A 141673-nucleotide genomic window follows, 5' to 3' on the forward strand; every position below is an offset into this window, starting at 1 on the left:
ATACTTGAATTCAACTTAGGCCTATCAAGTTCCGAGTTTTTTTAATTTTAATCCCTTAGTAGGTATTTTTAATTTTCTTTTCATCATCTATTCATTAATTTCATTGCTTTTTACCTGTTTTTTTTTTTAATTTTAATCTGTAAAAAGATTATTTGATCCCTCCCCTTTTTGTTTTTATGTTGATATTATAGTAAAGGTCCCTCCTCTTCTGTGGGTAATTATGGTCATTTTGTCAATATTATTGAAGTGTAGGACAAAATTGTTTGTACCTACAGCAAATCATACATAGATATTAGACTACCTGTGACCCGTTGAGTCAGTACATGTTAAAGCTGTTTTTTTTATCTTCAGTTTAATATCAATTTCTTTATATTAGAATTCTTATAAAATGTCATATGCAGAAATGTAAGCGAAAAAAATTAAATACAGAAAAAAACGTTCGTAAAATGTTGATGTAAAAAAAAACCCAAAAAAAACATTCACCACCAAATTATGAAAAAAAAATGTATATTTTATGATTTTAAATGGAAAAGAAAAGAAAAAACACTAAAACGAAACAATTTTATTTATTTGTAATGTAAACCAATTTTTAAAAAAGCTTATTTTCGGTTTTATTTATATTCGATTGGTTTATGTTAGGTGTGTAGAAAAATAAAATGTATAAATCTGTTTAAAAAAAATAAGAAAAAAAACAATCCCCATAAATTGTCGATTTAAAAAAAAAAAAAAAAGTGGACGATTTCAACACCCAAGAAAGACGATTTGAGTTTTATATTATAATAGATTTTTAACTGTTAACAATTTTCTTTTCCTCTCTATCCACGTCTAAAACTAATGGAAAATTTCATGAACAAACTTTATTTCCTAGAATTATCCGTCTTTGGATCACATTTTCAAGTCGAATGTAAACAAGGTTCTTGTTGAGCCATCCTTATAAATAATTAAATCCCACCCAAGCTCCATTATCGATCATCGTGGTGTTGTCTCATTGCCAATTGACCTTCATTAACACTTATTAATCCTTGAGTGGCCTTTGAGCCTTTATAAGCAGTAACCGTCTCCAGTAAATAAGAAAATATATATATTTATTATAAACAGAAATACCGTAGGTATTAAATGTAACGTTAAATTCCTATTTAAAAAAAAACAAAGTTAAAAAAAAAAAAATTGAAACAAACTGAGACACGTGTATGTGAGTATTATGTTTTTTCTAAACAGTTCACTTCTTGTAAGTGAAAAAAAAAATTTTTCTAAACCGTTCATTTCTTGTAAGTAGAAAAAAAAAAAAAATTCTCAAGCTGAGATCGAAACCAAAACCTAAAGACAGTGAGCCAAGTACGATAACCATTAGGCCAGCCTGATGTGATCTTTAAAGTGTCTTCAAACCTACTTATTTTTAACATAATGAATCTGTCATGTGAACCATTCACCCATGTCAGTCGTTAGCAAACAGGTAAAAATCCGACAACCTCACATACCAATTTTTCAATTTTGACCCTTTAGCAGCCCATTTTACTAGATGAAAACCATTTAAATTTTTTCACATGTTTGAATATCCTATATACCAAATTTCAAGTCTATAGATCAAAAATCTGTTGAGTATATAGGTTGAGAAGTGTCCTCACACACACACATGCATTCTCACTCTTATAGATATGATTATTATTTGAACTAAAGTATTTTTAATGCACAGTTACTTCTGACTCGCTAATAATGCACACATACATTCGCATATATGCTCATGTCTTGCATATCTCTGTCATGGGGCTTGATGTTCAGCTACTACATGTATTAACAACCAAATTTTTTTATTGTTAACTAACGATGCATCCAGTATTATTTCTAACTCTTAATTGTTGTCGATCTATAATCATAAGTAAACTATGATTGTCTTGTCATTTCCATGTTGGGTGTAACATAAACTAAAGAGATAAAAAAAATTATCTAAGCTTTTAAGAAACAGATTCACTATCCGTGTGTGCATGCTGAGATCTGCATAAATGTATATATTGATGTGTCTATGTGCACTTCTTTTATGTTACACATACACCCCTCCACCTCTTTCATACAGCTTGATATGCTTTTTAAGTATTAGTTAATTTTAATGTGTGTGTGTGTGTGTTAATGAAGATGTGCATACATGTATACGTTTGTTTTTTATGCAACATCATTTTACAAATGGTATTGGAGGGGGTAAATTAAAATAAAAACAAGGAACATTTATTCATTTATTTTATTTTAATTTTCGATTTCAACATTTCTTGCTCTTCACAAAATAAAATGGAGATTATTTCATTGTGTTCTGCCACAGTTGTTGTAGAATGAGCAATTCTACACTTTTCCAATTGTAGCTAATTTTTTATTTCGTATAAAACAAATGGTTTAAAAATAAAATTAAGAACTTAATAACTCCTTCAAATAGTAACTAACAATTCTGCATATAAAAAAAACAAAACTCTTCATTTTAGTGTAGATGATATGATTTCATGTTAATTTTCAATACTTGTAATCGGTTTGAAGGATTAGGTTGTGAAAGTTTCGATCCTGAAAGAATTTCATCAAAAGTTTTTTTATAAATTTGTCTTTCTCGTGAACCTCTAATGAATACTTGTTGCAGCATAGCTTAGTGGGAAATTTCTTCAATCTCTGGATTGTCTATCATCTTTGTCAAAGAAACAGTTGGCTCATTGGCTAGTGACATCCTCATCGGTAGTGATGTAGCAGTTGTAGAAATGTTGTCCATTTTTTTATTTATTCCCTTTTATCAATAGAACAATAGAAGCCATTAAAAAGAACAGCAAATAACTCCATTATGTACTCTGGTATCTTACTGACTTTGTACAGTAATTTGCAGCCACTACATCCAAATTGACTGCATTCTTCCCTTTTCATTTCTCTACAAGAAAACTTAAAACATATCCTATCACTTTGACCCCTAATTTCTCAGAAGCAGGAACTCTAGCTTTTTTGTCACATATTTTCTCCCATAACATCTTGTCACAATTCTAAACATTTAACTTCTAAATGGAATTTTCCACCCTTTGCTTGATTTTAACTTAACGTTAAAAGTACTGTTCTTCACATTAGTTTCACACATTTAAATATTGCTGAAAATGTTGGGCATGAAGAAATGGACATATTTCAATACTTTTTAGAGGACAGCCAAACATGCTGCCTGGCTGGTCGAAGCAGAAGCCAAGGAGATTTTTGCTAATATATCACTTATTGGATATTATCAAGAAAATGTGTATCCAAAATCTTGCTCGGTGATGCGAACATGGATTATGGTTGGGTGAAACATGATGATGATGATGATGACAAAATGTTGAGCTTCAGCCTCCAAGTGATTCACTTCATGAGGAATCTGTGGTCACTAACCCTCCTCCTTGTCAATCTATGGAGTTGGTCCAAAGGGTCATATATAAAAAATGGCAAAATTGCTGGCTTTTCAAGCATTGTCATCAAGATTCTCAAAGTGTGGACAAAGAGTGAATTGAGTTAATGAGGTTGTTGGTTGAGACAGCTTTCTGTGACGGGGAAATCTTAAATGACTAGAAGTTAAGTTTCATTCTAAAACTTCACAAGGGCAATTACGGAGGCTCTCGATTGGCAATTATGATGGCCTTAACCTTACTGATAAGATAAACTGTTTGTCTCTTGAAGTCTCATATTTTCATGGTGAACATGGACAAAATGCAGTTTTGTGCTCGGCAAAGGCATCTCAACTGCCATTTTTTTATATTGTACTTCAACTGCAAGAAAAATGTGTTGCTTCTAGGAAGCCTCTCTACTTAACGCTTGTCTCAACGAGATATTTCACCATGTGCCTAGGGAAGTGCTCTCATGAGCAATGAAATATCTTTGTGTGGAGGAGTGAACTGTCCATGTTGTCTAGGGTCTGGATGCAAATGCTCAAATTCATGTTCATGTCAACAACCAATACAGTTAGGGGTTTGGAGTGGGTATTGGAATTTATCAAGGCTTAGTATTCAGTCCACTTCTTTTAATGGTTCTGGAAGTGCTTTCTCATGAGTTTTATACCAGTTTTCCCTTATTTATGTGGACAATCTTCTTATTACACCCTCATGTTGCGAACATCAAGACAAGCAAAGAGAGCAAAGATCTCAATCAACCTAAGGAAAGTTTCCGATCTCTGATGTTGGTCTTGACCTCTTACAAGACTGTAGCAAATTTCTTTGCACTGTCTGTTGCAGATGTGATATAAACTCTATTGAGTGTAGCCAGTTCAAACTATGGGTTCATAAAAATATTGTGCTCCTACTGCGAAGTTGGAAGTTGACCCGGATTATATTTGCCATAGATGTCACAGTGTTGCCTGTCCAATTGTTGGTCATGCTGAGGTTCATGTATAGTGTGTATTACTTGATATTGAAGCTGACTTCTATTCAGTTGAATACTGATACTGATTATGAACATGCAATCACTGCTAAATTTAATGCTGCATGCGGAAGGTTCAAGAAACTGCTCCATTCTTTATATCTTGGTACATTTCCTCCAAGATTCGGGGCAAAATCTTTTCAGTCTGTGTTTGTTCTTGCATGTCATCTTGTACAACATTGAAATATGGGCTTCAAACGCCTCTGACCTGCAACGGCTTTAGCGTAACAGTCATGCTATAACCAAGTGGATGTTCGACTGTAAACTAGAAGATAGGATTATATTGAATATGCTTCATTGGAAACGAGAGATTATGGATGTGTCGCACATCCATCATCTTTACTGGTTTAGCTACATACAGTGTGTTATGTCTTGTATCGACTCCACGATACATCTAGATATCCTGAGCACTAGAGAACATGGTAGAACTAGAAAGACCTGGTGCAAGTACATAACATGCGTCCTGACTGCATGCAATTTGACATGTTGACCTTTTCATCGGACTACACAGAGTTAGTTATTGGCTACTATTGCACACTCACGCCATCCTGTGTACCAAAACTCGGTGAAGTAATAGTAATCAACATTTTGAATCATAACGGTTTAACCATTTTGATGAAAATAATAATGCTAGAAATAGCAATTTAGCTTCTTTTAAACTGTATAAAAAATGTTTCTTGGTCTGAAAATTGCCTTATTTAATACTTTTCAAAGCTTTTAATTGAACTGTCATAAAGTTTTATTACTTTGCAATGAAGTTCATCTACAATTTAGATGATTTTTTTTTTTTTTTTTTTTTTTTTCAAACATTTCCATGTTTAAAATTTTTTTTTTTTTTTTAATGACTTTCACGTTTGAACTTGATTTACATATTTTTAAAACCTTGAATCATCATTAACTCATTGGAGGTTTTCATTTTCATTTGCACACATTTTGAATTTAAATCAGATTATAAAATAATTGCACTCTGTTGACCCATCATAAATCAGAAATAATTTTTGTCAGATAATCTGTCATTTTTAATCTATATTTATAAAGACATTTTATCTGGGCAGTTTCCAAAAAAGTTTATATGTGTATGTATATATATATATATATATATTAGTAGAAAAAGTTTTGTTATTTAGGTTTATATAGTCTGGTGAAAAATGTATTTATAAACTGTCATTTATGATGATCCTAAAAACCCAGAAATATGAATTTATCCAAATTATACAAGCGGTTTTCAGAAAAATATTTTCACTGTATTTTAATCCAAAACAATACACATGAAATGTCTCCAGTCTTTTTTTTTTTTATCCGTGAATGGCATTCATTAAATTTTGACTAAATGTTGGCTATTTGCCATTAACTTATATTGCAAAACTTTGGCAGATTTGAATCATACAAGAATTTAAAAAATTTGCTCTGGAATGTGGGCATTTTTTTTTTTTTTTTGTCTCCAAAGAATTCTATTGAATTGTGCTAAAATCTTGTCAAGATTTGAAACTGAAATCTCTCTACTCTCCAACCTGGGTAAATGCTTTGTTTATGCCAGTGAGTGCCATCTTCTCTTAACATATGATCATATAGTTGATTTAATTCCAGGATTTTAAAAACAATTATTTCTTGGACTATCAAAGAGTCCAAAAAATAATTTTGTTTTGGATTTTCTTGAGTTTTTTTTTTTTTTTCTTTTTCAGCTCCAATGAAAGTCATTATATTCATAGTATACTTGATCCAAAAATACTCTTTCAAATGGGACCGATTCTTTCTATCCTGTACACAATATTATCAACATGTTTCATAATTTTGGAGATAAGCATTGATAATTTGGATTATTCAGACTGTTGGTCTGTTATATTCACATTTCAGCCGATATAACCTCCAAACTTTTTTCAAACTTTGAAATTTTGCACTGGGCCTTTTCTATATTTATATAGGAATAAATTGTTATTGTCCCATCAACTATGGCCTAATGGTTAATGTTCTGAGTGAAATATAATAACTAATTATAAACCTAAAATGAATACTTTCACTTGGTCATAGCTGACAGGATGAGAACAATGTACCTCGGTGGATTGAATAAAGAGTTCAGATATGAAATTTTTTTCTAGGTTTTTGCGTTCAGTAAGATATACCTGAAGAAAGTTAGAGGTTATGTCATTTGAAACGTGAATTTAACAACCAAGATAAGCATAATAATTCAAATATAAAAAAAAATGTGTTATTATTTTGTATTCTTTGTTTTTTGCACATCCGAGTGTTAATTTTGGACGCATCAACCATGGCCATTTTCCAATCTGTACAGCAAGAGTAGTAGCAGCAGGCCATTGCGGTTCTTGCTCTACTTTCTTGCTTAAAAACCGTGGCTGTATGATATACGTATCAACTGCTGTCCTATGTTGTAGGCGAGGCCCCCTGGGAGAATGTTAGTTGAAGAAGTGGGAAAATAAGTCTCCTTCGACTCTGGAGAATCATCACGATGATGTGTATGAAGAATGCAAGTTCAGTGTTGTTACCGACAGGCAAGACCTCTTTTCTAACACAAACTATATTGCCGCTTTCTCTTTCGTCAAGTTCTTTTATTTTTTTCGACACTTCATTGGGCACAATGCAATACAGTTTTGCCTATATCTACCCCCCCACCCAACTCTTGGCCTGACTGCTGCACATCTTTTCCAACGTCCTCCTCCTTCCTTTTCTTTTAAATTCTTATCACTACTTAGAAAAATTCTCCCTCTTAACTTCTAATTCTATCATTTCTATTTCTATAAAACAAATTTGTTCGATAGATAAAACTTTTTTTTTACTCTTCAATATACAGGGTCTCAAAAAATGTACTCTCATTTTGTTGTCTGGGCAATAATTGTTATCAAACATTTGCAAACCTGATTCTCCAATTAACTTTTATATTAATAAAGGTTTTCTCGTCATTCAAAGTGTGAGCACATTTTTTCAGACATCCTTTATACATATTTTTTTTATTCTTAAAGGCTTCTACTTCTTTCTCTCTCCTCCCCACCTCATATTTGTATACTTGGGATACTATAAAATAGTCCCATCCCTAGAAAGCTCATCCGAGAATTAATACTGGCTAGATTTAACTTCAGGAAATATTATCTCTTTGTACCAGTAGCTTTATCATGTAAGCATGAAAAATTCTTAAAAGGCTTTTCAATTGAATGTGTAAAAAGGGTTTTAGTACTAAAATGGTTGCATTTAAAAAAAGGGGTCAAAGAAGTTGAAAAGCGAACAGTCAGTTGCAAGCTACGTCTGTCCTTTCCTCCCTATGTTTAGAACCAAAATTTTGTCAGTGTTGCCATAACGCATGTGCAATTTAAGTAAAATAAGATTATGATCAAAGGGAGACTACCATCAGCATTGTAAATAAACTAATGGCACACTATACATAGAACCATGTATTGAATGCCCAGAGAACTAATCTGTCAGAAGCAGGATTTTTGAGCTCCCTCTTATAATTTTGTTCACATTAAACATCCCTGGTGTGACCTTAAATGGCAATCAGTGGTGAAGCCCAATGTAAGGAATATGGAGTTACTCTTTAGTTACCATTGCTCCCATGTCAACTTTGGCCCAGAGTAGTAATACATGTTAGAGCATCTTATGTTACCAGATCAGGCTGTCTGAAGATATTGTCTTCCTAACCAAAAATACACCATACAATCTCCTGTGCATCATGAAAAAGTTGCTAGAATCTGTGATAGAGAAATGGTCAACCACCTAAACAAAAATAATCTACTTAGAGACATGCAATATGATTTCCATTCTACTAGATCTACAGCTGATGTGCTAACTTCAATATCACACAGGATTAGTGAATCTCTTGACAGGTGCTTCATTTCTAGAGCAACAACAAATATCAGCAATTTCCCTTACTCTTTATCTATTTGCTTAAATCTAAGCGAAAATTCTATAACAGACACAAGAGGAAAACAAATGGACACGTATCTAAGGAAATGGCGGAAACACTAGAGGAAGACCTCCAATCTGTAGTGGAATTGGGACAAAAATGGATGGTTACATTCAATGCTGCCAAGACTAAGCTTGTTTCCTTCAATAATTATAAGAAACCTTCTCAACCACCAGTAGCTATGGCTAAAGATACATTACCTGAAATTACTTCTTTCAAACTCCTCGGCCTAATGTTCACAGGGAACATGAGTTGGAACAGATGCATTGCCAGGGCAGCTGCGAGGAAGGTGGGCTCTCTTTACCTTGCTAGAAAGTTACTTACTCCTGAAAGTATCCTATACCTCTACAAAACCACCATTTGCCCATGTATGGAGTATTGTCACATTTGGGTTGGAGCATCTGCTACTAGTCTTTCACTCCTGGGTAGGGTTCAAAAGAGTCGCCAACTTGATAGGTCCTGACCTGTCATCTAGGCTTCAGCCTCGGTCCCATTGACGAAATGTTGCATCCCTCTGCCCATTCAACAAGTATTTTAATGGTTGCTGCTCCAACGAACTACAAGCCCTTGTACCCCCCTCGACGTAAATACCTCCGACAAACCTGACAAGCAGCAAAATCCCACCCCTACACAGATCCCTAAGTGTAAGAAAGCCTTCTACTCTGATAGTTTCTTCCCCAGAACTGCTAGACTTTGGAACACCCTTCTAGGTTCCTGCTTTTCTAACTCTACTGACATGCAAAAGTTTAAGTGTAATGTGAACAGACATCAACTTCCTACATAGCATCCCTGCAACTTATGACCCTGATAGTAGCCCCCAATGAAAGTGGCACTGTGCCTTGTTTGGGATGAAAATGGAATTTAAAAAAAAATGACCGGAGATTTTTTCCTATAGCTGCTCATCTGTGGAACACAATACCACAGAGCTACTTCCAGGCTGACTGACATGGTCATTTTTAAGTCCAATATGAACAGGTTCTTGAAGAGCCATCCTTTAAAATAAATTATCAAATTTTTATTGCAGTACCCAGTAACCCTTATCCTTGAATGGCCAATGGGTCTTGATGAGTGGTAACTATATGAACTTAGAAGAAACGTATTTCTATCTTTAGAGTCGATTAGGAGGTAGGAACTTTAAATACTCCATAGTGTTGACGTCTCTTTGCTATTTCTCACTTTACTTCACAATACAAGTAAGTTTTATCCGAATCACTTGTATATCTTTATTGATGGATCCAAAAATAAAAGTACATGTATAACTGCACTGAACAAGAAAGTTGCTAAGGGAGATTTCACAATTAATCAAGAGCGTTTTTTTACACAGTATTATGGAATAGATTTTGAGTTCAGCAACAAAAATTTCATGATTATCTCTTTCAGTTTTACTATTGATAAAAACTAAAACGATTAAGAACCCTTTAATTAATTTAAGCACTAAATGCGCTAAAAATTATGGATAACTAAAAAAAAAGTTTTCTGCTGGATCCCAAGTCAAATAATATTCCTCCAAGCAATTCACAGTTCTCTTAGCATAAAAAAAGAACAACTGCACACATTTAAATCCTGAAATCATCAAAAAATACATAAAAAGGGGGGAAAAATTAACAAAAAAATAAAACAAATTTTATTATCCCCATGAGTTACCTTTTGGCATAAAATAACACCAGGTAGGGTGGTGAGTTTTAATAGCATGGAAACTTTGCCATTATTAATAATAATAATAATAATAATAATAAATTCATATTAAAATCAAAGTAATAATTAAAGTTAAAAACAAAATGAATAGTTAATTAATGAGATGTTTTTCAAAACTCATCAACTCTAATCATGTCTTTCCTTCCTAAAATTCCTTCTCTTTGCAGCAGTCAAACCAAGAATTTCTAAGTTTCGCTTTGCAAATTTTTATCATTGCTTCTCAATAGAAAACTTTTTTCTTTTTATATCCATTTTCATTTTGCACCGTCTTTTAGTGAATTCTTTTGGCGTCTGTTGGTTCTTGAATGTTTTCTTTTTTTATTTTCTTTTTTTTTTTTTATTTATATTCTGTGGCAGTCCTTTTTCTCGACTGAATACTCAAAATATTTATTTTATATCCGTGACAAAAAATGGTCTGTATTTATCAGTTGAATCATCCCCTTTATTTATTTTTTTTTAACAGCCAAAGTCAGAAGATCAAAACAAAATCAAGGCCAAGAATTGCTTACTACTTTAGCAGAAACTGATTTTTGATCACTCACAATTTCTCTGATTATATGAAAGAATATAATTAAAATAATTACTGCAATTAATTACTTGGATATTTTTTGGTATGTCTACATAAATTTATAATCAAGAAGCATAGAATTAAATGGAGATGCAAAAAAAAAGGCAAGTTTTAAATAGGAATTTGGTCGCATCTTTCAAAACATTATTTCATAAAGTTTTCTAATATTTTCAAATTAAAATAATGAAATAATGTTTTCAAATTAAAATAATGAAATAATGTTTTAAAATTAACATAATGAAATAATGTTTTCAAATTAACATAATGAAATAATGTTTTCAAATTAACATAATGAAATAATGTTTTCAAATTAACATAATGAAATAATGTTTTCAAATTAAAATAATGAAATAATGTTTTCAAATTAAAATAATGAAATAATGTTTTCAAATTAAAATAATGAAATAATGTTTTCAAATTAACATAATGAAATAATGTTTTCAAATTAACATAATGAAATAATGTTTTCAAATTAACATAATGAAATAATGTTTTCAAATTAACATAATGAAATAATGTTTTCAAATTAACATAATGAAATAATGTTTTCAAATTAAAATAATGAAATAATGTTTTCAAATTAAAATAATGAAATAATGTTTTCAAATTAAAATAATGAAATAATGTTTTCAAATTAACATAATGAAATAATGTTTTCAAATTAACATAATGAAATAATGTTTTCAAATTAAAATAATGAAATAATGTTTTCAAATTAACATAATGAAATAATGTTTTCAAATTAAAATAATGAAATAATGTTTTCAAATTAAAATAATGAAATAATGTTTTCAAATTAAAATAATGAAATGTTTTCAAATTAAAATAATGAAATAATGTTTTCAAATTAAAATAATGAAATAATGTTTTCAAATTAAAATAATGAAATAATGTTTTCAAATTAAAATAATGAAATAATGTTTTCAAATTAAAATAATGAAATAATGTTTTCAAATTAAAATAATGAAATGTTTTCAAATTAAAATAATGAAATAATGTTTTCAAATTAACATAATGAAATAATGTTTTCAAATTAACATAATGAAATAATGTTTTCAAATTAACATAATGAAATAATGTTTTCAAATTAACATAATGAAATAATGTTTTCAAATTAACATAATGAAATAATGTTTTCAAATTAAAATAATGAAATAATGTTTTCAAATTAAAATAATGATATAATGTTTTCAAATTAAAATAATGAAATAATGTTTTCAAATTAACATAATGAAATAATGTTTTCAAATTAACATAATGAAATAATGTCTTCCAATTAATATAATAAAATAATGTTTTCAAATTAACATAATGAAATAATGTTTTCAAATTAAAATAATGAAATAATGTTTTCAAATTAACATAATGAAATAATGTTTTCAAATTAAAATAATGAAATGTTTTCAAATTAACATAATGAAATAATGTTTTCAAATTAACATAATGAAATAATGTTTTCAAATTAACATAATGAAATAATGTTTTCAAATTAACATAATGAAATGTTTTCAAATTAATATAATGAAATAATGTTTTCAAATTAATATAATGAAATAATGTTTTCAAATTATCATAATGAAATAATGTTTTCAAATTAACATAATGAAATAATGTTTTCAAATTAAAATAATGAAATGTTTTCAAATTAAAATAATGAAATGTTTTCAAATTAATATAATGAAATAATGTTTTCAAATTAACATAATGAAATAATGTTTTCAAAGATGTGATCAAAGTTTTTCCACATTGATTTTAGATTTTCAACAACCATCAGTAACACCAGACATATATCAATTTCTCTCACCCCAAGGGGTTGACACATGGAGGTTAATACTTACAGCAAAAATAAAGTCTTGTTTCAAAAAATTTCAGGACAAAAAAAAAAAAAACGATTTACACAATCTTAGGATTTTATTCAATAAATAATAAAGTTCCTTACTTAAAGCAAAATATGGACTCAAATCACATATTTGTTTTGGCATTCTCCCTGGAGTGGTTGGGTCGGCTTTCATTCAGTGAATTTGCCATGTCTCGAACGAATGCTAACCAGGCACAATAGTTCATCACCGTAGCAAATATAAGTGCTAATCACGGTTCCAGTAGCAAACTCTTTCTTGAGGCGAAAATCCAAGGTCAGCTTGCTATCACTGTTCCTAATCAGATTTTCAGCTGACCTTTGCATCATTCTTATCGAACCCTTAAAAGAGGTTCAACGACTTTGTGGATGAAATCATCTGCATGATGATGAAAAACATGAACCAGTGAAAACATCTTGAAGAGCTTGCTGCAAAGAGGATATCTTGCAGTGAGAACAAACAATGGCATTTGAGATGAATTGTTGCCAGCGAACACAAAGAATGCAATACAAGCAGTAGTGATCGAATACAAGCTTTCATAGGTCACTTGTTCTCATCAGCCAGATTTCACAGCTAGATAATAGAATGGTGTTGATGAAAACTTGATATATGCACATTTCAGTAGCAATCAAATCATGGTCATGTTTTAATTTTAATTTTTTTTATCTTTTTTTACTATTTTCCGTGTTTGTTATACATTCTAGCAAATTATCCTCAGAAGAATTATCCTTGCACATAAATCTCTATAATAAAATTGTCAGATCATATATACAGTGTGTCTGTGGATTCTTGCTAAAATGTAACCTTTTGAATTGACTTTAAGTATTATAATCTTAAACAATTTTATCTAGTCAGTATAATGACCAATCTTTAGCCTAAGTAATTAAACTTCATAAATATTTGATTTAAAAAAAAGGACCAGCATAGAATGCATTTCAGTATGAAATAGCCAAAAAGTATTGATATGCTGTAAAACAAAACTCCTTGCCTTTGATATAAAATGACATTCTGGATTTTTAAATATATTTTAAAACAAAATTAACAATCGGACGTTTTTTTTACCATTGGAATTATCTTAAATACTTGTTATTTTGTGTAAAAAAAAAAAAAAAAAATCCAAATATACCAAACAAGGTAAGCCAAAAGTAGGTGGACAGTAAAAAACATTTCTTTAGATATCACTTATATGTACAACTATATGTAATAAGACGATTATATAATTGAAAATTGTTATTTATCAATGCAAGTGCTCAAACTGTTTTCCTTCTTGATTTACACAGCTACCTCTTATACTTCGACAAACATTTTGTAATTTTGGCTCACCCTTTATGAACAAATTATTAGTAACTATCGGAATCCATATCCCAACATTGGCCAGGAAAATTAAGGAAACCAATAAGTGTGCTTCCAACCCTGAACCCCATATAACTGTTTTATTAAAAAAAAATTTCTAATGTATAAATAAAAGAACTGTTATTTTAAAATAGTTTAGAAAACAATACATTAATTAATCACAACTTCAATCACATACACATAATTGGTATGTCAGAAACATGGGTTCTTGTTCGGAATTTCCCCTATATTTAAAAAAAAAAAAACCCTATGATGTACGTACTTGTGAGGAAACAGAAATATCATATTCCAAAAGTCGTGTAAATTGATCAAGTAGTTTTATTTTTAAGAAAATCAAGTTTTATGAGTAAGCAAAAGGAGACTGTCTCACATCGCCAACTTGAAGAAACACGGGCATATAACTCCACAATAATAATTCAAACTTGAGATCAATCTTGTAATGCTTACATTAATTACTTAAAATCACTTAAAATCGATTTTCTTTATAAAAAATAAAACGACTTTATGTAAGTTTTGGAATGTTTTCATTCTGTCACGAATACGTACGTTAAAGATTTTTCTATATTTTTGTTTTTTATTGTAGGAGTAATTCTGGACAACCAACGAAAGATATTTTCTTATTGTGTGAACTTGAAATCTGCATTTTAATCTTTCCCTGTTCAAGCAAAAAATAGCTTAAGTACATGAATATAAAATCAACTGATGTCAATTACACATAATCAAAACGATCTTTTTTCTTTGACCAATGAAACTAGTAAAATTTTTGCCTTATTTTGTATTTGATCTGCTCTGAAATGCTGACTTTTTTCAAAATCCTCCTTCGTTAAAATCAGACACTCTTTTCTTGTTAATTTTCTTTTCTTTCTGGTGCTATTCATTTGGTGTGTTTAGTACAGTTCAGTCATTTTTCTGGTCAGTTTCATGTCGCTTTGTTGTAACTAGTCACTTTATTTCTTATTCTTCAACATGGTATTTGTTTTTGTTTTTTCTCTCTTTTCTTCTAAGCAGTAATTTTTATTAAAAAAAATTTTTCCTAAGGGGTCTCAAGGACCCTAAAAAATTTGAACTTTGTTTTGTATTTGATTTTTGCTAATGACTTTTTTTCCTTTTCATTTATAATTATCATTATTTCATTTATAAACTGATACTTCTGACATGAAAAATGTCTGATTCCACATCTCTACTGCTTGAGTTTTCTTGTTTCTAGCAATTGAGTAATCATATGTGAGAGATCAACAATTATCACAGATCAGCACGTTTACTATAACATTTCTATCACTTTTTTTTTTTAAATCTATTTTACACTGTTCAAATTGTAAATCTTAAGTGTGTGTGTGTGTGTGTTATAAAAATAATCAATTTCTTAAAATTGGATCAAAATTGAATCCAAAAAGCAGATTTTTGTACGCAATAAGCTTGAAATCACTTAAAATAGTTTTATAAAAATCATAGGTATAATCTTCACGCTTTTATTTTTTTCAGAATAAGATTTTCTCTTCAATTTCAATTTGTATTTGAAAGTATAAGTACACTCAGCATTTGATCTTTGATCAAAAAACTTTTCATGGATGATCCATAAAACATCTATAAAGTCTTAAGACATTCATTATTGCCATATATATATATATATATATATATATATATATATATATTGTGTGTATTTAGAAAATATTTGTTTTCATTTAAAAAAGCATTATTAAAAATGATATCAAGGTTCTGTTATACTTTTATTTTTGTGTGAAAATCAAAAAAGTTAATACAAGTTCCATAAGTATCACAAACGTTTTTGATCTGGCGTTGAATCATCATTGGGTGAGGTAGCAAATGAGCGAGTAGACTGGAAAAGCTGGAGAAAGAGAGGAATTTCAATAGATGCACAGGGTAAATATTTGCAGACAGTGTCGGGGGAACCATTTGAAAAAAATAAAAATGGTATAATTAAACAAAAATTCTGTTACTTTTAACAATGTTTGTTTAAATGAAAAATATATATTTATTTCAATATCAAAGAATAAATGGTTTTTACTTAAAATTACACTTAATTAAAAACAAAATTGCAGAAAATGCGGGTGAATTTTTATGATATACGTTTTCATATTCCAAAAATCATATAGATTGATCAAGTAGCTTTTTTAATCAAGAAAATCAAATTTATGTGGAAGTGAGAAAGGCTGGGGGAAGCCATATTGGTTTAGAATGTGTTAAAATTCAAGGGTAACAATTCAACTCCTAAAGTTTTGTTTGTATTAAAAATAATTACAACTTTTTTAATTGCTAAAAATTCATAAAATTCGATTTTCTTAAGAAAAAACTGCTTGATCAATTTGTGATTTTTGGAGTATGATATCTTCATTTTGTGGTAAGTACGTACATCATAAAGATTTTTCTGTATTTTTAATTAAGTGTAATTCTAAATCAACAGCAATTTTCACTTCTGTTTAATCAAAGGTAAATCAATGAAAAAATAATATATTTATTTTATCCAGTCTTTCAAGATTTAAGCTTTATGAATATTAATTTTTAACTGCAGATCATGAATAAATAGAAAATTGGATTTCAGTAAGTGTCTTCATGCATTTTTAAAAAGATCCATTTCTTTATGGACCGTTTCGTCATCACTTAGATAACCATAACATAAGTTAACATTTTTTTTTATTATTAATGTGACTTATTGGAATTAGCGTGATATCTTATAAGATAATTTGATAAAAAAAATTCTGGTTACTCAAATTTAATATATCATAGAAACATTTTTGAAGTGAAATTTTTGAGTTTCATATCAAAGATTTTTATTATTCTAAGCAAGACAAAGAATACTTTAGAAAATTTTATCTCCTTAACCTATAGGGTTTCAATGTCTACCATCTTTTCAGAGGAGAAAATATTAGCAAATATTTATAAGGTGTGTACTCTATTTGCTAAAGTCAGTGAGACATGGAAAGTCAGTCAAGATAATTGATTAATCAGAAGTCATATAGTAATGGAATTTGAAGAAAAGGATATGAAAGTTTTAGATCCAAAATGCGTGGTTAAATAACATTATTCTGAAGTGTATATATATATATATATATATATATATATATAAAGATGCCTTCATCACTGTGCAATGAAAATACTTTTTTAACTTTTGAGTGTAACAATCTAATGAACTAAGTCTCTTGAACGTAGTTAAAAAATGAGTGCAAGAAAAATGTGTTAAAATAGCTACCAGGAGAAACGAATATGTAAAAAGTTGCTTTGAACAAAATAAATTTGTTTTTCTTTGTGTGTGTTTTTTTTTTTGTTTTTTTTTTTTTGTTTTTTTTTTGTCTTAATTATAAAAAAATTGGAAACAAATTTTATTTAAAACTAGCAAAGCTACTCAGTGTTGCCTCAGAAGCTTGAATGAAAACACGTGTACATAAAAACCTTTTCAATAATTATGAACTTGAGTTATCTCCTTTAATTATATGTGGTATTCTTGCAAGTTGGCTGTCGTATTTATATTTATGGCAAGATAATTAAAGCATGCTTTTTAGGATGAAATGAAAATGCTTTCCGAGATCATGTTCTATGATAAAAATGATTATTTTAATTCATGTAAAATATGTATTTTATAAAACAAAATAATGAGATTTGTTAGATGTGGAACTGTTTGATGCATTCATAATTTACTTGTAAGGAATGTTTGACGCTTATCCAATCTTACCCCAATATCAAAACATTATAATTGCACAAAATCTTATGTACTTACCTGTTAGGTTAAAAAGAAAAGAAAAAAAAGACTATACACCAAAATTTATGCTTATTCATCCAGTATTTTTGTTTTTATAAAATAAAATTGTATTGGTAAACGATTTATGATGCCTGTGTGAATTAAAGTTTGAATTATGTCCCTTGGCCATTGACCGTAATGTAAGAAAATGGCAGACATTTCACCGTCACAATGTTTTTTTTTTTTTGTTAAAAAAAAAAATACTCAATGAATTTGCATAATTTTTAGTGTACTTTTTGTTAAACCTAACACATAAGTACATAATATTTTTGTGTAATTTTGTTTTTCTTTTCACAATCAATTTTTAATGTTGGTAAAACTGGACAAGTGCCAAAATATTTTTGGAAAACTCTTAATAAATTCGATTTTTTTTTTTCTCCATTATAGTAATGCATTTATTAAAAGAAAAATGTTACCAAAAAAAATGCTGTAACGTTTTCCTTGTGTGGCAATAAATACTTCTGCTGATATTTGAAAAAAAAAAAGTATAAAAATAATAGTTAGGAAAATCAAATCAAATTATTTATTACTAGCAGTTCAGCCCACTTTGCTCGGGCCCCATGTACTGTTCATAGTTTTATGTGCATCATATATATATATATATATATATTAAAAAGTTTGACTCCTGTCCAGGTAACCTAGATCTAAAATTTCAAGTGTTTAGACCCAAAATTAGCAGAGAAGTTTGGTAGAGTCTGCAAAGGTCAACTCTTTCAACTTTGACCTCTTGGCAGCCAAATTTTCACCCAAAAACTGATTAAAAAAAGCTTGCTGCATGTCTGAATATCCTTTATGTAAAATTTCAAATGTTTAGACCCAAAATTTACTGAATAGTTTACTAGAGACTGCAAAGGTCAAATCTTTAACTTTGACCCCTTGGTAGACAAATTTTTCGGCCAAAAACTGATTAAAAAGCTTGCTCTATGTCTGAATACATTTTATGTAAAATTGGCTGAGAGGTCAAACTTTTTTAAACTTTGACTTCAATTTTGACCCTTAACATTTATTATTTTGGGCTCAAATCAAGTTCAAAAGTTTTATCCATATCCAAGGAACCTACATCTAAAATTTCAAGCGTTTAGACCCAAGATTGGCAGAGGAGTTTGGTAGAGTTTTCAAAGGTCAAATCGTTGAACTTTGACCCCTTGACAGCCAAATTTCTGGACAAAAACCAATTAAAAAGATTTCCCCAAATCTCAATACCCCTTATGTCAAATCTTGAGTCTCTAGACTGAAAATTGACAGAGTAATTTGGTAGGGAAATATACACACAGACAATTTCACTTTTATATATAGATTTGTCATATTTTATAAATATATAGATTTGTTACCAAACTAAAAAAAAAAGTGTTTTGATATTATTTTATGTTTCTGAATGGTTGAGATGAGAATTGGGTTTTCATATTATTTGAATTCTTCAAACTACTATTTTCATCTTGAGTGTCATTTTCACAGCGTTTCAGTTGATGTAACCTCCAACCTTTTTGAGGTGAATCTTGTTGAACTAGGAAATCTGTCATACTCCGTAATCTGCACGGAATTTTGAATGAAACCCTTTATTTTTATAACAGGGGTAGAATGTTTTTGTTCAGCTATGATTTGATAGAAATATAAATAAAATAAAGTAAATTACTTAAGACTTCTATCCAGTCATGGCTGATGGAACGAGGGTATACTACCCACGTGACTTAAATAAAGGATTTTGTGCAGATTTCTGAGTTGGATAGAAAGATTCCAGAACAGTAGTCTGAAGAATCCAAATAATGTGAATATTTTACTGTGGAATAAACTTTGCAGCAAAAATCATGTCTATTGACATAATCTCAGTTTTGAGTTGCAAGAAAAGGTGTGACTTAGGGGTAAGTTCTCATCTTAATTCACGACCCAAAAAATAAATTAGGACTAAATATTAAGAGATGATAATGATTGAAAATAAAAATTTCTGATTTTAATAATACTGGTCTACAGAATTCGGCAAATAAAAATAATCAGTATTTATTGTTGTCTTGAAATTAATCAATATTATTATTTATTAAATTTTAATTGTTTCCAAAATTGTTGCTTTTTAAAATATTAATTCTATTTAATATCAAAGTTTTATATTTTCAATAACATTTCAGTTTGATTTTCTAAATTTGTTCCTTTATAATTTTATTTTAATTTTTCAAAGCCTAATTTTTTTGTTCTTTTTTAGAAAAAATTTTTTTTTTCTATTTTTGTTCTACAATTTATGCACAGAAAAAAAAACAATTATGAAAGTTTTTATTGGTGTCATTTTTATCAACTTTATTTTGTTTTTTGTTGGGTCTATTTAGACTAAACAAAATGTGACTCTGAAATAGAGGCCACATCGTTTATTAATTTCTTTTCTTTTTTTTAATTCCTTTAACAGAAAACTGCAGAGTATTTTTGATTATCATAGCTAGAACATGATTATTATAAAATATTTATTCGTATAATTAATAAAAATATATTATGCTCTTATGGCAGTAATTGAAGACTGTTTTTCTAGTGACGCCAAGAATTTAATATATATATTGTTTATTATACAAACATTATTGGTTACATATGTGCATACATGTTTCAGTGGAGTCCCAATACAAGGATAGCACTTCGTCAGACCAAAAAAGAATCAATGTTGAATTTTTTTTCTTTTTTTCACACAGGCATCACCACATTATCAAGGCCAAGAGGCCACTCAAGGATAAGGGTTAAAGAGTGTACAGTAGAAATTGGAAAATATAGTAATCATTAGTAATGAAAATTCGGTAAATTTGTTAACTTATATGGAACGGCTCATCAAGAACTTATTTACGTTAGACTTGAAGACAACCATATTGTAGTCAGCAGGAAAACTGAAGACAATTCCACAGGCGTGCAGTTCTAAGAAAGAAGCTTTGTTCATGGAATCTACGTTTAGGTTTAGGCACAGATAAAGAGTGGGGGGAATTATTGATAGTGTTTTCAGCTAGATAAGTGTTTCTTGTGAAAGTTTGGCGAGGGGAGCGACCATAGACTGGAGCTCAGTCAAACACTTTCCATGAAAATAACGATACATCAGAGACAAGCTCGCAACATCTCTTCTGTGAGATAGAGGTTGCAGGGAAGAGAAAAGGACATCTCCTACGAGGCTACGAAGTCTATTTTGAACTCTATCAAGGCAGGACAAGTTCTTTCTAGCAGCTCCTGTCCAGATGTGGCAACAGTATTCCATCCTTGGACATACCTGGCTCTTATATAGATAGAGAATTGCATCAGCAGTGATCGATAGAAAGATCCCACCATTTTTCCAACGGCCCTGGCAACAGATTTGATGTACGTGTTCCATTTAAGATCAGAAGTAATTGTCAAGCCCAGAAGCTTGTCAAAACTTGAGGCCTCCTGAAGACTAGAACCATTCATTTCAGTTGATGTCAGATGTGGATCAGAATGTTGATGTAAAGAGAGAAGCTTGGTTTTAGATGCATTAAAAGTAACCAGCCACTCCTTTCCCCATTGTACCACATGCTCAAGATCAGAGGAGAGAGAATTGGAGAGAACTTGGTCAGTTACTGTCTTAGATGGGAGTTAAAATTACATTAGTTTTTATAAGATATGTAATTTTGAAAAAATAATAAGTTTTTATAAGATATTCAGGTGTAGTTTACGTTCTGGAGGAAAGTGAATGTATACTTTGTAATGAATGTGAGCAGTAGGGGTTTTGGAGGAAGGTGTGCTGAAGGAAGGGAGGGTAGTACGATTTAGTGTGGTTAAGCTGTCGCAATGGAAAGGTGTAAGTATTCTTCTAACTTGGCAGTTGTTAAAGCGAAAACTTATACCAATAAACAACCGCCAAGTTAAAAGAATACTAACACCTCCCCACTGCAACAGCTTAACGACACTAAATCATACTACCCCTTCCTCTCTCACCCCTACTCCCTTCCTTTAGCACACCTCCCTCCAAAACCCCTACTGCTCACATTCACAAAGTATACATCCACTTTCTTCCAGAACGTAAATCACACCCAAATGTCTTATAAAAACTAATGTAATTTTGACTCCCGTTACAATATCGATTCTTTTTTGGTCTGATGAAATGTTATCCTTGAATTGGGATTCCACTGAAACATGTATGCACATATGTAAGCAATAATGTTTGTATAATAAACAAACTATAGACCAGCTCTGTTCTGCATTGAGCACTCTTTAATAATTATGCAAGTTTCATTGGATTTACATCCAGGAAACCAATCGATACAACCATTATATGCACACACACACATATATATATATATATATATATATATATATATATATATATATATATATATATATAAATAATATCTACCAATTTTCAGTATTTACTTCAACAGCGCTCAATACATAAGTAGAGCTACTAGCAGTTTACTCTAACGATCCCCTATTGGGATGATACGTGAAAGATTCTGTAGCTTAACTGTTATATATATTTTCATAAATTTATGTATATGCATAATTACTGTGTGATCGTAGCAAGTTGTAATTTGATTATTGCTATGTTTTCTGTTAAATGAACTGGGTGGGGGAGTAAGTCTTTTTGCACAAGTAATAAAAAAAAAAAAAAAAAAAATGAAATAAAATTTCAAACTGTTTGCTACTATTTGTATATGACGTTGTACAATTAATGGCAAATGTTGTCAACAATTTGCTTAGATCTTTTAAAACATGTTTCTAATTTTCTCAATTATTTTCATCGGTTTTGGTGATAATTTCAATTCACCGCATTTTGCATGTTTTCTTTTTGTTCCTACTTCTCACTTGTATTATTTCTCACATGTTAACCAACGTATACAAACACCTTTCACTCATCGACACTACATGGTACGTGCTACAATCACCACCGTCACTCAAATTGTTTTGTTTTTTATTTTTTTTTTTTGTTTTGTTTTTTTTTCATTAAAAAATAATTTTTCAGATTTTCCTAATTTCAAAATACTTGTGTTAACATCTTTTCACATTTAAAACCTCAATCTCGATTGGCTGATCTTCTGTTTTCCTTTTCTTTTAATGTCTAAATATAGAAGTAAGATGATCATGCAACTATTTTTGACTATACCTAGCTTACTAGAGTAGACTTCACCCCCAAACCTTGGTAGAGCAACTATTAAATATCATCTTTAATCTACTAGCAGCATAAACATTTGGAATCATTTGATTGACAATTGAAAATAATAAGAAAAATGTTTTTATCCCTTTACTCTTCATTTCGATGAAATGTTATTGTCTAAACAAAAACAAAAAACAATGTAATAAGATCATTTTCATTTGCCACAATTTACTTTGCGGTATATTCAATTCCTTACATCGGCACTTACATGCTGAGTCAACTTGTTTTCAATAAACAATTTGTTCTGTGGGGGTGAGGTTAAGATTGTTCTAGTGAATACTGACTGCCGTAGACTATGGTAAGTCGAGTTCCAATCCAGTGGAATCTTTTGAAGTCATTCACACACTAACACTATAGAGAAAAGTAGGAACCCACCATTTTTTACAAGTTGTGGATAAAATAGCAACTTGTGTCCCATGAAATGTTTCAATAGTGTGTTTTAGATGTTAAATAACCCTAAAAAATAAAACAAAAAAAGGTGGTGGAGGGGATGCCTGTCATAAAACAAACCAAACTATTACTTGTATTTCGGTAATTCTGAGTTGGGGAGAAGGGTCTCAGTTTCAATCAGGTTTGAACATTTTATATTATTTTATCAGACAAACATTTTATCAGAGAAACGAGGAATAACTATAATTCTTAGCATTTTTTTGTCATTCAAAAGCAAAATAAAACTTTTTTTCTTGAAAGAAAGCAGCAATTCCTTTGTTGCTGAATTGTTTTTAGCAGCAAAACAGTTTCTTAAAAAACAAAATAGGTGAAATTTAGAATTTAAAAAAATAATTGCCAGAAACAATTTATAAATCAAGTAATTTCTAACAAATCTGAAATCGAACTGTCATCGCCAACATCAGTTCTGGTTTATGTAGCTAATAGCAAGATCATTTCCTACTGATCCCAGTGGTTTGATTGGTTAGCACATGCTAATGCCAGAGATTGAGTTTGAATCTCAACTGAGCTGGAAATATTAATTTGATTTTGTCTTAAAATGAAAGTAAACATTTTAAATGGAAATCTGTAAAAATTGTTTACTTTTTTTTTTCTGTAATCACTTATGGAAATTAGGATTAGCCCTATTGCCACTAATGGTTTTACAATATTAGAATGGAGCCATATTTTTATATTGTATATTGGTAAAAAATGATTGATTAACTGGGACTGTTAAATGTTTGTTAGGTTTCATATTTAAAAAAATTGTAACTTTCTTTTCTGTTTTTATTAACAGCCACTAGGTTGCACTACAGGACTTTTTTTTCTTCATTCTTAAACATGGAAACTCTTTTTTATAATCTGTTCTATTTTAATTATGGAAATGTCTCTGCTTCTTTATATTTATGTAAGCAGGATTCTTTGAACATTCAGCTATTTGTAATATTAACCACATGAATGTTTGCCAAATTTCTCTTTGTCAACCAGAACAAAATAGCCAAACTTAGTTTCTCGTTTGTATCATTTTTTTTCCAATCAGACTGAATGTTGTAAACATTTTCTGTCATAAATATTGCAAAATATGTTGTCTTTAATACAAATAACATTGCTAGATTCAATTTGGAATCTGTTTAAACAATTCATATACCAATCAAATCTTGGTTAACAAAATAAATTTATTCCTAGATGAGTAAATATCATTGTAGTGAATTGTAGTAAAATGTGCAGTGTGGTGTAATTTCAAGACAACTTATGAAATGATTTTATGTGAATTTTTCTTTTTTCTTTTTTTTTCTTTCATGACCATAATGCATTATTCTGTATAGAATGGTCATGTGGAAAATATTTCAATTTTGAATAAATGTGTAAATCAGATAAAAAAGAAACATCTATTTTGAATCACAAAGCATAGTCAGGCAATACTAATAACTTTTTTTATTTAAAATTTTTTTAAGACATTGAATCTAACACTTTAATGTGATATGTTGTTTTGAAATGTTGCCAAGTGACATTTCTAATGTCAGTATAAATCTCTCAAATTTTGTAAACTAAAACTTATTTTTTAATAAAAAGTGATTAATCTGTTACTGACAATCAAATGAATTTGATTTTAAACTGTTTATCTTAAAATAGAAAAACTGCATACAATTTAACGCAAAAATAAACAAAGTTTTCTTTGTAAACTATTTTTTTCACAAACCAAGGTTTGACAGTTTTTTTGTTTGTTTGTTTTTTTTCTATTTATTTGAGAATTTTGAAGTTTCATGTTCAGCTGAGTATCTATGTGATCAACTGGTTTCCAGCCGAACGATACCAATGCATAACAAAACTATTAGCATTTTTTATTCAATTGATTTCAATTATCGTATTCTAAAATCCGACACACTTCCCTCCATTTTTGTTTTTACTTTTCATTATTTTTTCGTTATCAAACATTTCAAGTTTTATTGCTTATTGTTCAGTGAAATTTTACCTGTCACCATTTTTTGTTTTTTTGTAGTTTATTTTTTAATGTCATATTGCAAAAATTTCTTTAGTCTTTTATTTAGACTTAAAATTTAACATTCTCAAAGCCCCTCCCCCCCATTTTTTTGTGATTAATTTGATTATCTTTAAACACTGTAGTCTAGTGTGTGGCATTTCTTCAATCCCCATAGATTGCCCATCATTTTCTTCAGTGACAGAAATGGTTGGTCCTCTCTTTGACATGTTAGTAGTTAACTCATTGGATAGTGATTAGTGATGTCTCTCAGCAATAGATGTTATTGTCATTGTGCTTCCACAGTAGAAACAGTTTTGATGATAGCAGACATCTTTCTCTCATGTTGTAACGAAAAAGAAAATGGATTGACCACAGTCAAGACAAGATGCTCAAAGGCTTTTTTTTTTCATTGGCTACTACACTGGGAGAACACTATTCCTTTTTCTGGATTGATTCACATACCGTTGATTCTTACCTTATAATGCTGAGTGTTTTATAAGGTGAGATCAAGTGCCATTTCTTTTTAGTTTTGGGGGAAAAACGTCTCCTGGCCCATTAACATGCTGTTAAAAGAAAAAAAATATTTGTTCAATCGTGACATACTCTTTAATATCCTCTTTTTACCACACTGTAAAATTAGATATTCGGACAGAGCTTCGAAAAAGTGACTGATTCTTCTCATTTCACTTATGTTGCTATGTTCTTCGTCATGTCAAACTTCAGAGTTTTTGTACATGTCATGCTACCTCTAACTTCTAATGGAAAATTTCATACTTCAACTAAACTTGCGTGGAATTTTCCATTTTTACACATCAACTATTTAATCTTTACTACACATCACTAACACAATATGAAACTATTCTGTAATCAGTTTTACTTTTAGTGTTAGACTTCAGTCTTTCTCTTGACACTGCTTCTCTTATTGCTTATGTTTACACTCCTCCTTTCTTTTTGTCATTGTATCATCTCGGAATTTCAAACTGACCTTGATATTCCGTTTACTGACATATTACACAATCTTAAAATTTTTGTAGTGTAGCAATGTTTTTTTTTTTTTTTTTTTTTTTTTTTAGTGTTGGCTATCAAATGTTTTAAAATCTATTTTTGCAATATGACTAATCAAAATTATATCCTTTTATCCTCAAATTTACAAAAAAAAAAAAAAGGGGTAAATTTAAATTTCCAAATTATACACCTTGCAATTGATTTTCTGTAAACAAATTGCTAGCAATTTTGAATCACACGTAAATTTAAACGTTTAGATTTAAGAATTTTTTTAAAATGGCAAATATCATAGCTGTGGAAATATTTGGAGATGGAAAAGTGTTCACTAAAGGAACTATTTGAAGAAGTTCTACATCTACACCCATGTGTTAGAATCAAATCATTACACAACTAAGAAATTAGAATTTTTTTTTTTTTTTTTTTCATCAAGAATAGCAATGCATGGATAAATAAGTTGGTAAAATTTGCTGTATTACTGATAATATCATGAGTTTTGGGAAAGTAAGACAGTTAAAAAGCCAATAGAGAACAGTCATTTAATTCATTGTTTTTTGACTAACTATAAATTCAGTAATATTATAGAACATGTACATAGATTAAACAATGCAGTGTTTTTATCAACTGAAGAATGCCCAAAGAAGTTTAAAAATGTATGTGCTAAGTAAGATAAAAAAACTTACATTTTCATGTGATTTTTCTGCTAGTGATGTGCCAAGAGCTATCTATCCTGTGTTTTCTGCATCCAGCAAGCAAACGAGAACCAAATCTTAATGTGAGAACGTGAGAATTCCCACAAAATCTTTTGAGGTCCATTTTTTTTTTAACAAAGGGATGCAACTCTTTAAATCTGGTATAGCTATATAATTTTCTTTTCTTTTTTAACCAACGGACACAATTTTGGTCCCAACAACTATTTCTTTAAATCTGGCACAATCATAAGAACAAACAATGCTGTACACTTTTAAATCATTTCTGAGCTTATCACAATGAACACCATTAAGTGCGTAACTTATGTATATATTTGATTATGGAATCAAGTGGGGTGGCAATCGATTTTTATTAATGAAATAAATTGCAATTTCTTCTGAGTGTTCAATGAAAGTAACTTTATGCATATAAGCAGCACGTTTGTTTGCAAGGCAAAGAGGCTCTTAAATAGACAAAAAATTCTCTTAGAATCAATTTGGATAAAATGATGAAAGTCCATAGTGTCTGTGACAGTGGAGTTGGAGAAGATATTTCAAGATGAAGAATCTATTCACACTGCCACTATCATTTGTAGTTGTCCAATGTGTGACTAAATCCAACAGAAGAACGCTGAAACGTTATGAAACATTCAAGTCCGTTATGACTGTAATCTGTTAATGTTACTTTGTTGAGAGCGCAATCAAGTCGTTTTGCAATTATTGCATTAATATGTATCAAAATATGCAATCGTCTATAAACATACTCTAACTGTTATCGCAAGATCTCTAAATAAGGGAAATCTAAGTAAATTAGTCAACATTTTAAATGTCAGTTTGTGATTATGTTGATCTTTGAAAAATTTGAGGATAAAAGGTGCAATCCTCTTTTCAGCCAATTTTATTATCTTTTGTTTTTTTTTTGTTTTTTTTTTTGCGTATGTGTATTTTTCTTTACATCATTTCATCTTTAATTTTTTTATTTTTATTTTATTTATTTTTTTCATTTTGTTGACCCATCTTCATCTTCTCATTTCCAGGTTCACCTTGGGGCTGGCTCTGATATTCACTGTACCATCAAAGTGTAGAAGAACCATGTAGTAGGGCTTGTAGTGGTATCTGTTCTGCGCTATCGGCTCAGTAGGCTTACCCTGGATCTACAACTCTATCTTCAGTGTGTGTCTAACAAACCTGACACACCACCAACACACATCAAACACACACACGTACTTGGTGGCCATCATTTTTCCTTTTTTTTTTTTTTTTCTTGTTCACCCATCCCACCTTCCAGTTTCTCCCTTTCCTTCTCCTCAATCCCCCCCCCTCATATTATTTTGCTGCTGCTGCTGCTTGTTCATTTTTGATATTTATGTCTGAGATTCAGGGTTCCACTACTGTTTGCTTGCTTCTGTTATATTGCCATGCTGCATGAGTGAATAACACATGTGATAAATATAGATATAACCACTGTACATAGAACGTAACACAGACCTGCTGCCGCAGAGGAAAACAGTCTCATGAAACAAACAAAACACAAAGTCTTTTTAATTAAAAAAAAAAAATAAAATAAAATTTTCAAAATTAAAAACTCCTTTTGATAGATTTTTTTTTTGTTTAGTTAAGAAAAAAACAAAACATTTTTAAAAATATATATTTTCATGAATATTAAACGCGCACGCACATACAAACAAATCTATAACAGTGGATTGAAAAAAATAACATTAACAAAACAATTTGACCGTTTTTATTTGGTTTTGTTTTTGTCTCTCTCGATCCCTTTTTTATATCTTTTTTTGTTTGTTTTATTTCCCTCATTTTCTGTTTCATTGCCTCGCCCTTTTTATGATTAACTTTAATAATTACTCGTATGAAAACACGATGTCGACTGCTGGATCTTTTTATATCGGAGATATCACATCTGCTGCCGCTCTTCCTCTCCTTTTATGCATTTGTTTAACGCAAAATATTCTGGCGTTATTGTGGCAACATAACCGCTATTTAAATGAAAAAAAATATATTAATAACGAAACGATTTTTTATAAAGAAAAAAAAAAAAAAACGAAAAACATTGCAATAATGATAACTTTACTAAAAAGCCTGTTTTAGGGCTGTCTTTTCTCTCGATTACAAATTAGGGTTTGGGGAAGGAACTTTTTTTTTTTTTTTTTTTTTTAATCATTTTAAACTTACCTGGTGATAGACAGAAAAATCTTCATTGAATTTTTTTTGTTTTCGATTTTGAACAAGTTTCGTTTATGATTCATAGCAACATTTCTGCCAAAATCAAGAAACTATGATCCGTTTGTAATATATGTCCATTCCGTCTGCGATGAAAATTTTATTTCTAACTTAAGTATGACAGACTGACAAACGGGGGCTGCTTATAGAGAAGCATGGACGCAGCTAAAAAAAAAAAAGAGGACCTTTTAATGCTGGTGCCTATCCTTTTCATACTTTTTAACCTTTTTTTTTAATTTAGGCTTTTGATGTTTTGTTTAATTTTTATGCCTTTCTCTAATGTCTCTTCTTGGAGTCGGCTCTTTAGTTTCATCAGGTTTATTGTATTCTTGATAGACCACGATTTGTGCATTTTCTTTTCTTTTTTTTTTTTTTTTTGTCCCCTCTCTATTTTATATAAGCCAGCTTTTAATTATTCTCCCTCAATTTTTTTTTCTTAAAAGAAAAATATTTGAAGTTTTTACTTTTTAATTTTTGTTTTTAAATCTTCATAATTTTGCAGGAATATTTTGCCGGCAAAAGCTCCTCAACAATCATTTTTTTATTGCAATCAAGCTATTGAGCGATTACAATTTTAAACATTTCTTTTAGAAGTTTTCTATAATATAGGTTTGGGGGGGGGTTACAAGATTAAAACTAATTAGATTGGATGACGAAAAGAAAATTTTTGTTTCTCTTATTTTGTACATCTATTTTTTTCTTAATCACGTGTGCATGTTTCCTCTTCTTTCCCCAATAACTGCCATCTTCCTCGACTGATTACGCCCTGAACCTATATCTAATACCTCTCCTGTTCTCAGCTCTTCAACTGTTACAAGCACTTCTCGCTTTCAGTAGGCTTAATTCTGCAAGTTTCCATTTGAGCCGTCCGATCTACAAACCAGTGCTGATTTCCAGAATGATGCCGACGACTTATCTATTTATTCAGTTGTGCTTTGTTGCCTGCTTATCTCCCCTTTTTGTTCTATTGAACATCCCCCAGGTGGCACTGGTTCAACATGATGGAGATCTCTCCATGCTGCTTCTTCATGGTCCATTCATAATTTTGGGAACACTCAACAATAACATTTATCGACTGATCCGTTAACATTTTTGTTTTTATTTTATTTTTTCGTTTTCATTGCATTGACACTTTCATTTTAAACTGTATATTTTCATCATTTGTTTATGCTTTTTTTTTTTTTTATTTTTGCAAATTATAATCAAAGTAAAATTTGATGAAAAGTTTTAATTTAACAATGTCTCATGTGTAGAATCTCTCTCTTTCTCGCCTTAACATTTTTCCCTCCTCATTCATGTGTATCTCTCCTCCAAATGATGCAGTGCTGAAAACTTTCTGTTCAAACCACTTTAGCATTTTGGGAATTCCTGATAGTTAGAACTTAGACTTTTTTTTTGTTTCTTGATTATTCTTATAGTTTGCTGATCTGTTATTTTTCCGATTTTCTCAGAATTGTATTCACTTTTTACACAATTTTGCATAAAGTTATTTGGCCATGAGCATAGAAAACTGACAGGACCAGATTCTTCAGAATAATTCTTGTTGGCCAATTATTTTTCCTCTAAATATCTAAAATTTATTTTCTTCCTTGTTGCTCAACAGTTACCAAAAGTTAGAATTCATGACTATTTTTATGAATCCAGTATTGATAATCCCGAGAAAGTTTTAGTTTTCATTTTAAACAGGGTTAAAAATTCTTCCCAAGTTTTCAAAAATTGCACTTTTCCACAAATATGTAAACATACACACATTGTTTTTCCCCAAATCCCACAAAACTTGTTTTTTTACAATATTAAAGTTGTAGTGATAGCAGGGACAACAACATATTTATACATTTTACCTTTTAAAACTTTTTTATTAAAAGCTTTCTAAATATATAAATAAGTCTAAATTAGATTAAATCTATTTTTATTTCCTATTAAAAGATTTTTTAAAGCAAATATTTTCCTTTTTCCACTTTTTTTTAACAAAATTTAAAACCTCAACACTAGATTTCTTAGCTAGTAAATGGAAAACTCCAAGGAATTCTTTTATTTTCTGTACTTTTACCCAAATGGAAAGGAACTGCAGACATATCGACTGATTTCTTTAATTCTGTTTTCATTTTCTATTTCTTTCTACCTCATGTCTCAAATGAATATCATGTATAATTTGTTTGTTGGCAGAAATACATTACAAATTTCCTTTTTTCAAAGGAAGGAAAAAAGATTCAAATGATATAAAAAGATTTTGTTTTATAGAAAACAATATCGTGCATTTTTATTCTGTAAATCACTGCATATCTTTACAGAAACATTCTTCTCTTTCCTAAACAATCATCATCAGTAACACATAACACATTGGGTGTTGCGTTATGAAAATCACTGCATTTAATGCGATAAAGAATGGGTGTCCAAAACTTGTACTTCTACAATTCTCTCTTTTCAAAAAGTAAAAATCTTTGAAAGGATTCTGATATTTTTTTTTCTGTCTCTGTATACGTGCGTATTTCACGACGTTTCGGCCAACTATTCCTCTGGGCTTCGTCAGGTAGTAACTAGAGTTCCTATCCCGTTGCGGTTACCACCTGACGAAGGCCAGAGGAATAGTTGGCCGAAACGTTGTGAAACAACAACTAAATAGATGAGAATATTAGTCTGTAATAAAATAAATTATTAGTCTGTAATAAAATAAATTAATAGTCTGTAATAAAATAAATTAATAGTCTGTAATAAAATAAATTAATAGTCTGTAATAAAATAAATTAATAGTCTGTAATAAAATAAATTATTAGTCTGTAATAAAATAAATTAATAGTCTGTAATAAAATAAATTAATAGTCTGTAATAAAATAAATTAATAGTCTGTAATAAAATAAATTAATAGTCTGTAATAAAATAAATTAATAGTCTGTAATAAAATAAATTAATAGTCCGTAATAAAATAAATTAATAGTCTGTAAATTGTTTTAAAAAGTTTTCCACATGTTTGAATCCCCTATATACCAAATTTCAAGTTTGTAGGTCGGAAATTCATTGAATTTATAAGTTGAAAAGTGTCTTCAATCACACACAAATTTCTACTTTTATTTATTTATTTATATATATATATATATATATATATATATATATTACAAGAAAGTTAATCTCTGAAGAATTTAAACAACATATATTAGAAAAACAAAAAGTTTGATTCGATTGAATAGAACTATATGCATACTTAATGGCAATAAAATGCACTTAATATTTAATAGCAGTTTCTTTTAAATTAGTAGCTTGTATTTAATCTTAACATGCTCAGTACTCTAACTAATAGAGCCGTTATAATAAAATTGAGATTGGATTTTTATCATATTTTTGAACAACACTTTATTTTTCTGTCTAAAATCTCATACTAAGCATCCAATACTTGCATTGTGTTTAAGTCTGTTCTCTTGAATCGAACATGGTAACATTATTGAATGAATTTTCCTAAACATTGAATTCTAAAAATCTGACTCAGAGAAAATGGTGTAGTTCGAATGGAGAGATCGGTTTATTTTCTATCAAAATGAGTTCTCGATAGTTGCCAGCCAATTCAACCTTGATAAATTTGAAGATTTGAATCGAACAGGTGCAACCAAGATTAGATAGAACTTTCTGATATATTGGCCATAGATATAACAAGTGTCTTTTGCGACATGAACAAAACCTGGTGACATTTTCAAGTACAATTGTGATTGAAAATATGTTTTTTTGATAAATTATGTTTCAGTTTGTAAACCACACCTGAATCGAACACCTTCATCATCTGATGATGGTGTTGTTTCAAACATTGATGCTGATTTGTAATCATTGAGAAAAATGTCTCATCCAGAGCTAGATTTGTAAGTTACTTGAAATCAACTGATGAAAATTGTCAAATTGGCCCTGATTAAATTTCCTTCTCTAAGACCAGCAAGACATGCTAGCCAATTTTACAATCACACAGCTCAGCAACCTAGCAGAATAGTTATGACGTTTTTACAAAAAGACTGGATTGATTTCATGATTATTCATAAGCTTTTTGTATGTCACGTTTGTAGGAAAGTTTATATGTAGTCTAATTTTTTTTTTATCAGTTTTGCGGGGGGGGGGGGTAACTTGATTAGTTTCTCATCTGTTATCTGATTAGAATTATTTAGTTTTTTTTTTTTTTGTTTTTGTTTTTTAAGGGTGTCTACTGGACAACATTACTTTCATTATATCGTACTAATAAGCATAATCACTATAAATTTGTCAGATGCTTTAGAAATGGGTTAAACAGTTTTCGATTGACATAGGCGCTTAACAAGCTTCAAAATATAACATGATGGTGGTGCGTCTAGCCATAACTATAAAATGTTGATGCTTGTTGTTACAATAATATTTAAGAAAAACATTTTGTGCGATTTTAAAGTCGAATTTGTGGAGTTTTACACATCATTGATTATCGTTTTTATCACAGTTTTGTTTGGAAGGTGAAAGATTATCAGCGATAAACTGACTAGAATTAGATTTTTTTTTATGCTGTCATTTATTTCGAGAAGGGGATTTTGGACAGTGTGAGGGTTATCTTCTCCTCCTCTCTATACGATATCAGTAATCAAATCAAATAACTGTTAATCATATTAAATATGAAATTTTTGCTTTTAGAACACAAATCTAACTGAATGTACATTTTTAAATATGCAGTTTTTGTTAAACCTATTTAAGTAAAATAAATGAGGAAGGGGCGGTCAACTTTATATGTAAAACTAAAATAACAGAGTTGAATTCTTTGTTTTAATATTATTTTAAAATATTGTATTAATATTATTTTAAAATATTTTTAATATTATTTTAAAATATTTTTAATATTATTTTAAAATATTGTTTTAATATTATTTTAAAATATTGTTTTAATATTATTTTAAAATATTGTTTTAATATTATTTTAAAATATTGTATTAATATTATTTTAAAATATTGTATTAATATTATTTTAAAATATTGTTTTAATATTATTTTAAAATATTGTATCTGCCTGAACGCACTTTTAGCCAATTCAGCAATTGATGTTTATTGTTTTTAAATGATGTATTGCATCTTCAGTCAAGGCATAAACGTTAGTGTCGATTTAAGTTGCTAAGCAGGCAAAATCCTTGTTCTATTTGTTAAATAGTCACGTGCTCACTCTCGCGATATGACTCGGCTTGTTGTTGATAATAATAATGCACAAGCAATAAAGAAATGTTTTTCTTTTTTTTTTAAATTTCGATTTTCGCTTTTTTTTTCGAATCCATTTTGATTTATAAACTAAATGACCTTTTAAAAATGAAAATATTTGTTTCGCCGCAGTAACAATTTTTACAAACAAATTAGAATTTGATTAGTTTGTTAGCATTGAATATAAATATCGAAATCTACTGAAGGCAGTGGCAGAGGTTTCGTTGTTATATTCAAATTGTTTCTAAGTTGTATCTTCATAGTTTAAGTGATAAATGTTGCAAATTTGGTTTTTCCAATATGGCAAGATTTTTTTATATCTATAAATTTGATTTTTGAAGTAAAATTTGATTACTTATGCTATTTAGTCATGAAATCTACTTATATGTAAAAGGCACTTTGTAAGTTCTTTCCCTATGGACTCCAAAATGTTTGGGCCAATTTTTTTTTTTTTTAATTTCACACAAATGTACATTATGTGTATGGGAGTGTTCATATGTTTAAATTGTTACTTTTACAAGTTACGTTTAAACATAAACTTTCACATACACACTGGTCACTGTTTTTTTTTTTTTGTTTTTTTTTCAACTCCTCATGGACTGCTTTGATGTTGTTAGCATGTAGTTAGATGCGTGATTACTTGGGAATCCTAGCAAGCATTTTATAAAATGCATTCTTAGTTGATCAATATCATCCTACAACTGAAACAAACATAGTCGACAGTACTGGATCATTCATTGTGATCTGTGCTGACTATGCACTGATTGGCGATGACAATGATTTCCAAATATTTTTGTTCCAATCCACTTTCTTCATGCAACTATGATAGGCATCTTATTCACTGTAGTGGATGCTAGTTTGCTCATCTGATGAAGATGTATTGCTCTTGCCATCTTTATGTGTGATCGGATGTCATTTCAGACTGAGGTTCAAATTTTATTGGATCTATTGAATAGTAATTTTTATACTAGAAAAGGTATGAACCCTGATTTCTCCACACTTTGTAGGTAAAATAGCAACTTACGTTTAATTTAGCATATGCAATAGTGTTCACTATTGTTTTGACATTAAATACTCCTCCCCTGAAATAATTAATCTTAAACCCTTATTTTAAAGTGGCCTGTCTCCAGGCCTTGATAAACTGTGATCCCCCAGTAAAAACCAAAAAAAAAGACATAGCTAAAATAAATTTAAGACTACATCAAACTGATGAGAGGTACACAATTTTCTTCAATAAAGCAATGAACCTTTTTATGACAATCACAACCATGTTTTTTTTCATTTCTTTGTCTTTCTCTTTTCTTTTCCCTCGTTTTTGATTTGTGAATAACTGCAAGTTTCTATATTTATTTTATGTTGAAATAAGTTGCCAGTCAAGTGCCCTTGCCACTTTCATTTTTTGTTTAAGAAATTGCCCTCCTCTGCCCTGCCTCATCACATTGCTTCCCTATGGTATTTATTGGCTGCCTTCACAAATCGTGTCCTTTTATTTTTTCAATGGCTGTACTATTCACCTTAGATCAAAAGACATTGAAATCACGAAAATGTTTGTCATATTTGCTATCTGTTCATAACATTAACTTTAATAACTTAATTATAAATGATCCCTTTACTCCCCTCCTTTCTACCAACCAAAACATCTCCAGCAAAATGAATGCCATAACTGCTGTTGCTTCATTCTTATATGGCTTAAGTTTTCTTTACTCTTAGTTTGGACAGATTCTGACAAATTTAACTTTTTTTTTTTTACATAATTTGTCTTTCTACCTGTTCCCATCATCATACAAAATCGTTAAAAGAAATTCTTTCTACCCTTGCAATCTCAGAGAAACCTTTTTTGTTTCTTATTTTTTTTTCTTTTTCATTTTTATTTCTAAAACTCGTCAAATCTGCTGCCACAAAAAATATCAAATGATCCAAACTCTTCACACTTGAACTCTCATTTTTCCTCAATGCGGGATTTTTATCTTTCGAGCCGTGTATTATTATTAATTCTCCCTTGTAAAATAAATAATCTAACATCCATTTTTTTCGTAAATCAAAACTCGTTCTATTTTCTCTTTTGGTTAGGAATGATAGTGAAACAATTTCTTGACATGAAATCTTTGAAGAAAAAACAAAACGGATATGAAACAGACTGAACCGACAGACATGGCTGTGGACATTTATTCTATAAAAGGCAAAATGTGTTAGTATGTATGTGTGTGTGTTTGTATGTCTCCCAAAAACTTTCGACACATGCAAAACTGACAAAATTGGTATCATTAGCAAGATCAATTTCTTAGATAACAAATATCTAAAAATTGGCCAAAAACATTAATTCTTTGACCATCAATTGGGCTGTTTTTGCAAGGAGGCTCTAGTTTGTGTCAACATTCATTTTTGCAAGTCATTGACACCTAGCGATATCAATGTACGTTTAAAATACCTTATTTCAAAGGCCTGTGACATTACAAATACGCCGTGGGCGAGATGACTAAGGCGTTTGCTTTTTTCACCTCCTTTTCCTCTTTCGCGTTTCAGGTTCAAGCCTGGCTACTGTGGCTAATTTTTTTTTTTTTTTTTTTTTTTTTTTCTCGCTCGCACAGGCTCTTGTTGCTATTTTGATTGAAACATTGTTTTTTTAGGGCTGGGTTGCTCAATAGCCTTATACAACCTCTCTCCACCTGGGCAACGCCAGGTAGCCTTGCTAGTATGTAACAAAAACTAATACTCAAAAATTATCATTTAGCGATCAAAATGTGGTTACAAAATTTAAGCATCACAGACTAAACAAATGAACAAACATATTTAAGTATGAAAAATATTAACCAAGGGACGACAAGAATAATCATTTCTACAGATGCATGGACATGTTTAAAAATGTCATTTTAATTCAAAATAATAAAAAAAAAAATGTAATGTTGCTGCTGTTCATTTTTTTTTTTTTTTTTTTTTTTTTTTTTTTTTAAGAGTGCAGCAAGTTGCATACAATGTATCTTTAATTAACCTCTCCTTTCTTTAACATCCACTTTTGGTCAAATTTTGGGGATAAATTGGCTGTCTTGAGGCTTCAAATTTGTGGACCATAATTCATTACATTCTTAGCATGTCTTTAGCCCCTCCCCCACTCCTTTTCGTGTTGGGAAGTAATGCAGTTATTTTTATTTTTAAAATGTTATGTCTTAATAAACTTCTCCAAATTTTTTTTCTTTTAGTTTGAGTTTTAACTTTCCATGTGTTTTTTCTTTTTTTATAAAAGAAATTTTTTTTTTCTTATCTGCTGCTCCCACCCTTATTCCTTCTTTGTTGAAACTTGATCCAAGTTTGAAAAAAAAATCTCCATGCTCCTTTGTAGCTACTCTTTTTAACTAGATACTCCTGCTGCAACCCTCTTAGCCTTTCTCCCAAGCAGTTTCAAAGAAATTGAATTTTCTCTTTGTTTTTACAATTTTGATTCACTAAAAAAAAATAATAAACTGACTACCAAAGCTTCCCTTCTTTTTTTTTTTTAACTTCATAAAACCTGTCCAGTTTTCTGAGACATTAGCAAAAATTAACCTTTGTGCCGTCTATTTGAACACACTTTTTTCCTAACTCTCATTTTAATTCCTATTTGTATTTTATATATATGAGAGAAATATTAAGAGAAGGTAAAAATGTTTGACTCTTTTTGGTTTTCATTACTGAAGAGTGCTTCAAAGGACTTAAAAAAAATTTTTTTAACTTTATCTTTCTTGTCAACTCAATAAAAATCTATTTTAGGGTTGTTCTATTCTTATAAATTTTAAAGAAGTACATGGATATTTGATGATGCTTTTTAAGCTATGAATTGATCTATCATCATCAGCCAGTATCTGGTCAGTACAGATCAGAATGAACAACTTGGAAATGTTCAGTATATTAGCAGATTAATAGCTGATCCTCAGCTTGCAAGTCCAATCACTATTTTCACATTTTACAGCATTTGATATTCCAAAATAATGGTCATCCATTCAAAAACTGAATAGATTCAATTTTGCTTAACTTTGGTGATCTGATGGAAACCAGTGTGTCAATATAATCATATATATATATATATTTTTTTTTTCAATTCATTTGTTTTGTTTGTGATACTGTTCAATGAATTCAGTGATTTATGCATAAAAGCATTTTACTTTAGTGCTAGTTAAAAATAATTTTCTCTTTACTAATGTGATGCCTCCAGATGGAGAATATTTTCAAAAACTTTAATTATCCACAGACACCTGTTTCGGTGTTAATGACGCATCAGTGAAACCAGTGCATTGATTAGCAGAATGAATGACCACAACTCTTGGTAGCAAGGAGACACCTTTGTTACTAATGTCAGTATCTTTTCATTTTACTTTTTTTCCTTGATTTATTCCAGTGCTCATGGCTCAAGTGAAATCCTCTATTGATTTCAGTGTTTTCTAATTAAAAAATTTTTTTTTTAAACGGCATAAAACAAACAAAAATTCTTTGATCTTCAGTTTTTTTGTTTTTTTTTTAAATTTTTTTTTTATTGCTGCTGCTTTTTTTTTCTTTGTACTGCTGTTCATCACCCTCTCTCACTCTATAACCCAGTTCTCCTCTCCCTTCCATTACTCTACAAAATCTCCCTTCATAATCCCATTTTTCAGGTTCTATCTCTTTCCCACATCATGCCATGTTGTTGCTGAACTCACATAATAAAGAACTAGAAAGGTTGAAACTCCAAAGATAGCCACCTGTTCTCCAGCCTCCCCTACACACCTCTTCCAATCCCTGTTTCCTCCCAGATTTGGGAATGGTCAAAGCAAAGTCAGTTGGTCAGCCCAAGTGTGCTTCAAAATGATCTACTGCTAGCCAGCTGCTATTCATAATTACTGTCCAGTTTGGCTTAAGGGAGGGGGTGCATCACTTGTTGCTCTCTTCCTCCACACAACTGTCTCTCTACCAGCTTGCTATTCTTTTCTCCCTTTCCCCCTGAAAACAATAATACTCCCGCCACCGCCTTCCCCAATCAGGGTGGATGTGCGGAGCTGAAGACCAGATCCTGTCGTCAGTGTGATCATTGTATGTATGTATGTATGCTGCAGTGTTTCAAACACTCCTTCTCACAACATCACAATCAATGGATATGTCCACCCAAATTGTCATAATAAAACAGGCTGAAATTCTATAATGAAAAATGTTTGACTCTTCATTTTATTATTGTTTTTGTTTATTTTATTATTAATTTTTTTATTATTATTAATATTTTTTTTTTTCATCTGCAACATTGTTAAACTTCCTTTACATGATATTGAAATGAGGAGGAGGAGGAGAAATAATCGTATCCAAAACCAGCGTTTCAAATAAACATCCTTCTGTTGATATAAGAAAACCATTGTTCAGGACGGCAAGAAAATACTTTATAATAGTATTGTGATGATTAACTGGAACTTTTTTGAGTATTGGAATAAAGAGGTTTGTGCCAATTTCCTGATGCCAAGAACAATTATTTTCATTTGTTTCTATTTAAAGCTTGATTTTCCATGGCTAGTATTAATAATGAAATGATAAATATTTAATTTAAACTATCAGTAAAACTAAACTCCCTCCCACAAGTGTATTTTTATGTTTGCAAAAATATATATACATATTACATGGAGTTTTGTGATATTCTGTCATCTCCTCCTCAAAGAAAAACAACTCTATATTTAGAAATTTAAAAATTAAAATCTGTAATTATATTTGAATAGTGGAGTATTTGAATTGTTCCATCACTAGTTTATAATGGTTTCAGCAGTTGCTGTTAAGCACATCTTCAGAGTTTCTTTTAAATTTGCTACAATATCAAATGATTTGTAGTGTTATAATGGATCGATTCTTTGATCCCAATTGATTATCTGAACAATGGTTTACCACATAAACAGTTGGCATCTTGTGCTGATAACCATGACTGTGACAACAGAATATTCTTTTCATTCTTTTGACTCTCCAGTATTTATCCGACACAGGCAATCAACCGAGAACCACATCAGTCCATATAAAAAACATAAGATATTAACGGATATATACTCAAGAGTCAAAACAATGAAAAGAATATGCTGTTGTCACAGCCCTTCTGATGACACATAGCAGTTGTTCATTCTTTCTTTTCTTTATTATTGTAGTATTCTACAACAGTTGTAAAAGTTATATAACCGTGGATGGTCATTTGGGGTTTAACAATGTTTTTTGTTTTTTTTATACAGGATTTTTATAAGAAATTTTATTCCAGCATACTTATATGATAATCTATTCCTTGTTACTCCACACTGTTTTGCTGTTCAGAACAAAAAAGATTTACCTGTTACGTTCTCTCGTAATTTTGTGTCTGTGACACAATATCCTAATTCAACTCTAATTTGAACCTTTTAACTTTGAATGGAATTTTCCATTTTTCTCTTTGCAGAAAATACCGTCTTTAACATTATTTTTCTACACTCGCATCCAATCTTGCCATATTGTAATCTTTGTAAGTTTGTTGAAACAATTATTTTAGATTCAGTATTAAACCAAGCAGGGAAAGCTGATGAAGGTTAATTTGCTTCCATGTAAGACACGAGACCAACTCTGGTCAAAGTTTTTATTTTTAAATTTCTTTTTCATTCTTGTTACCGTGACAACTCCAAATTCATTTTCGGTCATTTTCTCACCCTGCTGACGTACATCCATCATTTTTTGACCTCCACACATCGACCTTCCATAGGCTCTAACCTCTCATGGGCATGTATTCTTTGGCTTATTATTAAATGCCTCTAAGAAAACATATTATACAACCAGGTGTTTATTCACTTACCAAATTTCAAAATCTCATGGGGAGTCCTTAATTTAAGAGTTTTCAAGAGTGTGGAGTCATCCCTTATGTGCTATTACTTCCACGTCCATTTTGACTTAGATCGAAGCCTGTCACATACTACCATTTCATGTGTGAAATGGAACCTTTTGCTTACAGACGATTTACAACGCATATTAATCTGCAAAAGAGTTTTCAACCTAATAGATCTCGATCAATCAAGCTCTGACCTTTGTCCCATCACTGAAATTACTTTAATAGCATGTGCTCTGATTAACTCATAACACTTGTGCCCCCTCAACATAAATAACCCTCGAGTAAGCCGACAAGTAAAAAAAATAATTCCACCCCTTTATTGTAGATGCCATAAAACATTCATATTTCTTTCCTTTAAACTGCTAGACATTGGAATTCCCTTGCAGTCTTATGACTGTACTGACATGCATGAATTGAAATGTAATGTGAACAAATATCTTGCTGCTCAACTCTACAGTCTCCCTGTAGATATGGTCCCAAATAGTAGCCCCTCATGTTCAAGTGGTAATGTGCTTTGATTTGGCTAAATAAAGGTTAAAAAAAAATTTAAAAAAAAACCTTTAACTTTCTATGCTGCTATTTTCAAAAACGGCAGCATAGAGAATTGAGGAAAATTTGTTACTTCTTGAAAATGGGGGTTGATATTTATTTGAGTAATATACTATCTACAGTCAGGTAAATAAATATGCACTGTGAACTATTGAACCCTTTGAATCATCAATTATTTATTTATTTATCTATTCCAACAACTGAATAATTCCTGCATTGACAAGCTTTCAAACACATTTTATCCAATAAACAATGCTTCAAGCAAACTACGATGTGTTTTTTAAAAAGTTGATTGTTTTCATACCATGAATGTGGTACTGACATAAAATGATCTGATTATTGAATTGTCTTGAAAAAAATTGTCTTAAAACTCAACAACTAAATTTCAAAGAAAATGGAACATGCTAGTCATTAAGGGGTGGGGTGCTAAATAGTTTGAAAAGTGAGAGGAAAAAAAGTCTTTATTTTTTGAAATTCAACTTAAGTCTGTTCAGTTTTTCAGATATTTTGTTTTAACATTCTGAAGAACAAATGTGATCCATTTCAGTTGGATGCTATGTGTTTTCAACACTACAATTAGACTGGCAGCTGAAAAGAACACATTTAACGTAACTTATATGAAAAACATATGAACTTGTATTTCGAGGAACAAAAAAAGGTTGTCCACGTCACTATCCACTTCACCATAGCAACCTCTCACAAAACATGATTATATTAAGAAAGCATGTTAGATGACGTGTTGCAGCTAACAGAATTTGAACTTGACTCTTGGAGGAGGATCAAGTAGGATTCTAGGACCTCAGAAAATAAGCAAAATAAGAGATGACTTTGAGTTTACATCAGTTTCTTCCAGTTCAGCTATATAACTATATATACTGAAGGAACCATGTAAATAAATAAAAAACTAACAATTTAGGACAGCCAAAAAATAGAATCAGTTAAGAACAATGATTCATTTGTTTATTAAAACATTTTATAAAAAAAACAAATTGCACAAAAAAGGTAAATATTTAGTATACCTTTCCCCTCATTTTCTTAAAATAAATCCGTTTCTATATTAAAAGTTAACATTGTAATAGAAAAGAAAACAACTTGGGGTTTACGATCCGTTTCTTTCTGGTGTATATAAGTCAGTTCCAGGGTCCTTGAAACGTAATTGATCCTTGGAGAGAAAACAATACACACACATTGAAAAACGGAAAAAAGGTTACAAATGGGTTGAGTAATTGACTCTGGTGAGTTTTGAGAACCAGAAACCAAGGAAGCAACGAGGTATAAAATCAGATATGACCAACAGAAAGAGTATCAGACACAACTCAACAGTTCAGCAGAAGTGATGAGGAACCATGTAAATGTTGCCAACAGCAGCATCCACTTCATGATGATAGCCATCTCCCACAGTAAACCAAGTGATTCAGTTTAACATCCATTTTACTGACATGTGTCAGCTTTTAAATTATCTCTGGCCCAATCTATATCTATTCCTTTCCCCCTCAATTGGTAATGTACGAACCATCACCTGACAATATACACCCATGAAATCCATCGATCATGATAAACGGTGAGAAATTAAAAGCTGTACCAGACTTTAAGTACCTGGGAAGTACACTGACTATCAATGGCTGTGCAGACAAGGAGATAAGCTGTCATATCCAGAGTGCGTGTGCTTCGTTCGGAAAACTAGAAAAACAATTTTTGTCAAGGAACGGCATTAGACTAGAAACAAAATGCAAATTTTATAAAGCAGCAATATTATCTGCTTTACTATATTCAGCAGAAACCTATACACTGTACAGGGACCGCATAAAGAGGTTGGAAGCAACATAACAGCGCCACCTAAAAACATTTCTGAAAATTAAATGGAATAATATTATACCAAATGTTGAAGTACTCAATAGTCAACATGGACAGCATAGAAGCCGTACTTGCCACCACACAACTGCAATGGACTGGTCATGTGACCATAATAATCACATCCCAAAAATTCTATTGTATGGAGAATTAGAAAATGAATGCAGAAAGATTGCTGGGCAGAAACTCTGCTACAAGGATGTGATAAAGCACCATCTAATAGCAATGTACAAACTAAGATTGAGGCAGAACAAGGTAGGTTTTCAGATTTTTAGGGATAACCAGAAGAATGTCATATTCAGGATATCTAAATGGACTAAAAAGACAAATATGGATAAATGTTGAAGAGAAGTGGGTTCACAATGAAAATTCGTGCTGACGATGATGTTCATCCATCACTTGCAAAGATGACCATGATGACGCAATTGTTCTGTGGGTTTTAAGATGGCTTGTTAGACTGATTTGAGCTCTGAAGTATCTCTTCTGCATGTTGGACATCTGTAGGATGATTCTGTATCAGACGTGCTGACTGTTCTGTCTTTTCTAATGTTGCGTTTCCTCTTATGTTCTTCATTGCATGCGGATTCAATAATTGTAGTCTCTTTCTGAGTTGCAACATGCCAGGAACATCTGTTTTAAGTTAATTTTTCTTATCAGTTAGAATACAAACCAAAGTGTTTGAGGGAGACATTGTCATTGTCCTTAAACCATTTCAGTTCTTCTGCGGGTTTTCTTCCTTCGGAAGCTGTTTTGAGAGCCTTAAATCAGGCCTGTGACATATATGACCTGTCCAACGAACCTGGCACTGCTGTAACATGGTGTGTAATGACAGAAGGTGTGACTGGGCTAAAGTCTCTGTGTCTGGTATCTTGTCTTGCCACTTGATTTTCAATAATCTATGGAGGCAGGTCATACGGAAATGGTTCAGTTTCTTGGAATGTCTAGCATATACAGTCCAAATTTCACAAGCATACATGAGAACATGGGTGCTAGCAACAACTGAACAGGACAAAAAGGATGTTGAAAATGCTATTATGAAAGTTTGTTGAATATTGAGCTTTCATAATACTGAGAAAATCTAGAAATTGCAAAAGCAGTATTTTTTTTTTTTACAAAGGAGTCACCAATTATCAAGGCCCAAACGCCACTCGAGGATAAGGGTTAATGAGTGTACAGTAGTCAATGGGACAATATTGTAGTAATCCTTAGTAATGGAAATTTGGGAAATTGGATTACTTAAGGGTACAGCTCACCAAGAACTTGTTTATGTTGGACGAAGATGACGATATTGTAGTCAGCTGGAAAGCACACAAATGGAACAGAGTTCCACAGGCAACAGTTCTAAGAAAGAAGCTTTAATGATGGAATCCACGTTTAGGTTTAGGCACAAATAAAGAGTGGGGGAAATTATTGATAATGGTTTCAGCTGGACAAGTATTTTTCGTGAAAGTTTGGCAAGGGGGATCATAGATTGAAGCTCAGATGAGGAATTGCTATGAAAAAAATCATAAAGCAGAGACAGGCTTGCAACATCTCTTCTGTGGGTTACAGGGAAGAGAAAAGGTCATCCCCTATTAAGCTACGAAGTCTATTTTGAATTTCTTGTACACTCCCCCCCCCCCATTTAACCAAACGGTATTTGGTCCAACTATGAGAATTGAGAAAGAAATCGTATGGAAAGCTGTAAGATGAAAACGGGTAAGGTTGGAGGACCTTTAGGTACTGTAGCAGAAATGTTGAAGGCTGCGGGTGAAAAAAATATTGAGATAATCACGTATTTTACAAATCAGATCATAAAAGAAAAGGTTCATATGTTGAGCAGAGTAATTCGAATAACTGAAATAATATGAATTATCGTTCATCTAAAAAATTCTGAAAGATGAGGCTGTTCTGAAAGCTGGAGACATAATGATTAAATAGTGAACTGTTACAAGAATAAAAGGGAGAATTTTGGATAGAGTTTATTAAAGAGGTTGATGGATTATGCATAGGAAATGATTCAGAGAATAATTTAGCAGCCAATAAGAAATCAGATATATGTAGATAAAATGTATCTTATTGATTCTGCAACACTCTTTGTCTTTTTTTCATTATTTATGTCATTTATTTATTTACGTCATCTTTTTACTCTCCTGCTGCTGCTACTACTACTACTATTTTTCCCCTTCATCACTTCCTTTTCCTTTATTTCTCTCTTCCCACCACTCACATTCCACCGACCTTTAATCCCATCATCCAAAACATTCAATGTGCATATAAGCAAGCAAGATTATCAATATTTTAGTCTCACATATGTGTAATCTGCATATTTTAATTTTAGATTAAGTTTTACTTTGTTCACCATGTAACATGATTGTTTGCATAGTATGTCAGGGAGTTATTTCCCTTGAACCATATTCAAGTTATCTTTCTTGAATTATATGAGCAACAAGAGAACAAACTCTTCTATTTGGTAGCATAAAAAAGAAATTCACTCTACACCTATGCAAGATTTGTCTTCTTTCTAGCGTTGGTTTTAATATTAGCTAGACATCTCTAGCCTAGCTTTATATTTTTACATGGTTCTCAAGAATCTGACATGCTTACTGTTAAACGTCTTATTCCTGGCCACAACTATTGTTCAATAGATATTTAATTTTTGACCTTTTCTACTCGTCACAGAATTCTTTCTCAAAATATTTGCCAAATGATATTAAAATAAATTGTATTTATTGTATATTGCCCAATGCATTCTCAAAAAATTGTTTGTCCTGGCAATTCTGGCTTATTTTGATGGTGTTCAGGACATAGAATTACCATTAGTTAATTTGTATATTCACCCTTTTTATGTATTGTCAGTATTTATTCAGATTGGCACTTATGGCAGCATAAAAAAATAAAGAAAATGCAAAAATGCCTGTATGGTGTACGTATCAGTTACGGGACGAAGATGAAAAATTCCAAAAATCATGTAATTTGATCAAGTATTTTTTTATTCCAAAAAATCAAATTTTACTCTGTTCACTAAGGGTGAAAAAAAGCATCTATATTACAATCAACAAATCAGACAAGGGCAGACAATCTACTTGCACGTAAAAACTGTCAAAATAATCATTGATTACTTCCCCGGTACTCTTGCATAATTTGACCCGAATTCTCGTGAATTCCCGTCAATCATGGATCGGGTGAGACTGGCAACCGTCGGTGTCAGCCGAGCATTGTTCAAATGTTGAAACGCTAACTCGACTTTTTATTTTATTTATTTCATTTTTTTTCTGTTATGTTTTTAGCAATTTTTAAGGTGATAGTAAGGGGGGAGTGACTTTTTATTTTCTGATTAATTACTTATTTATTATTTATTTATTTTTAATTGAATGTTTGGGAGTTTGATTAGCCAATGAAAAAGCGCTATTGAAATGGAAGCAGATGACATTCAACTTGGACGAAAGCGACTAAACCAAAAAAAAAAAAGAAAAGAAAGGCTGACAAACAAATATATTTTCAAACTCGCCAAATAGAAAAATGACAGGCAAGAAAATAAATCTATACATGTTAGAAAAAGAAATGAAAACATTGATGCCGACAATCTCATACTATCAGGAGAAGAAATTGCTGTCCTCAAAATTGTAAACACAATTGTTTACTTAAAAAAAAAAATTGTAAACACAAATGTTTACTTAAAAAAAGATTGTGTGTAAAGGATAGTTTCTCCTGGAGATGTACAAATGGGCAGTGCCACCAAAAGAACTCGACTGAACAACGTCTTGAAAATTAAAAAAAAAACAAGAAAAAAAAAATACGGTTACAAAAAAGAAAAGAAAGCAAACAAAAAAAAAACTTTTACTTACACCTAACAATTATACGGTTAAAAAATCTTTTCTTGGAGAAAAAAAACAAAACTTTCTGTTGATAAATATTTTGAAAAAAAAAAAAAATTAAATACTAAAATGAAAAAAACATATTTTCATTTTCCAAGGTTATTTTTTTGTTATTTTTGATTATTTGCATTCGTATTTTTTTTCCGTTTTTTTTTTTTTTTTTTTTTTTTCTATTAGTCTGCATCTGTTACGACGCTCGGCTGACACTGATAATTGCCGGTCATGCTTGACGGGAATTCACGAGAATTCGGGTCAAATTATGCAAGAGTACCACCTCCTTTTATGTTATCGAGAAAAACGGATTTCTCTGTCACTTATCGGTAAAAAACAGTAAATTCGTTTTTTGTAAATAAAAAGAAAAACTACTTGATCAATTTTTGTGATTTTTAGAATCTGCAACCTTCATTCCGTGACAAATAGATACACAATAAAAAATTTTCTTCAGTTTTGTTTATCGCTATAGGTGCCAATCTGAATAAGCACTGTATTGTTTTTCTTAAGTTTATCCTTGACAAACCTTTTCTGTGAGAAATTAATATATGTATATGTGAATTCAACCATTTTTTTTATTGTTTTCTTTTTCCCTTTTTCTCAACTACAACTCCTTTGTTCATGTGATGGCCAAAATCTTTCTAGTGCTAAACACATCCCTAGTGTGACCCATTCTGAAATATAGCATCCAAGCTTTATCCTTTTATTTTGGAAAGCTATCTAGCACTTGGATCAAGTTGAGAGGCTGGTGACACAGTTTATGGGCTCCACACAAAGTTCTATGGACAACGATCTGAGACCCTTTTGTACTTGTTGGCATGTAGGCAGCTCTGTGGTGACCCCGTCCTCGCCTTTAACATCATGCGCTGCAACTATAATGTGCCTCATCACTGCTTCATGTCTTCTCTGCAGAGAGGGCTTTGTGGAAACTCAGAGAATCTGTATCCGAGTTGATTTCAGTTCAATCATTGGAATGCTTCTTTTGCGGTTTGGGTCGCTGCACTATGAAACAAACTGCTAGAAGCCTTAGCTAACCTGCAAACTTGAAATTCAAGGTGGAACTGGATGCATCATATCTGTTGATCTTTGGATGATTACATTTCTCCGGAACAGTGAAAGATGTGTGAGGATGCGATCCTGGCATATATCATCAATGAAATCTAAAATCTACATTTTAGGGAATTTTTCACCCCAGTGCCAAGTCGTGGTCTGCACAGGACCCAACAAAAAATATACTATAGGTTTTTTTGTTTCAATCAGAAATTTTTGTTTGCATTTACTCTATGGAATAGTCTACCAAATGAGTTAATAATGATGTCTGTCATATCCAGGTTTGGGATCAGTTTGGACAAACATTCAGATGGTGTGTAGACATACATATCTTCTAATCATTTTTTACATAGTTTGTTGCACATTTACTATTTTTTTTATCATTTGATTGATTGATATATTCTGACTCCGTTTTTTTTCATGGTAACACATCTATACATCTATAAAAGTGAGAATGGGTGTGTGGGCGTGTGAGGACACTTCACAATCTATATACTCAATAGATTTTTGATCTTCAGAATTGAAATTTGGTATATGGGATATTCAGACATGTGGAAAATTTTTTAATTGGTTTTAATCTGGAAAAACGGGCTGCTAAGAGGTTAAAATTGAAAAATTGGTACGTGGGGTTGTCGGATTTTTATCTGTTTCCTAACTGTTTCATGAATGCACATGTGTGAATGGTTCACATTACAGATTCATTATGTTAAAAATTAGTAGGTTTGAATATGCTATCCTTGTGGATTAAAAAGAAGGTTCTGTTCAAAATTCCATGCAGATTTTAGAGTTCAACAAGTTACAGTGAAGAAAGTTGGAGGTTACGTTGACCAAAACGTTGTGAAAATCACACTCCAAATGAGAACAGTAGTTTGAATAATCCAAATACGAATTTAATTAAGGTAATGTTGTTTTGTTGGCAGCCATCTTAAAACTAAGAACTTTGATATAATATTCACATTTTCAAGCTGATTTTTCTTTCTTTTTTTGGATTTGGAATTGAACGGATTTTTAATTCGACATACAAAAACTGGTTTGTAAAAATGTAAGAAACTTAATAACAGACTTATACTAATATTTAATTTTAAAATGATGGCCATTTTAGAAATACAAAAAAATATGGTTACTCGTTCTGTTTTTAGGTTTATAGAGTAGAGTGAATCCTCGTACTAAAGTCAAATATATAAAGTGGGATAGCTTCATAAGTAACTTAATTTACTTTCATTTAAATGTTAATTGGAAGAATGTTAGTCAACAAAGCTAAGAAATCAGATATACATAGATGAAATGTATCCTCATTATTGATTCTGCTACACTCTTTGTCTATCTTTTTTCATTATTTATGTCATTTATTTATTTACATAATCTTTTTACTCTCCTACTACTACTACTATTACTACTATTTTTTTTATTTTTTTTTACACGGTGGTCACCACTTATCAAGGCCCGGAAGCCACTTAGGGATAAGGGTTATTGTAAGTACAGTACGTTTGTGAGGATATTTAAAGTGTCTACTTAAGGGGGTGGTTCATCAGGAATTTGTTTACGTTGGACTTGAAGACATCCAAGTTGTAGTCAGGAGGGAAGCAGACAGACGGAACAGAGTTCCACAGGCGTGCAGTTCTAAGAAAGAAGCTTTGTTCATGGAATCTACGTTTTGATTTAGGCATAGATAAAGAGTGGGGAAAGTTTTTGACAGTGGATTCGGCTAGACGGGTGTTTTTCGTAAAAGATTGGCGAGGGGGTACCAGAGATTGGAGTTCAGACGAGCACCTGCCATGGAAATAACGATAAAACAAAGATAGGCTTGCAACGTCTCTTCTGTGGGAGAGAGGTTGCAGGGAAGAGAAAAGGGCATCCCCCACTAAGCCACGAAGTCTATTTTGTACTCTGTCAAGGCAGGATAGGCTGTTTTTAGCAGCTCCTGCCCAGATATGGCAGCAGTATTCCATCCTTGGACGTACTTGGCTTTTATATAGATAGAGAATTGCATCAGTAGTGATATATCTTCTGGAGCGGTAGAAGGATCCCACCATCTTTCCAGCGACCTTGGCAACAGACGATGTACGTGTTCCATTTCAGATCAGGGGTGAAGGTCAAGCCCAGAAGCTTGTCAAAACATGGGGCTTCTCCTAGACGAGAGCCATCCATTTCAATTGATTCCAGATGGGGATCAGAGCGTTGATGATGTAAAGATAGGAGCTTGGTTTTAGATGCATTAAAGGTAATCAGCCACATCTCATTTGACTTTGTTGACTAAGTTTGAGTCCTGCAACCAGCAGTAATTATCACTTCCTGATGATTATGTAAACATGAAAAATTAGTGTCTATAGGTATAAAAAATTATTAATATTTATTGAAAAAATGTTATATATATATATATATATATATATATATATATAGTCATCCACATACAGTACTGTTTTGCTGTTTCACGGCTCATCAGTGCGGCTAGACAGGCAACCTGACCGCCCAGATAACAGTCAAGGCTTCTCACCATTGTGCTATATGGCTGATGCTGTGTGGGTAATGAATTAACAATGTTTTGACATCGTCCAAATGCCTCCACTCGATTTGTTTACACAAAGAGCATCACTTAATACGCTAATGGTAGTTTGTATATTACTTGCAAATATGCTCAACCCAAGATAGGGAGCATTATAGGCATCCACATACAGTACTGTTTCGCTGTTTCACAGCTCATCAGTGCGGCTAGACAGGCAACTGCCTTAAGCCAGGATAGAAACCTGACCGCCCAGATGACAGTCAAGGCTTCTCACCTTATATATATATAAAGATTTTTAGGTATTTGGGAGTATTGATGCATAATCACATGAAAAAAAAAATAGAATCTCATTTCTATTTTCCGTTTATAGTATGAAGACAAAAAATAAAATTTAAACAAAATATTTTACGTATTATTATAGATTAATACCTTCAGTTAGCTCAATAAAGCTCCCATCCATATGAGTTTTTATTTTTTTAGGCGATTACATGTGAAAATGTAAAATGATACTTTTAGGGAGTTGAGTAGGTACTTCTCGGGCACTCCCTAATAAAATAAATAATTCGACACAAGCTATTGAATAAACGAACAAACAACTTTAAAACAAGGAAAAGGTTTATTGAAGCGAATCAGGGTAAGATGCCAAAAAGATATAACTCGGATAAAACTTGTCTGCCTTTGCCCGGTAGTTATTCACAAGTGGGAATCGTCAATACCGGGTGTAGACAGAGAGAGAGTGAGGAAACAGGTCCACTCTCTTTGGCGTCTGGCTGGAAAAGGAGGAGTTTTTCTCATCCAGAACGGAAGCAGTTAGAGTTCCTTAGGGGGCAAGGAAGGTCCCTGCGCTATGCCTCTGATTGGTCAGTATGTACCATATCGCATAGTCAGGGGAGGCACTGACGCACAAGAAAAGAGTTCTATTTGTTTCTGCTACATACTCCTTATGGACAATTCCAATGTTTGAGAGTGGTTACTCTCATTTCTTGTCGGTATGATGAATAAATTCTGTGCATGTGTGTGTGTGTGTGTGCATGCATGCATGCTTGTGTGTGTGTTTTGTATTTTTGGAGGTAGTGGGGCTATTTTTAGGTGATAACCTGTTGCCAATTGGGGTTTGAGTTAGCAGTAAAACAAATTTAATTAACCGCCCTAAAAAGCTAAAATGGCCTGGAAATGAAGTATTATTTTGCCTAAGGGTATATAAGAACACTAGTGCAGTTTAGCATCCCTAAGCAAATTGTGTTCATTTTTAGGTGAGTTCTGTCCAGGAAGGGATGAGTTAATAAAGCCCCCCCCCCCTCCGTTAAAAATGGTTTTCTAAATTTTCTTGGTAATGTTAAGCTGCACAAGTGCCGTATCTCATTTCTTCTTTCCACAAAGAATATTCAGACTGTTAATCGCCTAAAAAAGTAGAATTGTGTTTTCAGATTGGATGGGGGATAATTTAGCTGACGGTGTTACTCTAGAAATTTATCGATGATTTTCCAGAATAGCTAACAAAGACAAAAGGAGGTGATAAAAATAAATAAATATGTTAAAACAAAAAAAAATTATCAAGGTAGGTAGAAGAGTAACAGCTTGTCTTTGGTAACATTTGAGTGCTTACTTAGAATTAAATTTATTAAAAACAAAAAAACAAAAAAAAAACTACATTGCAGAAAAATTTTTATGATGTCCGTCACTAAACGAAGATGTCACATTCCAAAAATAACATAAATTGATCAAGTATGCTTTTTTATATAGAAAATCATTTTTCTTATGATTTTTAACGCTTTTAATAGGAGATTGTAGTAATTTCAAGGTTGATCTTGATCTCGATAGTTTAATTGAGTTGTCTCCTCTTTATTTATAAAACATGGCGGATCAAAACACTACATCTCGCTTTATCATAAAATTTGATTTTCTTAGTTAAAAAACAAATTACTTGATCAATTTACGTGATTTTTTTTAAATATGACATCTTCGTTACGTGACGGGACGGGTACATACTTACATCATAAAAAATTGGGTACTTGTACAGTTTAATCAAGACATCAAAAAATGAAAACATCGAAAAAAGGTTATATTGTATGTATCTGTTCTGCAGTCTGCACTGAAGATCTCAAAAAAAAATTTCACTTAATTTGATCGAGTATTTTTTTTTTTTTTTTTTTTTTTTTTACAGCGGAAAAACACGTTTTTATGACAGCACGTTGAAGGCAGACATCTTAGATTTTTTCCCTTAATTTTTGTTTGGAGTTTTATAAACGCCACGGGAGATAACTCCAGTTAAAGCGCCGATACTCCCTCCCCATCTTTAATACTAGCTTTTCTTCCTAAAAATCAAACCTTTTGCTCGGTATCATAACAAATTGTGTTTTCGCTGTAAAACAAAAACTACTTGATGAAATTAAGTGAAATTTTTTTTTCGGAAAACTTCATTCCATAACGGATACGTACAATTTAAACTTTTTTTTCTCTCGATATTTTCATTTTTTGATGTCTTGATTAAACTGTACAAGTACGAAAAATTGCAATCATTTACGATTTTCTTGCATTTTTGTTTTGAAAATAGGTTTAATTCAATATAAGCACCTTTATTTGTCGTGAAACGTTCCCGATTCATTTCTAATGGGGGGTAACTCTCACTTTTCCTTTTTTTTTTTTTTTTCAGCGGGGATTACATTTCAAATCAAAAAGTAACTCCTAGCAAGGAAGAAAGGTTACGGGAGCGAGTAACCGAATACTTCTTTATCGAATAAGATAAACATTTTATGTGTGTGTGTTTGTGGCTTTTAAATAAAGATTATAGCAAATCGTCGTTATTATCCGGTTGACAGTTTCTCATCAAAGCGTCGGCGTCGACGGCCGAAATAAAGAAAAGGTGAAAACAAAACAAGAGAAAAAAGCCGATCATGGAACCGACACTCAGACAGATTTTACGAGCGCACAGGCGAATTGCCCCTTATATACATCGGACCCCGATCTTGACCAGCGCTACGGCCAACCAACTCACCGGTCTGAACGTGTTTTTTAAAACAGAAAACTTTCAGAAAACGGGGTCTTTCAAGGCCAGGGGTGCGATTAACGGGGTAAGTATTTATTTACCTTTCCCTTTCCACGGGATGCAAAGTCGCAGCATTTGCCGTGATCGGTCACATCGGCATTTCACAATTCAAGAACTTTATGCGACCGGTAATAAACACAACCATCCTTCTAAATGAGGAGGTAATGCATGGAAGGATGATGATGCACTCTTCTTTAAGATCTAACATAATTATATTCTCCTTTAATACAAACTTGAGGTCGTGGCCTGCAGAATTCTGTCAACGGCGTAAGTGAAGAAGTCGGTTAATAAATAATCTTTTATTATTTATTTATTTTAACAATATGACGTATATTTTTGAGAAACGAGTGACAAAATTACTTATTCGACGAAGGAGGGGGGGGTATTTCCGTTTCTTCCTTTGGTTTTGCGTTTTGACCTTTGACTTCATGTTAGTTCGTGTTATTGTTGTAGCACCCCCCCCCTCCTTTAGGGGATAGCGGCTTCCCTTTTCAATAATAGCAGTATTTACTTGGTGTGACCCTACCCTCACCCCACCTTTTTTTTAAAGAATTATTATTTCTTTTTTTGTATTATTGTAGATTACCACCCTCATCATCACTACAAATAATAATAATAATAAATGAATAATAAAAATAAAAAAATAAATGGATGCTACTTTTTTAGACAATTACGTGTGAACACACTGAAAAACGTGGCGGAAAGAAACAAAACAAAATTATTTTAAAGTTTAGAGGTAAATTAACTAATGTTTAATTTAGCTTCATTTTTTTTTTTTTTTTTTTTTTTAAGGCGTTTCTACAAAACAAGACTCATATCGACACAATTATTTCGGTATTATTATACAAACACCGTGACAGCGTTAGGGTTAGGGTTAGGGTTAGGATTAGGGTTAGGGTTAGGGTTTAGGGTTAGGGTTAGGGGTTAGGGTTAGGGGTAGGGTTAGGGTTAGGGGTAGGGTTAATTCGCTGTCACGGTGTTTGTATAGTTTTACCATTTTTTAAACCATAACCTAATCCGGCAATCTTGACAATTGAAGGTTCAATAGAAAACATGGTGGCCCGTTGCTAGATGTCATTTCGGAAATGAAAAATGCGAAATCCAGATGTACGAAACGAAATACGTTTTAAAGACCACATGAAATCATTGTCATAAACATCATTTACAAGACTTGGTGCTTTCGGTTAACTTACCGTCTTGAGATTACAAGTGATTGTTTTTCGATATTTTCATTTTTTTAATGTCTTGATTAAACTGTAGAAGTACCTAAATTAAATTTTGAGCTTTGACTAATAATTAAAAATAATTAAAGTAATAATTTCACAAGAATTCTAATTTTAAATTGGCGCTTGATATATGGGTAATAGCTCTATTTTTTATTGGTAAAAAAGTTACGAGTATTTTTTTAAAAATTCTATTTTATTTTTAAATAACTTTTCATTGTTTTATTCAAATTCTGATTCAAAAACTATTAAAACGTATTTCGTTTCATATATCCGGATTTCGCATTTTTCATTTCCCAAGTGACGTCAGTAGCAGGCCTCTGTTTCAACATACGATTGTCAAAATTGTCCCCAGCCTGGCTGTACAGTACATTCGTATACTTTAGTGTCGTCTGCCATTTTACATTTATTTTTCGTGGCTTTCAAATCAAAACTGTTTCGGCCATTTCACGTCTGTTCTGTCTGTACTCGGAAATAATGGTAAATTTATACAAATACCGTGACAGCGAATTAGTAGAAAAAAATATACTTTCCTTGTAGAGTTCTGTGTGCTGAACACGAATCTGAAAACCGCATCCGTCGCAAATTAATAGTTTCGGAGATAATAACGTTTTAAGAAGTGGGGGATCAATTTTCTATAATAATTTAATGTAAAATGAGCACCCACTTTTTGGCCACTCTCGACAAATTTTTGAAATCACTACCCCCCCCCCTCTCGACAAATCCTGTGAAATCACTACGCGGCTTCCCTCCCCCCCTCCCCACAAATCTGTTTAAATCACTACGCCCCCCCCTCCCCTCTTTTTCAAATTTATGTGACCCTTTTATTTTACTTTTTGGGGAAGGGGAGGGGTGAGGAGAGGGCGCAGTAATTTTATATGATTTCTCTTTCTATAATAATTTAATGTAAAATGAGCACCCACTTTTTGGCCACTCTCGACAAATCTTTGAAATCACTCACTACCCCCCCCCCTCTCGACAAATCCTGTGAAATCACTACGCGGCTTCCCTTCCCCCCCTCCCCACAAATCCGTTTAAATCACTACGCCCCCCTCCCCTCTTTTTCAAATTTATGTGACCCTCTCCTCACCCCTCCCCTTCCCCAAAAAGTAAAAAAAAAAAAGGGTCACATAAATTTGAAAAAGAGGGGAGGGGGGGCGTAGTGATTTAAACGGATTTGTGTAAAAATCGATTTTGTGCGCGTAAAATTGGGATACTGCGCATGAGCAAGTAAAATTGGGGTGGTGAAGTGGTGGGGAATTAATTAAAAAGAAAAGGAAATAATTAATTTATTTATTTTTTTATTATCGCTTATTTTCATTATGGATTATCTCCACTTGTTTTGATTTAAGAGTAGAGCCGATGTACGCCATTTTTGAAAGAAAATATTCCCTTTTAAAAATGTTAATATCTCCGAAACTATTAATTTGCGAGGGGTACGGTTTTCAGATTCGTGTTCAGCACACCGAAACGTAACAGAATACTACGTCTGTTTTTACTAATTCGCTGTCACGGTGTTTGTATAATAATACCTTTTTTTTTAATTTAAAAAAACATTATTAAAGCCATTCAGTACCAAAAACTGAAAAATAGTTGTTCTGTCATTTCCGATTCGTTCCGTAAATCAATTTAACTATTACAATATCGTTTGATCATTAAATTATTGATTGAACAAAATTGTTATTTAAATATTGTAATTTTTTAAGTTAATATTTTAATCTCTGTTTATAAAATTATTGAATCTGGATAGCTTAAAAAAAAGTTAATCTTTTAAAAGATAATTTTCTAACAATTCAGAAACAATTTTAAGTAACTTTTTAGTTTTAAAGGATTCCCAATTCCTTTCAAATTTCGAAGAATTGTAAAGTAATTCATTAATTTAGAAGTAAAAATAAAAACGCATACAAAACGACTACAAAGACATTGTGCTGGACATTTAATTTCGTAATTATTTCAAAATTGCATTTTATTTTACGCTTTATTTTTACTTCGGTACTTCTACAAAATTTGAACCGAACTGTTTTTTATTTAACCGTAGCCTAACCATAAGTTAACCCCAGATGTATAATAAGGTAACTTATTGATCCGTGCTGAAATAAGTTATTATTTAAAAAGCCATTCTTAACATGGGGAAGGGGAGGGTGTTTTGTACCTTACAATTGAATAAAAAAATATATCATAAAACTTTAATTAAACTTGGAAATACGATTTAAAAAATAGCGCGGATCAGTAAGTGCACTTAGCACCTATAATGAAATTAAATAATTTATATGAAAATTTCGGATTCATATACACGTTGGTACTTCTCGAGGAACGTGAATCCTGCGTAAAACTTTTTTTTTTTTCTTTTTTTTTTATGACTGTTCTCTGAAAGCGCAGACACAAAAGGTTTGGTGCAAGTCTATAACGAAAATAACGTTTAAAATTCCAGCAAACTAGTAGTTTCCAAGATATGAAGAAATGTTAGTTTAAAGAAAGTGGGGTATCACTTTTCTATAATAATTTAACGTATAATGATCACCCACTTTATGGCCACCACTAGTGTAAAACGAATTTACGCCGCTGAAATACACATTTGCCGAATTTTTGTTGGAGGAGCGTCAACGTGTGGGTGCTCAATTTACGTAACATTCTTCATATCTTGGAAACTACTCGTTTGCTGGAATTTTAAACGTTATTTTCGTTTTCAACATCCTCAAAAACTTGCTTTTCCAAGTTTTTTTTCTATAGTGGAAAGTCGATTGTCTGCCCCTTTCTAGTCTTATATTCCCAACATTCTCAACAGGTGTCGCTAGCAGTGTATCATTCAAAAACAAGATGGCGTGAAGTTTTTCTGCGATAAAATGTCTCATAATATTTGATTTTCTTAAATAAAAAAAAACTACTTGATCGATTTGCGTGATTTTTGGAATATAACATTTTCATGCAGTGACAAGTATGTACATTATAAAGATTTTTTTCAGATTTTTATAGTAAAAAAGATTACTTGTGGACCATTTATAGACTTGCACCAAAGGTTTTCATGGGTTTATTTAATTACGAAAGCTTTTTTGAAGTATATCTGAATCCAAAAAAGGGGGGGGAGCAAAACGTTATTTGAGTATGTATGAAAAAATAAATGTAACAAAAAATAAAAATATTTAGTGAAGAAAAAATAAAATTGTACTTGTACAGTTTAGTCAAGACATTAAAAAATGAAAATATCGAAAAAAAAAAAAGTTTAAATTGTATATATTCGTTATAGAACGAAGTTCTCCGAAAAAAAACTTAATTTCATCAAGTAGTTTTTTTTTACAGCGGAAAAACACGTTTTTATGAGAGCGCGTTGAAGGCAGCCATCTTGGATTTAAAAAAAACATTTGTTTGAATTTTAGAAATGACAAAGGGAGATAACTCCAGTTAAAGCGCCGACACCCCTCCCAATCTCTAATACTAACTTTTCTTCCTAAAAATCGAACTTTTTGTGAAGTTTTCTTTTTTCAGAGAACTTCGTTCCATAACGGATACATACAGTTTAAACTTTTTTCGATATTTTCATTTTTTAATGTCTTGACTAAACTGTACAAGTACCAATAAAATAAAATAAAAACAGAAAATAAAAGTATGAATCAAATTTAATCACTGAAATAAAACAAATAAAAAATAAAATAAATACACGTTCGATTAAAAAAAAAGTGAAAGAAAATCTTTTGTGCATTTCAGGGAGCAGTCATTAAAAAAAAAACATTTACGCAGGGTCCAGTGAAGTAAAGTACCCAAATATTATAAAAAGCGTGTTTGAATTAGAAAAAAATAAACAAAATAATTAGTTAAAAATTTACAAATGTAAGCGAAAGTCACATTTAATAGACTTTTATGTCTGTCAATCATAAAAAATATAATTTAATGTGTAATTATCACATTGTCGTGAGAAAACACACACACATACACACGGGAAATGAACGCACAATTTTATTAATAAAAAGTGGGGGAGTAGGCATTTTAACAAGAGCCAACAAAAACAGAAAAGGGTGAAAAAATAAATACACAGCAAATCAATGTTACCAAAGGCAATACAGATTATCTTTTACTAACCCGGCTAAGTTTTTGGCACTTGTGCAGTTTTTAACATCCTCTGGAAAATTTAGAAAGACATTGTTAACATAGGAAGGAAGCTTTGTTAACTCTCCCCTTGCACAGACGGAACTAGTCTAAAATAAAAACAATTTTCTTTCAGATATTAAACTGTGCGTAAGTGCCAAGTTTTTTGTTTGACTTATTTTAAAGCGTTTTTTTAAGCTCAATACACAACGAGAGTCAACTCTGTTCAGTTAGCATAAAAACAGTTGAATGACATTAGACGGTCATATGAAGTCTCGATAATCGCCCCAAACCCGAAAATTGAACAAAATCACAGCTAATAAAACTCTCACCAATCATGCAAAAATGTAATGTCCAACCGCACTGAATATTTTTTATGACAAGAATTTTTTGTGTCAATTTCAATTTTTGAGCAATTATTTTGACCGCCATTTATTTTTCTTTCATTCTAATTTAAAATAGTTTAAGCTAGTTGTGTCTTCAACTAAACAAAAAAGTGGTACTTATGCAGTATAACGTGTTATCGTTGGAATCGTCAGGAGTGGTTTTCGAAAAACACCAGGTGCTGAAACGCTGACCACCTTAAAAAATCATGAAACTTTAGTTCAGCACCAGTTGATAGCACAATTGCATAAGTACCAAAAACTCTTTTTTTTTTTTTTTTTGACAAAGGAGTCACTACTTATCAAGGCCCGGAGGTCACTCAAGGATAAGGGTTAATGAGTGTATAGTAGTCAAAGGGAACATGTCATAGTAATCATTAGTAGTGGAAATTTGGTAAATTGGATTGCTTAAAAGAATAGCTCATCAAGAATTTGTTTACATTGGACTTGAAGACAACCATATTGTAGTCAGTTGGAAAGCAGGAAAATGGAACAGAGTTCCACAGGTGTGCAGTTCTAAGAAAGAAGCTTTGTTCATGGAATCTACATTTAGGTTTAGGCACAGATAAAGAGTGGGGGAAATTATTGATAGTGGTTTCAGTTAAACGAGTGTTTTTCGTGAAAGTCAGGTGAAGGGGGGGGGAAACCATAGATTGGTGCTCAGACGAGCACTTGCCATGAAAATAAGAATAAAGCAGAGACAAGCTCACAACGTCTCTTCTGTGGGAAAGAGGTTGCAGGCAAGAGAAAATGACATCCCCCACTAGGCTACAAAGTCTATTTTGAACTGTCAAGGCAAGCTGCTTCTAGCAGCTCCTGTCCAGATATGTCAACAGTACTCCATCGTTAGACGTACTTGACTCTTATATTGAAAGAGAATTGCATCAGCTGTGGGATATCTACTGGAGCGGAAGAACGATCTCACCATTTTTCCAGCGGTCTTGATAACGGATTTGATGTACATGTTCCATTTCAGATCAGGAGTAAATGTCGGATCTAGAAGCTTGTCAAAAACATGGAGCCTCCCCAAGACGAGAGCCATTCATTTTGATTGATGCAAGACGGGGATAATTGAAAGATAGAAGCTTGGTTTTAGATGCATTAAAACCGGCCACCCTTTTCCCCATTGTACCATGTGATCAAGATTAGAGGAGAGAGAATCAGAAAGAATTTGGTCGTTTACGGCCTTTTGAAGTGTTGCTATAGATGGTAGTGTCATCAGCATAAATGTCTACAAATAATCTTATGATGTGATTTGGGAGATCATTGATGTAGATCAGGAAGAGAGTTGGGCCCAGGATGGACCCCTGAGGGACCCCAGTATTAATACTGTGAGATTCTGATTTCTGCCCATCAACCACTACTCTTATCAATCTATCGGAGAGAAATGATTTAATAACTGAAAAGACATTTCCAGCTGTACCATAGCTAAAGATTTTATGGAGTAGACCTTTATGCCACACCATATCAAAGGCCTTTTATGTGTCACGGACAATTACACTAGAAAGGAAGCCTCTGTTAAGAGATTCGCTAATCCTAGAAGATGTAACTGTTAGCACATCTGCTGTAGATCTGGCAGAATGGAAACTATATTGCATGTCCCTGAGGGGGTTATTTTTGCTGAGATAGTTGACTATTTAACACAGATTCCAGCAACTTACTCATGCTGCATTGGTCTGTATTGAGAGGGAGATGAGCGATCATCTGAATTTTTAAATACGAGACATACTGATGAGGTTTTCCAGAGTGTTGGGAAACAATTCTTCTTGAGACAACGCGTAAACACCTGGGAGCTAGTTCTAGTTGAAGCTTCTGGAGTGCTATAATGGGAATGTCTTCAGGGCCAGTTGCTTTACTGGAATTGAAGTTTTTGATTAGGTTGGCAACATCATACACAGATATTTGTATGCTATATAGCGTGTTTTCAGACACAGGAAAAAATGTGGGGATTGGCGGCTCTGATCACATAAGGTAGAATTAGTTGCAAAGTTCTTGGCAAAGAGTTTGACTTTGTTAGATGCTGACAAGATTACCTCAGGTTCATTGTAGAGCACACACTTCTATTCAGGACCCTATTTATTATTTGCCAAAATTGGTGAGAACCAAACTGCTACTCAGCTACTTTGGACTTAACAGACTGAGCATACAACTCTCTTGCATTCTTTATTACTCTTTTACAATAGGTGGTGGCAGTCCTGAAGGCAGCTTTAGTCTCAGTACATCTATTACGTAGGAAGCAATGGAAAAAGTGATTTCTGTGCACAATGGCAGCAGCACATTCTGGAGAGAACCATGGCTGGCTGTTAGGTTTTTGCTGGAAATTTTTGGAGGGTATGAAATGGTCTATACCTACAATTAATTATTCCGTCAGGTCTGATACTATAGAAGACACATTCTTTTTAAACATGGAACATAGAGGTAGATCTGATATAAATATATGAAAGCTATCTTAGTCAACCATAGAGTATCGATATACTGTACGATGGAGAGGTATGTCGGAGGACTTATTACAGTTTGTTTTTATCTTAATAGAAACAACCAAGTGGTTGGAAAATCCCAGTGGGGACAGAATAGAAAATGAACATAGCTCAGGGCAAGTTGTGAGAAAAAGGTTTAGGAGATTTGGATACTGATCATCAGTGTCAACCAGTGTGTGGGTTCGTGAACAATCTGAGTTAAGTCATAAGCAATGGAGAAATCGTGACAGAACCTCCCCTCATCATCTGCCTTGTTTGAATTAACCATTCTACATTGTGAACATTAAAGACTCCACAGACGTGAATGTTAGCTGGAGGATGAGCAAACAAGATGTGGTCAATTTTCTCAGATATACTCTTAAAAATAATAACACCGCTGTTATGGGGGTGATCGAGGGCAAATATAAATGCAATAGTATGAGCAAGTGCAATCTGAAAGCATTTATAGGGCAATTTAAGGTCTTTTCTGAAGATGCCCCTACCACATGGCAAGCCATCTCTAATGTAGGCACATATTCCATGCCCATGTCGATTTTGGGGGTCAGATTTGGATGTTAAATTAGGATATCTTTTAATTACAAACTCATCTAGAGAAATAGTCGGTCCAATGCTTATTATGCTTAGGAAGGTGTTGTTTGGTCTCCTGTAATTGGATTGTTGGAACGTAGACCCCTGATGTTAGAGAAAGAGACATGGTAGTGTGGGTCTACATTGGAAGTTGGAGTTCTGGGTTTAATCTTGTATTCTTTTTGGAGACTTCATGATGGATAAATATGTTGTTATCTATAAATATAAAAGCGAAAATGTGTGTATGTATGTTCGCTTTTTGTGTATGTCCAAGAAAGGCTTTTTTCCGAGAAGCGATCGGTCGACTCACTTCTTCTTAAAACTTTTTATATCACGCCTAAATGATAATATTTATGAGTTAACAACTGGGGTTGCCTGTCTATTTAATTTGCCCGACTTTCAAAAGATAAATATTCAAGATTTTTCGATCGCCGCATATGCATTAAGCTTTTTCGTATAAAAAAAAAGAAGCGAACAGACTCGCTGTAAATAAAACACTGTCCTGCACTCAAAGTTGACGTCATTAAGTCGTCAAAAATGGGCACCTGCCATTAAACGTTGCACTTTTTTTTTTTTCACACTTTATTATTTTCCATCTGCGTGTCAAGGCTTCGTTTTTTTTTTAAACAAACACCCGACAAACGATTTTTGTTTTAATTTACCCAAAAAACACACACACCTCAAAACACCCGGGCAATGCCGGGTACCCCCCACTAGTTACTTATTAAAATAACTTATAACACACACAATATATATATATATATATATATATATATATATATATATATATATATATGCATAGATATATATATATATGTGCATATATATATATATATATATATATATATATATCTGGATATATATATATATATATATATATATATATATATATATATATATATATATATATCCAGGTAGTAACAGTTATTCGTTGTTTATTTATTTATATATTTTTCATCCTTTTTTGTTTTATTGTTTTTGTTAAAAAATGCCTCAAAAAGTAATCGGTGAAAAACCGGTTAAATCCAAAAATTCAGTATCCAAAGTTAGGACACCGGAAGTGGACTCAGTTTAGCTAAATATGGAACAGAAGTTAGTAAGCATGAAACAAAATACAAAACCATATAAACCTTTTTCATAGAAACTTTTTTTATATACAAATGTTTAAAATAATGTTTTTGTTTTTTGTGTGTGTGTGATAACATAAGTGTTAATAAAAAAAAACTTTCATAAATTATGACAAAAGTCTGTGAAAAACTTGTGACAGATATATTCTAAGAAACTTTTAAAATACAAGTTTATTTTTTATGGTTTATTTATTTTAAATATTTATTTAATATTTAATATATCATTTCAAAAAGGCATTTACAGCCATATAAATAATAAAAATTCTCATTAGTATTTTTTTTTTCATGATGACACAATGTAAATAATGAATTTTTTTATTCTTTTTTATAGTTTCATGATAATACAAGTGTTAAAACAAAAATATTTGTAGAAATGTAAAAAAAATTTTTTTTTATTATTGTTTCATGATAGCATAAGAACTTTTGGAAATAAATTATTTCCATATTTCCTGGTTATATTTGCCGATGACATCACGCTCTATAACAGGCACAAAGGAAAACAAATGAACATGTATCTAAGGAAATGGCAGAAACACTAGAGGAAGACCACCAATCTGTAGCCGAATCAGGACAAAAATGGATGTTTGTATGCACATGCAATAAACAAATAGGTCCACCTCCACAATTTTCTTTAAAAATATTAAGAACGGCTTTCGGAATAAACAGCCCCAATCCCCCATGTTAAGAACAGCTTTCAGAATAAACACTCCCAACCTCCCCATGTTAAGAACGGCTTTCAGAATACCCCCCAGTCTCCCTATGTTAAAAATTGTAGCAGTGGATCTAATGTAAAAATTTGCCAAACTTATAAAGCTAGGTAGGAAATGAACACTTAGAAAAATCAATTTTATCTTTTTTAAAACAACAGTAAACAAGCAAAAATATAAAAAAAATATTATGTGTAGTTTCTTTTAAAAACAATATCTCCTTCAAGAACAGTCATAAAATGTGTTTTCAATCAATATTTATTCAATAATGGACCAGTTTTCTTACCTAGCAAAAATGAATGAGTTTTCCATTGACAAAAAATATATATTTCACCCAAATTTTTCTATCTACTAAACAATAAACATTAAGCAGTAAACTACAAGTTGAAAATAATAATTGTAATAAAAAAAAGAACATTTTTTCCATTTTGTTTGCTCTGTAACGTTTACAGGGAACATGAACTGGAATAGATACATTGAGAGCATTGCTAAGGCAGCTGCAAAGAAGGTGGGCTCTCTCTACCGTGCTAGAAAACTACTTATGCCTGAAAGTATCCTGTACCTCTGTAAGGCCACCATTCGCCCATGTATGGAGTGCTGTTGTCACATTTGGGCTGGTACATCTTCTGCTTGTCTCTCACTCCTGGACAGGGTTCAAAAGAGTGTCGCCAATCTAATAGGTCCTGAACTGTCATCTAGGCTTCAGCCTCTGTCCCACTGACGAAATGTTGCATCCCTCTGCCTGTTCTACAAGTACTTTAATGGTGAATGCTCTGGCGAACTACAAGCACTTGTATGAATACCCCCTCGACAAACCCGACAAGTAGCTAAATCCCACCCCTTCACAGTAGAGCTCCCTAGGTGTAAGAAAGCCTTCTACTCCAATAGTTTCTTTCCCAGAACTGCTAGACTTTGGAACTCCCTTCCAGGAGTCTGCTTTCCCAACTGTACTGACATGCAGAAGTTCAAGTGTAATGTGAACAAACATCTTGCTACTCATCTCCCTTCATAATAACCCTGCAACTTATGTCCCCGATAGTAGCCCCCTACTTCAAAGTGGCACTGTGCCTTGTTTGGGGTGAAAATTGACTAAAAAAAAAAAAAAAAAAAAAAAAAAATCTTGCAAAATGGACTGACTATCGCTCTGGCACACAGACGATGATCCTTGTTTATTTCATGTTGTTTAATGCTGACCAAGGGAGATAACTTTTCTCGATTCGTTTCATAACCAATGGTTGTCAGACGTTTTGTTTTGACAAAAAAACAAGAATTCAGGGTGGCAGTCAGTAATTGATTTTAACAAAGATTAAACAAACAAACAAACAAACAAAAAACGAAGCAATAGAACAGAATAAATAAATGTAGAGAAACAATTATGAAACATGGACAGTATTAACTTACAAAACCCGAGAAACCATATTTAATAAATTCGGACATTTGTTTTACTATAAACAACAAACTGGAAAAGTGGTCAAGAAACACATATATAACAAATGTTACCAAAGGCAAGATAAATTACTCTATTGCCTACTTGGATAAGTTTTTTTTTGGTATTATTATACAAACACCGTGACAGCGTTAGGGTTAGGGTTAGGATTAGGGTTAGGGTTAGGGTTAGGGTTGGGGTTTAGGGTTAGGGTTAGGGTTAGGTTTAGGGTTAGGGTTAGGGTTAGGGGTTAGGGTTAGGGGTAGGGGTAGGGTTAATTCGCTGTCACGGTGTTTGTATAGTTTTACCTTTTTTTTTTTTTTTTTTTTTTTTTTTTTTTTTTTTAAACGTTTATTAAGATTGAAAATAAAAAGATGGTAGACCTGAGGCTGTCAGCTTTGATGTCTCAGAAATCGCTCAAAACTCAAAAATAAAACAAAATATTGATAGATTCCACCCAATAAATGTCATAGAAGAGTAACTTATCTTACCTTTGGTAACATTTATTTGTTCGGTATTCCGGCATAAAGCTCGAGACAATAGTCTCTAACCCCCTTTCACAACAAAAGGAACTAACTTCCCTATACACCGCTTTTGGTTACTATGGGAACAGCTAATTTATGTGATGATTCGATTTTTAATAATAAACACATTTTATTTTTTTAAATATTAATATTTATTTTTAATAATAAACACATTTTATTTTATTTTAAATATTAATATTTATTTTTAATAATAAACTACACTGATTAATATCCCCAAAACTACTTTTTTTGTGACAAATTTAAATGCGCTTGCTTGCATGTATAGAAATGGTCACCACCGATAACAAAGAATTACATTGGTTAATATGAAAACACAGGTCAGCTGCTGCAGGTATAACATCATCAACATAAGTGCAGCAGAACGCGTACGATTTTTCGATTAATTAGCGGCAATAATAATTTGTGTGGGTTTTCAGATCGAATAATAATTAAAAAAAAAATCAACAATAATAATAAAAAAAATCAACAATATTAAAACAAAATCAACAATAATAAAAAAAACAAAATAGATTTTATTGGTTTATTCCTCGAATCACAAAAATTAATAAATAAAAAATCCTGTATATTGTAGGCTACAATAAATGTTTGAAGCCAAATCTTTCAGCAAAAAAAGGCCAAATTCAAAGACAAAACCACATTTTTTAGATAAAAAAAAGGCCAAAAAAGTCAAATTTTAACTTTTTCTTTATTAATTATTATTAAACAAATATTGTTTTACTTTTAAAATGTCCTGTATATTGTTTATTATTAAAAATCGAATCATCATTATTATCATTCATCATTATTATTAAAAATCGAATCATCACAAAATTTAACTGTTCCCATAGTAACCAAAAGCGGTGTATAGGGAAATTAGTTCCTTTTGTTGTGAAAGAGGGTTAGAGACTATTGTCTCGAGCTTTATGCCGGAATACCATTTGTTCTATATTTGTTTTTTGACAACTTTTTCTGTTTCTTGTCTAAAGTAAAAAATGCTCACAAATTCAACATCGTCTAATAAGTTACGTATGTTTGCACTTTTCATTGTCTCAAATTCTCTTTAATTAATCTTTTTAGTCAAAAGTAGTTATTTCCCTTGTATTTTACAATCTATCTACAAATGCAGGTGCTTATTCAGATTGACACTCATAGCGATAAAAAAAACTTGTCAGAGAATGAAGATTTTATATTCCAAAAATAACAAGGGGTTTGTATTACTGTACACATAGATTCGAAAAAGTTGTCAAAAAACAAATATATAACAAATAAATGTTATCAAAGGCAAGATAAGTTACTTTTCTACCAAACTGGATATATTTTTTTTGTTTTTATTCAATGTAACATTTATTCAGCTCGAAAAACGTACAGTGTTTACCGATGTATTCGAAAATTCAAGATGGCTTCTCACACCCTCTTTAACACCGTAAGTTTGGGAAAAGGTGTTATAATTAAAAAACTATACAAAATACTATTAAAAACCCGCCGAATATATGTCAACCTATGTCACAGTAACATATATTGAGCGAGTTTTTAACAGTATTTTATCCGGTTTTTTATTTATAACACCTCTTCCCAAACTTACAGAGAGAATCAGACGCCATCTTGAATGTTCTAATACATCGGTAAATACTGTATGGTTTTCGAGCTGAATAAGCATGTTACATTGAATAAAAACACGAAAAATATATCCAGTTTGGTAGAAAAGTAATTTATCTTGCCTTTGATAACATTTATTTGTTATATATTTGTTTTTTGACAACATTTTCGAATCTATGTGTACAGTAATACAAACCCATAACAAGCATTGATCAAGTAGTTTTATTTATTTATTTTTTACGGAAAACAAATTTGCCGTTTTTTACTGATAAATGACAAACAAGCTTGTTTATCTAGAGAACATAATAAGGGGAGATAATCAGTGATCATTTTGACAGTTTCCACGTGCATCTGGGTTGTTTGCCCTTGTCCACCGATTCGTTGTACGCTTTTTTTTTCACTCTCATTAGGGTCTGCCAAACGATTGTGAAGAACGGAGCGCATGATCTCGTGACGTCAGACCTGTGTTAACTATACAAAGTATGGAAAAGCCGAAGCGACTTAATGATTGTTTAAAACCTTTGTTTATCTTCTTCAAATTGCAATTAATAATTAATCTTTCTTATAATTTTGTTAGGTTTTAAGATTTACACAGTTTAACGATTAATAATATTATAAACATTTGTATATTAAATATGAAATACGGTTTTACTAAACTGTTCATTTGGTTAATTACTGGTTTCCATACTTTTATTTAGTAAAAATAAACTAGATATGGTAGTGCCCTTGTCCATGTTTATTATTTGTGCAATAATATTTTTCAATCGGTTTTAATCTGGCAATAAAATAGCTGGAAAAAGTCATGTTTATATTATAACTTAATATTTAAAAAAATTTTAAACACAATTAATTAAAAATATATGTTGTAATGGGACATTTTTAAATAATGGAATTTTAATCATTTTAATCTTTTAAAAATTAATTAATTTTTAGGAAGTTTCTTTTTTTTTGCAATTCAACTGATAATAGTATATATTGAGTAGAAAAAACTCTATTTAAAAAAAAAAAAACAATATTAAATTTATATCAATTTTTTAATTGCAACTTCAAAGTCAGTTTTTGTCCCATACGTGTATTTAAACTTTTAAAAAATAAGAATTTTTTACTTTCTTATGTTTCATAATAAATAGAAATTTTTATCAATTTAAATATATTTTGTTCAAATTTTGAAAAAATAAATATGTTCACTAAAAAAATATTTTCCTCATATATTTTACGGAAAACTGTTTTATATGTAATTTCATTCTAAAACTGAATAAGTATCGAACATTTCACCAAAATCTAACCATTAGTTGATTTTTGCTGGATTTATTAAACACAGGTATGTTTTCATGTTCGGAATGCTTACTATATGGGAACATTATTTTAAAACAAGATTTTTGTCTCGCAATTTCATTATTTTCATACGATGAAAAATTTTTTACAAATTTATTTCTAGTTTATTTTGCCCTTCTTTTAAATGGTACAAAAGTTATATCGATAATATTAATTTATAATAAAATTATATCGTGTTACATATAGAGGGGGGATTTATTTCTGTGGTGAATTTTGGAGGTGCCTAACTCTCATTGAAACAGACAAGATATTTAGCCACAAGTGAATTACAAAAAAAAAAGGTTATGTTGTCTAACTGCTTGTTAGTAGACAAGATATTAAGCCACAAGTGAATTACAAAAAAAGGCTATGTTGTCTAACTGCTTGTTAGTAGACAAGATATTTAGCCACAAGTGAATTACAAAAAAGGCTATGTTGTCTAACTGCTTGTTAGTAGACAAGATATTTAGCCACAAGTGAATTACAAAAAAAAGGCTATGTTGTCTAACTGCTTGTTAGTAGACAGGATATTTAGCCACAAGTGAATTACAAAAAAAAAGGTTATGTTGTCTAACTGCTTGTTAGTAGACAAGATATTTAGCCACAAGTGAATTACAAAAAAAAAGACTATGTTGTCTAACTGCTTGTTAGTAGACAAGATATTTAGCCACAAGTGAATTACAAAAAAAAAGGCTATGTTGTCTAACTGCTTGTTAGTAGACAGGATATTTAGCCACAAGTGAATTACAAAAAAAAAGACTATGTTGTCTAACTGCTTGTTAGTAGACAAGATATTTAGCCACAAGTGAATTACAAAAAAAAAGGCTATGTTGTCTAACTGCTTGTTAGTAGACAAGATATTTAGCCACAAGTGAATTACAAAAAAAAAGGCTATGTTGTCTAACTGCTTGTTAGTAGACAAGATATTTAGCCACAAGTGAATTACAAGAACTAATTCATTCATAATATTTTAGGTTTATATCACATATTTATTCAACAAGTTATAGAAATGTGTTGGTAAAGACGAGATCAAATGTTCATGTGTCTTGAGGGAGACAGTTTTTTATGTTAAAAACCACAAGCAAAATGTTATTATAGATCCAGAAGAGGAATATGTAATTGTTCCAGTTCATGTTGCCTGTGTATATGGTTGTCTGAAATACCAAATACCTCTCACTTTGCCTTTCAGAATAATTAGATATTGAGTTTAGATTTGCTTTACAGAGTGTTAGGATATCTGAGTAATTTATGTGGAGGAATATTCTATTTACATCATCGAAGTTAGTTCTAAGACCCTTCATATTTAATCACCTTTCTGTTATTTTGCATTTTTATGCTTGTTTTATTGTGTGTTTTGGACAATGTGGGTGGTGGTTGCATGTCAAAAACAAAGTTCACATATTGTCCACATGGTGCAATGGAATTACCAATTCTCCAAACATTTTGAAACATAAGATTACTCCTTTGTTTTGAAGTTTTTTTTATATTCCAACCTTGCTGCTTCAAATTTTCAGCAAAGATCCGTTAATTTTTTTCTTTTTTTTTTTTTGTAAGCAATAAGAGATAGCTTGTAGTGTAAATGCTGCAGTGTTCTTAGTTTTTTTTTTATATTGTTGGGTCAAAGGTGAAATTCCATGTAAATAAATTTACATATTCCATGCATTCACACATATGCATATTCTTGCCTCTGAAACAGCTGCATTTTATTATTGTCATCAAAACAATTGTGCTTTTTTTTTTTAAAGATTCAGTTTTGAGTTATTTTCTTGGGCACCATTTGAGTTTAGTATGCTATTCATACCATCTTTTAACGTTTGTTCCTAACAATCTGTTAATAAACTAAATGTCATTGTTATTCCAGTGTGTCTCAATTTTCCTTTTCCTTCTGATGCACGTGTCATATTTGCTGATAAAACAATCTGTAATTATATGAAATTATTTTTGGGTATTTAAGGCGTAAACTTAATGACCAGATTCAGTAAAGATGTCAGTTTCAAATTTGGATTTTGTACAATTCCGAGGTTGTATGTTGCTCTATTGCTGCAGTCGATAGTCAGGGCAAATTTAATGAAAAATGGAAGCATTTATTCAGTCTCAAAAGACAATAGATTCCCCCTGTAAGGGTAGCTGCATGTGTAATTGTGAGGCAAGAATTGCACAATCTCCAACCACACCTCTACTGAATCGGCACTGCTTGAGTTCAGTGGCAAAGAGAAGTGCTAAACGACTGGAAACAATGCCGAGATAAGCGGAGAGCACATACAGCACCTGAAATTCCCAAATGGTCATCCATTTTAGTACTGACCAGGCTCAACGTTGCTTAACTTCAGTGATCTAATAGGAACCGGTGTGTCAATGTGATTATACTATATATTAATAAAGAAATTATATATTATTATGTAATGCTTTGTCAGAGAAATAAAAAAAAACACATCTTGTTTATCCAAACTCCCAAATAAGATTCTCAGAGATCGACAACCGCCACTAACTTAATCATATATCTGATGTTATTTTTAACTAATTACAGAGTGGAACGATAAAAGTGTCGCCCCAAAGAAAACAACCATACAGCTGTATTTTAAAACTTTTATCGAAAAAGTTAGTCCAGGTAAATTTGATTATGTAGTAGAGCTGACATCTATTCAATGTAGCCGCCTTCAGCCTCAATCACCACCTTGATATGGGTCCTGAACTGGGAGCATGCCTTTTCCACAAGTGCTGGTTGGAGCTCAGCGGATGGCTGTAATCAGGCTAGCTTTGGTGTTGTGGGAGGTTATGTTGGTGATGTTCTTGACATATGACCAAACGAAGTAGTCCAGTGGGTTCAGGTCAGGGGAGGCTGGGGTGCAGTGAGAGAAGGGTATAAAGTTTTAACACTCCTTCTGAAGCTGAGCCTGGGTCTCTTTGGACTTGTGGGTCAGCACCGCATCTTGCTGTTGCACCCAGGGTCTGCCAGCGGTCACTTGATTGCACCAGGAGATAACCACACTAGGTACACTTTGATGTTGATTTTCCAGCCAACTTCGAAAATGTGAGATGGCATGATGTGAAACCACACCAAAGACCATAACTGTGGGTCATCCAATGGATTGAGTTGTGCCCTCAAGTGTTGAACCATCCATATTTGCATTTTGAGGGTGCTGGCAATGGTCCTGTTGTCATAACTTGGCTCGGTAGAGAGCATTAGTTGTACAGCAGCACATCTTCGATGTTGCAAGGCTCCTATCGCTCTTGGGATTTGTACACAACTGGCCAACTAGTAGATGATCTGCAACAAAAAAAAGAAAACTGGTTTTCATCAAACGGAAATGAAATCATGTCGTCTTTTCTATGGCGACAATTTTATCGTTCCAGCCAGTATTCTTACTTCCTTTCTCATGATAGCTTATTTGATGTCAGGGTCGACCTGGTAACCTTTTTATGATCTCGAAAACATTTTCTGCTTACAACTTAATGCCAGATCCATCTGACAAATATATTTTAACTAATGTTTATACTAGTAGAGATACTCGCGAACATTTAAGATTGAGCCATTTGTATAAGCTTTGTAATTGTTCTTAGTTTCTATAAATTAACTTGTTGAGACATGAATCTCATCAAATTATTTAACAATGGCATCAATTTATCCGCAAACTTGAGTAAGGGTTAAATCCTTCTGGTATTATTGTTGATGGCAGTACATGAAGAAATTTATTATCTATAATTTCTTTGCCAACACATTCGTTTTGCTTTGCTCTGTATCTCTATAAGGCCACCATTCGCCCATGTATGGAGTATTGCTGTCACATTTGGGCTGGTGCATCTGCTACTAGTCTCTCGCTCCTTGACAAGGTTCAAAAGAGAGTCGCAAACCTGATAGGCCCTGAACTGGCATCTAAGCTTCAGCCTCTGTTCCATCGACAAAATGTTGCGTCCCTCTGCCTGTTCTACAAGTATTTTAGTGGAGAATATTCTGACGAACTACAATCACTTGTGCCCCCACGACATGAGCACCCTCGACAAACCCGACAGGCTGCTAAATCCCACCCTTACACTGTAGAGATCCCTAGGTGTAAAAGATATTTCTACTCCAATAGTTTCTTCCCCAGAACCGCTAGACTCTGGAATTCCATTCCAGGTCCCTGCTTCCCCAACGATACTGACGTGCAGAAGTTCAAGTGTAACGTGAACCGACATCTTGCTGCCCAAATCCCTACATAGTACCCCAGTAGTTGTTGCCCCTGATAGTAGCCCCTTACACCAAAGTGGCAATGTGCCTTGTTTGGGGTGAAAAATGTAATTTAAAAAAAAAAAATAAATAAATAAATAAAATTTTGTTGTAATTATGGTGTTTTTATGATAGAAATGTTTGATATTCGTTTTAGAGAATCTGTTGGAAATGGGAAATATAACTTTCTTTCTTATGATCCTTAGCTTATTTTCTGGCAAGGTTGACTCTGTAATCTCTCTGTGATATTGTCTTCACTTATTGGTGCATGTATATACCATTATACACTCATGTCATCGTTGGAAACTTGTCTGTATATACAATCACTTAGATGCCAATATTTAGTTCTTTAATAAAGGTTTGCCATATATACTGTAATTTGCACGGCATAATCACATTGACACATCACTTCTTGTTAGATCACTGAAGTTAAGCAACATTGAGCCTGGGCAGTACCAGGTGAGTGACTATTTGAAAATACCAGGCGCTGTATATAGGACATCAACAGCAGAAACTGTAAAAAACTAACATTATCTCCACTGATTGGGATATACAAATGACGTTGGGACCGTTTGTGAATTTGATATTTCCATAAAACTTTCTCCTACAGAGGAACCTGGTTCATCCCACCTAGGGTGTGTGACACTTCTGTTTGATAAAAAAGGTCAATTACAAAGAAAAGAGCAGTCATTGAAACCATCAGATGTGATGCATTTCTTTAGCGTGCATGAGGGAAAAAGAGATAGAAGCAGATATATGCCTAGATGGATAGCTCATATCACTACACCTAGTTACATGATGTGTGCTTACCCTCCCTCATACATTAGGGATGGTGCCCTGGACAAAAGACAGAAGTTGTCCTATCAGGGAGTCACATGATTTTGTTGATTTCCACCTTGGGTTCACCTCTGACCCTTAAGGTGTCACGCAAACTTACATTCAAACAACAGCCCTCGCTATGTAACAATATTTGTCTAAAACATCTCCTGTTTACAACTTAATGTCAGATCCACCTGAACAAATATATTCTAACTAAAATTTCTACTAGTAAACGTATGCCACCAAGATTTAACATCAAGTCATTTGCTTCATCATTTATTTAAAAACTTGTTTTGCTATCTTTTGTAAATTTATTAATCAATTATTCTTATAAACTCTTGCTAAAGATTTAAATTCTACGCAGGCCTAACCCTAACTTTTTAGTGATGTTTTTTTAACTTTAATTTAACATAACTTTTTTTCTATAATTATGATACAATTAATTTTTTTTTTACTAAGCAGTTACCACTTACCAAAGCCCAAAGGCCACTCGTGGATAAGTTTTAATAAGTGTACCATAGTCAATGAGAAAATGTCATAGTAATCGTTAGTAGTGGAAATTTGGTAAATTGGATTACTTAAGGGGATGGCTCATCAAGAACTCGTTCATGTTGGACTTGAAGATGACCATATTGTAGTCTGCTGGAAAGCAAATGGAAGAGAGGTTGATGGGCATACAGTTCTAAGAAAGAAGCTTTGTTCATGGAATCTACGTTCGGGTTTAGACACAGATAAAGAGTAGTGGAAATTATTGATAGTGGTTTCAGCTAGATGAGTGATTTTTATGAAAGTTTGACAAGAGGGATCATAGATTGGAGCTCAGACGAGCACTTATATTATTATAAAAATTATATTTATATTATATTATAAAAATAATGATAGAGTAGCGACATGCTCGCAACGTCTCTTCTATGGGAAAGAGGTTACAGGGAAGAGAAAAGGGCATAGGCTAAGATGTCTCTTTTGAACTCTGTCAAGGCATGATAAGGTGCTTCTAGTAGCTCCTGCCCAGATGTGGCAACAGTACTTCATCCTATGACGTACTTGGTTCTTGTATCGAAATAAAAAAAATAATAAATTTTCAATTTTTAAAAGTACATCATTTTTTTTCAAAGTTCCATTACATTAATTGGTAGATTTTCTGATGAAAAAAAAACACATCAGGAAATCTATCAGTTAATGTAATCAAAGTGGAAAAGATACAATTTTAAAGTTTATTTTTATTTGGCATTTATGAATTTTATCAAGGATATATAAATTACTAGGTATTTTGTAATATAGCCAACAAAACAAAAAAAATGGTTGAATAAAACAAATATACAACAAATAAACGTTACCAAAGGCAAGATAAATTACTCTTCTACCTACCTGGATAAGTTTTTTGTGTTTTACCATATTTTAAAAAATTTATTTAATTTGAAACACAAGTAAGAACAAGAAAAAAAAGGTTCATCTGGGGAGTCTCGATAATCGCTCAAAAATTAGAAATTGAAACAAAATACTGAGTTTCTGTCAGCCAAAAAATTCTCATAAATAAGTAAAGCACAAAAAATCTTTTCAAGGTAAATGGAAGTGTAACTTATCTTGCCTTTGGTAACATTATATATTTGTTTTTTGACCACTTTTTTATTTTGTCGTCTATATGGCAAAATGCCAAATCATTTTTGAAGGATTATTTGTTGTTAATAAATTTTACATTTAATTATTAAATGATTTGATAATGGAAATTGTTACTGTAAACTTCTGCATCAGCATTTCAAGGACAACAAATGTTTGGTCCCATTTTTTGACTTTAAAATTAGTTTTGCTGATATCGGTTTTTTTTTAGCTGAGAATTATCAGCTGTTGTAGACAATCTGTTGTTGTAGGTCATTTATATTTTTGTATCGTCACACAATGAGGCACCACTTATTGATGCTAAAAGCCACTTAAGGATAAGGATTAATGGGATGGATAAATTAACATGTGAATGATGAAGAATATTATGAGAAGATTGAAAATAATGAATAGAATGGATACAATTTTATCACGTCTGAGGACGGTTTATGACTAGTGTTTATTGGAAGATGACCAATATGCAGATTACAGGAAAGCAGTCTTGTGGCAATGTGGTCCGCAGATGGGAATTTCTTTTTAAAAAAATTCTTAGGCACACAGAGGAAGAAAAGAAAAGTTATTTGCAGTTGTGATAGAAAGACGAGTTCTTACTGTGAATGTTTTACAAGGAGGAATTGCAGATTGAAGCTACAGAAATGGTAACTTTATTTAAGAAAAAAAAAAAATTATGTAAAAAGTAAAATTCCTTTCATAGGACTGGTGCTTAACACGAATTTTATAGCATTAAGCAGAACAGATGACCTGAATTACTTTTGTGACATACTTTTCAGCATACTTCACATACTTTTGGGTGGATTGTTTGTTTATAGTGTTTGGTGTTCTCAAATAGTCATCTAAATACTAACCAAGGTCAACATTGCTTAACTTTGGGTGATTCAACAAGAACTGATTTCCTAAACTTTATTTAATTCTTGTTAAATGTTGACCCATTCTGTTGAACAAAGATGGCGACAGTAGATCCAATTGGTGAAGAATCAATGCAGTCACGATCTCGAGTGTTGAGTAATTCTTAATAACAAAGATGGCGGCAGTAGATCCAGTCGTGTAAAGACGGAGACTGACAGCGAACTGACTTGAATCCAAAATTCGATATTTTTATAATGAAGTCGGAGGCATCTCATTGGTTGATTATCCTAACCATAGTTATAAATAAGATCGTCCAAATGTTGGTAGTCATACCGTCCATTATCATCAAAAACATTTTAAATGTCCCATACCACACAAAACTACTGTATTTTCAATCCATCCAACAACTGATGAAATGATAACCCTTTGTTTAAATCTAATTTTAAGTATGTTTAAAAGTTTCCAATGGAAGAAAGATAACTCTTGCTCATCCTTGTGAAACTTACATTTGGGTACTTAATTTAATATATCACTTTACTTTAATAATTTAATATATCACTTTACTTTAATAATTTAATATATCACTTTACTTTAATAATTTAATATATCGCTTTACTTTAATAATTTAATATATCACTTTACTTTAATAATTTAATATATCACTTTACTTTAATAATTTAATATATCACTTTACTTTAATAATTTAATATATCACTTTACTTTAATAATTTAATATATCACTTTACTTTAATAATTTAATATATCGCTTTACTTTAATAATTTAATATATCACTTTAATAATTTAATATATCACTTTACTTTAATAATTTAATATATCACTTTACTTTAATAATTTTAATAATTTAATATATCACTGTTTTCATAAAAGTTAGGCAATCTGTATTGTTTTGAATAAACAATTCTCTCCCAAAAATCTGCTTTTAACAATAATTCTAATTCTATGATTCTATAAATTCTACGACAAGTTAATGTTGCATGAACATTTAAGCATTAGCATGACATGACGGAATGAAATGTGTAAACAGACATCAAGATCAAAGGAAGGAGAAAAAAGTAGAAAAAAACTGTGGCAGACGAAATTGCAATGAACACAAGCAGGAGCGAATTCTTGCGGCTGGAGATTTTGAATACACTTCCTTTCTGGCTTATAAAAGGTTAAATTGACAACACACTCTTATTCTTCCCAGATCGTCGACTGACGACATCGCCATGTGGAACGGACCTGTCCCCCTCAACTTCTCTCTTGGAACTCAACAGAACTCACTTAGCCGTTGGGCTCAGGGTTCGACTGACATGAATATAAACAAGCCAACATGGTCATCTCCACACACAGACCAATGCAATACACACTCGAACTCACTTTCTCATCCTACAATACTGTCTCTAATCTTTTGTGACACATCTTTCTACTACTAAACTCTAGGAGACATATAATTCATCATGGTTATGAACCATACCTCCAACACACATACATGAACTCTTCTCTCTTTCAACATACCTGTATAATCATCAACGTCTCTACACAGAAACTCTTTTAACGACTAACCTTTTCTCTATACAAGTCATACTAACGAAGATAACCAATAAAGTTGTTTTTAAATGTTAGAATGAGATTTCTTGTGTTTTTATTCTACAAAATGCAACATTGAGCCTCGTCATTATTAAAATGGGTGACCATTTGGATATTTCAGATGCTGTATGTGCTCTCCGCTTATCTCGGCATTGTTTCCAGTCATCCTGGATTTCTCCTTGCTACTGGACTCAATCAGTGCCGATTCAGGAGAGGTGTGGTTGTGGATTGCGCAACCTTTGCCTCACAATTACACGCACAGCTGCCCTTACAGGGGGTATCCTTTGTCTTTCGAGACTGAACAGAGGCAATGATGATGAATTTTTTTATTTTTTTTATTGTTTTCACCCCAAACAAGGCACAGTGTCACTTTGAAGTAGGGGGCTACTATCTGGGACATAAGTTGCAGGGGCATTATGAAGGGAGATGAGCAGCAAGATGTCTGTTCACATTACACTTGAACTTCTGCATGTCAGTACAATTGGGAAAGCAGAATCCCGAAAGGGAGTTCCAAAATCTAGCAGTTCTGGGAAAGAAACTATTGTAGTAGAATGCTTTCTTACACCTAAGGATCTCTACTGTGAAGGGGTAGGATTTAGCTGCTTGTTGGGTTTGTCAGGGATATTCACGTCGAAGGGGTACAAGTGCTTGTAGTTCCTCAGAGCATTCACCATTAAAGTACTTGTAGAACAGGCAGAGATGCAACATTTCATCAATGGGATAGAGGCTGAAGCTTAGATATCAGTTCAGGACCTATCAGGTTGCCGACTCTCTTTTGAACCCTGTCCAGGAGTGAGAGACAAATAGCAGATGTACCAGCCCAAATGTGACAACAGTACTTCATACATGGGCAAATGGTGGCCTTTTAGAGGTACAGGATACTTTTAAGCGTAAGTAGATTTCTAGCATGGTAGAGAGAACTCACCTTCTTCACAGCAGCCTTGGCAATGCTCTCAATGAATCTATTCCAGTTCATATTCCCTGTAAAGGTTAGGCCGAGGAGTTTAAAGGAAGTACTTTCAGATAATGTGTTCTTGGCCATTGCTATTGGTGGTAGTGAAGGTTTCTTGTAATTATTGAAGGAAACAAGCTTAGTCTTGGCAGCATTGAATGTGACCATCCATATGAAAATACAACTTTTTAATGGAAATCACAAAATCAGATTAAAGAACAGTGTCTTTGTGTAATGTAGTCGTGGGCTCTGTCATTTAAATGCGTACACATATTGACAATTCACATGGTGAGTTAATGTTGCATCAGCATTTAAGTGTGAGTGTGACATTTTTTTATTTTTACAAAGGAGTAACCACTTATCAAGGCTCGGAGGCCACTCAAGGACAAGAGTTAATGAGTGTACAGTAGTCAATAAGAAACCGAGAAGGCTAATATGCTTGCCAGTTGGTTTGCCTCAAACTCCACACTGGACCCTCTAAACCACCCCCTACCTCAATTTCCTATGCGGACAGACGCCACGCTAGACGATCTAATAATCACCCCTGCTCAGGTGCATGATATCATAAAAAACCTTGACACTCCAAAAGCATGTGGACCCGACCTCATCCCAGCTGTGCTATTAAAAAAGTGCTCAGCCGAAGTAGCTCCAGTTCTCTCCAAACTCTACAACAAATGCCTTAATGAAGCTTGCTTTCCGGGCTGTTGGAAAACTGCTTCTGTGGTACCAGTATTCAAGAATTCTGGCGAAAGAACTGACCCATTAAATTATCGCCCTATTAGCCTCTTCCCACTTTTTGCCAAAATATTTGAGACCTTAATTAACCATGCTCTAGTCCAGCACCTTACAGATGCTAAACTTCTGACCGACCAACAATATGGATTTAGACAAGCCCGTTCCACGGCAGACATCCTCACTGTAATCTCTGAACGCATATACCATTCACTGGACAGAGTGGGAGAGGGCAGAGCGGTAGCTCTAGATATATCTAAGGCTTTTGACAGGGTATGGCATGAGGGTCTCCTCAGGAAGATTAGAGCATACGGTATCACTGGTAGAATACTTAACATAATTAAATTCTTCTTAGATAAGAGAAAAATCCAGGTTGTCCTCGACGGTCGTACATCTAAACAATATGATATAAATGCGGGAGTACCCCAGGGATCTATCCTTGGACCTCTGCTGTTCCTGATATTCATAAATGACCTACCTGACAAAATTGCCTCTGAGATGGGTATATATGCTGATGACACCACACTCTATAGCAGGCACGACAGGAAAACAAATGAACATATATCTAAAGTAATGGCAGAAGCACTAGAGGATGACCTCCAATCAGTAGTGGAATGGGGACAAAAATGGATGGTCACGTTCAATGCTGCCAAGACAAAACTGGTTTCATTCAATAATTACAAGAAACCTTCTCTACCACCTATAGCAATGGCCAACGACTCTTTATCTGAGAGTATGTCTCTCAAGCTCCTTGGCCTAACGTTCACAGGAAACATGAGTTGGAACAATTACATCGAGAGCATTGCCAGGGCCGCTGCGAGGAAGGTGGGCTCTCTCTACCGTGCTAGAAAACTTCTAACATCCTGTACCTCTATAAGGCCACTATTCGCCCATGTATGGAGTATTGCTGTCATATTTGGGCTGGTGCATCAGCTACTAGTCTCTCGCTCGTTGACAGGGTTCAAAAGAGAGTCGCAAATCTGATAGGCCCTAAACTGGCATCTAAGCTTCAGCCTCTGTCCTATCGTCGAAACGTTGCATCCCTCTGCCTGTTTTACAAGTATTATAATGGTGAATGCTCTGATGAACTGCAAGCACTTGTGCCTCCACGACGTGAACACCCTCGACAGACCCGACAAGCTGCAAAATCCCACCCCCACACTGTAGAGATCCCTAGATGTAAAAGATTTTTCTACTCCAGTAGTTTCTTCCCCAGAACTGCTAGACTTTGGAATTCCATTCCAGGTCACTGCTTCCCCAACTGTACTGACATGCATAAGTTCAAGTGCAACGTGAACCAACATCTCGCTGCCCTAATCCCTACATAGTACCCCAGTAGATGTTTCCCCTGATAGTAGTCCCCTACACCAAAGTGGCAATGTGCCTTGTTTGGGGTGAAAATGTAATAAAAAAAAAAAATATCAATGTGATCATTAATTGCGGAAATATGGTAAATTGGATTACTTAAGGAAATGGCTCATCTGAAACTTGAAGATGATCACATTATAGTCAGCTGGAAAGCAGGCAAATGGAAGAGAGTTTCACAGGCATACAGTTCTGAGAAAGAAGCTTTGTTCATGGAATCTATGTTTAGGTTTAGGTACAGATAAAGATTGTGGGAAATTATTGATAGTGGTTTCATATAGACAAGTGTTTTCGTGAAAGTTTGGCAATTTTTTTACATAGGCATCACCACTTATCAAGGCCTTGAGGCCACTCGAGGATAAGGGTTTAAGAGTGTACAGTAGAAATTGGACAATATAGTAATCGTTAGTAATGAAAATTTGGTAAATTTGTTAACTTATATGGAACGGCTCATCAAAAACTTGTTTACATTAGACTTGAAGACAACCATATTGTAATCAGCTGGAAAGCAGGAAAACGGAAGACAATTCCATAGGTGTGCAGTTATAATAAAGAAGCTTTGCTCATGGAATCTGCGTTTAGGTTTAGGTACAGATAAAGAGTGGAGGAAATTATTGATAATGATTTCTGCTAGACGCGTGTTTCTTGTGAAAGTTTGGCGAGGGAGGACCATAGATTGGAGCTCAGCTGAGCACTTGCCATGAAAATAACGATAAATCAGACACAAACTCGCAACATTTCTTCTTTGAGAAAGTGGCTGCAGAAAAAAGAAAAGGACATATCTTACGAGGCTATGCAGTCTATTTTGAACTATCAAGACAGGATAAGTCCTTTCTAGCAGCTCCTGCCCAAATGAGGCAACAGTACTCCATCCTTGGACGTACCTGGCTCTTATATAGATAGAGAATTGCATCAGCAGTGAGATATCTACTGGATTGATAGAAGGATCTCACCATTAGATTGGAGCTCAGACGAGAACTTGCCATGAAAATGATGATAGAGCAGAGATCTCATTAAATGAAATGCATATGTAGGCATCAAAGGGAAAGAGAAGAGAAAAAAGAAAAAATGCATGCTGATTCAAAAGATACGCTTGACAAGCACACAATGTCTCCTCCTCCTACCTCTTAGAGAAAAATTATGCAGATTACAGCTGTAAGCCCAAAAATTAAAAAAGTTTAAGAATGGCGATTTTCTGTTGTAAATATGTGTCAACAAATTGCTTGTGAAGCCTGGTGAGATAATTTGTTTTTCTTTTACCTAAAAAAATTCCTGTCAAAGTGTTCTATTCTTTGAGAGTCTCTACATGTAACGTTTTGGTCCATTTTAAAAGTAATAACATTGTTATATTTCTAAGTCACATTGTAGAATTTCATCATTATCTATAAAAGACTTTTTTATGGCATTCACTGATCTGGAGAAAGCCTTTGATAGCGTTTCCAGGGATTTTCTATAGTGAGCAATTCAACAACTCAGAGTAGAAAAGAGGCTTGCCTTTTTTCTGTTGTTCTTGGCCTTCGGGCTGGGTTCAAAGTGTAGTATCTGTTCTGCTGATGCTGCACTTAAGGTAATTTGTCCCAGTCAATGGAGGGGAAACTCTCTATACTGGGACAATTATTATTTTTGATAACCAGAGTGCCCCCTTTTTGCCTACTTTTAGGGGAGCTGGTTCTTACCCCACATTAAAAATGACCTTGTGCCTAATTTGCTTTGGTGGGGAAGCAAATACAGTAAAGGAATGGCTCATCTGGCTGGTTCATTGTGTTAAGTTGTCTCCCTTGTATTAAGCTATAAGCGTTCTATTCCTTGGGTGTAAGTTTCTTAAAGTGATCCCCCTTGCTTAGTGATCATTTGGCTGGGAAAACAAAAATGGCAGTTTGAACAAATAAACGTATTTCCATGACTGAATTTATGTACGAGGGGTGTGCAATAAGTAATGCCCCTGACCCACTTCCCATAGCAGTAGAGCAACAAAACTTGGCACAGTTATTAGTCTTTCTCTACATAGGAACTACCCAGAGTTATGCATTGCTCCCATCGTTTGATGCAGCTCTGGAGACCGTTTTTGTAGAACACCCCAGGTTGGTCCTCCAACCACGATGTGACTTCAGAAATCAAGGCTGCATCATCTGGGAAACGCTTTCGTTTCAAAAACAACTTCATGGCTGGGAAGAGGTGAAAGTCAGAGGGTGCAAAGTCAGGAGAGTAGGGAGGATGGGGAAGGATTTCACAACCACATGCCTGTGCTTCTGATCTGGCAACATGCAAGTTGTGGACCGGAGTGTTGTCCTTTGCTGATCTTGCTCCGCCTGTTGATTTTGATAACTTCCCTTAATTTCCTCAAAAGTGAAGCATAATAGGCTCCTGTAATTGTGGTACCCTTTGCCAGGAAATCTGTCATCACTACTCTGTCCTGGTCCCAGAAGACTGTGAGCATGACCTTGCCAGCGGAGGGCTGCACCCTTGCCTTCTTTAGAGGTGGTGAGTCCAAGTGCTTCCACTACATTGACTGGGCTTTGGTCTCTGGATCATAGTGATGGACCCAGATTTCATCCTGTGTAATCAGTCTTTTGAAAAACTTTGACTTATCTTCTTGGCACATCTCCAAATTCATCCTTGAACACTCGACGCGTTCTCGCTTCTGGAATGGGGTGAGCAACCTGGGAATCCATCTGGCAGACACCTTATGCATATGCAAATGGTCATGAATGATAGTTTCCACAGACCCTGTACTAATCTTGACATCTTGGGCTATTTGGCGAATAGTAATGCGCCGATCTTCCAAAATGGCAGCCTCAACTTGACGGACAGATGCCTTATCAATGGCAGAAGAGGGGCGACCAGGCCTGGGAGCTGTTTCCACAGACTTCCTGCCATATTTGAATTCACAATGCCAGCGTTTTAGCAGGTCATATGATGGGGCATTATCACCATAAGTTTCTTTCATTTCATCAAAAGTCTCCTGTGGTGTGCGTCCTTTCAAATACAAAAACCGGATCACTGCTCGACATTCAACAGTCTCCATTTCACACCTGACAGTTCAAACACGTGTAAAACAGAAACCACAATTAGTTCAGAGCTATAATTTGCCACATAACTTGATATAAATCATTGCACATACAAAATTTCAGCTAAATCAGACAACTCGAAGTGGGTCAAGGGCATTACTTATTGCACGCCCCTCGTGACAAACAAATTAATAAAATGTATGGAGACCAATTCTTAGAGTAGTGTACAAGTAGATGAAGCATGCGCAGATAGTTTCAGCATAAAAGTCAGCATCCTTCAGTGCTTGATCCTCAGCCCTCCCTATTCATCATTATTCTTGAAGCCTTTTTCAAAGAATTTTGTAGAAGATACCTATGAAAATTGTTGTGTGCAGACGACCTGGTAATCATAGTTGAAACAATCAACCAATTGAGAAATTGAGAATCTAAAAAAAATGGGATGCAAACCAAAGAACTATGGGTGAATCTGTCAAAAACAAAAGTGATGGTCAGTGACTCAGAACTGCAATAGCTGAAAGATTCTTGTCAATAACTATTTGCAGGAAATATGTGGGATCCACTCCTATACAATGCAGTCTGTGCACATTAGTTCAGAAAATTTTAGTGGCTTGTTTGGAAAGTTAGTACCAGACAAAAAAATTATATGTGTATGAGGTATCTGGCACACCCATGTAACTGCCAGCCTTGCATTGAGATGAAGTCGGACAATGACCTTCTCAAAGTGATGAATTCCTTTTGTTATTTTGAGGATGTTATGCTTGTTGTATGCAGACGACCTGGTAATCATGATAAATACAGGTGATTGTGAAATCAGCTCTACTATTAGATTAAAATTGGTGTAACTAATTTTTGCAAACTGTTGTCAGTGTATATAGCAGGTGTGTTACAATTGTTACTGTTGTCAGTGTATATAGCAGGTGTGTTACAATTGTTACTGTTGTCAGTGTATATAGCAGGTGTGTTACATGTGTAATGCTGTATAGAGGGAAGTGCTATTTGTTTGTAGAAACCATAAATATTTCAATTATATCGAAAATGGTGGCAGGTGTGAATATATAATTTTTTGATGAAAATTACAAAATATCAAAGAACAGTGTCTTTGTGTAACATAGTCGTGGGCTTCGCACATATTATTTGCTCAGAAATAAATATTTTTTTCTTCATTTACCTAAGAAAGTTTGTTTCAAAGTTTTCTTTTTTTTTTTTTTCATAAGTCTCTACATACAACGTGTTGGGTCCATTTTAAAAGTAATAACAATATTATAAATTTTTCTAGGATCTCATCGGAATTGCTTTGAGCAACGAATACAGTGAACTTGATATACAAGTGACATTGGAATTTATTGGAGAAGAAAGCACTTTGGGAATACCGCATACCAAATCTTGCGAAATCGTTTTTCCTTTATGCCTTGGCTACATCAACAAAAGTTGATTTAAACATATTTCATCTCCGTAATCTTGATCTCATATAAAGTAGTTGAACTTTCAAAGAAACAGAGGTATATCCTTGACGTATTTTTCTGCTCGATAATTTGAAGTAGAAACAGTTTCACCAGTTTAAAAATAAAAACATGATGTCATTTTGTCACGTTATTGTGTTTTTCTGAATTAGATAGTATCAGTCTAGAGAGATAGATAGACAGATAGATCGAAAGACAAATAGATAGATAGAGAGAGAGGGGGGAAAGAAACAGAGAGAGACGAACACAGTATTTGAATACACAGCACGAGTCAAAATAAATCCAGTAAATAAATTAGTGCAAGTAGAAACATATGTAATGGTAAATGTTGTTTTGTGGCGTGGTCCTGGATATGATATGAAGATATTTTGGAACATTTCTAGATATGACCAAAAATCACATCGAAATTTAATATGAATACAGATGTATAAGTTATGTTTTTTTTTTTTTTTTACACAGTGATCACCACTTATCAAGGCCCGGAAGCCACTCAGGGATAAGGGTTATTGCAAGTACATCACGTTAGTGAGGAGATTTTATGAAGTGTTTAATTAGGGGGGCGGTTCATTAGGAATTTGTTAACATTAGACTTAAAGACATCCAAGTTGTAGTCAGGAGGGAAGCAGGCAGACGGAACAGAGTTCCACAGGCGTGCAGTTCTAAGAAAGAAGCTTTGCTCATGAAATCCGCGTTTTGATTTAGGCACAGATATAGAGTGGGGGAAATTTTTCACAGTGGATTCAGCTAGACGGGTGTTTTTCGTGAAAGTTTGGCGAGGGGGGACCAGGGATTGGAGTTCAGACGAGCACCTGCCATGAAAATAACGATAAAACAAGGATAGGCTCGCAACGTCTCTTCTGTGGGAGAGGGGTTGCAGGGTAGAGAAAAGGGCATCCCCCACTAAACCACGAAGTCTATTTTGTACTCTGTCAAGGCATGATAGGCTGTTTTTGGCAGCTCCTGCCCAGATATGGCAACAGTATTCCATCCTTGGCCGTACTTGGCTTTTATATAGATAGAGAATTGCATCAGTAGTGAGATATCTTCTGGAGCGGTAGAAGGATCCCACCATCTTTCCTGCGACCTTGGCAACAGACTTGATGTACGTGTTCCATTTCAGATCAGGAGTAAAGGTCAAACCCAGAAGCTTGTCAAAACACGGGGCCTCACCCAGACGAGAGCCATCCATCACAATTGATGCCAGCTGGGGATCAGAGCGTTGAAAGGATAGGAGTTTGGTTTTAGATGCATTAAAGGTAACTAGCCACATCTTCCCCCACTGAACCACGCGCTCGAGATCAGAGGAGAGAGAATCCGAGAGAACTTCGTCATTTACAGCCTTTGATGTGTTGCCGTAGATGGTCGTGTCATCAGCATAGATGTCAACGAATGATTTAAGTATGTGTTTAGGGAGGTCATTGATGTAGATCAGGAAGAGAGTTGGGCCGAGGATTGACCCCTGAGGGACTCCAGCATTTATATTGCAGGCCTCCGATTTTTGTCCATCTACCACTACTCTTATGAGCCTATCGGAGAGAAATGATTTAATGATTGAGAAAACATTTCCAGTTATACCGTAGCTGGAAATCTTGTGAAGTAGACCCTTATGCCATACTTTGTCAAAGGCCTTTGATATGTCAAGAGCAATTGCCCTAGCAAAGGAGGAAAATGAAGGATACACACACACACACACACACACACACACACACACACACACACACACATGCACACACGCACATGCGTGTATGTGTTTGTATACATGCGTGAGCATAAAATATCTTCAAAGATTTTCAAACCTACATTACAGCTATTTATGATCACTATTCTCATTTCTGACTTACAATTTCATGGAAGCTGAAACTTGCAAATAATAAATTATTTCAAACGACTTTCTCCTTTCCATTAAGTTACTGTTAAGTTTATTTTGTGACCTTTGAAATTTGATGTTTCTCCATCCTGCCACGATTCCTTTGCTAACCTAGGAACGTGCGTTTTTTTGTTTTTTTTTAAATAACTAATTTGTAAGATGATAAAAAACAAGGCTACATATTTGTCTCCTGTTCTCAGTTCAGTTGTGCTGACATGACAATGAAACAAAATTTTTTCTAAAAACAGAACAATGTACATCTCTTCTCCAATCTGATATAGTAAAATCGTTATAATTTAGTGTAATAATCGTTTTAGTTGAAAGGAAATCAGTTGAAAAAAAAAGAGCTATGTTTTTCTAGTGTTTATTTTTTAACAACGTCTGAAAGCGAATAGATAAATACTAATTTTATAAGAGAATCTGAGCATCTCCATTAATATATGACTATCTGTACGTAGGAATAGCACTAATTTCTGACACCCATAACAAAAAAAAAAATACAAGTAAAAACTAGTATAATGAAATTCATTAATCACAATTATTAGTCTATATTGAAGAGGAAGAATCAGGGTTTAAATCACATATAGACATTCTTTATTCTACACTGAATAAAACAGATGAAATTTGATTTGAACGTCACAAAATAATCAAAACATAAAAAAAGAGAACATAACATGTCATCACAGATATATGAAAAACCTGGTTTTATAAATATTAAAAACATTTCTTTCTTCTTTATTTAAAATTATAGCAATTTAATTCTTTTGTTTTTTTACAAGAGAGTTACCATTCATCAAGGCCCAAGACCACTCGAGGATAAGGCTTTATGAATGTAAGGTGGTAGTGTAGTAATGCGGGAGTACCTCAGGGGTCTATCCTTGGACCTCTATTATTCCTGATATTCATAAATGACCTCCCTGATAAAATTGTTTCGGAGATGGGTATATTTGCCGATGACACAACTCTCTATAACAGATATGAGGAGAAAACAAATGAACACATATCCAAGGAAATGGCAGAAACTCTAGAGGATGACCTCCAATCCATAGTGGAATGGGGACAAAAATGGTTGGTCACATTCAATGCTGCTAAGACTAAGCTTGTTTCCTTCAATAACTACAAGAAACCTTCTCTACCACCAATAGCAATGGCCAAGAACACATTGCCTGAAAGTACTTCTTTTAAACTCCTCGGCCTAACGTTTACAGGGAATATGAACTGGAATAGATACATTGAGAGCATTGCCAAGGCTGCTGCAAGGAAGGTTGGCTCCCTCTACCATGCTAGAAAACTACTTACGCCTGACAGTATTCTATACCTCTATAAGGCAACCATTCGCCCATGTATGGAGTACTGTTGTCACATCTGGGCTGGTGCATCTGCTGCTTGTCTCTCGCTCCTGGACAGGGTTCAAAAGAGAGTCGCCAACCTGATAGGTCCTGAACTGTCATCTAGGCTTCAGCCTCTGTCCCATCGATGAGATGTTGCATCCCTCTGCCTGTTCTATAAGTACTTTAATGGTGAATGCTCTGACGAACTGCAAACACTTGTACCTCCCCGACGTAACTACCCCCGACAAACCCGACAAGCTACTAAGTCTCATCCCTTTACAGTAGAGATCCCTAGGTGCAAGAAAGCCTTTTACTCCAATAGTTTCTTCCCCAGAACTGCGGGTCTTCCGGGATTCTGCTTTCCTAACTGCAATGATATGCAGAAGTTCAAGTGTAATGTTAACAAACATCTTTCTACTCATCTCCCTTCATAATGACCCCGCTAATTAAGTCCCTAATAGTAGCCCCCTGCTTCAAAGTGGCACTGTGCCTTGTTTGGGGTGAAAATTGAATAAAAAAAAAAAAATTGTGTAGTTTGGGTAGACTTTGGATTATTTAAGGGGACGACTCAACAAAAACTTTTTTACATTGGACTTGAAGGCTACCGTGTTGTAATGAGCCAGGAAGCAGGCCAGTGGAACAGTGTTCCACAAGTGGGCATTTCTAGGAAAGAAACTTTGTTCATGGAATATGAGTTTAGATTTAGGCACAGATAGAGAATGGGGGAAATTGTTGATAGCGTTTGTAGCTAGTCGAGTGTTTTGAAAGTTTGGCAAGGGTTGACCATAGATTGGACCACAGATGATCACTTGCCATGAAAATAACGATAGAAACAAAGACAAGCTCATAACATCTCTTCTTTTTAAAACAATAAATATTGTCTTCTTAGCGTAAAAATAATTATCAAAAATATTCTTCCAAATCAATAAAACAAATTCATTTCAAATTTTCTATGGGACAAAAGAATTCGATTTTGCAACAATTCATTTAAAAATAAATAAAATTGGATTCTTTTTACCTTAGTGACATCAGCTGATCGAACAATCTCATTTTTTAAAAATTTCTGTGAAAGGTGATAATGTACGTACAAACATGAAATATGTTAGTATATTATTATTAAATATATGATTTTAGTTTTTCATTTTATCTTTTCCAGATTTTGTCTTTACAAGAACGGAAACCAAATGTTAAAGGAGTTGTAAGTATTTTTTCTTTTTCTACAAACCATTCTGCTAATGTTTTATAGAAATTCATTTGATATGCTCTTTGTGGTATTAATGAGCACAATGTAAGAATCATCAATGATTAGTTCGATGATTACTTTTTATCGTTTGACAAAAAGACAAGCTTAGATTTGATGACTTCAGAGGAAGATGAAAGCTGGACAGTATAGGGAGATGTGTGCAAAATAGGAGACTTTGATGATATGGTCACGTTAAAAGAATAGATGAGAGTTCTTGGGTTAGTAGATGTGGAATATTTTAGAGAGCAGAGCCAGTTCACAAGGGAAGGTCAAGGAAAACATTGTATGAAGTAATAAAGATGAACTTGAGAAAATGAAGGATGATTTAAGACCTGGTCAGAGATAGGTTAGTTTGGAAGTTAATTTTTACACTTAATACAACATTCATGTCTGCATGCAAAACAGATGTTAAACTGAATATGCTGTTGCTGATGCTGATGATGTTAATGATGATTTTCTTTCTTTGGGTAAAATTGGTGGGGGTTATTGTAATAAGGGTAGAACTGGCCTTAAAAACAAAAAATTGTACAGTAATAAAAAATAATAATAAAATAAAAACCACCTGATTTAGTGTTTGTATATTTATTTTTGTTCATGGCTTAAAAAAAATGTTTCACAAATTTGCCTTTTGAGATTGGAGTGCTTGTGAATCAGTAATAAGTTTAATTTTGCAAAATGCTTCTTGTTTTACTTGGTATTCACCGCTTATCAAGGCCCAAAGTCCACTCGAGGATAAGGCTTAATGAATGCCAGTTAGTGAGAAAATACCGTGATGATGGTGGAACTTGGATAGAGTTTGATTATATAAGAGGACAGTTCAACAACAACTTATTTACATTGAACTTGAAAACAACCATGTTATAGTCAGCTGGGAAGCAGCCCCACTGTATTGTGCTTCACGGATGGTCAGTTTAAAGAAAGAAATTTTTGTTTAGTTTTAAGCACAGATAAAAAGTAAGGGTTAATGTCGACAGTTGTAGTTAGATGAGAATCTGTTACGCATGTTTTATGATGAGGGAACCATAGATTGAAACTCAGTCGAGCACCTACCATAAAAATAATGATAGTGCACAGAAAAAGACTTGATCATTTTGATAAGAATGAATTTCTTTATTCATTGGTCAGTTTAAAATTATTTGTCTGTTCCAATGATCATGTGATCTAATCTGTGCATGCTGATTGGATGGCTATTTTAATATTGTAGAACATAATAGATTTATTTTATTCTTTATAGGTGACTCACAGTAGCGGTAATCATGGTTTGGCGCTTGCATGGGCCGCTCAACAATTGAAGATGCCCTGCTTGGTGGTGGTGCCAGAAAACACAGCAGCTGTGAAGATAAATGCTGTAAAGACATACGGAGCTGAAGTAGTGCTCAGTCAACCCACTCCTCAAGCCAGGTACGTGAATGATAAGTTGGGCACAGGCTAAAGGTCATTTGTACCAAATATGGTTTGATTGCAGAAAGTACTGTGAATTCATTAATGATTTTGCACATTGTCACATATGTGACGTTGTTTTGCTGTTATTTGATATGAAGTGTGTTTTTGCAGAAAACCTTTGATACATATTTTGTTAAAAATGACCGACATTGATGACCTAAAGTTTTTTCTAAAGCTATATTCTCTTATTTAAAAATATTTTTTTCACCACTAAAGAAGGAATTTTTCTACTCAAGGATAAGGTTATTGTGATAGGAGCCAGATTCATAGGAAGCAACCCAGTTGGGGAGTTGGACAGCAAGATATTTGGTCACAATGCATTTAAATTTCTGAATGTTGGTATGATTAGCAGCATGGAGGGAATTCAAAAAGTAAGCATTTTGAGGAAAAAACTATCAGAGTAGAAAATCATCCAGCATCTAAGGACCTGTACAGGGAAGGGGTGAGATTTTGCTGCTTGTTGAGTGGGTTAGGGGTATTTTTGTTAGGGAGATATGAGGGAAAAAGTTCATTGGAGCAAATTCCATGGAAGTACTTATAAAACAAGGGATGCAACATTGCAGCAGTGCACAAACTATTAGGTTATAAATTATTTTTTGCACTCTGGAAGAAGTGGATTGTGATTGGTGCAGCAGCCAAGTATAGCAACAATATTCCTTGAATGGTTAATGATGCCTTTGTTGGATACTGACAAATGTTTTCTAGCCTAGTAAAGGAAGCATACTTGGCTTGCTTTGTTTAATCATGCTAAGACTGAGCTTATGTCTTTCAATCATGTACCCCTTTCCTTTCTGAGATTCACATGGATGCCTCTGAAACTTCTTGGACTCTCTTTCTCTTCAAATCTTTCTTGGAGTTTATATATTAAATCCATTGTTCTTTCTACTTCTCATAAAGTCGGTTCTCTCTAAACACTTCCTTATACTTGAGACTGTTCTCTATCTCTACAAATCTACTATCAAACCATGTATGGAGTACTATTGTAATATTTGGTCGGGAGAACTCTGAGGATTCTTGATAAAGTGTACAAACGTATTTGAAATTTAATCAACCCTCACTCTTTCTTCTCTGCATCTTTTATTTTTTTTTTACAGACATGATGTTGCTAATCTCAGTTTTTTCTATAAATACTATTATAGCTTTTATCTTTCAGAATTGTCTGATCTATTCCCTGCTTCCTTTGTTCCAGCTCGTTTGAATCCTTGATCTCGTGGTTTTCATCAATTCACTGTTTTAATACATCATTGTAATGCAGCTTCCTATTCCAGTAGCTTCTTTCCAAGAACTGCAGGCTTGTGGAACTCTCTTCCTGCTTACTGCTTCCCTCTTACCTATAGCTTTGATCTTTTCAAGACTAAGACCAATAGGAATCTCTTGCAATAATCATCTTTTGTTCTTGTTAGTTTCTGAGATCAAGTGAGTGATTTCCATAAAGCAATACTTTTTTTTTTCAGCAAACTTAGCAACTTTGGATTAGACGTATCATAGTGGTTGGTGCACCAGCCCAGATCTGATGACAATATAATATGCATACATGGTTATAGATAGTATATACATTTGCATGTAACGAGTGTCAACGTGCATATGTAACATATGTCACAATTTGTTAAGGTTTAATATGTGAGTATGCAACATGTGTATATTTACGCACACAAGCATACAAAGATGACAATTGTATATCTTATGCATTACATATATATATATATATATATATATATATATATATATATATATATATATATATATATATATAATGGTATATTCATTTGGACACTATTTATATGGTTAGAGACAGTATATACCTGTATGTAACAATTTGGATTTGGAAAGTGTTTGGGGGACTGATTATAATCAAATCATTGACCTGATTTTTTACGGTTATCATCAAAGATCCACATGTTATCATAAGTAACTATCCAATCAAGATAACATCGATATTAAGCAGAGAAAGTGAGCTTGTGAAAACGTCTGACCTCTGGCTAAGGGAAAAGTGACATGAAATTAACTTTTGGACAGATTGTTATGAAACTTTTTTTCATGAAAATCGCTCCAGACAAGGCATGAAGCCACCTGATGTGAGGAGCTATAGGAGTTTTTTTTTTATACCGTTTAAATTTAACCACTATTTAGAGTGGATTTGGTTGTTTTGTTTTACAACATATTTTGACGATTGATATTCAAATTTATCAGCTCCAAATTGCCACAAAATGCCTTGCTAGTTGAAAAGCCATTTGTAAGAGGTCAGGCAATTGCTCAAAGTATGGGGTTTTGTAGGTGTCAGTAATTTGTATGTGTGGACATTGACTCATTTTAAAAAATGAGACACAACAGTAAAACATGGCAGTATTAGTAGGTAATATTACATGATTGTTTGGATATTCATTCAAATGAGAGTTCCCACAATAACATTTGTCATCCATAAGTGATAGAAATGGATTATTGTCAGGCGACTTCCGTTATAAATTAGCGTTCATTTTAAGAATCTTGCAAAATTGTTTTACATTTTCAGAGTTTTCTCCCTTTTTATTTTTCAAAACATTAAAATTATAACTTGTAAAAATAAAATAAAATTATAACTTGTAAAAATAAAATAAAATTATAACTTGTAAAAATAAAATAAAATTATAAACTTGTAAAAATAAAATAAAATTATAACTTGTAAAAATAAAATAAAATTATAACTTGTAAAAATAAAATAAAATTATAACTTGTAAAAATAAAATAAAATTATAAACTTGTAAAAATAAAATAAAATTATAACTTGTAAAAATAAAATAAAATTATAACTTGTAAAAATAAAATAAAATTATAACTTGTAAAAATAAAATAAAATTATAACTTGCAAAAATAAAATAAAATTATAACTTGTAAAAATAAAATAAAATTATAACTTGTAAAAATAAAATATGGACTTTGTTGATATTTACTTTTTCTTTAATTTTTTAGAAAATTGTTATGCAAAGAATTATCTGCAGAGAAAAGCTATGAAATTATTGAACCTTTCGACAATTATGATGTCATTGCTGGGCAGGTAAGTTCATGGCTATCCAACTTGCAGAATTTTCTACATTTTATGGATATAAGTAGAAACTTTTTTTCAACACAAATTAACAAAAATTCATTTTTTTTTTTGTTTGGTGGTCTGCAACCGGTCTCATCCATTACAGTTTTTGGAATGCAGTCGAAACCATTGAAGTGGATGAAATGCATCAGAAACTTTGACAACAACACCCAGCATTAGTCAACAGAAAAGGCCCAATTCTCCTCCACGACAATGCTCGACTGCACATTGCTAAACCGACCCTAAAGAAGTGGAACGAATTGGGCTACAAAACTCTGTCTCATATGCTTTACTCTCCAGACCTCTTAACCTACTACTTTTTCAAGCATCTCAACAACTTTCTGCACGAGAAATGCTTCAAAAACCTAAGCAATATCAAAAACGCCTTTAGCGACTTCATCACCACCAGAACACAAGATTTTTATGTTACTGGCATAAGTATACTTATTTTGTGTTGGCAAAAGTGTGTTGATTCTGATAGTGCTTATTTCGATTAATAAATTTTTGTTTGAGCCGAGATATGTTCATCTGAATTTAAAAGTTAAAAACCTTATGAACTTTCTTGTCGACCTGATATATATATATATATATATATATATATATATATATATATATATATTTGCATGTACAGGATTAATTTCTAAACTACCAATTCTTGTGAATTTTAGCAATGTTAGTTAGATGTAAGGGGTTGTAATATGAGCTATATTTAATTTTATGCAAAATGGAATAATAAGGAGTGAAACCACTTTGTGAAAATTCGGATTTTGTGAAAGGTCAATAATAGATATTTTTTCAAATATTTGCATTAATTCATAGGTATGTCTAAAATTTAATTTGGAAAAGGGTATTTTAAAGGATCTCAGGGAGCTTAATATGGAGCAAATTTCACTTTCTACTTGGAGGCTCAAATATTACAGACTTTCCTTAAATTTAATTCATATTCATTAGATGCTGATTAAGCAAGATTTCTTGGATTTTGATTTCTTCTTAAGACTCCTTTAGCTTAAGCATTAAATGTTAGATATTTTCTAAGATCAAAATCATGTAGTGGGTTTTGATCAAAATGAAAATAAGGATTCTAAACACAAGGTTTAGTAGCATTATATCTTAATTTTAATCTTTGTTAGGAGAAATAAAACATGCACAAACTGTCTGCAGAATTTTTCTTTTTATTATCTTTGTCACTTTTTACTTCTCAAGCCCCATTTCTGCCATTTTTTTGTGAATTTGAAATGAAGTCTAGATAAAGGCAAAATTAGACACAAGATCTTTTTTTATATGTAGAGGATATCCAGCAAAAACCCTGAAAAGGGATTTTATATGTCTCACTTTTATTGCTTCTTCCCAAATTAGTTTTTTTTTTTATGTATTGTGTGTACCTCGCTAAGTCTCATGAAGGGAGCAAGCACAGACCATCCTTATGACTCATAAAAATCTTTGATGTTTTTCTATTATTGATAATATTTCTCACAATTGTTTTTATTTTTACGTTTCTTCTATAAAAAAACAAAATATTTATTTTTCAATTCAACTGATAACTTACAACATGTCAAAGCACATTCAGGCTTGAATTCCAATAGTGCTTTCAGAATTACACTCTAATCTTAAGCTATATTTTATCAGCCCAGTTGTGTTAGCCCAACTCTCATAATCATAACAGATGTTATTATTATTATTTTCTGTAGCTCCCCGGATTAATTTCTCTACAAAAAAATTGTGTTATTATAGATAGCATGATACTAGTCAAAAGATAGCTAAAAGGATATTTGGGACCATGCCTAGGAAAGATTAACAAGATGTTGGTTTACATTACATTTAAACTTCTGTATATCAGTACAGTAAGGGAATCAGGTAGCAAGAACAGAATTCCAAAGTCTAGTTGTTTGAGGGAAGAAGCTATTACAGTAGAAAGCCTTCTAGCATTTGGGGCTTCAACAGTGAAGGGGTATGATTTCTCAACACAATCGATAAAGTACATGTATTTCCAGGGTAAACAAATAAAGAGAGATACATACAGGCAGATCAATAATGTACAAATAAGCATGACTTTGGTGTTGGTGTTCTGAGAGTCCGACGGTGAGAGCAGTGGAAGGATTTGACAGGAAAGGCGTCAGAGTTGTCAAGAAAATGCAAAGATCAAGAAACAAATATTGCACAGTGTTTTTGCTGTTGGAATCAAATGTTTTTTTAATTTTTTTATTTCATTAAGGCAACAATTGCTATTGAACTCATGGAGCAGGTTTCTGATCTGGAAGCAATAGTCGTTCCAGTTGGAGGAGGTGGTCTCTCGGCTGGAATTGCCTTAGCAACTAAATTGTCAAAACCTCATATCAGAGGTAAGTAACAAAATATATATGAAAAACAGTATGTTTTACTGTTCATAGTCCTTCAAAAAAGTAAACAAAATATCAAATAATATTACCAAATAAATGTTACCAAGTGCAATCAAAATATTATATACAGGATAAATGTTACCAAGGGCAAGAGAAGTTACTCTTCTATCTAACTGGCTTGGTTTTTAGCGTTTTTACTAAAATGTAAAATGTTTAATTGACTCGAAAAACAAGCAAGTTTAAAGTGTACGCAGATACAAAAAAATAAATAAAATGGTCAGAATGTATTTGTTACGCATTCATTTTTTTCCCTTTAAAAATGCTTGTTTTTCAAACCGAATGATTTACATTAAGTAAAAACATTAAAAATCCTCCCAGTTAGGTAGAAGAGTAACTTATTTTGCCTTTGGTAACATTTATCCTGTATATAATTACCGTAGGTTTGCAACAACAGATGCCACATACAAATTTATTATGTCAAAACTATTATCCTCCATCTTATATAATTTTAGAACGTCGTTTTAGACATTTATTCGTTATAATAAAATCTTACATTGCATCCTAAGAGAATCATCATCATGATCGCCAACCTCTTTAGAGGAAGTAGATCGTATTTTTCCCTCTATATCTACAGTGCTCATACCACCCCCAGTCAACACCGGGAAAATATATACACATTATAACTATGTTTTCAAAGCACCATTCTTAACTAACCCATATACTAATAGATACACCATTATCTTTCTATTACCCACTCCCAAAATAATGATTTCTCCCTCTGGAAATTCCAGCAATTCTCATTGGCTGAGCTAAGCATATTCTCATATTACGGAATTCTATTCTTCTATATATAAATGAACAGTTCTTACAATTAAAAACAATAGCGTTACTAAGAAACATTATTTGTCCCGGTGATGTTAGAAATATGTATTCAATTTGTAAATTTACTAATCCTGATTACTTAATTCTTCTTATGGTATTTGATCATTTGAAATAAAAAAGTTTTTATGTCATTTGGTTTTAGTTAACATTTTTAGAAATAATTTATTTTTGATAAGTCAGTTAGGAGGTAAAAGAATTGGTTGAAAAAAGAAAAACACAGAATTTTCAATCAAGTTTCTACTTCAGAACTTAAGCATTTGTGTTTCTGATTTTATTTTATTTGTTTGATGTTATGCATATTTAACATTTTGATTTCTATTATACATATTTCTAATTTTAATGACATGATTTCCATACAGATATTACAACATACTTTACAATATCTTTATTTTATTTTAATTGGAATTGGACAGAGTAAGTTTCATGGTTTGCCTGTGTTCCTCCTGGTGACATGACTTAGAAGTGAAATATGGTGCCACTTTACTGTAGTGTGTCATCCGACCCAGCCGTATATTTTCGAACAAAGGCATTCCAGGGAAAATATAATTAAGTAAAGTGTCATGTCGAAATTAGTATAAATTACGAAAAATGATCCAGTAGAAGATGTGCTAGAACTGATTTTCTGAAAAAAGTATGCAGTAGATTAAGAAAAAGCAAGATGGCTGACCATATAGTATCATTGGATTCTTCGCATAGCAACTTAAACGATAGGATGCGGTTATCTCCCCTATTTTCGATCTTAAAGGGTTAATTTACAGTGAAAAATCGCACCTTCAAAAAATTCTGTTTTTACTTATAGCTATTTTTCTACTGGACCATTTTTTTTTTGTAATCTTTGAAATTTATACTAATTTCAGCATGACACATAAGTACGTAATAATGTTTTTTCTCTGACATTCATTTTTTCAAAGACACACTATTGTAAAGTTGCACCTGAAATATTTGTAATCACACATGTAGTTGCATAAAAGAAAGAGTTTTGATTACACAGAAATGACAGCAGATGGTGAACGACTTGCATTTATCAAATCCAAATTAATTTGACATTAAGTAAAAGCAAGGAAACGTGTCAGATGACTGAAAGTAATGTTGGTATAAGCAGAAAATAATTTTATTTTAAAGTTTTCCTTTTGAAAGACTAGTTGTCCTAGCAAGGCTTGAGATTCTAGTTTTATCTACTATTTCACTCATAGCTAGATCAAGGAAAGATGGATTTTTACAGCTACTTTCAGTTTCCAAATTACATCATCTGGTATTCCCGAGTGGTCACCCATCTAATTACTGACCAGACTTAATATTGCTTAACTTTAATGTTTCGACATGACATAATCATAAGTTAATGCATATTTGTGTATAGATAAGATGAGTAGGCCGATTGATTAGAATCCGGTCAGATTGTAGGTCGATTGGTTTGGTGGGATAAGATGAGTGGGTTGATCAGATAGAATCGGATAGGTGTTTGAAAGTCTAGAATTTGACTCCATCCAAGGCCTAAAAATGAAGGTTGAACTCTTCTGAATAAAGGAAGAAAAATAAAACTTTAAAAGCCTTGATTTACGCTGCCACTCAAAAGGTCACCATTATCAATTCTTTTTTTTTTTTTTTCCTTCTTTCAGTTTTAATGGTGGAACCTAAAGGAAAAGAACTTGCAAAAAGTATGAAAGCTGGTGAGTCGTGCAAAACGTTCTTCTAAATAATTTATAATACTAGACATGCGTTGCCTGGAGAGAAATGATATGATGATGATATGATGGTTGTGTTATGCGAGTCTTAAAGGAAGGCTTAGTTCTGATCACCTCAGAGGAAAATTAAATTTGAATAGGGAGATGTGTACAAAACAGAAGACTTTGTTGGTTTGGTAACATTGAAAGAAAAGGATGAAAGTTTTTGGGTTAGTAGATATAGTTCAGTTCATGAGGAAGGCCAAGGAATATTTGGAAGGAAGTGATAAGGATGGACTTGAAAGAAAGAGGGATAACTAAAGACCTGCCCAGAGATAGGTTAGTTTAGAAATCAAGCTGTCTAACTGAATATGATGTTTTTTTAATGGCATATCAAGCATCTAGGGTTTATTTAATGCCAAATAAAGTTGTCAAGTACAATTCTATATGATAAATTATTCTATACTCTCAGAAAATATTACTCCTAGAAAATATAACTCTTAAATGGAAATTTTACAGTGAGAATGGGGGAATTACTCTTAGAAAACATTAATCTTAGAATGGTTTAGTTTGTTTTACAGCACAATAACCATTCACTACTCTTAAGAAACGTTATTATTTTAGAAGGGAAATTTTACAGTGAAAATAGAAGCATTACTCCTTGAAAACATTATTCCTTGAAAATATTACTTTTAGAAAACATTGCTCCTTGAAAACATTACTCCTTGAAAGCATTACTCTTAGAAAGCATTACTCTGAGAAAATATTACTCTTAGAAAACATTACTCTTAGAAAACATTACTCTTAGAAAAAAATACTCCTTGTTGGTTTGTTTTACAGCACAATAACAATCCACTACTCTGGGGAAATGCTATTATTCTTAGAATGGAAATTTTACAGTGAGAATGGAGATATTACTCCTAGAAAACATTACTCTCAAACAACATTACTCTTAGAAAACATTACTCTTAAAAAACATTACTCTTAGAAAACATCACTCTTAGAAAATGCTACTCTTAGAAAACATTATTCCTAGAAAAATTATTCTTAGAAAATATTACTCCTTGAAAACATTACTCTTTGGCAGTGGAAATCTTCTCTGTTTTCAACATGATTGACCCTCAGCCACTGCCTTCCAGTGTCTATTTGAGACGAAAATAGAAAAGGAAACAGGTTTGAATTTTTGAAGAACCTGATTGAATAATATGAACTCTTTGACCTCCCATCCAGCCAAAGTGAATTGTTGAATGCAACCAAGTCACAACCTGTTCAGTTCCTGTGACTAGTAAAAAAAAGGGGGAACGATGGGGTGCCTGGCTATGTGAAAGTCTCATCTAAACTTCTACATGAAAATAGACCTGATGAAACAGTGCCAATGATGTAATAATTATGTAAAAATATAAAGGTAGGTGAAAACATGTCCATCCACTTCAAAGACCACTGTCAAAAAGGATAATCTTTAATTAGAATCTAGCAAAGAGAGTAAAAATATCAAATATAGTTACTAACAAGAGTTTGTGTTCAAAGTCACTAAACTCAATCAAAAGAAACATGAATTGTCAAGGCAAACAATTTATAGAGAATGTATGAGATGATGTTAAGTAAATACGACTTGTTTGGATATTATCTGGCAACTATTTTGAGAAAGAATTCTATAACCAGTAAAAATGGGTCGTGCTGATATGATTTTGCTACATACCGGGTTAGTCGGCTATGAGTGTGTCAGAGCACATTCTGTTAAAGTACTTGTAAAACAGGCACAGAGATGCAACATTGTAATGATGTGTAAGTTTTTTTTGTATTTTTAAAATAGAAGAATTCATTCTTTGGTTGATCAGTATATTTCAGGTGAGATAATGTGAATATCATTTAAGGAGAAATAACTCAATAAACATGAATACCTATTTGAAGAAAGTGATCAATTAATTACTTGAGCATTTAAAGAATGTGAAGAGTGTAAATATATTCAAAATGATATTGTGTTCGATGGATAACAAATTCCATCTTGTCTAGAAAATAATGTTTAAAGGAAAATAATTCTTGTGCCATCAAGTTATCTCCATTGCGAAAACACATTTTGAAGCTTGATCAATCTGCCCAGAGTTATCGGCTTAGTGAACCTCCTCTTTTTATAGTAATTCTCCCAGTTGTAAATTGTGAAATAAATAATTTATTGTTGATCTACATAGAATCGTTTTCATCCATTTATTTCTTCATATTTGTTGCTTTATCACTCATAAATTTACTTCACAACAGATTGATTTCTTAATTCTGACATAAATAATAGATTGTATGTATAATATTTCCAATGAGATTTTTAAAAGTATTTGAACTGACTTGAAGTTATCATCATGAAAACTTAATTTCAGATGATGAATTAACACATTCTCTCATCTCCAATCACATTGTCTTCTGTTTGACAAAATTTTTACGAGTCATTTTTGTCTTCTGTGAGATTTGTAGATTTGCTGCAGATCTTCCTTAGTTGTTAACTTCTCCAAAAGGAAGATGGGATTGTTCTCTCTTGTTCTTTGAATGTCTTTGTTCAGCATTATGACGATGATAATTCTCAGGTAATCTCTGGACCCTTTTGGGCAACGACAAATGAGATTCTTGAAATCTGCTGTACAAATTCTTGCAATCAATATTATGAGAGGATTTTTTTTTCTTATGGGCAAATGTGCAAATGTTGTGTGTGGAAATTATGAAGCTTTTGTTCTCCTTTCTTTATTAGGCGTCAAGTTTTATATCCGATGTTGCCCGGTCATAATATAATATCATGACGTATACTTCTCTAACACACTTTTTGTTAATTATACCACTGTGTTTGTCTTGATTATTACCGGCCTACACCACCACCACCACCACCAGTTTTTATTTGAGCTTGTAAAAAAATGGCTGATCACGTTAGGCCAAAACTTTTAAGATGCTGCAACTTATTCTAAAATAAAGAAAAACTTTAAAACAATTTCAGTTTTTATTAAGTTAAAAATATACAGATTGGTCAAAAAATCAGCTTTAATGTATTTGGTGATTTATTAATTATAATTTTAAAAAATATATAAGTTGTTATCTATACAACATTGAAACTAAAGGACACATTTGACAGCACTCATATTGGATTATTATATGCAACAGAGGCAGATAGAGACACAGTTTTATATTGATATAAAAACATTAGAAAAATTATCAGAACTGTAAAACTCTGCAAGTATGTAGAAAATTACATATTCTTGCGTTTGGTTACATTTATTTGTTGTATATTTTGTTTATATTCTGATTTCTTGGCTGTTAACTATACTACATAATTGCCCCATCTGCATATATTTATTATACAAACAAGTTAAAGAAAAAATAGAGACAAAATCAAACAACTTTTAAAATATTTTATTCCTTTTGTACTGGCTTTTATATTGGTTATATTACAAGGGAAGTAACTCTTGGATGATGAAGAAAATTTTTCATCATAAATCATTTTTTTAAAAAGTTTTCTATCATTTTAAATGCAGCTTTCACATAACTAAACATATTCTACAGAAACTTTATTTTAACATTTTCTATCCATGAACATTCATTCAAATTATTCAGACTACTGTTCTCACCAATGTTTTGGCTGAGGTAACCTCCAACCTTCTTTAAGTGTATTTTTAATTATCAAACTTGGGGAGATATTCTGTTGAATTTGTGAATTTGCACGAAATTTCACACATAACTCTTTATTTAATCCTTCCATGCTTTCATTCAGTCAGCCATGACCGGATAGAAATCTTAAGTAATTTGCAATTGTATTCTCCATATTGCTCTTACTAAGGATTGAACCTTCAACCTCTAGAAGAGTGTCACTTAGAGCTGAATTTTAACTCGTACTTTATTCATTAATCCATGGTTTGCAAAAATTCATTTCTAGTTGACACTCTTCGGGAGATTGAAGGTTCAATCCTCAGTGAGGGCAATACAAAGAATACAATTGTGAATGTCTTAAGACATCCTCTGGTCACGGCTGATGGAATGAGATCATGCTACTCTTATGGATTAAGTAAAAGGTTCTGTTTGAAATTCTGTGCAGATTCATGAGTTTGACAGAAAGATTCCTCGAGTGTGACAAGAAACACTTGAAGATTGGAGGTTACATTGGCCAAAACGTTGTGAAAATAATGCTCAAGATGAAAAGAGTAATTCAAATAATACAAATTATCACTCTTCAAATTAATGCTCAAAAACATAACATTTATTTGTATAATTTATTTGTATAATTTATTTGTATAATATATTTGTATAATTTATTTGTATAATTTATTTGTATAATATTCTAATGTAATAAAAAATGGTTTCTTTTTTGTAAGGTAATTGGATGTGGGATGGTCCAGACCGTAATTTTTCCACTGTGGCTGACAGCATTAACCGTCAACATCTTGGAAAATTAACTTGGCCAATTGTGCTTAAATATGCTGAAAGTGATGTCCTCACAGTTGTATGTAAATCGTCTTAACCATTTTTTTTTAAACCATTTTTTTTATTTAAAGAGCTTAAAACAATATATATATATATATATATATATATATATAGAGAGAGAGAGAGAGAGAGAGAGAGACAGACAGACAGACAGAGAGAGAGAGAGAGAGATAGACACACAGAGAGAGAAGGGATTGTAAAGATGAATATAAGTATTGTCTTTAAAATCAAGATAATAAAAAGCCAAATGTATGAGATAGAGCAATTAAAGAAATAAGAAAAACACACTTCTGATCCTTTTGAAAATCTTTAAAGAGAAACCTTTTTTTAAAAGGAAAGATTTTAAATTCCTCCCACTTAAGGTTAAAAAGCTATGGAAAAAAAAGCTACATTCTAAACATTTAATTCAGAAATTTACATTTTTATAAAATGAGGCATTTTACACTTGATCAAAATTATAAGACCAGGAGTATAAATTGTTTTTAGTTCAGTTACAGATAAGCAATCACTGTGTAAAGGTGTCATCAGCAAGCAAACTTACCAAAGTTGAGCATGCTCAAATTCTAGATTTCTATAAGCAAGGTTTGTCACAGTGTGTGGTCGCAGCTAAGGTAAACCACAGTAAAACTGTGATTTGCAACTTTCTAAAGAAAAGTGAGAATTATGGAAAAGCAAAATCCACTGATAAGTCCCCCCCAAATTTCTCATGCATTGAGTAGAAGAATAAGACAAGTTGTTGTGAAAGACAGGGGACTTTCTTCTGGTAAAATTAAGGAGTCACAGATGCTGATTGCAGTCCAATAACCATCAGATGACATTTATGACAAAAAGGCATAGTAAATAAAAAGCGTAAACAAATTCCTTACCTGCTTCCACTGCTTAAGGTTTAGTCGTAAATACAAAACATGGGACATTAAGAAGTGGAAGAAAGTCCTGTTTTCTGATATGAAACAATTCACTCTAGATGGTCCTGATAGCTTCCAACAATATTGGCATAACAAAAACATACCTCTTGAAATTTTTTCCACATGACATAGTGGTGAAGGGTCCCTAATGGTAGGAGGTGCCTTTTCTTCCAGAAGGACAATGGAGCTCCAGGTGTTGCAGGGTCGTCAGACAACGGCTGATTATGTTAGCATGCTACAAAAAACATTGTTGATGATGGAGGGCCATCGTTTGTGTAGGGATGAATTGTTATTCCAACAGGATAATGTTGTGATCCACACTGCACAATGGACCTTGACCTTTCTGCAAGAAAATGGGATCCATCTTTTGGGACATCCTACATGCTCACTGGACTTTAACCCAATCGAAAATATTTTGGGATGAATTACAAGAGATGTTTATCGAAATAGCAAACAATATTCAACAAAAAATAAACTTAGTGAAGCCATCTTCAGAAGCTGGAGCAACATCCCCCACACCTTAATGGAAACGCTTTTTTCTAGCATGCCCCACAGAATTTTTGAAGTCATCAAAAGCAATGGAGATAAAACTCATTAAATTTGGTTGTTGAATGTTTTCATACACTTTTCGTAGAATTTATACCTCTGGTTTTATAATTTTAATCAAATTTAAAATGCCTCATTTTATAAAAATGTAAATTTCTGAATTAAATGTTTGGAATGTAGCCTTTTTTTCATAACCTTTTAGGTTGTAGTGTCGTGTATTTTGTTCTCCCTAACCTTCAGGAGATAATGGATTTTCTTTATAACAATACGAGAGCATTTTATCCTATACTCCTGCCAAATCTACACAAATTTGGAGAAATATCCTGGTCACGGCACCAAATGTTGTGTATTTTATATGTATTCTTAACTGTGTATTATTTAACTGCTTATTTAATGGACTATTGTCCTCATATTCTTTAATGTCTATTTACTTAATGGCCCATGACTTGACTAGTTTTTAAGAACATATAATACACAAAACATTATGACATACCTGTCTGCTGCTGGTTGCTCCTGCGGGAGTTGGAACCTGTTTAAAGGAAATGCTTCAAGACAGGGACCGAAGACGATGTGTGTTTTTATGTATATTCTTTATTCACTCTCAGGCATCCTGTCAGCAGAAATGGAGTGACCGAAGATCTTTAGCTTAGGGGTTCTTCTATGTCTCCATTCTGAGACCATTCCCTCCCGTATAGGGAGACCCGTTTACACCCATTTGTCTTTCTCAGCATCTCAGATCCAACTCACTTAACTCAGCTTATTCAAACCGGAACACGTGATATATCACGTCCGGTCCCTATTCGGATACTTCCGGTGGAAACTGACCAGTCAACCAAGTTTGATACATGGCACAACATGACCCTTTGATCCTTTCTGCACTTGCATGCTTGCTCAACTTATTGTTTTTCTCGATTCAGTCTCTGTTATTTACTTCACTAGGCAGATAGATAATTAGGTAGACCAATAGATAAACAGATAACTGAATAATTGCCCAACATTTACTTAACAGTAGTATTAGTAACCTTAATTGGGAGGAGTTTAAAATCTATCCTTAAAAAAAATTTTTTTTTAAAGATTTTCAAGTGGTCTTAAATTTTGAATCAGGAGTGTATATGATGAAATTTTGGATCAGGAGTGTATATGATGAAAATAAAATGTAATGAATTGTACTTTATTCATTGATCCATCATATTCGAACAAGGAATTGAAATGAAAAAAAATCCTTAATTCATGGATCTTTAAGGATAATATAATAATATATATTTTCAAAGATAATATAATTATATAATTTACAAAATTCTATCTTCCAAATTTCAAGATGTTAACCATCATACCGTTTATTTCTTTAAGTACATTGACATGCACAATTCTTGACAGAACCTGTTTCGTAGCGCAGAATCATTCATGTAATTATTATGTTAATTTTTTAAATTTATTCTGCTCTTAACTCATCAGATGAAAAGGAACTTATCAACTTAAAAAGAAAATAAAGAAAAATGAGCAGGATTACAAAATCCGAAAGTTGGAAGAGAAGTTGCAGTAATTTTTCAGTTTACACCATCAAAAAAAAATAAAAATAAAAATAAAATAAAATAAATAAATAAATAAATATATATATATATATATATATATATATATATATATATATATATATATATAATCAAAATAAAGTAACATAGCAACATGTTTTGCAAATTACTTGGCGGAAATAATAAATAAAATTTGAAAATATTCTACAGATCAAATTTCTGCTCAAAATGGAAAATGTTTGAATGAATTCAACTTTGAATTTATTGACTAAAAAATTAATTTGTCACTGTTTGAACATTTTTTTATGGATTTTTTGACGAGAAACTTTGAACTATTTTTTGATTCTTCAGATTTTCTCGTAAAGAAAAATGAATGGTGAAAATAGAATTATTTTGTAAAAATATAAATTTAAAAAATGAATCAACTTCAAAATATTTACAAAACACTTTGGAAAAATATTTTATTTGGATTAACTAACAGACTATATATATATATATATATATATATATATATATATATATAATTCATTTATACCTATAAACACTAGTGTTCCATGCTTACACAATCATTAGTGTAGGATGACAATTCCTACCAGTAAAGGAGCTTCGAATCCAGCTACGAAAACCACCTTTAACTCCATTTGTTAAACCTCTATCTCTCGATCACCAAATAATTGCCACGAGATTTAATATGTAATAAACACTCAATTTGGGTGCAGACATTAGACGATCCAGAGTGTTTAAACAATGGAAGTTGTGAATGGTGCATAAACGCTAGTTTTATATATATATATATATATATATATATATATATATATATATATATATATATATGTTCTGAAAGTATAAAGGCCTTTTCATGAAGCTTTATTATATGAATATATTTTTATAATCGAAAGTGTGTGTGTGTGTATATATATATATATATATATATATATATATATATATATATATATATATTAATTAAGCTTGATGAAAACGCTTTTACACTTTCAGAGTATATATATCAGTCAAACAGGTTTCCTAATTCTGATATAATTACCAATTCCAGTACAATTTCCGAGTCCAATTCCTATATATCCCTAAATATTTAATCATAGGGCTGTTATTTTTTCCCTGATTACCATAAAAACGTATGTTTAATATGCAGATATTTTTTCAAATGTAAAAATACACTTGTAAGGGAAGGATCTGTAGGTTTTATTTTTACTGGTAATTTAAAATCGATAAATATTTCATTATTACTACTAACATTGGAAGATCTTATTTTAAACAAAATCCAGTAAAAACGACAATTAAAGGAATCATTTTTGGCATCGGAAAATACACAATTTTTTCTGATTCCAATACAAATTTCGATACCCCCAAAAAGTTTAAATTTTTTCGATTCCTGATTCCGATTACTCGTCCCAACGCTAATATATTTTAATAATTGAACTGAATAGAGTTATCTTTCCCTTTTTGCTTTATTTATTTTTATTTCCACTAATACTTAATAAATAAGCCTTTATTATTTTACTAACCAATATTCAACATTACATGCATGTTGTTGGATCATTTATGACTAGGGCAACTTTATGACTAGGACAACAGCATATTCTTTCCATTGTTTTGACACTCGAGTATATATCCGATGCAGTTAGACACAATTAATCAATCGAGAACCACATCACTCTACATAAAAACATATAAGATATCAATGGATATATACCTGAGAATCAAAACATGGGAAAGAATATGCTGTTGTCATAGCACGTTTTATGACTCCCCACTCCCACCCACGGAACATCATCAAGATGATGATATAAGATTGGATCCTAATATTTATTTTTTTAATATTTTTTTATTGTTTATATGCTTATTTTTTCCTCCCTATCCCCCTATCTACTAGGCTATATTTCTTTTATAGTTTTCCTTGTTATTGCTATTTTCACTTTGACATATTCCACCATTTCCCATACTCATTTCCTCTACCCCCTCATGCATTCCTCTTGTAGAACTCCTCCCACTTTAGTCACCCCATAACTCCCCTGTAGCCACAAAATAACCCCCTACTTATATAACAGCCGCTCAATCTCCCTACATTTGCTTTATTTTCTCACCCTTATGTTTGACATTTGATATATCTTCCCTCTATGTTTTATTTTTATATTTATTCTACATTTCCATTCTGAGTTAGACGTCACAGTTCCCTATATCTGTAGCCTATCTTCCTTCTCTTCTGATGAGAAGCATTAGGCTTCGAAATGCTTAGGTGTAAATGGCGTTTATAACTCCTCTTTCTTTATGATGTCTTTTTTTTTTTTTATTGAACTGACAAATAAATTCATATATACCTACACTTAATATATCTTGTCTTAAACTTCATCTATAATATAAATCTCACCTGTCTGTTTAAATGTATGTATGTATGCTTAAAACTTTCAACAGAGGCGACGGATTTTCATGAGATCGGTATCGTTTTGAAACTGAACCCTTCGGACGACAAATATAGAAAAATTGGTTAAAACATTAATTCCTTCACCTTCAACTGGGCACTTTTCTACAGGGTGGGGGTCAATATTTTCGAAAGTCATCTCCTCTTTTTGATTGACTAGCCTTAATTTAAACCTTCGCCACTTCTGGTTTAGTGATGGACACAACGGCAAAGACATCACATTTATTTTCACATTCTATTCCCCCATTCACGGTACGGGTTCAAGCCTGCCTGCCTACTACCACTTTTTTTTTCGCTCAACACCCCCCCCCCCTAAAAAAAAAACCCGGGCAACGTCGGGCACCCAGGCTAGGTATATATATATATATATATATATATATATATATATATATATATATATATATATATATAATGAATAAATGACAAATTTCAAGATGTAGACCATCTTACAATTTATTCCTTTGATTCAGTTAACATTTACAATTCTTGACAGTATCTGTTAGTAGCACAAAATCAATCACTTAATTATTATATATATATATATATATATATATATATATATATTAATTTAGTGAGACTTTTCTCTTTTTTTCCCACTCAAATCATTATTTTTTGCTTTTTCTCATTTAGGAAGATGAAGAAATAATTCAAGGAATGAAGTTTGCATTTCAAAGATTAAAAGTGAGTAAATGGTCTAAACATTTTTTATGAAAGTCTAACAGATGGACAAAAGATAGACAAAGGGTTTATCTCTGGACATAATTTAAAGGTGGTTGGATGTTAGCTCACTGGGAGAATTCTCGGTGCTTATTCAGATTATCACTCATAGTGAGAAACAAAATTGAAGAAAAACTGGTACTTGTGCATTTAACGAACCAGACGTAACTCAGTATTTGCTCGGCTTTGTCCGACGCATGACGTCAACAGCCGGATAAAACCGAGCGTTGCTGATAAAATAAAAACAACACTACAACAAAATAACTGTAAAATGTAGAAACATAAAAATAAATAAGTAAAAAGCAAAAACCTACCGTTCATTTATGTTTATTTATTTATTATTATTATTATTGTTTGAAATTGTTTTCTGTTTGCAAAATTAATACATATAAAACATTTTTGTTAACAAATAGTTAGTAATTATTTTTTTTTTAATGAAACATTTTTTTTTTCAACTATTTACGTAAAATGACCAACAAAAATGATATTTGTAGGATCAATTTTTTTAACAAATAATAGTGAGTAATTGTTTTTTATGAAACATTTTTTTTTTCAACTATTTACGTACAAAAAAAGAAAAAATCGTAAAAAAAAGGAAAGGAACAAAACTTTTTTTTTTACGGGATCTACAAAATTAAGGCTGTGGTGGTTCAACATTAAATAGTGATACCCTACTCCTCCCACTTTGCTCCAACAGTCTGATATGACCGTGTGTGGTCCCCAGCAGAATGTATTTTCTTATTAGTGGAAGGAGGGTTTCGGCATTCCTGTTTGCTACGTTAACCAAAAGAAAAAAAACTCCTTTTCGGCGGGGTCGGCGTATCCACCAAGGACCCAGACCGGTGTTAGATGTCTGCCGACGTTGTGTTTCCAGCAGTTGAAGAAAACAGTCTCATCGATTTCGACCATATGGCCTGCTGGGCCTCCTATCTGCCGGAGATTCCTGAGAAAGTAATCCCGGCATATTATATCTAGCAGGAAATTCTTCCAGTCCAGAATTCATGATGGAGATTCTTAGTCGCCGCCATCTTAAACACCCATATCGGAATTTTCATCTGCTGCTCGATGCGCATGCATGCGCGTCGAGTTGAAACTAAGCGCGCAGCGTTTTGATTGGCTGATGACCATGTTTCGTCAGACAGCAGCAAAACCCGAGCTGTTGACGTCATGCGTCGGACAAAGCCGAGCAAATGCTGAGTTACGTCTGGTTCGTTAAATGCACAAGTATTGAGTATCTATTTGTCATAGAATGAAGATGGTATATTCTAAAAATTACAAAAATTGATCCAGTAGGTTTTTTTTTCCCTTTTTTATACCAATAAGTAACAAACGAAACCATGTTTCTCTAAGAGAACATAAGAGGAGGTAATCAATTATTCAGTTTCCACATGCATTAGGGTTATCTGCCCTTGTCTACCAATTCGTTGTTTGCATTTTTGTTCACTCTCATCAAAACAGAGTAAAATTTGATTTTCTTGAATATAAAACAAATACTTGATTAAATTTTGTGATTTGGGGAATTTTTCATCTTCATCCCATGATTGGTACATATATCATACAGACATTTTAAATGCCATCATAAATGCCGTCATAAATGCCAGTCTGATTAAACACCGAATTCTCTTGCATGTATTTTTTTTTTTTTTTTTTTTTTTACACAGTGATCACCACTTATCAAGGCTCGGAAGCCACTCAGGGATAAGGGTTATTGCAAGTACATTACGTTAGTGTGGAGATTTGCTGAAGTGTTTAATTAAGGGGGCGGTTCATTAGAAATTTGTTAACATTGGACTTGAAGACATCCAAGTTGTAGTCCGGTGGGAAGCAGGCAGACGGAACAGAGTTCTACAGTTGTGTGGGTATGATTACTGAATAGAACTTAATCAGAGTTACTATACATCACATAGTTCTCTTCTAAAATCTTGGACGTCTTCGGATTCGTGAAGACCAACGCAGATCACTAATTTTATCAGGAACTATACTCTGGGGGCTTTCTTCTATCGGGTCCATACAGTTTGTACTGTCATCTTGCATGCTTTGTGTGTCTCTATGTTTAGTAGAGTCCGATGATGAGTCGGGTTCGATATATTTAGGGATATTTATTTCATTTTCACTTCCGTTTTGATCGGTGGTGGAATGGTTAGGGTGTTGTTCAACTTTGATAATATCACATTTCTTCATCTTGTATCTTTTCCCCCTAAACTGTCTATCAGTAAACTTCTGCACAGTACAATAATGATCTCCAACTTCCATCACCATATATTTACTGTGGGCGTTAGTTTTCACTCTATCTTGGTATAGATAGACAATCTCCCCAACTTTGACGTCAATCTTTATCTCAGTAGTTTTGCCTCAGCCTTTATATTTAGTTGATGCCTCGTGACTTTTTAACCTATTTTGGTATTTTTCTTTAATCAGGTGTTTGTCTTCTATCGGTAGTTTCTCTCCAGTGGTTTGGTCTCTCATTGTCCAAACTTCTAGAGAAGACTAGCTGTTTTCTCTAACTCTACTATTCATATTAGATATTATCACGGCCAACTCAGTATCCATTATCTTACGGCCAGATGGTTTTAATTTGCATAATTCCATATGAAATTCTGATACTGAGCGTTCACTAATTGGATTTTTGTTACAGTTCTTTATCTCTCCAATCTCTATTTTAATACGGAATGATCCCAGTAAACTGTCTGTGAGTAGGGCTTGAAATCCAGAAGCGCCATCAACCTTGATCTTTACTTCATCGCCTGACGGGGGACGAAACCTCGATATGGTTGTGATTAAACCATCGCTTAGAGATTGGCTGCTTTCTGATAATAGTAATGTTGCATGTGTTAGGGCAGAAACATTTTCTTGAACCAATAATACTAGTTGTCATTCACATTTTACGACATCACCAGCGTACCAGCTCCCAATTTTATCTGATGGTTTTATTGAGGATTGTTTCTTGAATTGGCTTGCTATCTGCTTTAGTGATATGAAGGTGTGACAACTATCTATGGTACGACTGATGGCCTTGTCCACATTCAGTGCAAAGAATCCCATATTAAAAATCTGCTTTACTGTTTACTGGCATAGTGAAGTTGTAAGTGTAGAGCGACTAAAAGTCTGTCTAATACTCCTTGGGGAATGACAATTCTCTATCTGGCTGGGTGCAAGGCTTCCTCCTGTGTAACTATGATTAACCCATCTGCCAGGGTTGATGAGAGTTTACAATGTTGTAAATACCTTTTAATAGTGATTAAACCTTTCTTCTTCTTAGATGGAGTTCTGTCATCGCGTAATAGTCTATACACTTGTCGTAAGTCCGGACAATCTTGTTGAGCCTGGATCCATGCGTTACGAGTCATGTATGGGATCGGACAATGACAAGCTAATATATCTTTTACAGTTTGCTAATTACTGATGTCTCCAGGGCGTTGATAAATTTACAAATTTGGCATTTTTCTTGCAATGAATAGCGTTCCGGCTAGCATAATCTGATATATTACTTTTCCTTGGTATATGGGATAATTTAACAGAATATTGAGAGATAACACTCAGGAACGTTGTGATTCTAGAGCTCGCAGAGAATGCACCACGTTGGAGTTTCTCATATGCTTGTACATAGGGATGGCTATCTGTGAGGACTTCGGTAACGTGTTCTGATTGAATTATATATGAACTGAAGTGCTTGATAGCTGAAGCAATCCCCAGAGATTTCAACTCGCAGGCGAGCCAACCTGCTTGGTTAGATGTTTTACGAGCGTTGAATAAACCTGTGAGATGAGCTTTGTCTCCTCTCAAGACGAAAAGGGATGCTGCTAAGTCAGCAGAAGTCGTGGATGCATCTGTAATTATTTGTAGTTGGTCCTCTCTTCTAGGTAAGGTCAGGATTTTTGCTTGCTTAAGATGTTCTTTTGCTTTGAAGAATGCCTCCTCCAAGTCTGACGTCCATTGGATTCTGTCATTTGATGAACCTGTTGTACAGACTTTATCCAAAGGTGCTAAAAAATCTGAGTGCTTAGGTATGACTTTACTCAGGAACTTGTAGGATCCTGTGAATGATCTCATGTTTTTGATGGTTTCAGGGGGATCACAGATAGCCAAAGTATTCAGACGATGGCTTGTAGCTTTGAGCGTTCCCCTGGTCCATTGCCAACCTAGGATTTCTGTTGATGCCAGACAGCAAATGGTTTTCGATGGGGACAATCTTAAATTATTCTCATGTAGTGTTAGTAACACTTCTTCCATACACTGTTAAGCTCCATGCGTGTATTGGCGCTGACATATAGGTCATCGGCCAATTTTACCACCGACCCTTTAATCATCAAGTCGCCAAATACTTTGGACATTAATTGTTCTAAAGTGGATTCGGAGCCTGGGAGACCCATTACCACTCTTGTATAGACATATACTCCTCGGAATGGTGTGCAAATACCTACATATTTCATTGATGATTTGGCCAAGGGTATCTGAAAATATGCTTGTTTCAAAGCACATTTGATGATGAGCGATATGTTTGATAACACCGTCAACTTTAGGCATGAGAGCAGGTTTCGGTTTGATATATTGGCCCAATTTTGTAAATGCAGTTACTAGTCGATGGCCTCCTGAAGATTTTGCAACGAGGAATGAAGGACTTACATATTCTGCGGTAATGTTTATGTCTTCTGGTCGCACGAAGATACCTTGCTCATATAGTTTGTCAATTTTCATTTGGAGGAGTTCTAGGTTCGCTCGGTTATACATAGAGATTTCTTTGTGGTGGTAGTGATGTACTCATATTAATTTTATGTTAAAATTTACCAGATTTTCCGTTGTAACATCCTAGTGATGGTGAAAACACTTGGCTGTATTTTTTATTTGTCTCGTGGAAGGTGGACTTTTCATCTTGATTGAGGATGTTTGAGGAGTCCACAGAAATTTCTGCTGATCTGTCCGATTGCTCAGAGGTCAGAACCAGTGGAGGTGGCTTTGACGTATTACGTATGAGAGGCATCTGAGTAGTATAACGTATCTGGCATATTTGTTCATGCCGCTTGATAAGTGCAGGTGTGGTTAAAATGTTTGTGAGAGTTATTTTGTCGTATTTTGGTTTGGTTATTTTACATTGGATCCAGTCATTATGGTTATCAGTGTGTCTGGGCCCCACCGAAATTGTTTCACTTTGGTATTCTGGTGGTATTGTTAAAGCTATATCTGAGCCAGGTAATAAGCAGGTTTGACGTGGGACGCGTAATATGGTTGCTGCTCTAACATTAGCACATCTTTTTATGCTTATGTATTTGAAATTGCAGCATATAGGTATACACAGTTTGTGTTTGCACGAAGATAAATATCATTTCTGTCCATGAATGGCATACCACCCAAAATTGCACAATTTAAATCTTTTACCACAAGCCCATCGAAACGAAAGGAGTGCGTTTGTTTTGTGATTGGACATTTTCTGGAAACATTAAAGTGAATCTCACCTGTTATTTCCATAGGGGAGACACCATCTGCCATGTTGGCTTTGTGGGTGGTAGGTAAGATATTCAGTTTGAGACGTCTTGATTCACTCTTTCTAATTAGGTTACTTTCTGCGCTGGTGTCTAGTGTAACGTCCGCATCTTCTTTGTTTACTTCTACCTCCATACACGGTGACGATATGATGTCTACTCTGTTGATTTTGGGACTCTCGGGTCTTTTGATTTGAATTATCCTATTATTGAAACTATAACACCCTAAGTTTTCGTCATCTTCCTCAGTTTCTGATAGGATTTCGATATCTCCAATTTTAGACCGAAGGAATTTTCTGTCTGAGAGTGGCATAAAAGGACAGTTTTGGAAATAGTGGGTTTCTGCTCCTGGTCTATTGGCAGCATCACAGAGGCAACATTTAGGCCCGTTTCCCAGGTGACTTCTCCGATTTCCTGGCTTCATCGGTCCTTTCCTTCTATAGCTGGAACTATCACCTCTCTGTTGCCCTCTCTATCACCTATTTCTTGTAACAGGGATGGTATTGCATCACTGATTTCTGTCCTAATGGAATATAGTGTAGAATCTCTTAAGGTGATGGCAAATCTTTGCTTAATAATAGAGGGTAGGTCTCGATGGATTGCATCAAGCCAAATCACTGTGATATTCTGTAAAGTTGGAGTTAGGTGTTCATCATTCTCTAGCTTTGCTCTGCAATGTTTGATAGCTGAAGCTTTTGTAATTATCCTCCATGAACGAGTAGCACCTTTCCCAGAGAGCCTCTCTTGTTTTGGTGGCGCCACATTTGAAACTGAACATGTTCATGATATTCGTTCCAGACTTGCGATAATCATAGTACTGTTGGAGTCTGTCAAATATTTCGCCTATACTATGTCCCTCTTCTTTAATGAAGCCATTACTAATAACTGGAGCATGAATGCTTATGAAGCCAAGTAGCACTTTTAAGTTAATAGCTTTTTTTTCTGCTGATAATTTTTTCCATTGACTTCTTGTTCATCAGCAATGAAGCCTCTATTCGGTATGCCACTTGCTACACTACTCCAGGTTTTGGGGTCATCCAAATAACGTTCAAATTTATCTTCATTTGACATATGATAGATTAATTGTTCACACCACGCTTCGAGGGAACCTCTCGCGATTCTTGTTCAGTGAGGATTCTCTGTTTAGTACTGAAGGCAGACATGTTTTTTTTTTAAATAGATTAATTGTTTTGGAGGAAAAACTTATAAGATATATTTGTTTTCACTTACTGCATGGTTCCCGTAAGTATTTTTATTTTTTATTTTTATTTTTTTTTTTTACTTCAGTAAATGTCTATTTGGTCCGGTTCAGATTCTGTAGCAGCACATTAATTTCAATAATAGATTAAAACAAACTAATGTGTGCCACGTAGATACGAGAATACACATAAATGTACTAATATAAAATTGTCATGTGATTGTCGTGTCCCTGTATTGTAGTAAAACGACTTCAGAAAACTGGTTATATTGTTACTTTCAAAGGGAACCGTTGGTTTAAACCTGCATACAGTTTCTTACTTTTAAATTAGCAAGAAAAGGAACAAATGATTTTTTTTTTAAGTAGAATAAAGTACATTTACATTTCATTCTGGGGATATTGATGGCTATAATTTGAATATTTTATATCGTTTGTTCCTTCGTTACAACAATCCAACACATTCACGTTGTTTTCTGATTTGAATATAATGCTTGTTTGCAACTTACTGCGTGGCTCTCGCAAGCAAGTGACTTTTTCTTTTTTTCTTTTTTAATGTGTGGTTTGCATAAGTGAATAATATATTTAGTACTTTTTTTTTTTTTTGAAGGTGCGTATAATGTTTTTAACCCCTGGCGTTTATTTCTGGCTTAAGCCATCTCCGCTCGTAGTTAGAAACGACTTGTAGGAGTATGATGTTCATTTATTACGTTTTTTTTTTTATCAGTTATTTTTTTTTTTAAATCATCTCTTCTCGTCGTTTTTGTAGCAACTCGAAATCTTAAATTACGATGTGGTATTTGTCGTAATTCTTTCAGGATACAAGTTCCACTTTCTGACATGCAATATAACATGACTTGTAATTCTCGTACTTTTAACTTAATATTTCCAGGAAAACTTTTGCGTATTCTTAGTCAATGAGTACGACTGTTTTCGTTTGTAGAACATATTATCGTCGAAGGCTGAATTCTTTTGAATGTTTGCCGCTGCCACCACGTGTGTGGCTTTAAGGTGCCTTTTCTGGGAAAAGCAGATGACAACAATAATCCACATGAGAAAACGATCCCGTCAGAGACAAAGCGCCGAATAGTTAGCAGACTTGAATAAAACACTGCTCCTAGGTAGTGTTGACGGCCTTATATAAGTATGTAGTTCGTATGTAACCGGAGAGCATCTCAACAGGATACATATTCCTACGCCAAATGGTCACTAAGCAGTGACGCTAGAAAAACAATGTATTTTCGGGTAATATTATGTGAAGGTTGTCAACATCCTTAAGTTTTTCCATGAAAGAAACTGAATTTGAACTTGGTTTGTCAATTCATGTTATAAAAATTTTACAAAAAGAAATGTAATTTTAAACTGAACATCACAGAAACCGTGGTGATACCATTGTAGCACAAGAAGGAGCAGGTGCTAGTGTGATTGCAAGAGTTAGGAGTGAGTGGAGTAAGTTCAGGAAACTTATGCCATTACTAACCAGCAGAGCATTACCACTGTCTACCAAGGGAAGAGTCTATGCGTATGCAGTGTGATGATGTACAGAAGTGAAAATTGACTACTGACAATTGAGGACATGCATTGCATGGAGAAAAATGGTTGAAAATGATGCAGTGGATGTGCAATTTGAGTCTAGGCAGATTTAGATCTGACGACCTCAGAGGGAGGCTAATTTTGGACAGTATAGGGAGATATTTTTTTTCTTTTACAAAGTAGTCACCACTTATCAAGGCCCGGAGGCCATTCAAGGACAAAGGTTAATGAGTGTACAGTAATCAATAGGACAATATTGTAGTAATCATTTGTAGTGGAAATTTGGTAAATTGGATAACTTCAGGGGACGGCTCATCAAGAACTTGTTCTCGACAATATTGTAGTCAGCTGGAAAGCAGGGAAATGGAAGAGAGTTCCACAGGCGTGCAGTTCTAAGAAAGAAGCTTTGTTCATGGAATCTACGTTTAGGTTTAGGCACAGATAAAGAGTGAGGGAAATTATTGATAGTGGTTTTTGCTAGATCAGTATTTTTTGTGAAAGTTTGGCAAGGGATGACCATAAATTGGAGCTCAGATGAACACTTGCCATGAAAATAATGATAAAGCAGAGACAGGCTCGCAACGTCTCTTGTGTGGGAAAGAGGTGGCAGGGAAGAAAAAAGGGCATCCCCTACTACTACAAAGTCTATTTTGAACTCTGTAAAGTAGAATGTGCAGAACAGGAGATTCAGTAGTATGACCATATTGAATGAATGCATGATGAGAGTTCTTGGGTTTGTAGATTTAGAAAAAGCTCTGATTGCGAGGTCAGTTGGCAGAGGAAGATTTAAAGAAAATATGAGGGGAAGTGATAAGGATGAAGTTCATAGAAAAAAATGAATAAAGGAAGTATGTCATTCATTTTCAGAAATTCTTTTAAATATTTTCAAATCTATTGATGTTTTAAATATATTAAATATTCACCAATTTGGATTAAAATGATATAAATGTTGTAATTTTAGATTGTGGTTGAACCTGCTTCTGCGACTGGTCTCACTAGTTTGCTGACAAGAAAACTTCAAAAGATTAACTCCAGCTTGCAGAACGTTGGCGTCATCGTTTGTGGAGGAAATGTGGATTTGGACCATCTTCCTTGGTATGATCACCAAGCTTCAAAATAAGCCACAAAAAACTCCTGAGAAAATCATCCAATTCTTGTCTTTCATCAACCAATTGTTTTTTTTTTTTTAATTTCAATCTGATAAATCAATTTGATTATTTTATGGCAAAAATAAATATATGGAGGGAGGGGAAAGGGCAACAAAAATGGATTCCGACTTCATCAGATTTTTTTTTTTGGTTTCCTTTGAAACATTGCTTTAAAAAACACATTCTCATGAAATAATCAATCAGATACTTATCTGCATGTAAGAACTATCACATAAAAAATAACATTCCTTGCATTTCGTTATAAAGTTTTGACTAAAATGATTTATCCGATACTCGCAAAATATCTCTGTCAAAATTTTATTTGAAAATCAAGATGAAAATACGCCCATCATTAAACCCAAGTTTGGGATCAGAGTTGAAACCCAGAATTCAGCTTTGCACTGTGTACAGAGGTGTCAGTAGCAAGTGTAAATATGCTTAAAATGGCATGGATGAATATCTTTGTTGGTTGCTAAAAATTCATAGTTTTGCAAGGCACTGAAATTGCTAATAATTACCGTATTCAAAGAAAATGGTTACAAATAACTAGGGTTGGACAATGAAAATGGAAGTAATTTGTTTTTTACTTCCAAAAATTTATTTTACGCCTGATTGAAAAGAAAGCCATAAAAATTCTGAGAATCATCCGACCCTAGCGAAAATTTCAGTATTAAGATATAAGTATTAATAAATGATACTTGTGGGTAAGGTAAGGTGGAACAATAAAAATGACAGGAATTTTTTTTTTCTTTTTTTAACCAAAAATAAAATTCCTGATTGACAAAAAATCCACGAAAAAAATCAGAATTATCTGATCTTAATGAGATCTGCAGCATTTATTGATAAATAAATGTTAATATAAGGGTTTGTAAAGGTTGTCACTAAGTTTTGGGTACTTGTAGTTTAATCAAGACATTAAAAAATTAAAATATTGAAAAAAAAGTTCCATTGTACATATCTGTTTCACTTAATTTGATCAAGTAGTTTTTTTTGTTTTTACAGCAAAAAAACAATTTGTTATGATACCGATCAAAAGCAGCCATGTTTCGATTTTTAGGGAGAAAAGCTAGTATTTAAGATAAGGAGGGGGGGTTCGCTGCTTTAGACCGAGTTATCTCCCCATGGCGTGTTCTAAAAATCCAAACATGGCTGCCTTCAGCACGCTGTCATAAAAATGTGTTTTTTCTGCTGTAAAATAAAACTACTTGATCAAATTAAGTGAATTTTTTTTTTCAGAGAACTTCAGTCCAAAACGGATATGCACAATATAATTTTCTTTCGGTATTTTTATTTTTAATGTCTTGATTAAATTGTACAAGTACCAAGTTTTGTTAATATAAGTTAATATAAGTTAAGTTGTTAATATAAGTTAAGTTTTGTTAATATAAGTTAAGTTGTTACTAAGTTTTGACTATGGGTATAAACACATATTTTGTCCTTGAAATCAAATAAGGAGGATGAAGTAAATAATTTAAGTGACCAAAAAGAGCTATGCGTGGTGTTTTTTAATAAATACTGCAAATTTCATTGATAATGGATATTTTAGTAGATTTTTTTTAATCAGATATTCATTTTTTAGATTAAAAAAAAAAATTTCTATCATTTTTATTGTTTGACTTTTCAGATAATCCACACGTATAATTTATTGTTAATTAAGAATGTTTATAAATACTGAAATATTCTTGGAAGTTTGAATAAATGCAGCAGATCAGGTATCAAAAACAAACTCTCCTTGCAAAATCTGGGAAAATGCACATTATGTAATGACTCGGACACTGTTCAATTTTGTGGATTATGGGCTGCAAAAATTGTTGAAATTTACTCAAATTTGAGTTAAAACTTTATGTGATTTTTTTTATATTGTCATTTAAATTTCATTAAAATAACAAAAAATTGTTGGAAGGTTTTAGGCTTCCATTTAAAATAAAATATATGTGCTGGGTGTGTAATGTATTTGAGGACAAATTGATGCATCTACAAAATGACTCTTCGAAAACAGATAATAATGTTGTGAAGAGAGGAATAAATATATCGTTTTCTTTTTTTTCTTTTTCTTTTTTTATTACATTTTCACTCCAAACAAGGCAAATTGCCACTTTGGTGTAAGGGGCTACTATCTGGGGCAACAACTACTGGGGTACTATGTAGGGATTTGGGCAGCAAGATGTCGGTTCACGTTACACTTTAACTGCTGCACGTCAGTACTGTTGGGGAAGCAGGGACCTGGAATGGAATTCCAGAGTCTAGCGGTTCTGGGGAAGAAACTATTGGAGTAAAAAGATCTTTTACATCTAGGGATCTCTACAGTGTGGGGGTGGGATTTAGCAGCCTGTCGGGTTTGTCGAGGGTGCTCACGTCGTGGGGGCACAAGTGATTGCAGTTCATCAGAGCATTCACCACTAAAATACTTGTAGAAAAGGCAGAGGGATGCAACATTTCGTCGATGGGATAGAGGCTGAAGCTTAGATGCCAGTTCAGGGCCTATCAGGTTTGCGACTCTCTTTTGAACCTTGTCAAGGAGCGAGAGACTAGTAGCAGATGCACTAGCCCAGATGTGACAGCAATACTCCATACATGGGCGAATGGTGGCCTTATAGAGGTACAGGATACTTTCGGGTGTTAGTAGTTGTCTAGCACGGTAGAGAGAGCCCACCTTTCTTGCAGCAGCCCTGGCAATGCCTTCAATGTAATTGTTCCAACTCATGTTTCCTGTGAACGTTAGGCCAAGGAGTTTGAAAGATGTACTCTCAAATAAAGAGTCGTTGGCCATTGCTATAGGTGGTAGAGAGGGTTTCTTGTAATTATTGAATGAAACTAGTTTAGTCTTGGCAGCATTGAACGCGACCAACCACTTTTGTCCCTATTCCACCACAGATTGGAGGTCTTCCTCTAGTGTTTCTGCTATTTCTTTAGAAATGTGTTCATTCGTCTTCCTGTCGTGCCTGCCATAGAGTGTAGTGTCATCAGCATATATACCCATCTCAGAGGCAATTTTGTCGGGGAAGTTATTTATGAATATCAGGAACAATAGAGGTCCAAGGATAGAACCCTGGGGCACCCCCGCATTTATATCATATTGTTTAGATGTACGACTGTCGAGGACAACCTGGATTTTTCTCTTATCTAAGAAGAATTTAATTATGTTAAGCATTCTACCAGTGATACCATATGATCTAATTTTCCTGAGGAGATCTTCATGTCATACCCTGTCAAAAGCCTGAGATATATCTAGAGCTACCGCTCTGCCCTCCCCCGCTTTGTCCAGTGAATGGTATATATGTTCAGAGATCACAGTTAGGATGTCTGCTGTGGAACGGGCTTGTCTAAATCCATATTGTTTGTCAGTCAGAAGTTTAGCATCTGTAAGGTGATGGACTAGAGCATGGTTAATTAAGGTCTCAAATATTTTGGCAAAAAGTGGGAGGTGGCTAATGGGGCGATAATTTGATGGGTCAGTCCTTTCGTCAGAATTCTTGAATACTGGTACAACAGAAGCAGTTTTCCAACAGCCCGGAAAGCAAGCTTCATTAAGGCATTTGTTGTAGAGTTTGGAGAGAACTGGAGCTACTTTGGCTGAGCACTTTTTTAATAGCACAGCTGGGATAAGATTGGGTCCACATGCTTTTGAAGTGTCAAGGTTTTTTATGATAGTATGCACCTGAGCAGGGGTGGTTTTCAGATCGTCTAGCGTGGCGTCTGTCCGCATAGGAAAGTCAGGTAGGGGGTGGTTGGAAGGGTCCAGTGTAGAGTTTGAGGCAAACCGACTGGCAAGCATGTTAGCCTTGTCGGTTGCTGAGGAGACACCCTCGTGATTGTTGGTTTGTGGGGGAATTGCTGATTGCCCATTATTTACTACACTGTTTTAGATTTTCCAGAAGTCTCGAGTTCCTAGTTTTTGTGCTTTGATGCGCTTTTTAGTGGTTTCCGTAAATTCTCTCTTAGCTGTCGCTATTTCTTTCTTAACGTTATTTCTAGCTTCTATATACTTCAGTCTGTTTGAACTGGACTTATGTCAGTTAAACCTACGGTATGCATGCTGCTTTTGAGCAATGGCAGTTGCGCAAGTCGACGTAAACGATTGAGGAGAGTGGGGCTTACTATAAAATTTCCGCATGGGAACATACGCTTCGATTGCAGTTTTGAACCAGTCAGTGGTCTCGGTTGCACATTGTTCAGCAGGGAGAGAAAAAATATTTCTCCATGGGGCATCTCTAATTAGTTCCCTGATGACTTCCCAGTCAGCCTTATTATAATATCTCGTTGTTTTGAGCACTGGCTCTTCAGTTTTGGCTCTAGAGTTTAGGGCGATTTCAACCATTATCACTGCATGATCAGCGTTCCCGAGTGGGCTGTGGGCCTTCGTTATGCAGTCATCGGAAACTGTGGTCAAAAACAGATCTAGAAGTGATGCGTGTTGTTCTTTCTGGTCAGGGAAACGGGTTGGAAACGTAACAATTTGTGATAGGGAGTGAGATATAGTGAAGCTATGAGTTGTGCTGCCCGCTGCATCTGTGTAAGTAGAGAATCCAAGCCAGTTTAACATGCCTGGATATCTCCCACTCTGCCGTAAGGACTCTGACAGACACATGCACAGACTTGGAGTTTACATTCGTAATACCCTCCCCCTGACTAGAGAAACAAACCTAGAATCGGACGATCAAGCCTTTATGTGCTTTAGACTAAACATGCAACACAATATTAGCTACTATTATTTTCTCTACCGCTCTCCCTCGACTCAGGACTGCACCATAATAAACAAAGTCTTTGAGAGCATAGACACGGCACTGTCCCTCGACACTAGCGCACAAATACATGTATTTGGTGACTTTAATGTCCACCACAAAATTTTATTCATTAAAGTCTTCTTCAGCTTCGATCTGACATCACCAATATTTTAGGATGAGGTAATCCTATTTTATATTGGACATTACTATATAGAGACTTTTAGGATTATTTTTTTTTTTTTTTTTTTCAATTGCATTTCTTAAAACAAATAAAAATCTGAGGAGTTGGAGGCCAAATTTTAGAGGTCATGTGACCATGAAAATTTTTAGCATTCCTTTCTGCATTGCATAAGCTTTGTGTGATGATTCTTTTACCTTTTCTAATGCAAAATAACCTCCAGAGTGGAATGATAAAATTGTCGCCCTAGAAAAGATGACATGTTTTCATTTCAACCATTTTTTTTATAATTTATTTTTTTTTTGCAGACCATTTACTAGTTGGCCAGTCGTGTCCAAATCCCAAGAGTGATAGGAGCTTTCTATTATGTCTGAAAGTGACACAATGTTTACCGAGCGAGATATATTTATACAGCAATCCCAACCAAATAAAAAGCTCAATACAACCAAGATAGAAATAGAGCTTGTGATAGAAGAATAAAAATTTAAGACTGAAAATATATTTTACCTGAATTTATTGTTCAACAGGATACTCAAATTGATATATTCAATCAACAATAAATTCAGGTAATATACATTTTTACAATCTTAAATTTTTATTTATATATATATATATATATACACTAGCATGGGTGCCCGGGTGTTTGGAGGTGTATGCTGAGAAAAAAAAAAAAAACCGGTCAATTTTTTTAACTTTGACCTCTATTATGACCCCTTAACATTCATTGTTTTTGGCTCAAATCAAGTTATTAAGTTAGACCTATGTCCAAGGAACCTATATCTAAAATTTCAAGTGTCTAGACCCAAAATTGTCGGAGGAGTTTGGTAGAGTTCTCAAAGGTCAAATCGTTTAACTCTGACCCCTTTACAGCCAAGTTTCTGGCAGAAAATCGATTTCCCTAAATCTCAGTACCCTGTATATCAAATTTCGAGTCTGTAGACTAAAAATTGACAGAGTTATTGCATATAGAAATGTACACAGACAGACACTTTCACAGAAATAATAGATTAGCATTTCAGAGTGTTTGAATGTGTGTGTTGAGTAAAATAAAAAGTGGTAGTAGGAAGGCGGGCTCAAACTCATACAGCAAAGGAGGAAAAAATACCTGACGTCTTTACGGTTACAACCACCGCAAACTCTGTAGTGACTTATGTTTAAATTAAGGATAGACAATCGAAAGAAGAGGATAATTTTAAAAAATATTGGTGAAAAAAGTGACCCCCCCCTCTGTAGAAAAGTGCCTTATTGAAGGTGAAAATATTAATGTTTTTAGCCAATTTTTCGATATTTGTCATCTGAAAGGTCCAACTTTAAAATGATACTCATCTTGGTAAAATCCGTTGAAAGTTATAGGCAGACATGCAAACATACATACATATATTTCTATATTGATAACTAAAAATTTTCGATCCAAACCGATGAAAAAGCTTGCCCTATCTCTGAATACACTTTATGTAAAATTTCAAATGTTTAGACCAGAAATTGTCTGAGTAATTTGGAAGAGACTGCAGAGGTCAAATTTTTTTTTTTTTTTTTTTAACTTTGACCCCTATTATGACCCCTTAAAATTGATAGTTCCGGGCTCAAATTAAGATATTAAGTTAAATCCATGTCCAATGAACCTATATCTAAAATTTCAAGTGTTTAGACCGAAAATTGTCGGAGGAGTTTGGAAGAGTTCTTAAAGGTCAAATCGTTGAACTTTGACCCCTTAATCGCCAAATTTCTGGCCGAAAACTGATCACATCGACTTTCCCAAATCTCAGTACCCGGTATATCAAATTTCGAGTCTGTAGACTTAAAATTGACAGAGTTATTTTGTACGGAAATGTACACACACAGATAAACAGACACTTTCACTTTTATAGATATACTAGCATGGGTGTCCAGCATTGCCCGGGTATTTGGAGGTGTATGTTGAGCAAAAAAAAAAAAAAAAAGCGGTCAATTTTTTAAAAAACTTTGACCCTTATTATGACCCCTTAAAATTTATTGTTTTGGGCTCAAATCAAGTTATTAAGTTAGATCCATGTCCAAGAAACTTATATCTAAAATTTCAAGTGTGTAGACCCAAAATTGTTGGAGGAGTTTGGTAGAGTTCTCAAAGGTCAAATCGTTGAACTTTGACCCCTTAACAGCCAAATTCCTGGCCAAAAACCGATCATATCGATTTTCCCAAATCTCAGTACCCTGTATATCAAATTTCGAGTCTGTAGACTAAAAATTGACAGAGTTATTGTGTAGAGAAATGTACACACAGACACTTTCACAGATAGATAATATTGTAATTTTTATCTGCCTGCTTGTTCATTAACTCTTCCTACGGTTTTGGACCACCATAATCATTTATATTCTGAAAGTGCATTACCCAGGATACTTGGATAAGTATATTTTATTTTGATCAAATAGTTGTTCAATATTATCATTCACACATGATCTCCATAAAAATTATAGAAATGGTCATAGGATTAAAGACTATGAATTTACTAAAAAAAATATTTCAATTATCATTTTATTTATCTGCCCCTTTCACTCAATCAACGCCAAGTACATCCATGAACCCCACTCCCAAAATTGAATCTTATAAAATGTAAAAAAATGCAAACGAAAATTGTAAAATGGTATCATGGGTTGGGTCAAAGGAAGATAAGGTTCTTCATTCAATCCCTGTCAACACCGGGTCTTTCTGTGCAATTCAGTGTTACATGAGAAATAATAAACGTGCTCAATTGTGGAGAGCATCTAGATTTTTACTGAATGATAACTATGCCTTATTTACATCATCCATCAGTACCTTCGGTTTCACAGAAACACTGGGAACTTAACATGCAGGGTTAAATATACCAAATGTGACTGGTTCATCAGCCAATGTTATGATAGCATGTGAAACCAAAGGTACTGATGGATGATCAAAATAATGCATAGTTTCTATTAGACACAAACATACACGCATATATAAGTTTAAAGGTTTTTAGCCAGCCAAAGGAATAAAATGGACAGATAAATAGCTAGTCCTTATTTTGTAAGATAAAGCATAAGTATAGTGATCATGTGTTCAAAATACTGTGGATATAAAAGCAGCTCAATATTAGAGGTAGTAGATCCACCAGAGCTCTTGTGATATAGATAGCTAAATGGACAAATGCAAAGTTACATTCTTTTATTTATTTATATTTTCTGAGAATACAACAAAGCAGGATATACATTGAAGAAAAAAAAAAAGAAAAAAGCGTTTAAATACAAGTTTAAAAAAAAAAAAAAAAAATCTCATCAGGAAAAAACATTCAGTAATAAAATTTTAGCTTCAATTATTAATTTGTAAAAATTTTTATATATATATATATATATATATATATATATATACACACACACACACACACACACACACAGTGCCACACAAAAGTATTGGATACATTACATTTTCTTCAGAACTAATTAGGGTTCAAGATTTTACCTAAAATTTAGTCAATATATTCTAACTTATATTTGGGTTAGTAGTTACAAAATCAAAAGTTTACAAAGTTTATATTTAAGGAAAAATAAATTCAATGCAGAAGTATTGGATATATTAATTTAATTGCATAGCCTTTGTTGTGTTCAACAGCTCCCAGTCGCTTTCTATAGTTACACACACTTTTTGCAAGTATTTTGCACCATTCTTTGCAGAACTGTTCTATTTTGTGATTTCTCTCGTGAACATTGATCTTCAATATTTTCTACAAATTTTCAATTGGGTTACTGGACCCAATAAAAACGGCAATCTCGTTATTTTTAGGCCATTCTTTGGTTAGTTTGGCAGTATTTTTGGGATCATTGTCATCCTAAAACACAAAATTGCTATTATATCCCAACAAATCAGCAGATTTAAGCATCCCAACAAATCAGATTTCTGGAGGGTTTTCTCCAGAAAATCCCTGCCTATTCATTCTACCATTGATGATTTCTAATTCACCAGTATCGTTGGATAAAAAAACACCCCCCTACCATAATTGAACCACCGTCACACTTGACTATTGGAATGGTATTCTTTTTGTTATAGGCGGTGCCATTTTTCCGCCATACCCGTGTTGTTTTTTTTCTGAAGATTTTGATTTTAGATTACCTTGTTCCAAAATTCTTGTGGTTTCTCCCCGTATGTTTTAACATCATTCAAACGTGGTCGGACATGAAGATATTGAAACAACCTGTACAATTTAGAGCTCTACTGATTGTATCTTGCTGACATCAATCCCAGCTTCTCTGCAGTCAGTTTGAATTTAACGAGTAACAAAAAGGTTTCTTTGTACCTTTTTGCTTACCTACCTTGATTTTTTTTTTTTTTTTTTTTTGTTTAATTTCCTTGGTTAACGACATCGTGGAAGATTTGCAACAGCTTCAAGATCTTTAAACTTTCTAATGTTTCCAATTGTACCAAGTGGTAGATTAAGTTCCCTTGATATTATTTGATACTGCTTTTCCTTTTTGTGCTTATCAATGATTTTTTTGGCGAATATCTATTGACAACTCTTTAATTTTAGGAATTTTTATAAATGAACTGGTTGACTTTGAAGCAGGTGAACACAAACCGGAAGAATTTTATAAAAGTCATTTTAATATAATAAAGCCTTCTCATTGGTCAGTGATAACTCGCTTTCATTAGTGCAACACTCAGAGCAAAAATCTAAAATTATTTCAGAAAAGGGATTTTTTTTAAATGTATTCAATACTTTTGCGTTTGTTAATTTATATTTTTCCTTAAATATAAATTTTCTAAACTTGGATTTTGTAATTACTACTCCAAATATAAGTTAGAATAGTAATAGGAATATACGGACCAAATTTTGGGTAAAATCTTGAACCCTAATTAAAGTTATGAATAATATATATATACACACACACACACACTAATAAATTTTGCTTATCTTAATATTTTATTTCAGTTTCATATCCATTCTTTGGAAGTCTTAATTCTTGAATAGGGTCTATAATATAAACGAAATCTGGACAAATTAAAATATATTTAAGCCTATTTTACGCCCGGCCAAAGCAATGCAATAATAGGGATCATTAAAGAAAAGCAAATAATAAATGAGAAAAAAAAAAAAAAGGAAAAGATAAGACAGACGAGAAAGAAGAGAGAAAAAGTACTTCATAAGATCGCTAGCTATGGTATAGCTGGAAAAGTCTTCTCAATTATTAAATCATTTCTTTCTGATAGGTTCATAAGAGTAGTAGTTGAGGGGCAAAACTCAGAAGCTCACAGTATTAATGCCGGTGTCCCTCAGGGATCCATCCTGGGCCCAGCTCTTTTCCTGATCTACATTAATGATCTTCCAAATCATATCCTTACATCATTTGTAGACATTTATGCTGACGACACTACCATTTATGGTACCACATCTAAGACAGTAAACGAGCAAGTACTCTCCAATTCTCTCTCCTCTGATCTTGAGCATGTAGTACAATGGGGAAAGGAGTGGCTGGTTACTTTTAATGCATCTAAAACCAAGCTTCTCTCTTTACATCATCAACATTTTAATCCACATTTGTCATCAATTGAAATGAATGGCTCTCGTCTTCAGGAGGCCTCAAGTTTTGACAAGCTTCTGGGCTTAACCATTACTCCTGATCTTAAATGGAACACGTATATCAAATCTGTTGCCAAGGCCGCTGGAAAAATGGTGGGATCTTTCTATCGATCCAGTAGATATCTCACTGCTGATGCTATTCTCTATCTATATAAGAGCCAGGTACGTCCAAGGATGGAATACTGTTGCCACATCTGGGCAGGAGCTGCTAGAAAGGACTTGTCCTGCCTTGATAGAGTTCAAAATAGACTTCGTAGCCTCGTAGATGTCCTTTTCTCCTCCTTACAACCTCTATCTCACAGAAGAGATGTTGCGAGTTTGTCTCTGATGTATCGTTATTTTCATGGAAAGTGTTCAACTGAGCTTCAATCTATGGTTCCCCCTCGCCAAACTTTCACAAGAAACACTCGTCTAGCTGTAAACACTATCAATAATTTCCCCCACTCTTTATCTGTGCCTAAACCTAAACATAGATTCCATGAACAAAGCTTCTTTCTTAGAACTGCACGCCTGTGGAATTGTCTTCCGTTTTCCTGCTTTCCGGCTGACTACAATATGGTTGTGTTCAAGTCTAAGGTAAATAAGTTCTTGATGAGCCGTTCCATATAAGTTATTAAATTTACCAAATTTTCATTACTAATGATTACTATATTGACCAACTTCTACTGTACACTCTTTAACCCTTATCCTTGAGTGGCCTCTGGGCCTTGATAATGTGGTGATGCCTTTGTAAAAAAGAAAAAAAAAAAAAAAAGTATAAAGGAGATATGAAAATACACATAAATAAAACGATCTGAAAGGAAGAAAATAGGATTCCAAATATTTTTTTTTTAATCTGTGTTAAAAAAAAAAAAAAAAAAAAAATCTTTGAATCTGAGCAATATACTTTGAATTCTTAAAATATCTTGGCCAATACCCGATATATTTTTTGGGGTACTTGTACATTATAAAAAAATATTTAAAAAAAAGTTTTAAATAATAAATAGAAATTACTAAATTTTATATAAAAATGATTGATTAGAAAAATAATTACAAGTAAAAATAAAATTTAATGCAGTTTTAGTTTAAAAGAAAAGCTTATTCTATTGTGGCAATTTCCATACGACAAATAAACTTACCTTGCTTTCTTTTTGAGTTAAATTCTGCAATTTCAAATCAGAAATGGTGACCCGAGAACATGTTTTTCGTAAAACAAAATAGAGTAGAAATATGAAGGAAAAAAAAAGGTGTTCATGGTTTTCATTTCAGATAATAGCAAGGATCGGGTTTAGAATTACAGTTTTAAAAAAATCTTTATGACCTACATACTTGTCACGGAACAAGTATGTCATATTCCAAAAAAAAAAAAAATCACACAAAGTTTTTGTTTTCTTTAGGAAAAACAAATTTATGAAGAAGCTAGGAACAGCTATATTGTTTGAAATTTTCCCAAAATTCAAGTCAACTGCAGAGATTTTGTTTGTATTCAAAATAATTAAAGCTTACCGCAAAAATCATAAAATTTTATTTTCTAGAAAACACTACTTGATCAATTTACATAATTTTTTGGAAATATGACATCTTTGTTCCGGAGATGAGTACGTAGAAAGATTTTTCTATATTTGTTTTTAATTAAGTCAAATTAAAAAAAAAAAAAGACTCAATTAAACTTGAGCATAAATTTAATTAGGGAAAAAAAAAAAAAAAAAAAAAAAAAAAAAAAAAAAAAAAAAAACAAAAGTTAAGATATTTTCCCTTTATGTCGGCGGGTCAAGTTTAAGCGATTTTGACAAATAAAGAAAAAGGAAAAAAGTCAACACAAATTAAATTTATGCAGATTTATTTGTCATTTAATGGTTCAAGGTTGAAAGACAAAAAATTAAATAAAAAAAAAATAAAAAAAACTGCGGACAATTTTGCAAATATTTGGATTTTCCAAATCAATATATCACAGATTAGTTGAACACTGGAATTTTTTGTTTTTAATAGTAAAATAAATGTCACGGTTTGAGAAATAGGCATACACAAAAATACATGTTTATCAGAATTGATACCTTTTTGCTTTTTTCACAATTTATACTCATCATGATTAAATTAGCACCCCTCTTTCTCTTTGGGGACTGGCGAGAGTGTGTGTTCAAATTTTATCTTTTAAAATAAACTTTAATTCTACTTTGATTATATTTTTGTGTGTGTATATATATATATATATATATATATATATATACACACACACATACACATACGAGGGAAAGCAGAGGGACATATAATAATATTGGCCAGCAACCAGAGATAAGTAGTCAGGTCAATGAAATCAGGCTGATTGACCCAACTTCTCTATTATTCCTCTCTTGCTTAGGCACAATGCTGATATATCATTTCCTCTTCCGGTTGAAAAAATTATTCAAATGTCAAAAATGATTTAACATTGAAGGAAAAAAAGGGCAATTTATTTTTCCCTTATTAAATTTGCTTTTATTTTTTATAAAAGGGATTTTGTGTTCCCTAAAATGAGTATAACCTAAGTTTTTAATAAGACACTAAGACAGCCTCCTCCATACAACCAAATTTAAGACAGTTTGTCAATTAGAAAAAAAAATTTTTTTTTTTTATTTTGAATATTGAAATTAAATTGTAGATTTTTTTTTTTTTTTTTTTTTTTTTTTTTTTTTTTAAGTGCTTCTAGAAAAGTCTATTGCATTTAAATGCCTTTTCAGGTCATTCAACGCTGAAAGACAATACTTATTTTCAATGATTATTTGTACATCAATTGTTACTTTATCTGTAGCAGAGGAGGCAGTGAGGGGTTCATATTTTCTCAAGGATAATTGCATGTAAATACCCACACCAGATCCAAAGAAGGATTCAAATATTAAAACCTCTTCCCACTATGTCTGTGGAAAATAAAAATTTACCAATTAAGAACCGATTTAAAACAAGCTTTATCTAATTTATGACATGTTGGTAAATTTTTTTTTTTAATGAGAATTTGCTGAATAGGCTCAAAAAAAAAAAAAAAAAAAAAAAAAAAAAAAAAATGGAACAATTTGAAGAACAAAAAAAAATATGGGACAATTTGAAGAACAAAAAAAAATATGGGACAATTTGAAGAACAAAAAAAAATATGGGACAATTTGAAGAACAAAAAAAAATATGGGACAATTTGAAGAACAAAAAAAAATATGGGACAATTTGAAGAACAAAAAAAATATGGGACAATTTGGAGAACAAAAAAAATATGGGACAATTTGGAGAACAAAAAAAATATGGGACAATTTGGAGAACAAAAAAAATATGGGACAATTTGGAGAACAAAAAAAAAAAATTGGGACAATTCGAAAAAAAAAAAAAAAAAGAAAAAAAGTAGGACAATTTAATGAAAAAATTCTGGAGATTAGTTCATTTTTTTGGTATAAAAATATTCAGGAATTTTTCATTTCTGAAATAAAGATTCAGAAATAATTTTTCACAAATAATGCTTTGAAATCCTTTTAAATGAGGACTTATAATTTGAATTATTTAGACTACTATTCTCGTGTAGACATATGGACTATCCAATCATTTCTTTTGGAGGTTGACTGTTCAATTTTTACTGCAGTTGATAATAACTAAAGTGATTATCACTTATGAGAACAATCTACCCCAACAGATTAAATAAAGGATTCAATCCAAAATTCTGTACCTGTTCCTAATTTCGAAAAGATGCACCTGGAGAAGATTGGAAGTTACATCAACTAAAACATTGTGAACATGACAATCAAGATGAGAATAGTAGTTTGAATAACCCAAGTTTCTTTGGTATGAATAACTTAGTTTTTAAAAATAAAATGAAACAAATGTCCAAGACAAAGGAGACAACATTTGTAAATCACATTGATTGTTGTGAACAGTCAAACAAGTGTTCAACAGCAGAAAAATATAGACCAACAATTATTTAAGAGAATCAAAATTTAATCGAAGTATACAGTTCACGGGTTTCATTAAAATAAAAAAAAATTTAAAAAAAAGGCCACAAAAATATTTTCATTCTTAGAGGGAGAATTTCAATTCAAAATTGTGGACGAGAATTTTTAAATAAATGACGTTGGCTTGAACGGAATTCAATTTGACTGATAATCAAAGAAAAAATATATTTGAGATTAGTGCTCATTATTTTTGCATAAAAATACATCTTTAGTTTAGTTTTAAAAGTTTTAGTTTAGCTTTAGATGGGGGAGGGAAGGGATCGTAAACTGGAAATAGAATGGAAGCATCAAAATTGGAAAGAAAAAAAAAACATTTTTTAGTGTTTAAGTAGCCTCCACCCCTCCTCTTCTGATGCTCCAAACTACATTGTCAACTCCAGATGATTAAGGGTTTGGGATATTGCATCATCATCCCCTCACCCTCTTTGCAAAGACAACATGGCTGATATTGATTGAATACTAGCTTGTGACTTCATGGCTAGCTCCACAAAACATAGCATCTCATACGGTTAAATACATGTAAACTATCACCCAAGCTGAAAAATATACAGATATTGCATAGTAGTCACCTTTATTGTATATTAAAAAAAAAAATAAAATTATATATATATAAGTTTTAAGAATGATTCTCTACTCAGTATAAGCAAATGTGAAGGCTTCAAATAAAAACTTTAAAAACTACTAACCATCTATGACATCAAGGTCGGTATTTGTCATATTACCCCCCCCCATACATACATATATATATATATATATATATATATAAAAAAATACTTGAAAATGGATAGCATAAAGGATGAATGATAGCTTTGTGACGTCATTCAATGTGCATGGTGTCAAGACACAAACATACACTGAAGTTTTTTTTTGTTTAAGGAAATTACTCCAGACAAAGTATGAAGCCACTTTACATAAAAAAAAAAAAAAAAAAAAAAAAAAAGCCAATGATGTTAGATTCAGACCCAGAAAACAATCCTTTCCACTATGTCAGAAACTTTGTTCATGGAATGTGAGGGCTTAATGACAAAAATAAGGGAAACAAGACTTAGGAAAGTGGAAAATGAATCCAGTTTACTTTCGACAGCTTCATAAGTGAAATTTAATGAATCACTGATGGAAAGCACTTTTGTGTGTGGGGAAGTCTGCTGACCATCGCAGCATGTTATTTAATTTATTAGCCTCTTAATGCCAATCTATTGATTAAATGCAAACTTATTTCATCAAAAGTTGGGAGAGAGGGTTGATGGATCATCATGCCTTTCTGAATAGTATTACTGTATTCGGCTAGTCATAAATATTTCAAAATCATAATCTACAGTTGCTGCTGCTTTCAAACAGACATCCACAAATATTTATGCAATTCTTGTGACATCAAAGGATTAATTGTACCTTTTGGCAACATTTTAAAAACTAAAGCATATTTTGTGACATCCATTCTCTCTCTCTCTATATATATATATATATATATATATATATATATATATATATATACACACATCACATTTTTCTAGATAATAGCCATTCGAGTTTTTGTCCCCCTCCCCCCACTTTTCACTAGATTCTGACAGATTGCAAAATAATTTCAGTATACCTCCCCCCACACACACACACAAAAATGGTGATTATTTTAATTTTCTTGCTAAAGAAAAAGATGGCATCATCTGGAAAATATTCTTAGTTGAATAAGATATTTTCTAAACAAACGGAATCAAAACTATTCTAATTTAAAGCAAAACACAAAAAGGATACAAATTAAAATGTGGCTAATCAAAGCTAAATAGTAATTTAGGCTCAATTTTGAAAACCTTGACTTAATTTAAAATTTTTCCTTATTTAGTTATAATTAAATATTGACTCCACATATTAATAAGGCTTCACTAATGGATGTAGTTTTGTGTTGTACCCAAAACAGTTGAGGGAGAGAGAAATTTGCATGGTTAATAGGGTTGAGAAATTGGGTAAAAAAAAAAAAAAAAAAAAAAAAAAAAACAATCTAACGGTATAATTTTTGAGTAAATAGTACCTTTGATTCATTTTTTTTTCTTTTAATAAAAAAAAGAAAAAAAAAAATGGATCCCCATGTTTTGCTTGAAGTAAATATATTGAATGGATAGTGATATCTTCAGGGATTGAACATAGAAATATCCACAAAGAGGAAAGAGATTCACTTAATTTCTATTTAGGTTTCTACCAACCATGAAATCATTGATAGTCAATTGGTAAAGCTTGTTAAAAGTGACATTTATTGTTAGGCACAGGTTCACTTCCTGTATGAATCTCAGTTTTCTCTTCATGGATTTTTTTTTTTTGCGTCATTTGATATAACAAAACAAGAGTACACTTTTACAAAAGGCAACATTTACTCAAATAAAAAACTAAAACCTGTGATATCTTATCACGTTTTTATGACAGTTCCGTCTAATAAAGAAAGAATTGTCTCTTACATATTCAAATAAGAATCATCAGAATAATGATAGAAATTTCAAAAACATTTTGTCAAAGAAATTCATGCAATTAGTTGTGAATCGCTCCAGGTTGTACTTTGCTTATAAATTTGTTTCACTGTTTTCTAATCATGAGTTTTTAAATCAATTGGGAAAATTACTTTCTCACAACTCTTAATGCTGATGTTTGAATGAGATTCATTTTTTAAATACAGAAATTTTGTAGAAATATACATTTCATTTGTTCATTCTTAAAAATAAAAAAATCTTTGCTCTTTGTTTTAAGATTACATTTTTAACCCATATGATCCGTTTTATTTTTTTTCCTTCTTTCACTCGATTGATAAACAAATAAGTAGGAATAACTTTTTTTTATATTTTATATATTGTTAAATATTTGTTCACTACTGGTGCACTATTTTGTTTATATATAACACTGATAATTAATAATTCAGGCAATTATTTTTATTTTTTATTTCTCCAATTTTTTTTTTATTTACTACTAAATTCAAGCAATTTTTGTGTGTTAACAGTTCTACGTGTTTGTATGCCTGCTAATAGTTTTGTTTGTAGTTCTACAAATTGATCAAGGCCCAGGTAGCAGAGAAGGTATTTATGTAAATATATACAGTTTTTATTAAGTAATTTGGAATATTTTTTATTGTAGTTTATATTTTGGTATTTTTACTCTACCTACAATCTACATTTTTTGCTGTTTATATTGAAGCAGGTACTATCTTGATCTCCCTTTTCATGTAAGATGTAGATATTTTTCTTCCAAACTCGAACTACTCAATAAAAAAAAAAAAAAAAAAAAAAAAAAAAAAATACATGAATTTATAGCTAATTGTAGACATTTAAATATCTCCTCTGCTATCTGAACCCAATTGAACTATAGAAATACAAATAAAAATCACATTAGCAGGCATATGAATACATAGGACAATAAAAATTGCTTTTATATTAACGTCATTAAATAGATGCAAATAAAAATGTGAGAATAAAAAAAAATTATCCAAACTATTAAATAATAAATAGTCAAAATAAATCAAATAAAAAAGGGTGTGTAGTGCAAAACAACTTGGAAAATTATTAATAGTCAATGTTACATATAAAACAGAAAATAATTGGTCATTAATGAAAAAATATTTAAGCAATTTAATAAAATAAATATACCTCCTTATTTGGTATAAGCAGAAATTAACCAATGAAAGAGCAAGATATTTCACAAAAAACACACAATTGCTAACACAATAAAAACAGACCACAATAAATTAAAAATGCAAAAAAAAGAAAAAAGCATTAAACAATATACAGCAATTGTGAAACTGAATACCAATATAAGGATGAGCCAAAGTCTTACTTCTCCATATTATACGAAATATTTCAGCAGTTAACTAGGACAACAGAATATTCTTTTCATTGTTTCGAGCTGAGTATATATCTGTTATTTTATATAGAATGATGTGGTTGTCGGTTGATTAACTGTGTCGGATATATAGTCGAGGGTCAAACAATATTTTGTTATAACATGAAAATCTCATCAGACTGAAATTTTGCATAGTAATTACCATCATTAAAAGGCATCAGATTCATGCCCTAAGTTTGGAAGTTGAAATTCCATTCAAATTCTGACTGTGATCAAACACGTGAAAGTCATAAGAGATACGCAACTTCATTGGCTACAATATAGACCCAGTAGTGAACCTCTAATAAAAAGAATCAAAGTTATCAGCAAAAGTGTGACTTTCACCTTTTCATAATCTTTAACCTAAATATCTCAAAATTAAACGAGTTCCAAGAGTATGAGTTATTTTAATTATATTTGGTGTTGGTTGGCTAAGCAGAATGGATGCAAGGCTGAACACTAACTTGACATAAAACAAACTTTGCAGAGGTAACAAAATATTAACGAGAAAAAAAAAAAAAAAAAAAAAAAAAAAAAAAAAAAAGACTAAGAACAAACAAATGAAACATATTTTCAGTGTCTCACAGCGATTTTCAGCAAAATGGTTATGTAAAATTGGAAGTACCTTAAAGAAAAAAAAAAATTGCTTGGGTTGTCAACATATGAAACCACAGGTCAGGACCAATTAAAAAAAAAAAAAAAAAAAAAAAAAAAAATTTATTCAATTATTCTAATTGAATATCTGAGATTTCATGTACTATATATGTACTGAACCAGCTTTAAAAAACTGATTGGGTGATATTTTGTGTTTTAGATGAGGTGAGAATTGACTGGAATTGACACTTGCATGGTTTTTTTTTTTTTTTTATATATATTTCTTTCTATTGACTTGAAGAAAATGGTTTGGTTTTGAGTTGAAAAAAATGCTGTTTTTGGTAATTTGGCTTTCATAATAAATTTCACCATACGAACATGGAATTGTGTGTGGTTTGGTGGGTTGTGTGGATTTGTTAGATACACACGTTGATACGTTTTAGTTGCGGCTTTTGCTTGTCGAAAGACAAGTCTCCTTTCACCTTTTTAACAAGGAAAAAAATAGATTCATGTCAAGGCAAGAGAATGTCCATCTTGAGAAAAAAGGCCAAGGGTGCTTACATAGCAAGCAGAGTTTTTGCTGACCAAGAACAAAAAAAGGCAGCATCTTAGAAATTTGTGGACAGCTTTCTATTATGCGTTCATAAGATGTCTCCTTCTTCATCACCTGTAGTAAAAAAAAAAAAGTTATATATATATATATATATATTGAAAATGCTTTAAAAATTTTCATAATTTATATGGTTCTTATTTAGAATTCAACCTAATTAAAAATAAAGCTTTCATGCTGTATGTATCAATCACGGAAATGTCATATTCCCAAAATCACATAAATTGGTCAAGCAGTCTTATTCTATAAAGAAAATCATTTTTTTAAGCAATTAAATCTCAGTTATTAATTATTGTATCATCCTTTTGATTTGTGACATTTTTGCATAATGGCAGGCAAGACAGTTACTTTTCAGATACTCATAAAATTTGATCTTAGATAAAAAAAAAAAAAAAATCAATTTACCTGATCTTTGGAATATGACATCTTCGTTCTAGTACAAGTATGTACACCATAAATATGTTGGTATTTTGTGTAGTTTTGCATGTTTTTTGTTAAGCAAATAGAATTCTAAGAAGAATTTATAAAATTGTCAGACAACAGATTGTCTACAGCAATTCATGTTTAAGCAGAACTTTTTTTTTTTAAATATTTTATACTGGTTATCATCACATTCGGTTTAATGTCTGTTTTACATGCTGATGTATTAGATTGCTTTAAGAAATTGTCTTCCAAACTAACCTATCTCTTTCGCTCTTCATTTTTATCATTGCCTAACACGTTTTCTTTGGCTTTCCCCTGTAAATTGAACCTACTACCTCAACTGTTCTACATCTACTGACCAAAAGCTTTCATCCATTCTTTCAATGTGATCATGCCACACTTTTAAACAATGGTATTCAACAGAACATCACTAAAATCAATCAATGAGATAACGCCTTACAATGAGGTTTTGGTTAATTAATGTCATAGGACATGAAATCACGCACATATTACTCAAAGTAACAAATGATTACTTACTTGCAAAAATATCACTGTCGCTGTTGTGAGGGGAGAAATTGTTCACTGAAAGAAACACTTGTTCATATAAAGTTGCTATAAAAGAGAAGAAAACAAAGAAATTTAGTAAAAAAAAAAAAAAAAAAAAAAAAAAATCAACTTTTTTCTTAAATAACTCCAATCATTTCCAACTAATGAAAAATTAAGAGAAAAACACTGAATGCATATGTGGGAGTAGGGCAGGTCGATTTGCAACCTTTTTCAGAAAATCAACATGGCACTGGTGATGATAATTGGGATTTGATGTGATAACAGATACCAAAAATTAGATTCACATCTTGAACAGAAAATTGAGCATTTAATTTTAAAAATCGTGTGGAAAAATGCTGAAAAATCATTTTCATAGCATTTTTCACAACACTGAAATTTCACTATTTTTATAAAAAATCCAATTAAAATTGATATATTTATATGAAATACATTGAAAGAAAAATAAATACATGAATTATAATTTTAATTAATCACAACTAGCAAAATATCTCAACTTTTACTGCATTGATTAAACAAAAATTGTAAAAAAAGCTAATTAGCAACTAAGTCTTAAATTTCACAATTCAAAAAGATATGTGGAGATGTATTACACAATATAACAACTTCATACAAGTTACAGAACCATGTACTTCAATTTTTTTATTAGAGGCAATAATATAAACTTATAATAGAACTAAATTATTCTGTATAATTTCCTTTTGAGGAAAATGAATGTCTAATTTGCTGGCACGATGACTTTGTAATAATGTGTCTATGTCTTGCCCATATACAACTTTGAGAAAAAAAAAAAAAAAAATTGACCCGTGTATGGCTGCAAAATTGATAGTAATTTTTTTTTTTTTAGTTGTTCACTATTTCTGGACCCCTCCCCCCAATTATTTGAAAACACTTTTTATATTTTTGCGATGTAATATGAATAAAACTAACTATTGTTTGGGTAAATTAAGAAAACTAATAAAATTTAATGGATAAATATTTATCTAATGGACAAAATCGTTTGAATGCCCTCTTCTCTCACATTCAATTCATCTGAGTTTATCATCGATATATTTTCCGGAAGTAGTGCAAAAGCACTATATTTTGAACAGTTTAAAACAGTAATTTGGATTTCAGTTAACTTTTGTTTTGCATCATTAAAATATACTGTTGTTGGTTAAAAAAAAATATTGTTGGTTTGGATCTCAAACCAACTAACTGCATACACTTGGATGATAAATTTGACCAGTTTGAGAATAGACACTTCTGGTCCATAAACACATTAACCTTGTGGCTTATGATTCAAGGGCCCAATTTTCCAAGTTAACTTCTCCACAAGAAATGCCAACAGCATACTCAAAAAGTAGCCTCTGGTCTTCACACTTAAATTATTTGTTTCTTCTGCTGTCTGATAATGATGATCAGGAGGGACACTACTTTTTTAGAATTCTACTTGAGGCAAATTTTGATAATTATTGATATAAAGTTTCCCTCAAAATGACCAGTAAATGTCGTTAGGCTTTTTGTTGTTTCATCAATTAATTTAAAAATTGCTGTAAATGGCAGTTCTAGTGGAACCTGAAAATTGGAAAATTTGCATGTTAA

At 32.7% G+C, this 141673-nt stretch overlaps 3 protein-coding genes and 1 pseudogene across 10 annotated transcripts in view; 2 read left to right on the forward strand and 2 right to left on the reverse strand.

The window, feature by feature from the left end:
* LOC145300079 (segment polarity protein dishevelled homolog DVL-3-like) overlaps window positions 1-28826 on the forward strand; it is a 284306-nt gene extending 255480 nt beyond the window's left edge. For 3 of the 8 annotated variants that reach the window (XM_080144458.1, XM_080144460.1, XM_080144454.1), the window contains one exon: window positions 27801-28826. In XM_080144458.1, coding sequence (XP_080000584.1) covers window positions 27801-27823 — 23 coding nt within the window. In that variant the 3' untranslated portion in view covers window positions 27824-28826. Of the gene's footprint in view, window positions 1-6788; window positions 6932-16313; window positions 16343-27800 lie in introns of those variants that run through there. The other 5 variants (XR_013872349.1, XR_013872375.1, XM_080144456.1 and 2 more) reach the window with 3 other exon arrangements.
* Window positions 28827-53560: 24734 nt separating this feature from the next.
* Window positions 53561-121677, forward strand: LOC145300155 (serine racemase-like). Its single transcript, XM_080144461.1, has 9 exons — window positions 53561-53874; window positions 90225-90266; window positions 91546-91712; window positions 94701-94785; window positions 97028-97154; window positions 99650-99700; window positions 104038-104165; window positions 110194-110244; window positions 119447-121677. Exons 1-9 carry the CDS (start codon window positions 53698-53700, stop codon window positions 119603-119605), a joined length of 987 nt encoding a protein of 328 aa, XP_080000587.1. The 5' UTR covers window positions 53561-53697; the 3' UTR covers window positions 119606-121677.
* Window positions 71530-71647, reverse strand: LOC145243623 (5S ribosomal RNA; annotated as a pseudogene).
* Window positions 121678-138749: 17072 nt separating the features above from the next.
* The window catches only part of LOC145300187 (uncharacterized), a 29292-nt gene continuing 26368 nt past the window's right edge, over window positions 138750-141673 (reverse strand). The window contains exons 6-7 of the mRNA XM_080144463.1: window positions 140063-140137; window positions 138750-139159 (exon numbers count right to left, since the gene is read on the reverse strand). Coding sequence (XP_080000589.1) covers window positions 139134-139159; window positions 140063-140137 — 101 coding nt within the window. The 3' untranslated portion in view covers window positions 138750-139133. The remainder of the gene's footprint in view (window positions 139160-140062; window positions 140138-141673) is intronic.

This window comes from Euprymna scolopes, chromosome 2 (genome assembly GCF_053919585.1).
Source record: "Euprymna scolopes isolate OS-2025 chromosome 2, ASM5391958v1, whole genome shotgun sequence".
NCBI classification, from domain to species: Eukaryota; Metazoa; Mollusca; class Cephalopoda; order Sepiida; family Sepiolidae; genus Euprymna; species Euprymna scolopes.

Coding starts and splice junctions, on each gene's coding strand:
- LOC145300155 (XM_080144461.1), top strand. CDS start 53,698: ATGGAACCGACACTCAGACAGATTTTACGAGCGCACAGGCGAATTGCC. Junction 91,713..94,700: donor CAACCCACTCCTCAAGCCAG/GTACGTGAATGA, acceptor TTAATTTTTTAG/AAAATTGTTATGCAAAGAAT. Junction 104,166..110,193: donor AAAGTGATGTCCTCACAGTT/GTATGTAAATCG, acceptor TTTCTCATTTAG/GAAGATGAAGAAATAATTCA.